This window comes from Sorex araneus, chromosome 2, assembly GCF_027595985.1.
Source record: "Sorex araneus isolate mSorAra2 chromosome 2, mSorAra2.pri, whole genome shotgun sequence".
NCBI lineage: Eukaryota > Metazoa > Chordata > Mammalia > Eulipotyphla > Soricidae > Sorex > Sorex araneus.
In genome coordinates, this window is record NC_073303.1 from 64,956,841 (window position 1) to 65,073,044 (window position 116,204).

Genomic DNA, 116,204 nt, shown 5'->3' on the forward strand with positions numbered 1-116,204 from the left:
TGGTGGGATTGGTGTTGGAATATTCAATCTAATAAATCATTGTGAACAACTTTATAAAAATAAAATTAAATATTTCAAAAACTATGCTTTGTAAAAACTAAAAAGAAGGAATAGTTGGTGTTATTGATTTCCATAGGTTAGATTTTACTCTAGAAGAGCAAAAAGCACTCTACATGAAGTTAACTAAAAGTCAGTTAAAATGTTACTGATATAACTTCAGTTATAGTCATTTTTCTAACACTTGAATACATTTGAGATATATGTATATATATATATATACATATATATATATTTGTTCCATAGGTAGAAAACAATTCCTATTGGTAGAAAACCCTTATAGTATATCTTTACTTTGTTTTAATACTAAAGGGCATGTAAAATAAAAAAGAGAATGACCTCGTTTTATAATATAAAACCTTTATATTCAGAATGAAAAGAAATCACTACTTGATATTATTGTACAATTGGAATTCTTCTTTTCCTACCTAATTGATTATCATTTAAGATTTTACTGTAATGCCTCTGATCTTCTTGCCTACATTATTTCTCATGGCAGATAGGAATAATACATATTAGGACAGTTATAAAGATCAAAAGAAATATTTTGTAAAGTGATTACTGAATGCTAATTTCTAGTAATGAACTGAATCACTAAGTATGATTCAACATTGCCTTGAGACTTTCTATAATGTTTTCAAGTTATCCCAATAAAAGGATGAAGATTCTATTTTCTTTTTCTTCCAATCAAATATTATTCCCTCTGACTAAGCCACAGTAGTGAATGGGAACTGCCTGCCAACAGACGGCCCCCACGAAGAACCACAAAGAGCTGTTCATTGCACCCAGCCTAAGCTGTTCATTACACTCTGTGAGTGCAACTCATAACTTCTTGTCAGAGATTTATAATGATTATTATAATGCATTTCTGTATGAGTTTTCCATTTCTGTAATAGCAAATTACTACTAACTTAGTGGCTAAGACAACACAATGCACTATCTGACAGTTCTTTTTGTCTGAAACTCCATGTGACTGTCATTGGTTTGGTTTCATTGAAGTAATTCACAAGATTGAGTTTCTTGTTTGGAAACCCTAGGGATGAGGCTGTTTCTTTGACTTTTCCAGTCCCTGCAGACTACCTGCACTCCTCGACTTGTTGCCTTTCCCTCCGTTGGCTACTAGTGTGTGGAAAGGTGCTCACTGTTCTTTGTGAGAGAAATGAAAACCCAAACTACAATGAGATATCAGCCCAAATTGCAATGATATAGTAGCCTAAACTAGAATGAGATAGCAGCCCAAACTTTTTAGGATAGCTGTTGGTGAAAAGCAAAGATTTTACCAGTGTTGATGAGGATATTTAATCAAGGGAAGACTTGTGTTGATTGTGAAAGTGTAGATTGGTGTAACCATTCTGGAAGAAATTATCAAAAGGGTCTCCAAATATTTTGTAAAGGAAGAACCACCATACGATCTATCAATACTTTCCTGGGTAATTCTTGCAAAATAAATGAAATCAGAGGACTGGCCCACGGTTGGAAACTTGTCACAAGTGGGGAAAAGAGGGAGAGGGAAGTTGGGATAGAGAAGGGACTATTCTGACAGTGACAATCAGAAATGATCCTTCTGGGTAAGACTTGAATGCTGAAAGTAGGTAAAGCGATGTACATGATAACCTTATAGTAACCATACCACAAACCATAATCCCCCAAAAAAGAGGATGGGAGAGAGAGTGAGAGAGAGAAAGAGAGAGAGAATAAGAGAGAGAGATAGAAAGAGAAGAAAGTGTCTGTCATAGAGGCAGACTGGGGGTAGGATGTAGAAGGAGGGAAGTTGGGGGCATTAATGGTGGGAAATGTACACTGGTAAAGGGACAGGTGTTGGGACATTGTATGACTAGAAACCCAATCATAAACAACTTTATATCTATTTACCTCATGATAATTTAACCAAAAAAATTATTTTTTAAGAATGAAATCAGTATCTCAGACAAATACCTGTATTCCCAAAATCATTGCAGAGTTATTCATAATAGTCGAGAGGGGAAAGCAACCTAGTGTTAGTCAACAGATGAAGTGATGAGGGAAGGGTAATTGGATTAGACCCTGAGTAATCTGAGAGAATTTTCCATATCAAAGATTGTCTCTTTATTCACATCTGTCACGTCCTGTCACCAGGTGAGACAACATATCCACAGCTTCTGGAAATAATAAAGAAAGCTGTTGGATCAGGAAGTTAGCTCTGTAGCCAATCACTTGCCTTGCATGCGGGAGGTCCTGGTATTGATTCTTAGTACCACATGGTCCTCTCCAAGCTCTGCCAGGAACAACCCCCAGCATCTCTACCCAAACAAACAAGCCAAAATATAAAACTTAAGCTTCTTTCAGGGCCCTTATTTTCCTACCACAATACTGAACAGCTGAAAGATCTTTCCAAAAATGATTATGTCTTCTGAGCTTATTTCCCAATACAAACATTCCAGAAAACTGTCTGATCATAGATAGATTGAACACTTATTCTATAAAAGTGCTGTTGTAAATCAAAGTTTTTTATTTTCAACCTCAAACTTACCTTTATTGGCATTTCTAGGACTATTATGTTTGTCTGTTTTGGGGCCAACCTAGGACTCTTCAAGACTTTCTGAAGTTCTAGGGTGGAAAGGTGGTGTCACATGTGGTGCCAGAGATCAGACTGGGACAAATGACATAACTGCTGTACTATCTCTCTGGCCAAGTTTTTAATAGACTCTTATACCCAATATTGACAGACTAAATGTCTGACACCTTTCTTTCCCTTTTCTGAAATATGGCAGCCGAATGCATTAGATTTCTGTCTTCCAAGCATCTGTATTAAATGTTGGGAAAGATAACATGGAGGAGTCGGGGCGATAGCACAAGGATAAGCACTTGCCTTGTATGTGTGCTGCTGACCTGTGTTCGATCCATCAACACATATGATTCCCTGAGCACTGCTAGGAGTGATCCCTGAGCACAGTTGGGTGTGGCCCCAAACAAACAAAATAACAAAAGAAGGGAGAAAGATAATACATTAAGATTGTTCAAAATAGTACCCAAAAGGACTAATCACTTGAAAATAGTATATACATTATGAAGAGCTTATCATTGCCTTGTTTAAAACCTAATTGACAGTCGCTACTAATTCCCTGAACATTCTCTAGTCGTTTTTCATTTCCAACACTGGAGCCAATACTAGCTCTCTTGTTCCATTCAGCACACCCCCTCTCCTAGTGCTATTATTTCTAGTTTATTATTAAGACCATAGATCAGCATTCAATTCCAAAATGTAAGCCATGAAAATAATGCAAGTAATAAAAGAGTAAAGCCCTTTAAGGGTTCCATGCGTTTCTATAACACCAGCTCATGTATCCTGCAGGTATTAGCTCAGTCATTTTCTAAGCAAAGAGTTGGCTTCCTGGCAGGCTCAAGCTTATGGGGTTGATTCCGTTTTCTCAATGATTTCTTTTCTTAATGATTGAGTAGCCTTCTTCCAAGGCAATGGCTGAACTTACCTTACTTCCTGATCGCCTCCTAATCTTAGGAGCCTATGCCTGAGGATTTTCCTCCTTGTATTATGAAAGATCCATTGTTGTCACTGCACATGTTCTTTTATAGTAATCTCTGACCTTTGCAAAGTGCCAGTTGACTATCTCAAGTTGTCCCTTTATGTGCCATGGTTCATTAATAACTGGGCCTCTTCATCTATCTTGGCCAAACTAGAGGAAGGTTTTAGAAAACCCTAGTCTCATCCTGAGATATGCTCATACTTAGGTGAAGGGAATCTCCTCTGGCTCGTTTTAAACTATTCTTTACCGAAAAAAAAAATCAGAGGATGTTTGTGGCGATTCCGTTTTGTTGCTAGTACTATGAATTTCTGGAGCAGTGGGGTCTTGGCAGAGTACTGGCCGTGGAGAAGGCAGCTTCTGTCTAGATTTCCAGCACCTCTGGTTTTTCCCCTGATAGAATAGTTTACTGTGAGGGTAGTCGCCTGGGTCAGAAATAAGAGTCTAGTGCCTGAAGCAATATAGCACAGTAGGTAGGGCGCTTGTCTTGCATGAAGCCAACCTGGGTTCGATTCCCAGAATCCCATATTGTCCCCCGAGCACCACCAGGAGCAATTCCTCAGTGCAGGGCCAGGAGTAACCCCTGTGCACCTCTGAATGTGACCCAAAAAGCAAATAAATAAATAAGAGTCTAAATCACCTGTTCAGGGGCTGGAGCAATAGCACAGTGGGTAGGGTGTTTGCCTTGCATGTGGCCAAGCCAGGTTCAATTCCCAGCATCCCATATGGTCCCCTGAGAACCCCCAAGAGTGATTCCTGAGTGCATGAATCAGGAGTAACCCCTGTGCGTCGCCAGGTGTGACCCAACAAAGCAAAATTAACTAATTAAATTAAAAATAAATAAATGAATCACCTGTTCATCCTATGGAAGTAAGAACTGTGCCTTTGCCGGCAAAGGAAAGAAAAGTTACTCTTAAAGTTCTTTTCAGAAGAGTACAGATAATAAATCAGATGTAATTTATATTTTTATTTAAAAATATTTTATTTTACATATATTTTTATTTTAAATGTATTTTTATCTGATAATAAATCAGATGCAATTTATATTTTTCATTCTTTTTAAATGCCATTATTCACTCTAATTTCAAAGAGAAATGCATCCAAAGTCAAGATTTTTTTCACTAATAAATATAATTCATGCATGTGTGTACATTTCCTTCACAACACTGTGAGTCGTTTCTGGTCAAGAATAATAGCGTACTCATTTTTGAAACTAGCAATTGTCATAATACCTGGCACACACCATCAGGATTCAGTAAAAGATGGCTGAATATATCAATCAGGAACATTTATAACTATTTGATGGAATAGAGATAATAATCCACCTAATCCACCTATAAATTAGTGAACTCTATCTAAAAGATTAAATAGCCCCTACTACTTGACAGTATGTTTGAGGGTTAAATAGACATTAATAGACCTTGAAAACAGCGACCTTCCAGGAGCCGGAGAGGCAAGTACAAAGAACTGAATGGTGCAATGGGCAGAGCTGTCAACACAATACGCCAGAGCCACGTTGGACAAACTCTTCGTTCTGCTCAGCAGAGAGACAAAGTCAAAGAAAGACTCAGAGACAGTCTCAGTCGTGTTCAGCCTTAGAAGAGAGAGAGAGAGAGAGAGAGAGAGAGAGAGAGAGAGAGAGAGAGAGGGAATTCCATGGAAAGGGAGATAGCATGCACAGGAGCACAGGTATTGGAGAACGGAGCATCCTCAGACAGCGAGGTTACCCGCAAAGACCAGGAGTGGGCCACGAGTGACGAGAAATGAGGCTAGGACAGAAATTAGAGGCAGGAATCCAGCTTCTCTGGACCCTCCTAAGTGGGCCATGCAACTCCCCCTCATCAAATGTGTTTCAGGGGGAAAACACCATCAGCGCCGAGTCTGATAATTTAGTTGGGCAGTGAAGCAAGTGGGAGACAAGAGAGGTGGAAAACTAGGGCAGCGGATATGAGGAAAAGTTCTAAAACGACCCTCATTTTGTCCACACCATTGACTCGTTCATTCATAGAACTTGAGCACAAATGTGAGCCATTAGTGTCTCCTCTGGTCTCGCTAGTCCTACCGGAATTACAGACAACCAGGTTGAAAAACAATTTTTCTACGCTGGAGAGAAGAGGCAAGCGTGAATGTCGAGAGTTAATCCCCAGGCATCTCCTAAACTTGCACTTAATCAACACGAACATGTTCTCTCTGACTGCTCCGCCCCTCGCGTGGGCAACTGTGTGACACGGCAACTGCATGTCTGCTTGATGAGAAGAGAGATTAGCACCACGGAGCAGCCTGTGACATTCCTCAGCTCTCTGCCACTACCCGCTCTCAGAGGATGTCAGGTCGAGGGGAAGAAAGGGTCCAATTGTTCCTCCCCATTTCTGCTGAGCTTGCAGGCAGAACTACCAGTTAGCGGGTGTATGCGCTTGCCTGGGGAAGGCAAACTGGCCTTAAAATAGAAATCAGCCTTCCCCTTTCTTATCTTAAAGCACGTTGAAAATGAACTCAAATCTGGGGTTTAAGAGCGTCGGGTAATTCCTGTTGGTTTGATTTCTTTAATTCTCCACTACAGGATACAATTTGCTAAAGTAAATTGATAATAAAGTAAATTGAAATAAATAATAAAGCTTGATAGGAGCCTGATTGTTAATACTGTGGAGACGTCACTGGTGCCCGCTCGAGCAAATCGATGAGCAACTGTCACAGTGACAATGACAGTGACAGGAGCCTGGTAATACTAGAGACTGCTTTTGCTAAGACCCAAAAGGTGGGAGTTGATACTTCCAACACCATTCCTTTCTCCCCTCCTTGTCTTGTCAAGAGAGGATTTTCCTCCCGTTCTTCCCTTCTCCTCCCCTCCCCTCCCCTCCCCTCCCCTCGCCTCCCTCCCCTTCCTTGTGATGACCAGGGATCACACACATTTGATTGCAGTGCTCACACCCAGTGGAGGTGCTTGACTCCGTCTGAGTATTCTCCAGGGTGGCCCATGTGGTGCTGGCCAGGGCCGGCCAAGCCGGTCTCACCTGTGCCCGAGAGGGTCACACTCCTGGCCAAGATGCTCACACAACTTTAGTGGCAGTGCTCATATCTGCCAAGGTGCCAGAACCTCAGGGAGAGAGGCAGGGGTGCTGGCCCACGATCACCAACAGGAAGTTGGCACCAGGGATGGCGCTCACACCCTCCTTATTTTTAATATGTTGCTTTGCTCTCATGGCAAAAAAATTTAAAAAAATTATTTCGAGTTAAGCAATGGACTGGATGATGCCAATTTTGTTGGCAGCACCCAAGGCCTCCTAGTCAAAGGGCAGTGGAACACAGGCCATCTCGCCATCTAGTCTGACGGGGGTGAGCCCAGCCTCATCCAGACCAGAGCTGGGCGCCCTGACACCCACCCAGGAACACAATTGTGTTGTTGTCTGTCTTCTCCGTGGCCAACTGGGTGCTCTGGGAACTCTGACTGCACAGTGCTCGGCTAGGGCCGTCTCTCCTGGGCTCACTCTCTCCTCCGGGATCTGGGCTGTGCTCAACTATCTGGGTCTCTGGGAGGAGGGTGAGGTGAGGATCTTTCTGTGTGTGTGTGTGCGTGTGTGTCTGCTTTCTTGACCTTCAAAGCTTGACCTTGAGCTTGACTTGAGCGTCAGCATTTTGGGGGGAAGCGAGAATAGCAAGAGGGGCTTCCTTCTTAGCTCTCAGAGACATGAAAAGGCGCAGCCGGTTGCCAGAAGGCAGGGCCTCTCTGCACGGCTGAAATGCTTTAGCCTCTCCCCAAAGGCACCAGTGACCACCTGCTCCATCTAACCTTCGGAGGCGCATACCTCCCTGGAAGGTCCAGTTCCCTGCTTTTGGGAAGATCACATCACGCTCCCTGAGACCTTTGCAAAGGACTCCTGACTCTCTGCAACCTTCACGACACTCAGAGTCACATCCATTTGCTCAGCAATATTTCAGCCGTCCACCACAGTTATGAAATTCTATGCCACAGCCTGGCTTAGACACACTTGCCCTCCAATTGGAAGGCAATTCCACACTGGCCCTCCAATTCCACACCTACCTTTGAAGTTGAATTCATTTTAGTTCATTTGAACTTGTCGTTGCTAGATTTTTTTTGTACTGCCTTGGGTTTGCTTGGCTTTGCTGGTGTGTTTTGTGTTTTGTGTGGTTATTTTTCTCCCCAAAGGTTACTTTGGGATTGTGGGCAAGCAGTGAATATGCCCCCATGGCCTTTGGCGTTGTAAACTGCCTTCGACAGGCCTTTTGGAAATGTTGCTTAAAAATGTTTGTAAATGCCCTTTGGCCCTAATTAACTTAGTAAGTTAAAGTTTGAAAAATAATACAAACCAAAAAATAAAGTTAAAAGGAAAAGAAACAGTGTATGTACAAAAATGCTCACAGCAATACTATATAGTGCAACTAACCTAATCAGAAGTGGAGCTAACCTAAATGGTTAGAAAGTTCTGTAGAGTTTGGTGATATTTAAAACTTCCACAGGGGCCCTGTCTTTCATGACAGACTCAAGATAAATACGTGAATGTGATTTGAAGCCATTTCTTTTAAAGAGCCAGTGCTGTAAATGTAGCAAGGGTGTGGGAGAGGGGGATGGGTGCTTTCGTGGTTGGGCTCCGGATTCTTCTCTGTTCTTCCACCAAAGCAAAGGCTGTGCAGTCCACGGGGCAAACCTCTGTTGTCTCATTTCTGTTGTCACTTAAAAAAACAGTGTGGCCAGGCAGATACAACACCATGAAACAATGTTTGCAAAGAAAGTTGATAGAGAATGTTAGAATACAGCACACAAAATATACACATCTACCATGCAACTGTATAAAATGTATCTCCTTAAGAAAAAAATGGAAAGATGTGAGAACACAAGGGGTCTAACTTACAGGGTGGTTTTCGAAACAACTGCCTTTATTTGATGAGACTTTCTCTGGTCAAAGTTGGTGAGGAGCCCTTGAGCCTTAGGCAATTCCCCTGACCTTCCTCAGCATTCCCATCTGCCAAATGGCAGCATTCACAAGTCTGTAGCTTACGGCTTTTCAAAATAAATCTGAACAGTGCTTCAACAGACAATGCACTGTCCTGAATAATACTGACACTTTGTCATGCTCCTTTGTGAAATTATGGAGGTAAATTGTGACAGCTAAGGTAAAAACTTCTGGTGTAGCTATTTCCTGTATCTCCCAACATTTCTGTTAAGAAATTCCTGCCCACACTTATTCAGTGCTTCCCCAGCTAAAATTTTTCCAAAGCTATGGCAGGTCCTGGGAGCTTGGTTTTATAATTTCTGGATGTTGGCCGTTGGTGGGATTACACAGTGCCGTGCGACCTCTTATAGCCTAGTTCTCCCTCTCAGAGAATCTGGCAAGCTACTGAGAGTTTCCTGCCCTGATGGGAGAGCCTCACAAGCTCCCTGTGGTGTATTCATAGGCAAAAACCAGAACAATGATGGGTCTCATTCCCCTGACCCTGAAAGAGCCTCCGATACAGCACCGTTGGGAAGGACGAGTAGAGAGGCTTCTAAAATCTCAGGGCTAGGACCAATGGAGACATTTCTGAGACCGCTCAAGAAACCAATCAACAGGATGATGATGATGATGATGATGATGATGATGATGATGATGATGATGGTGGTGGTGGTGGTGGTGGTGGTGGTGGTGGAAGGTCCCAAGAAAATCACAGCAGCATGGGACCTCCATCCCCACACCCCCTTTTCCTTAATACTTAACTTTGTAATTTTTTTCTCAAGGCACTCCTGCAATTTTTAAAAGCAGTGTAGAAATTTAAAGCCTCTTCCTTGTGCATAAACCAAACCGGGATTGGTTTAGTTTCGATTATTTTTCTCATTTACTACAATTGGAGAAGAAACTCCAGATAAAGCTCCAATATTCAATTGCTATTAAATAACAAATATCCAGCCTAGTCAAGTTAATTGTTTTGATATCTAACACTCGCTGGTACCCGGGACCCAGGGCCAGACCCAGGGATATTGAGTCAACGGTGGACCTGGCAGTGCTGGGCTTGGTCCTTACGTACTCAGAGCACCAGGGCTCCACCTGGTGGTGCCTCCAGGTCTAACACATGTCAAAGCTTATGATTTGAGCCATATCCCAGGCTCCATTAAGTTAAATTTTAATATCGAATTGGATTTTATTAAATAACTTGTTAAAAGGAACATTTAATCTACGTAGGATAAAGGCTCTGAAAGATTTTTCCCCAAATGGAATATTTTATAGGCAGAAAATGGGGCAAGGTTATTTTATTCTTTTAAAAATTATTTCAGAGCCAGAATAAAAGTACTGACCCTAGTTCAATCTGGGGCACCAAATATGGTCCCCAGAGGCTCTCTAGGAGTGACCTCTGAGCACAGAGCCCCAAATACAGCCAAGTGTGGTCCAAACCTACCAACCCCTACCCCAAGAAAGAAAGATTATTTCAGATAAAACCACTTTTTCTTAAGTCAGGGGAGCCCAACTGAATTGACTGACTGTGTCCTTAAAAAAGAAATCACTTAGCCCTCCCCCTCCCACAGAAATCTACTTTCTTTAAGGGAATAAACAGAAAGCAATCCAGAGTTGCATCCGAGGCTGCTCTCTCCCTGCCCCTTATTCTAGCATCGTTCCCCCACCCCAGTCCCCTACATCCCCCCACCCACCCCTCAGGGAATTGTATCATCCACATTAGGAAGGACTGTGATTTAGACTGGTCCATATTTATATAATGTTACCTAGCGTATAAATACAGGGGCAAGGGGGACTGAGGAGGACTGGCCAATGGCTGGAAGTTTGCCACAAGAGTTGGGGAGGGGTTGGAAAGGGCAGTTAAGATAGAGAAGGGACCAACATGACAATAATAGTTGAATGAATATGATCATTTTGGACAGTAACTGAGTGCTGAAAGTAGGTAAAGGGCTATACCTGATAACCTTTCATTATCTGTACTGCAAACCATAAGGCCCAAAAGGTGTGTGTGTTGGGGGGGAGAGAGAGAGAGAAGAAAAGTGTCTGACATAGTGGCAGGAGGGGAGAGGGGAGGCAAGGGATCAGGGACTGGAGGGGGGAGGGAAACTGGGACCACTGGCAGTGGGAAATCTACACGGTGAATGGATGGGTGTTGGAGCATTATATGACTAAATACAAACATGAGTAACTTTGTAAATGTGCTTATCACTGTATCACTGCAACTCAATTTTTCACTGTATCACTGTCATCCTGTTGTTCATCAATTTACTAGAGCAGGCACCAGTAACGTCTCCATTTGTCCCAGCCCTGAGATTTTAGCAGCCTCTCCTTACTCATCTTTCCCAATGATTGGAGGCTCTTTTCATGGTCAGGAGAATGAGACCTGTTATTGTTACTGTATTTGTCATATTGAATACGCCACTGGTAGCTTTCCAGGCTCTGCCGTGAGGGCAGGATACTCTCTGTAGCTTGCCAGGCTCTCTGAGAGTCATATATATATTTCCCTTTATGATGATGTGTCACGTGGCTGTGAATATGTTCACTCATGCATGAGGCTCTGTCCAAGTGTGTGGAAAGCATCCTGGAGCATGCCAATGGTTGGGTAGTGGTGGTGGGGTGGGGGGTAGTGGAGTATCTCTCCACTACGCAACCGATTCAATTTTTAGAAATTTAAATTGTAGCACTGTAGCACTGTAGTCCCGTTGTTCATCGATTTGCTCAAGTGGGCATCAGTAACGTCTCCATTGTGAGACTTGTTGTTACTGTTTTTGGCATACTGAATATGCCACGGGTAGCTTGCCAGGCTCTGCCGTGCAGGCAAGATACTCTCGGTAGCTTGCCGGGCTCTCTGAGAGGGACAGAGGAATCAAACGTGGGTCGGCCACATGCAAGGTAAATGCCCTACCCTCGGTCTATGCGATGCTGTTTCTCTTACTTTCTTTCTTCCCCATCACCCATCTGGGCACTAACATTCCCTCTCCTCATCCCTGTCTCTAATTTCTGAGGCTGAATCTGTTGTTACAGCCGGACCTCTGGAGAGGCCGCATCTTCAATGTAGCATGGCTTTGTGGTTTTGTATCAACTTCAAGTGAATAATTAGCAATTTATAATGACTAACTGTCTAGATATGTTGATGAAAACCTTACAATTTTTGCAAGATGAACTCTCTTTTAATGTAGTTAAAAGAATGCTTCTAGACTTCTGCCCTTAAGAAAGCAATCCCAGGGGCTGGAGTGATAGCACAGCGGGTAGGGCGTTTGCCTTGCACGCGACCGACCCGGGTTCGAATCCCAGCATCCCATATGGTCCCCTGAGCACCGCCAGGGGTGATTCCTGAGTGCATGAGCCAGGAGTGACCCCTGTGCATCGCCGGGTGTGACCCAAAAAGCAAAAAAAAAAAAAAAAAAAAAAAAAAGAAAGCAATCCCATTTATCCCCACACCTGCACACCCAGGGATTTACTCCCCCTCCTCTTTTTCCCCTGTAGAACAATATTTTATTCCTTCCCGTGGAAAGTAGCAAACATCAGCAGTGACATCTAGTGACCAAATTCTAAAGGAGTCTGGGAAATTCTAAGTGGTCCTTACAGGTGTCTGTTGAGAGACTGTGTTCAATCAAGCAGTAACATCATTTCATCCCGCCAGACCCTCTTGTGGGCTCCTTGTCTCATCTATACTGTCCTTTCTGAACCAGAACAAGGGCACCCAATGAAGTGTCGGTCAGCGCTGCTCACGGCGCTGCCCTTTGCTCCGCCCCTGGTTTCAATCTGGAGAACTTCCCGCTTCAACCCGCAGAAAGAAACGCTCACACCCGATGTTGAGCTGGAGAAGGGTGGGGCCGGAAAGCCCTAATGTTTCTCAGAAAGTTTTATGTCTTTCAAAGAGGATATAGCAAAGCACCACTCTTTTCAAAATGAGAAAGCAGTCACCGATCTCTCCAGAATCCTGAAACTGCTCGAGCCGAACCAGATGCCATCTCAAGCATGTGTTTGCCTAAGGATGCCTTTGCACTTTTCAGGGGAGGCGTGCTGGGGCGGGGGAGGGGCCTGGGGTCACACTGTGGCTAATTCTTGACAGTGCTGGGAACTGGGTGGTGCTGGGAATTGAACCGGGGCCTTCTGCATCCAAAACTGAGTAGGGATTAGCCCTTTCAAAGAGACTAAGGGGCCGAAGTGATAGAACATCGGGGAGGGCGTTTGCCTTGCACACAGATGACCCACTTTGTTCCCCAGCATCCCATATGGTCCCCTCGCACGCACTGCCAGGAGTAATTCCCGAGTGCACAGCCAGGAGAACCCCTGAGCAACGCTGGGTGTGACCCAAAAATAAATAAATAAATAAATAAATAAATAAATAAATAAATAAATAAATAAATAAATAAATGAAGAGACTAAGTTGCTCAGGATGGGTCTCCCAAGGTGATGGGAACTGGTGTTTTTGGAGACTCTGGCTCTGGGGCCCTGGAGGCTAATCGGGAAGGGATCAGCACTCCCCAAACTACCTACAATAAAATCCTTTTTTTTTTTTTTTAAGTAAACAGATTTTATTTAGGGGCTTTTGAGGATAGTAGGAAAGGATAAGAAAGAGAGAGAGTACTAAGAGTAACACTTTCAAGAGAGAACACGGGCTTCTCCAAGGGTAGAGGAAGCCCCTACACATAACCGAGCTTTAGACACAAAAGTATGAAAGCATGAAAGTACACATCTCAGGAGGGGAGATGCAGGTGACACATGTGCTCCGGCGACACATGTGCTCAGCCACGTGGGGACAAGCAGCACATGGGCTTTAGACTCATATGCGCCTAAAATCCTATTATTAAGGTTACATTCTAATGGAGATAGCATTAGAAATAACTCGTATGAAATAATAAGAAAACAAAATAATGAGTGAATGTCTTATTTTAGAGATCGTAGTCAAGGAGACTTTTGAAGGGTGATGTTGGACGAATGAGGAACCATCTCCTGGAAGGCCCCTGGGGAGAACACACACACACAAACACACACACACACACACACACACACACACACACAAAGGAGAATCTCAGGTGTGAAGGCTAAAATCCTGCTGGAGGGAAGGGAGAGTGTGGGAGCGGGAGGGCTGTGGGTAGAGTTGTAGTTTAGACCGGGGTCAAAGTAAGACAAGGGACTGGAGAGGGAGTGCAGTGAGTAGAACTTTGGGGTGACCGACCCAGGGCCGATTCCTGACATGGCACCTGGTCCCCTGAGCACCACCATCTGCACAGAGCAAGCATGAGTAAGAGTGAGCCCTGAGCACAAAACCAGGATTCAGCCTTATGCACCACTGGGGGACGCCCAAAAGCCACATAAAGGAGGCGAAAGAGCTGATATACATAACTGTGATGGTCTCTCTTCAAAGGGACTTTTAAATGGTCCGTCTACAAGGAAGCTTCTGGACCATGGGGCGCAGTGGCGTGAAAGAGTCGGATCCAATGTTGTGAATTCCCGTTCCTTCCCCCGTGTGTTCGGAGATGGGGCTCCATGTGGAGCGTGCAGTCCTGCGCCGGCTCGCGCCGCCTGACTCTGGGTGTGCACCATCTTTTCATTGCTTTACCGTTTTACTGAATCACTGTGATAGACCCTTACAAAGCTGCTCTCGATTAGGTTTCAGTCAGTCATACCATGTTCCAACACCCATCCCTCCACCAGTGTACATTTCCCAGCGCCAGTGTCCCCAAGTTCCTTCCCATCATCCCCACCCCCATCCCCTGCCTGACTCTATGGCAGGCACTTCTCTCTCTCCCTCTCTCTCTGTCTCTCTCTCTCTCTCTCTCTCTCTCCTCCCTCTCTCCCCCCTTTGGGCATTGTGGTTTGCAACATTGATACCAAAAAGTTATCAAGAATATCCCTTTACCTACTTTTAACCCTCCAATCTTGTCCAGAGTGATCATATCATTCCCAGCTATTATTGTCGTACTGGTCTCTTCTCTATCTTACCGACCCTCAGCGCCCCTCACAGGTGTAGTAAGTTCCAACCATTGACCCGTCCTCCTAGTGGGGCGTGCATTTCTGGTGGCAGTGTTTACTGGGAATCTGGCAGACAGTGACACAACAGTGTTTTTGTTTTGGTTTCACCCTGCTGGGGAAACACACATTGCCTTGTGGCATCAGGGATAGCAAACAGCAGTGCCGCGACTAGAAATATGCTTTGGAATATGAGGCTGGTGCCAGGAATTGAACTCACGCTTGCATTTGCTCAGGGGAAACTCTATCCTACTTTAGAAAAATATATTCAAGATAGCTGCTGTATGGAAAAGACTATAGATGCTCCGAGTAGAACAGGAAACCCAGCTGGGAATCGGAGCTTGAGCAGAAACCACTGGCCCTGTGGACAGGGCGATGTGGTTAGAGAGAAAGAAACGTAGACGAGGTGATGGAGATTTAAGTGATTGGTGATGCCAGGGATATTCCTGGGTGGGGACCGGGGCAGTGACGCAGGAGAGAACAAGGGAGCGATGGATAGAATGGAAGGGGGGGGGTGCTGTTTGACATCGTCATTGGGAGGTCGTGGGATGGATGAGTTCGATGTTCAGGGGGGAAGTTGAGACTTGAGGTATCATTATGCAGCGACTGAAGTGTCAATTGAAAAGTCACATGACAAGAAAATAATCCCCCAAAGAAGAAGTAGAGAGAATAAAGCAGAAGTAAATAGCTCGAGATGAAACTCGAGATATACATCTGAATGAAGATAAAGAGATTGTAACACACCCAAACACAGTGTGGGCGGGAGCATTTGGGTCTATGTGGACACATATTCATGTTTCGTAAATCATTAAATTGCTAACTAGGAACATACTGTGTCTCACTTAGCAGAAACTAAAGGGGAATAAAGGAGAGTGAGGAGGAACCTAATTTTCAGCTCAGTTTATGACTAATTGCAGAATATTCATTGCAAGCTTGTCTACATGAATTTATTAAGAATAGTCGTCTGTGACCATGTTTTACTAAGTCAAGTCAAAATTTATCAAGTCTGAGACCCCTGTCGGCTGTCTCCCCCACCTCCACCCCCACCCAACCCTTAATTTTGTTAGAAAAAAAAACAAATTTGGTTTCTATCTCCTTGCCTTGTCCCTTGTGTCTGGCCAATTTCCTTGTGGGACTGAGGTGGAGGTTCCGGGTAGACTCAGGGGTTCCACGGCACTGTACCAGGCTCATAACTCACTGCCACAGTGGTGAGGAACACCCAAAGTTTCACCCTAGCCAGTGTCATGAGCCTTTGGTGGGCCTTCGGAAAGGTCTCGTGTCTGGCCCCTGTGGCCTGCAGCTCGAGTCTCTGGGTCTGGAAGCTTTACTTGCAGGAGTCTGAGAGGGGCACTTAGAAGCCCCCACCCCTCACACCCCTCCATCCCCAAACTCCCCACCAAGCCCCTGGCCCCCAGGTGGAAGCCATATTTTAGTAAAGATTAATGAGTTAAGAGCTAATTTATTGTTGAACATTGGCAATGAGTGGATCCTTGTTTCTATTTAAATTTTTTAAATATAAATTTTATACCTTTTATACTGGGGAACCATAGCACAGCGGGTAGGGCATTTGCCTTGCACGCAGCCGATCCGGGTTCAATTCCTCCATCCCTCTCAGAGAGCCCAGCAAGCTACCGAGAGTATCCTGCCTGCACGGCAGAGCCTGGGAAGATACCCATGGCATATTCGATATGCCAAAAACAGGAACAACAAGTCTCACAATGGAGATGGTACTGGTGCCTGTTCGAGCAAATCGATGACAACAGGATGACAGTGCTATAGTGCTATACCTTTTATATATATATGTATATATATATACATATATACACCTATATATAAATTATAAACTATAAACCCTTTTAAATCTTACTCTCTTTAATGGTCATACATTTTCATTATCTATGAAAAGGTGGTTTGGCTTGAACAGTCATGAATTCTATCCTTATAACAAAGGAAACAGTATAACCCTCTGCATCCTCTCTTCCTTCATAAAGCCATATTTGCCTGAGCTTTCTCTTGATGCAAATAAAGGAATCATTGAGTCTCACATTTCAAAGTCCTGTGCTGAGAGGGCAGATTGAGCTTCCCAGGCGCTCAAGCACCTCAGAACCTTTCACTGTGACAGGACGGAGCGCTTCAAACTGTGTTTACCCAGACTCCAATTTCCAAACGGAAAAACACAGAAACTCTATCAACTACACAGCAAATAGAAGGCACAAACAGAAATGGGTTTAGGCATTGCTGGTTCTCTGTTTGCTCTCAGGATATCTGAGTGACAGATGGAGTAATCAAACACAGCGCAGTGGCCGTGACCAGGCGAAAGTGGACTGTCCGATAAACGATAGGCGGACCATCCTTCAGGTGTTTTATGGATCCCGAGATTTTTTTTTTATTATCTAACAGCCATTAAAATCACCTTCCAAATCTTTCTATCTGTAAAACCTTGACTGAGTCAGGAAATGATGATGAGTCTGACACATTTATCACAGCCAGAGCACCCCATCTGTTCCGGATTTTATCCTGTTGCTTCTCATCTCAACTGGCCGAGAAAACACTCCACTGGAAAGTTGTTTCTCTAGAACAAAATGCCTGTGAAAATAAGATAGCATGAAATGGAGCAATTGACTATATTGAATTTTTTTAGGTATACGGTCTCATTTTCTTTGCTTTTTGTTTGTTTGTTTGTTTGCTTGTTTGTTTTGATCTTAATAGCACTAAGTGCTTTGGTTTTGTGATCTACTGAGTATAAATAAAGGAGAATGGGAAAACCTCTGTAAGGGAAGAGTAGACCTTCACATTTAAAATTTGTTAAGTCATTATGATTTGTTCCTAAGATTATTTAGACCTTTATACAAATACTAATTGCTATTGTTTTGTACGTTTTTTTATTGAGTTCATAACATGGCTTGCAATATGTTCGTATCCATGGTTTAGGTATACACTGTGCCAGTATTCTGTCCCTACTGTCCCTAGATCCCTTCTCATCTGTCCTCGCTCTCCCCCCCTCACACCATCCAGGAATGTATTCAGAGAAAGGATGTGTCAATAATAGAAAAGGTTGATGCATTACAGAAGAATAGAAAGTCAAATGCCACAGAAGTACAAATTAGGTTAATAGGGTTTATTCAAACACTATCCAATATGAAGAAAACTTTAACCAACAGACCATTTAATCCTTCTTGGAAAAGTTTTTATATTTTAGAGATACTCCTGGGCGCTTAACCAACAAAAATTGATGACTATGTTCTCGCTGTAAAATTGAGTGTTTGGGACTATGCAGCTATCTAATGCCCTAAAACATTCACTTCTGTTGATCTGTATTTTCTAAGATCCATGCTCAGCAAGAAAATCTAATTCTGACTTGGTTTCGTGGTATGGTGGTTTTCCTTATGGACCTCAGCAAATACTCCCTGAGTGAAGAGTCGTCCTAATTTGAATATTTCAGCTAATGTAAAACTCATATTCTCTTTTTAAATTAGTAAATTGACTTACTTATTTTTCATGTTAGAACTTCCATAACAGAATTATGTGAGTCTTTCACAGCAAGTCTGCACTTGCTGTAAAGTAATTTATAGTAATTTATAAAGAAAGTAATTTATTCTACTGATAAATTGGGAAATTTGAACTTTGCAGAGCTTAGAAAGTAATGCTCGACTTGAAGGATTTTACCAAATTTTATCACTTTCAAAAATGTCCAAAAGAGCTGCAACTTATCTGTGCAAAGCATAACAATTCATTTCCTTCTCTTGCTACCAACTAGCAACAAAGCTGACTTGGAACCAATCTCCAAGATAGATTATTGCTCTTTTCCGTGCAAGGTGGGACCCCCTCAGAGATAATTCCCTAAGGTAGATGAGAATGGGTGAGGACAAGATGAAGATCAACAAATATAAAGTATCAGACTGGTAAAAGTAATGGCACGGAATCTGGGAAACGGTCAGAATTGTTCAGGAATATGCAACGAGGAAAATTAAGAGTGCAATAAATAATTCTTCAAATGGAGTGTTTAAAACATGAGGCATGAAAGCCTTAGGGATAGCGCCATGTACCTGCCTTGCAAGCATGAGGTTGGGAGTTCTAGGCCCACAACTGCCCCACAAGCACTGGGCTCTATCCTGGTAGCATCGTCATTTAAGATCTCTGATGCCCCAAATACATGTGTGAGTTTTGGTGAACACAAGTGTAAGCTCTGCAGCTGAGTGTGTGAGCACCAAAACCTGGTGTGCGTGGTTCTGGGGCATACTAGGAATAAGTGGAAGGGAAGGGCCATAAGTTCTTTTCTCTATTTTATTTCATTTTTATTTTTATAAAGTTGTTCACAACCATTTCACTTGTATCACTTGTTGATCTTCGATTTGCTCGAGCGGGCGCCAGTAATTTCTCCATTTGTCCCTGTCACGTGCTAGTGCAGCCCAATGATATCTGCTTGCTCCAGGAACAGAAAGAGCCTCAAATCGTTCAATCACAATCATTGATTATATTTAATATTTGAACATGGATCTCACCACCATGACACCTTCCCACCACCATATTTTGAATGTTTCCATCCCAAACCCCGAACCCTGCCTCCAAAGCAGAACTAGAGTCTGGAGGTTTTCAGCTGTTGGGGCTTCGTTGAGGTGAGGAGGGGAACTCACCTGCCTGCCCCCCTCTCCCCCACCCCCCCACCCCCGCCTAGTTGCTGCAGATGAGAGAGCCAGGTACAGGGTCTGGAGACATCTCTATGGCATATCTTTCTGTGTTCTCTTCTGAGAGATTTACTGCTGAGTCTCTGGCGCTAATGAGATTTTATGCATCAGAGGTAGTTTGTGGGCATGACTGCTAAGCTCTCAGAAGCACAAGTAGGTGGGGGCAGGAGGTCACCCGTTCCCTACTCTGTTGAGCCTGGGGCTTTCAGTCACAAGTCCCACATACCTGGGCTTGGGTGAGGCTCGTCCAAGCCTATAGAGATCAGCTTTGAGCATGGTGGCAATTGAGCTCTGGAGGTTTTTGGCTGCTGGGACTCCACTGGGGAGGGGAGGGAACTCACCCGCCCCACTCCGAGTTGCCCAGGATGAGACAGCCTGGCTCAGGGGCTAGAGGCATCTTTATGGCTATCATTCTTTATTTCTTTTATTTCTGCCCTCTTGGTCACTGCTCTCATCCAGGTCATAAATTCTTTTTCAAAGGAAAATGATCTTAAAAGTAAAAGGATAAAACAAGTGGCATGGAAATTTTCTAGAGCAAACTGCAGGTGGGAAATTTTTATCAGCAGAACCCAGGCCACTGAGAGACCAGGGCCTTAAGTGACAACAATAAGTATTTTGGAATTAATGAGTGATCTCAGTCCTAAAGGAAAAGCATGCTCTTCCTTCACCTCTAAATCAGATTTAAAGTAAATTGCTTGATGTTGGCTTGGAAATTTGAAAGTAGAGAGTAAATCTCTAAGGATCTAAAATATAATGATGACTTTCATGTCAAATAATGTAAGTCCATGTAACTACAATCTTCACTATTTTATGTGTGGGTGATATATACACATATACACATGTATGTATATAAATGGCTTTATTACAGCATATGCTAATCTGTTCACTAAAGCCAATCTCGACTCTAGTAGGAAATAAGAGAGCAGAGAAGAGTAGTGGATGGAACATTAATCATGGCCAGGCTTGGAGGCAGGTTCTTGATCTTTTTGCTTACAGAAACTTCCACACTCTTAGAAGTGATCAAAGATCCCAAAGAGCTTTTTTTAGTTTGGGTTATATTAAGGTGACATTTCTGCTTTATTGCAAATTCCTTTAGTGTCTATCTAAATAAGACAGCCAGACCCTTTTGTCTGTGTCTGTATTTGCTCTGATGTGCTAGGCTGTTTGAGTTCCACTCCTTGGAGGAAATCCACTCAGAGAAGTATCAGAGGAAGAGCCAAAATCAAAGCCTTTTCACGTCATCGTGGCCATTTTTCAGTATTACAGCTAAACCTTCCAAGTAGCAGTTTCTTCAAAGTCTCATATTCATAAACCACGTGAATAAACTTCTCATACTGTTTCATCAAAATCTATGAGCTCTATACAAATAGATATTTAATTTATGCTTGATTTGGTAACATCCAACACTGGTAAATTGGGAAATATCGATAACATATCTTCAAAATATTGACACAATTTATTATACTGTATTCAAGAATAACGTTACTTAAAATTATTGGGCAAGAATAGGGCTCACAGCAATAGAGTATTTGCCTAGCATTTTGCAAGGGCCTGAGTTTAATTCCCAGCTCTGTCTGGCCCCGTCTCCAGAGCACTGCTGGGTATAGCCTAGTGGCCCCCAAAACCCTAGTGGTCCCAGCATTGTTAGGTTTGGACCTAACAATGCTGGGGTAGTCCAGAATCCCCCCGACACTGCCATATGTGGTCCCAAAACAAATGTAAATAAATAAAATTATCACTCCTCTAATCAGAAATTCCTTCAGGCATAAAGGAGCTGGCAGGCTTATGAGGGCAAATGTTCTGCAAAATCCTAATTTTCTCTCAAAGGTTCTAATTTGTTTATTGCCAATAAATCATTTTGTTTTTCATAAAGTGACAAACTCATTTTCTTTCCAAGAATAGACAAAAGAATATTTACCTGTCTGAATATCTAGAGCCTTTCAGTTCTTTCTGTGGTTTTAAAATGGTGTTCCACCACAGAGACTAGCACACATCCAAAAGAACAAAAGCAACCGCTGTTGAAGAGGATGTGGGGAGAAAGGGACCCTTCTACACTGCTGGTGGGAATGCCGGCTAGTTCAGCCCTTTTGGAAAACAGTATGGACGATTCTCAAAAAACTAGAGGTTGAGCTCCCATTTGACCCAGCAATACCACTGCTGGGAATATATCCCAGAAAAGCCAAAAAGTATAGTCGAAGTGACATATGCACTTATATGTTCACCGCAGCACTGTTTACAATAGCCAGAATCTGGAAAAAACCCGAGTGCCCTAGAACATATGACTGGTTGAAGAAACTCTGGTACATCTATACAATGGAATACTATGCAGCGGTTAGAAAAAATGAGGTCATGACGTTTGCATATAAGTGGATCAACATGGAAAGTATCATGCTAAGTGAAATGAGTCAGAAAGAGAGAGACAGACATAGAAAGATTGCACTCATCTGTGGAATATAGAATAATAGACTATAAGATTAACGCCCAAGATTAGCAGAAATAAGTACCAGGAGATTGTTTCCATGGCTTGGAGGCTGGTCTCTCATTCTGGGTAACTCAGGGAAGGGACCACCAAGTAAAATGTGGTTGGAGGTCATGTGGGGGAAGGGTGAGGCGGGCGGAATACAGACTAGAGACTGAACACAATGGCCACTCAACACCTTTATTGCAAACCACAACACCTAATCAGAGAGAGAGAACAAAAGGGAATTCCCTGCCATAGTGGCAGGGTGGGGTGGGGGGAGACGGGACTGGGGAGGGGGGGAGGGATGTTGGGTTTATGGGTGGTGGAGAATGGGCACTGGTGAAGGGATGGGTTATCGAACTTTGTATGGGGGAAGCATGAGCACAAAGATGTATGGATCTGTAACTGTACCCTCACGTTGACTCTCTAATTAAAAATAAACTAATAAAAAAATAATAAAATAAAATAAAAAATAAAATGGTGTTCCATTTCTTTTAAGTAAATAATTTAATCTGAATTGAAACTATTAACTAAGCATCTTCACTAAAAGAACACCACCAGATTTCAATATGCCACAGTTCTTCAGGTGCACTTTGCATTTGTTACACTGAATATTAAAATATACGTACATGGAGAGTATCGTGCTAAGTGAAATGAGTCAAAAAGAGAGGGACAGACATAGAATGACTACACTCATTTGTGGATTATAAAATATCATTATATGAGATTACCCAAGGACAGTAGAGACAGGGCTAGGAAGATTGCACCACGTTTGGAAGCCTGTCTCAAGAGCTGGGATAGAGAAGGGATCACTTAGTCAATGATGGTTGGAGGGATTACTCAGGATGGGAGATGTGTGCTGAAAGTAGATAAAGGACCAAATATGATGGCCTCTCACTTCTGTATTGCAAACCATAATGCCCCACAGTAGAGCGAAAGAGGAAAACTGTCTGCCATAGACGCAAGGGGGCGGGGTGGGGTGGTGGAGGAATACTGGAGCCATTGGTGGTGAAAAATGTGCACTGGTGGAGGGATGGGTGTTCAATCATTGTATGACTAAAACTCAAACATGAAAGCTTTGTAACTGTAGCTCACAGAGATTCAATAAATAAATAAATAAAATTTTTAAAAATTAAAATATACGTACACAGGAGTTGAGATTGATAACCATCTTAAGGAGTTTCCAAGTACTAAGAAGAAAAGAAACAATATTTTCTCAAGAATAAGTACTGGCATTGAGTATTGAGAAGCGGGCATTTTGAACATGGTGGTAAAGAAAAACTGGTTACTATTTCATTTACTGCCATAGTCTTAACTTGTGCGGGAAAAAAAAACTAGCATTTTATTGATCATCCCCTTTACACCATTGGTGCAAAGGGAAAATAACATCTTGGTATAATTATATGGTTTGACTTCACGGACGTTCTGAAAGTATGTTAGGGAACTCCGCAGACTATGCCCACGTCTCTGGATCAGGAAAGATATGTTTGCGGTTGTCCAGATGATGGCAGTAGAAGATTTACTCAGCAGACATGAGGCGCTTGTCTTTAACAGGTACCAACCACTGATCACTGTACTGAGCTGGCGGTGTGTAACAACTGTACCAATGTAATTTTACGCTTTTTGTGTATCAGTGTAATTTTACACTTCTTGTCTTTCATCTCAGATTACTTTCACAGTTGATAGGTTAATAATTTCCCAAGGAAATAAATTGCTTACTAATAAATAAACATTTTTTTGGTAAATAATTTATGGGTACGTGTAATTTCATGAGGGAAGAATGAGTTTTAAGATGTACTGATTTTACACATAATCAGAACACTGATTGTCTATCCTCCAAGTCCTAATCTGCTCGTGCCTTCAACAAATACTTCTTGAGTCACCTGCAAAGATAACACACTGTAAATAGTGGGTACCTTGACAAGTCCAAAGGTGGCTAAAAGAGATAAGGCAACATAACTGAGAATATTTTGCCTCCTAGAAATTCAGGAGAAGCCAGTCAAAGATGGAGCGCGATGACCAGAACCCAGTGTCTGCCCTTGCGTTCATTACTGTTTATGACCGTGTGTATAGAGAAAGCAACCGTTTTGATCATCTCGAGTTAGAAATAAATGGCTCCTTTGTTAACCCATTGAGAACTTCAGATCATAATCTTTTCATGTCCCTTTCCTCTGTCCCATTGCTTGCAAATAGGAAGGCCATGGATTTTTGGGTATTGATTTTACAGTCTGCGACTTTACTGTACAAGTCTATTGTTTCTAAGAGTTTCTTAGTAAAGGTTTTAGGTTTCTCTAAATATAGTATCGTATCTACTGTGAATAGTGAGAGTTTGATTTCTTCTTTTCCTACCTGGATGCCCTTAATATCTTTTTCTTGCCTAACAGCTATTGCAAGTACTTCCAGTACTATATTGAACAACAGTGGTGAGAGTGGGCATCCTTGTCTTGTCCCCAATCTTAGAGGAAAGGCTCAGATCATAATTTTGCTTTTCCCCTTTCTGTTCTTCCCTCCCTGGAAGGGACATAACAGCCAGCATAGTATATGACAGCCCAAACTGATCGACTTCACATATCCCGGGAGTGAGAGGTTGGAGGTGATATAATACTACTTATACACAAAAGAAGGGGAAAAGGGTCCGAGACAGCCTTCAAAAAGCCAACGCACATGCTTTGCATGCCGGAGGCCCAGGTTTGCTCCCCAGCACTGCCCGTTTCCCTGAGGACTGCCTGCGATGACCCCAAGAACCATACGGGAGTCGCCCCCTAAACATCACTATATATCCCCCCTCCACCCACCGCCCCACCAAAGGAAAGACAATTAAGCATGTCCAGGATAATAGGAACCAAATTTCTCACTGTTGGAGAAGGAAATTAGGAAGTGCAGAACTAGAATTAATGATAGAACATTGGGTTGAAACTATAGATGAGTATAAAGTAACAACCTTAAATATCTGTATATATTCATAAACTCAGACATAAATACATTGAATTCATGTTACACTGTGTGTGTGTGTTCAATTACTATCCTTTGAGAGGTTCTAGGAGTAATTCAGTACCTATCAGTTCTCTACAACCAGATCTTGGTTTTCTTAACTTTAGTCTCCACTAAAAGAAATGTTCTTTGAAGAAATAGTATATTTTAGAATGGGGGAAAGGAACAATGATATGAGCCAGACTTGCTGTCAGAAAATAAGGCATGGGAACATGTCAAAAAATAAAGCTTGCAGATGCTCCTATTTAACCAAGAAAAATTTTGTCTATGAGAATAGAGAGCAATAATGATTCAAAAATACAGAGAGCATAAATCACTGAGTAAAATAAAAAACTTTAAGTCCATAGTGGAAATAAATAGAAAAATTAAGAGATTTAAGTGATGAGAATGAATACATAGTAGTTCTCAAATAACATCTGTTTTTGTTTTTTGCTTTTTGGGTAACAATGCACAGGGGTTACTCCTGACTCTGCATTCAGGAATTATTCCTGGCAGTGCTCAGGGGACCATATGGGATGCTGGGATTCGAACTCGTGTTGGCCACGTGCAAGGCAAATGTCCTACCTGCTGTGCTATTGCTCCAGCCCCATCAAATAACATCTTTTTTAGTGTAATTGTATTGTAAATCTGATGAGTACCTAAAGATTGCTTGTATTTATGCATTGTTTAGCATTAACATGAGCAATAGATTGTACATACAAGTGACCTCCAGTGTTTCGGGTGACTTCTGTAAAGTGGTCAAGAGGGTGAAGAGAGGTAGTGGCCTCAAGAGAGAAGTCTGCGAGGGCAGTAGACACAGGGCCAGGAAGATTGCCCCATAGTTGGAAGCCTGCCTCATGAGCTGGGGGAGAAGGCAGCTGGAGTAGAGAAGGGATCACTAAGTCAATGATGGTTGGATGGACGGTCTGGGATGGGAGATGTGTGCTGAAAGTAGACAAAGGACCAAATGTGATGGCCTCTCAGTATCTGAATTGCAAATCATACTGCCCCAAAGTGGAGAGAGAGTATGGGGAAAGTTGTCTGCCATAGAGGCAGGGGGAGGGATGAGGAAGTCTGGGGGGTAGGAGGGGTGGATACTGGGGGCATTGATGGTGGAGAATATGCACTGGTGGGGGGATGGGTGTTTGATCATTGTATGACTGAAACTCAAACATGAACCTGTATCTTACGGTGATTCAATTTAAAAAGGGGGGAGTCTGCCTCTCCCCCCACCCGCCCTGCCCAGTCTCCTTGGGAGGGTTGGGAGGGTTAGACCTGAACTCATAAAGCCCACTATGAACACCTACACAGCACAAGCTTTGCATCTCACCAGCGCCACGCGGTAGCATCAGGCTACACCTGAAACCCCCCTTGATCTATGAGGTGCAGGAACTGGGTCCCACCCCCTGAGTTCTCCAGAAGGCATGGACTCAGGCTGGAGGGAAGAATTGCTCTTTGCAGGAAAAATAAGTTCTAAACTCTGCCCTGTCCACTGAATACCTTCACATAGAAGAACATCAGGAAGGAGGTGAAGAGGGAGATGAAGTGAGTTAATCTGGGAGACTAACGGGACAGAAAAAGCAATACATATGGGGTTGGAGAGATAGCACAGCGGGTAGGGCGCTTGCCTTGCACGAGGCCAACCTGGGTTCGATTCCCAGCATCCCATATGGTCCCTTGAGCATCGCCAGGAGTAATTCCTGAGCGCATGAGCCAGGAATAACCCCTGTGCATCGCTGGGTGTGACCCAAAAAGCAAAAAAAAAAAGAGCATTACATACGCTCTTCAGTGGGGGAAGAGCCAAGCACGCGCCTCAAGCAGAGCTACAGCCAACGCCCCAAACGGACAATGGGCACCATAAAGTCAAAGGAACAAGCTCAGGTGAAGATGCAGTGGCCTCCAGGAGGCTGATATGCACACACTCTGCCAAGTTTGTTCACACACAGTTCTTCCAAACTTCCCTCCGTGACTCCCAGGGTTTTGTGCTCTAAGGAGAGAGTTTGCAACTGTTGTTGCATTTTTTTGCTATTCTCTGCATGCTCTTTGTTCTTACTGTACAGCTGTTTCTCCCAGGAGGTCTAACTGAAACCCCCCTCCCACCCCTCATCTGAAAGGTTTTCCCGGTTTCTCAGATAGGGTCCGTATTTTAGAGGCCTCAGTGCATTTGGTATGGTTTGGGTTGCCCCCGACAGCAACTTTCCTGTTGCAAATTATTTTGGTGCCCACCAGTACACAATCCCAGACAGCCGAGGTGTTTATGAGGTTGTGCCATCTAGGTTTGTGCCAGTACGCTCAGATTTTCTCAAAGCAAAATCACTGAATACACTGTTTCCTGTTAAGTCTTGCATGCCTGTAGTCCACTTTATTAAGAGCAGCAGTTTTGAGGAGCCTCCTGAGGACATTAAATGAGCACTTACTCTATACCCTGCTAATTAACAAATCAAAATTGGTTGCTTAATGGAATAAAATGGGAAAAGCACAGCAGTCAGCATTATTTGGAGGAATATTCCTGCCTAAAATAAACTTAATCACAAGGAAATTTTTTAAAAATTTAAGAGCATTCTATTTTTTTAAAATAAACAAATATACTGTATAAAACACAACCTGGCTTGTACATAATAGTCAACAGAGTCAAGATCATGAAAACCAAGAAAAAAACTGAGGAGTGAACTTCCTACTGAAGGAAACTAAGTGAACAACTTGTTCTCAAATGAATTTATGATATAATCAAGCAATATGAATTTCATGGCTATTGTAGCTATATTATTTTACAGAGGACAACATCCTGGTTTACAGGAAATACAAAAATTGTGGGATGGTAAAACATGAAATTAGCAACTCATTCATAAACCAGGAAAAAGGGCTGGCTGGAAATAAAAAGGTTTTTGGAAGGGGAGTTAAGGGGGTTAAGGTGCCTACAACTTTTCTGTGCATTTGAAATCATTTTCTAAATTAGAGCTTAAAAGTGTAATCTCATCCTGTGTCTTGCATAAACAAGTACCAGATACAGTGCAAAGCTTCTCTCTCTTTGTTTTATTATTGTGATTGGATCCAATTTAACTTAAAATTCCAAATGCTGAGCAAATAAAAATAGAATACATGTTCTGAAAAACAAAAGGGATTCATTTACAACTCTTTAATCTTTCAAAAGATAACAAGTTTAACACACACTTAGACCTTTGACCTCTAAGAGATAAATAAATTAGCAGACAAACTTCAAGAAAAACAGCACTGTGCAGACTTTTTTTTTTTGGTCTACTAAAATCCAATTTGTGGCATGGAGCCGGTGCAATATTGTAGCAAAAACCATAATTTATGAAATGGTAACTCTTATGCTCAGAAATTAGAATTCCCCCCAACACGCCTCTCCAGTTATTCTAATGTATATTCTCTGAGAATACAAACTTCTTTCTCTGACAAAATTACTTCTCAAAATATCTTTCCAAACTCTCCCATTCAACACTGATTTTTTTTCAAATCATGAAAATTTCTGGCGACACTTGTTAGACTTCAGGGGTATTCCTTTAAGAAGAAACAATTTCCAAGAGATAAGATTTTACTTGTTACATATTAACATACAGTACATTTGATCATAAGCGGTCAGGTAATTACTGAAAATATTACATAGATTATTTAAGTATTCAATTCATTAAGTATTTACTACAAGCCAGTCTCCTGCCAGGTTTCAAGCTAGATCCTGAATGCAGAAAACAAAACCCACGGGGGCATCAGCCTTACTTCTCAAGAGTCCATCTTATATGACCACAGACATCATTACACAGTCACTGTTACACAGCTACCCTATAAGGATTCTATACAAAATAAGTTTAATGATTAAAAATCCAGAAGAAGAAAGGTGTCTAAAACAAATTGCCAAAGGTAAGAAACTGTTAAACTTCTTTCAGAAGAATATTCAGAAGAATACAAGTGTTCAAGTGAAAATGTGGCCCTTAATTTAATGCTAAGTGTCGCTCTATTCTTCAAGAAAGAGCCAAGGTGCCCCCACCTCCTTCTTTCCAAAAAAGAAACAAATAGTTACATGAGATAATAGGTTAAAATTAATATCAAGAGTGATCTTACAAAGTTATGTAGGAGAAATAAATGAGAGAGAGAGAAAGAGAGAGAGAGAGAGAAAGAGAGAGAGAGGATGAGTTTTACCATAGAATTGCATCCAAGGGTGTGGATTATTGATACAAGAGGAAAGGTTGTTGTTGTTTTTTTTTTTTTTTCGCCAGTTAAAAGAACAAGTCTCTCACAGAATTGCTGGCTGCCTGCTCTGCTGAGCGGCCAACATAAGCAACCCATATATCATGCCCTTAGGCCTCAAGTGGGACCTTGTAATCTCTTCATTTCAAACCATATTAGTGCCATAAATTGGTAAGCACTGCCTCTGGTCAATTATTAGCCAGGTGTCATAACCATTACTTAGGATTTTGATACGTGGCCAAATTCATTAAAATTTAAGTAGCTCTCCTGAGGAATTCCTTACCATATTTGTATGGTTTGTTTTTGTTTTATTTTTTTAAGCTATGGAGTACTCGCCAGCTAGCTATCCCCTACCCACTCACTCCTGTAACCTTCATACTGCCATTTTAGTAAAAGTGTCATTTATGGAATGAGAATTTGCAACAGAAAACAATAATTCACTTTTCAAGAAAATATGTTCTGCTTTTTTATAAAATGGGATCATATCAAGACATTAAGCAAAAGCACTGATGTAGAAACAGGTACCAAACTCCTGTGAAAATGAATTTAAATTTCTCAGCAAGTATAACAGAGAAATGTGGCTACTTCGGTCTTCTGGGCAAGGAAGGAGTTTGAAGCCATTCCGAGGCTCCTGATGTTTTCAGATAGATAGCCTCGGATGCATGTCACAGACATTCATGAACTGAAACGTTACCTGCTGCAAGACCCGTGAGAGCAAGCATGATTGAGATGGAGCAGTTAAGTCCGTTTAACGAGAAGTTTCTGATCTTCTTTGTGGTGAGAGCAAAAGGGCTCCTGGAAAGAACTCTTAGCAGGATGTTTTGTGTTTTGCTTTGTTTTATTTCTCTTCGCAGACACGCTTGGGGTTGTCTGCAGGTGACAACATTCAAAGGAAAGAGGCTCTCACTTTCCTGCCCTTCAGAGGCTGTGGTGGGCGGTGATTGCTCAGTAAAAAAGCCGCTGCTTCCCCTTCGGCGGTACATAGAAGGCTCCGGAACGTGGCCAGCTGCGTGGGGAAAGAAGGAGAGTCCGTTACAGCAAAGAGAATCAGAGTAATGTCAGTAAATTCTCTGCAGAGGAAGTTAAGAAGCATGCACCCTTTACCAAGAGCTGGAAACATCTTCTACATCTTCTAAGCTATGTATCATGAAGCAACTTCTCTGCTGAATTTTCTTTTTGTTTTTTATTGCACTTGAATTCTATTTTCTTTTTTTTTTCTCTTTTTAATCTTATTGAATCCCTGTGAGATAGTTACAAGCTTTCATGTTTGGGTTACAATCTCACAATGATCAAACACCCATCCCTCCACCAGTACACATTCCCCACCACCAATACCCCCCCCCTTTCCCCACCCTCCCCCTGCCTCTAAGGCAGACAATATTCCCCATACTCTCTCTCTACGTTTGGGCATTATAGCTTACAACACAGACACTGAGAGGTCATCATGTTTGGTCCATTATCTACTTCCGGCATGCATCTCCCATCCCAACTGGTTCCTCCAGCCATCCCTTCTCTATTCCATCTGCCTTCTCCCCTCCGTTCATGAATCTGCTGAATTTTCACACTGTGTAAATACCAAGAGGTTCTAAACTAATGTGAATTCTTTATTTGAATATATATGTGAATTTTTTATTTGAAGATAGAAATACTACTTCAAATGTGATATAGTAGGATGCATTTAGAAGCAGAGAATGGTATCTGCAGTGGGCCAGTGGGAAGAGCAGTATACTGGGGTTTGGAGCAGGTCCTGGCCCTAATTCAGCCTCGAACCAGCTATGTGACCTTGGGGGAGTAATTTATTGGCTCTAATCTTCAGTCTTCTTATCAGAAACTGAAGCATTGGTTGAGATTATCTCAACTGGTGTCTTCCTCTTCTTAGAATTTCACTGCACACTTGCAAGGACACTGATATAAGATGGCCCCTTTTCATTGAGAACCATGTGATTAGTTCATTCAGAGAACTTTGGTCATTCCTTTAAATAAGAATTTTGTTTTCATCACACACACACACACACACACACACACATATATAATAAACATCTAGGACCCTTCATTTAATGTAACTGGTATAGACATATTTCTCAACAAAAGAGCTTAAGTTTTCTTTGTTCTCAAAAACAAACTGTTTATGTTGCAAACGTCATATATGAAAAGAATAAAGAAGAAATAGAAATTACTAATAATCGCAGAACAGTTAGAATCACTGTTAACACACACGTCCACACTTGATATGCCTCATTACAGAAATGAAGTCAACTATATATGTACCTTTGAAACCGTATTTTTCCACTTAACATATATCCTAAGTATCTTTGCATGCCAACAAGCATTAATCGATGACACTATTTTTTTTTCAGGAGCAAAAGAGATATGAGGTTTGCTTATTTATTTGTTTATTTGAATTTTGGGCCACACTCAGTGGCACTCAGGGATTACTCCTGGCTCTGCACTAAGGAGTGACTCTGAAAAGTGCTCTGGGAGAGCATATGGGACACCAGAGATTGAATCTCGGATTGGCCATATGTAACAGACACCCCACCCACCATACTATCTCTTCAATCCCAAGATATTTTCAGTTTTTATTTTATTTTTTTTTTTAGTGAGTCACAGTGAGGGTCCAGTTACAGACTCACACCTTTTCGTGCTTGTTTTTTTCTCATGCAATGTTCGAGAGCCCATCCCTCCACCAGTGTCCATTCTCCACCACCAATGAACCCAGTATCCCTCCCACCCCCCGGTCCCATCCCCCCACCCCACCCCGCCTCTGTGGCAGGGCATTCCAATTTGTTCTCGATGACACTATTTTTAATAGCTGAGAAGTTTTCCATTACAATCATCAGTTAAAATTACTACTTCATTTTCCTTGGTGATTTATATCATTTTTTAAAAATTTAACATGATTGGAGGCTGAAGAGATAGGATAGTGGACAGGGCACTTCTTTTGCGTGAGGCCAACCCAGATTCAAGCCTCAGTACCTCATATCTTCTGTTAAAACTAGATGTCACTTTAGTAGTTCTCTGGGACACCAAGCAGCAAAGACTAAGAAAGTCTAACCTCTGGAGCTACAGTGGGGATAGTCAGGCTCCTGCAATTTAGGGGGATCGGGGTTTGTCTAGAGTGACCACTCCAGGTGGCTGTGCCCGTCCTGAATCTGAATTAAGAAGATAACTCTTTGGCCTCTCCGAGTACAACCAACCTCACACAGAAAAGACAGATTCCTCTGAAGATCATGACCTTTTTCTTTTTCTTTTTGGGTCACATTCAGCAATGCACAGGGGTTACTCCTGGCTCTGCACTCAGGAATTACTCCTGAAGGTGCTTGGGGGACCATATGGGATACTGGAATCAAACCCGGGTTAGACTCATGCAAGGCCAATGCACTACCCACTGTGCTATGGCTCCAGCCCCTGAAAATCATGACTTTGTGTGTTGGCGCACACCCCCCACCTTTGAGCTCCTCTGGAGGTCAATCCTCCTAACTTCTGCCTCCTTGAGGCATCTTGGCCTCACTCATCCCAAACTGGAACTTTCTCTGATTATGTATCTGACCATGCTCTTCTGGGTAAGACTCCATAAAAAATAATAATAATAAAATAAAAATCTGTCTGGATATCTCATCAAATCCCTCCGCTCTCTGACAGTGAATCTCCCTCCCAAAGACTTCGCCCGGCTAGAGAAGCCCCATATCCGCCAGTATCCACTAAATTTGCTTCTCGTGGCCATGGAGTTCTCCGACTCTCCCCTGGTCTGGCCATGTCCGCCACCGGCTGGCCCCTACTGGCCTCATCTCTCACTCATCCCCGGCTTGATTCAAGAATTCCAGCTGAACCTATGCCCCACCCCTGCCCGTCTAACTAAGTCAGACTCCACATTTCACAACTCCAGGAGCATTTTCCCAGAGCAGCCCGGGTGTGACTGGAACCTGTTTCACTGTTTCTTTTGGCGCTACCTGCAAATCTTTCATTTCCTTGTAGAGTAACATCAGTAGGTAGCTATACTCATTGCTCATGTTTTGTAAACACCTTTTATTCTGCCACTCTAGTGCTCAAATTAATTAATATTCGCTGCTAGCCAAAGTTGGGCAATAGTAAGGTAAGCTCTCTTATGACACATTGAAGGCCTTAAGACATGTGCTAAGTACTTTACGTGGATTATCTCATTTAATCCCCAAATCTAATCAGTAACACACTATTCTCTCCATTTTAAAAAAATGAGAAAAGGTGAGAGACAAAATTCTAATGATAGCAACTAATTGTCATTATATAGAGTTCCAAGAGACATAAGGAAATGTCTCAGTCAAGGACTCTATTATGTAATTTGATTGTAGTGGTTGTTACATGATAATATTTAATATTTAATAGATATGTAATATAGATACTCATATAAAGATACATAGACATATGTACTAATGTGTACATACGTATAGATGTATTTATGCATATATATGTGTGTATGTTTAAACAAATATTAACTTTAGCCTAAAATTTGTAAACTTTTCTCTACACAAATATTGAAACAAACAAAAACCTTTTAAAAGAAACAGAATCAAAGTCAAGTATCTGCATGCTGAATTGTAGCAGATGAGCGAGCCAATTTATATCACTTAGGATAAACCAGAGACTTAGCAAAAGTCAGCTTTCCAAGGAAAACAATAGTCCTATTATAGAAAGCACCAGAAAACATGTTATCTGTTCGCTAGCATGGCTGTTAAATTAGGCATTTCAGTAAGTGACGCAGAGAGAAAAATAAATTTAAGTCAAGAAAAAGAAAATGAAAACCATCTGATTTTCCTTTTTTGGTCAGAGTGACTTGGCAAAAAAAAATAGGAAGAGGAAAACATAGGAAAAAATGGTACCAACATGCTAAAATCAAAACTCAATCTTCACAGCTCATAACATTACATGGTGACATGGAAAAATGAATACAAACAATGTTTCCTAGTGATTTTGAGAATGAAGGGTGCCAAAATTGATATTTAAAATTTTTCTGAAAGTAATCTTTTTGTGTTTCATTTCTTAAATCAGTTGTATACACAATTGATATTTTTACATGTCACATTGTGCAAAGAGCTAAGCAACTAAATAATCTTATCAGCCTTCTCATATTTGGGGTTTTTGGTTTTTTGGTTGTTTGGGGGGATCCCAACCAGTACTCAAGAGATGCAAAAGTCCCTCTTGGCAAGTCTCCCAAGGTGAGTCACATACAAAGAAGCACCTTATCATAATTTTGATCTTCTAAATAAACTAACAGTTTTAGATTCACAGAATTATGAATCATGTTTCTTTAAGAAAATTAAAAATAAACAAAATATGCTACAAAGAGGGGTCACAGAGAGGGGTTCAAGTGCATGTGGCTAACCTCGGTTTGATGGCAAGCACCACAGATGGTCCCCCGTGTACCTCCAGGAGTGACGGAGCCTGGAGTAAGCCCTGAGCACAGCTGCATGTCATCCAAAATCTCACCCCATCCCCACAAAAATACTCTGAAGAGCTGTTATAGACATCACACTCATTTCCCCCTGCTATTAATATGATAAATAAGTATGGAACGTTTTCACTGTTAATGAGTCAATATCGATATATTGTAATGAACTCAAGTCCACTCTTAACTTATTGCCCTTTATCTGTCCCAGGACCTCATCAGAAACAGCATTACATAGGGTAGTCGCGTTCTCTGGGCATTCGTGATGTCAAATGTGCTTTGGATGGCCCTAATGGCGTTGAGGAGTATGGGTCAGGTGTTCTGCAGAATGTCTCATGAGAGACTTTTATCTCTCTCTCAGGGGAGACAGGCGAGTCAGCGGGAAGAGGAGTTAGAGGTGTTGAAACAGGGCAGGGGGCAGCTCCCAAGCACTGCTCAGGCCATGGGAGGAAGGGGGGACCAGAGGGGTCACCCCAGCTGTACTCTCCCCTGACGGCTCAATGCTGGCCCCAGCAGTGCTGCTTAGGCCCTGTAGAGCCAGGGGCCACCAGGCCCATGGCTGTGATGACCGTGCTTGGGAACTGCCTCGGGATGCTGGAGGGCCGTAGAGTCCCAGGCAGCAAACCAGATGGCAGTGCACGACCCCGGGGCTAGTCCTTAGCTCCTCAGATTGAATTTTTAATATATACTTTGTTTTGATCTTTAACTCTTAGACTCTCCACAATGTCATTTCATAATCACTGTCACTATCACTGTCATCCTGCTGCTCATCAATTTGCTCGAGCGGACACCAGTAACGTCTCCATTGTGAAACTTGCTGTTACTGTTTTTGGCATATCGAATACGCCAGGGTAGCTTGCCAGGCTCTGTCCTGTGGGCGGGATACTCTCGGTAGCTTGCCGGGCTCTCCAAGAGAGATGGAGGAATCGAACCCGTGTCGACCGCATTGAAGGCAAATGCCCTACCCACTGCGCTATCGTTCCAGCCCATTTCATAATTATTGGAGTTATTACTCTGATAATCTTTGTAATCTGTTTTAAAGTTAAAATGTCTAAAAATGTTCTTGCTACAATTGATTAAAGTTAATTAAATCACTCAAGGTAAATTACCAATCACACAAAGGCTAAAAAATACAATGACTACTTAGATGTTTTACTGTTTTAGAAAACACCTTAAATTAAACAGTGATAGGGAGCTTGCCTTGCAGGCGTCTGACCCAGGTTTGATCCCTGGCACCCAACATGGTCTCCTGAACCCACCAAAAGTGATCCCTGAGTGCAGAGCCAAAAGTAAGTCCTAAGAACTACTGTGCCCCCCAAAAGAGACATTAATAATTAATATTAATTGAGTCTGGATCGATAGCACAGTGGGTAGGGCATTTGCCTTGCACGCGGCCGACCTGGGTTCGATTCCTCCATCCCTCTCTGAGAGCCCGGCAAGCTACCAAGAGTATCCTGCCTGTATGGCAGAGCCTGGAAAGCTACCCATGGTATATTCAATATCCCAAAAGCAGTAATAACAAATCTCACAATGTATATGTTACTGGTGCCCGCTCGAGTAAATCAATGAGCAACGGGATGACAGTGACAGTGACAGTGACAGAGTCTCATGTAGAATAGATAATGAATCCACAGTTAAGCAGTTATAATTCCTAAATATCCAGAGTTAGTTTTGACATGGCCAGCCCTATTAATAAAACTAAATTATATATTTTGATATATTACAGGTCCTCCTTAAAAAATAACTTACTTTCTAAGTGACTTCAGAGAATAAAGTTATCCTTAAAATACTGGGAAAACATGTCCCTTCTTATTACTATCTTGATGTTAACATTCATTCAAGATCTCTTACAATTTACCTGTTCACATTTAACAAAGGAATGCAAAAGACTAACAGGAAACACCCAGAGAGTAGCAATCTGGATTCCATTAATAAGGCCACTGAATCAGTGATACATCACTTTTCTTTTGACCTTATTTATGAAGAAAAAAATAAATTACAGGAATTTCCATGTCAATCAAGCTCTGGATTTCTAACCTAACCTTCAAAGTGCTTTAATAAGTATTTGAATAAGTAAGCCGCAGATGAGTATTTAGTTTTCATAACTAAAGACAAGTTCAAAAGAAGTTGGATGTGTTCACTACTTAAAGGGAAATGCCACTTGATATGAGCGTGGTAAATGTGAACCAGTTCTAGTCTTTGTTTGGGGTGTGGGAGTAATAAATGGCTTGGGTGGTGATTATTCCTAGAACGGAAGTACTGGTCTAGCTGCAGAAATTGGACTGTGTTAATGTTAAGATTTTACATCACTGTGCCGAATGTAGAAAAAGGACCAAACATGATGGCCTCTCAGTGTCTGCATTGCAAATCATAAGGCCCAAAAATAGAGAGCAAGAAGGAAATTGTCTGCCATAGAGGCAGGAGATGTGGTGGGGTGGGGTGGCAGGAGGGATACTGGGGACATTGGTGGTGGAAAATGTGCATTGGCAGAGGGATGGGTGTTCGATCATTGTATGACTAAAACTCAAATATGAAAGCTTTGTAATGGTATCTCATGGTGATTCAATAATAACTTAAAAAAATGATTTTAAACTACAACACTCAACAGGAGAGAGAACAAAAGGAAATTCCCTGCCGCAGAGGCAGGGTGGGGTGGTGGGGGTTAGGGTGGGGGTGGTGGGAGGGATACTGGGAACATTGGTGGAGGAGAATGGGCACTGGTGGAGGGATGTAAAACAAATGCAAACATGAAAGTTCATAAGTTTGTAACTGTACCTCACGGTGATTCACTAATAAAAATTTAAAAAAAGATAAAAAAGATTTTCCACTTGGAAGCTGGCCTCACATGCTGGAGGAAAGGCAGCCTGGATAGAGAAGAAAACACCAAGTAAAACATGGTTGGGGACCCGCTCGAGAAGAGAGAAGCGAGAAGCGTGCTGAAAGTAGACTAGAGACTGAACACGATGGCCACTCAATACCCCTATCACAAACCACAACACCCAAAAGGAGAGAGAACAAAATGGAATGCCCTGCCACAGAGGCGGGGGGGGGGGGCAGGAGTGGAGGGTGGGAGGGATACTGGGTTCATTGGTGGTGGAGAATGGACACTGGTGGAGGGATGCGTTCTCGAACATTGTGTGAGGGAAACACAATGACGAAGATGGGTAAATTTGTAACTGTGCCCTCACAGTGACTCACTTATTAAAAAATAAATTAAAAAAAAAAGATTTTCCATCACTTCATTCAATAAGAGAATACAAAAACAGAACCCTAAGTGCAGACACCAGAAAACCCAGCATCTCCCTGTCGTCCATAGATAAAGTCACAAGGCTCGTAGCTCTGAGCAGTTTGTGCATCAAAGGCATCCTGAATTTGGGGTCTGCTTGGCGGGCCAAGCCTGAGATTCAGCAAGCATTTATCAGCAAAGCAAATGAATTCATGTCTTTACTAGACCCACACAAGTATCACCCCACAGCCTCTTAGTAAACACCTCAGGCCCCTCAGGCAGCTCTTCCAAAGTTCTGTTAACAAAAGCCAAAATACCAGATTAAGTTCTCACATTTCTTCAGGCACCCCACCTATCTCTGTCTTCCCTGTGTGCAAGCAAAGTCTGTAGGCGGGGCTGACTTAGGTCTAGGTCAGCTAAGGCAATAACGGAGAATGGCACCCTTTCAAAACTGTGCCTTTCCTAGGTTTAAATGTTGTATCCCAGTTGATTGCCACATAAACAGCAGAAATACAAGCAAATGGTCATAACATTCTGGAGGTCACTTCGCTTCACTCTATATTTCTAAATAGTGGGAAATTCACAGAAGTTTCTCTACGCAGAGAAGTAAGGTATAGCATGCCTCTGATCCAACCACCACTTAGATATTCAAAGGAAAATACAATTTCCCCTGGCAGATGCCAGGAGTAGGGCTTCTTCCCTTTTTTCCCTAGCAGCCTGGTTTCCTCTAACGAGTGGGATTCCATCTGGCAGAGAGACTAACCTGCTGAGAGCTGATGTTTATCGGTTGTTTTAAAACAATCCAAGTGACACTCTCAAGAAGAGGAGGGACAGTAAGAGAGCCAGGATATGTCCAGTAGTCCCAGGATGGAGGAAGTAGAGATATTGGGTCAAAATTGGTGAATCGGGTTTGTTTGCCCTAATGGAGAAAAGAGAATTTCCACAAATCAGCATTCTATAGCTTTACACAGACCTCAACAACCAAACTTCCAGTGAAAACATTATTTTATTGTCACCGATGTGTAGAAGTAACTAGTATCTGCCTTAACACAGCGACACTGGTCCTGCAATTTGTGTTAAGCCAAATTCAAGTGTGAAGTCATTGGCTTCAACTTTAAAATTTGTAGCTGAAATAGCCCATGATCTAGACTTATTTAAGAAACACAAGATTTCTTTAAACATCGTGGTCTTTAAGATGTGTTGCAGGTAAAAAGTTATGCTATAAAACACCAATACCTAAAGTTAATCATGCATAGATTTATTGCTGATTATTTTAGATCGTTAAGTCCCTCTCATGGTTTTTAATGACTAGAAGTAGTAGACTCCTTCTGCTCCCATTGGTCAATATGTTCCAACTCTGTTTGAAAGAAGATAGCCCAATGTACTATATCTAAGGTTTAAATTTCTCATAGAGGACAAGGAAATTCTGGAGGAAATAGGAATTTCATTAGTCATTAGCAATAGTAATTCATTTTACCTTTTCTTTAATAGAATCCAAAATGTCAGTAATCTTTTGCAACTGTGAATTATGTTCACCAATCTGGAAATGGAAAGTTTAAAAAAAAGAATGGTTACTCTAGCAGAATTATGCTATTTCAGTCACTAATGTTAAATTCTTTTTTTTCTTTTGAAAAAGAAAGAAAAAAAGAAAAAGACCTAAGCTTGTCTGGAACAAACAGGAATTGTTCTGCAATAAAGCTCTCTTTTACCACAGTCTGTTCTTATCATGCCAAGGGAATCTGAACAAGATAATATTACAAGATTCCTTGGCTGAACTGCAAGATTGATTCCAAAACCAGTAGCAATAGCTTCAGATTTCTTTAAATTTATGTTTGTGGTATACAAGAGAAACCTGGGTTAGAAAACCTGCTCTCCTAAAAGATATGTGAGCCTCAGACCCTACATCTAAACAAATTACCATGACATCAAAACATTCGAGAAAAGCATCTCTCACGTCGTGTCTAAAGTGATTTAAGGTCCCTAATCAAGGCAAAATGTCAGAAATAGAACTCATCAGAAAAACACATGGATGGCTTTTCATTATTAGGGGTGTCCCAGATCCACGTGAAGCTTTTAACTTCTTCGGGATTGAAATATATCTCTTGTACCACACTGATTAAACCATCACCACCAAGCAGGGTGGCCCAAAGAAAGAAGTACTGTCGTCCCAACCACCCTCCACACCTATCCACACACTCCCAGGGCCCAGCCCCAACCAATTACATCAGACAGACTTGGTGGCACAGCAGCTGTGTACACCCAACGAGGATGTGGGCAGTTCTGTGGTCCAGTCGCCCACAGATAGCATCACACTGATATTTGTGTTACCACATGGGAATAGAGGACAATGGAAAATACCTTTTTAATTAAATTGGTCCGCGTGCTCAGGACAACAAACCATTGTAGTCAAACTAGTGCTTCGAGAATCAGGAACTTGAACACTTATATCAGGAAGGAATGTAAGAATCAGGAACTTTACTCTGTGTTTTTAAATATTGTGCAATGGGGAGGAGTTCGGAATAGAGACATTCTTCTCAGGACCTCAGCAGTAAGTCTGATGCTCGTGTTGTCATCACGGTCACATAAAACTAATTCATGAACAATAAGAAGAGTCATAATACAATGCTCCTAGGGTAATCTGGGGCTTTTGGCTGGATCATTAACTAATATATAAAACTCTTTTTTTTTTTTTGGGTCACACCCAGTGTCGCACAGGGTTTACTCCTGGCTCATGCACTCAGGAATTACTCCTGGCGGTGCTCAAGGGACCACATGGGATGCTGGGAATCAAACCCGGGTCAGCCATGTGCAAGGCAAACACCCTATACCCACTGTGCTATCGCTCCAGCCCCTAATATATAAAACTTTAACATTCCTAAAAATAATATTTAAAACATATTAAATAATCTCATCACTCTATCACTGTTATCCCATTGCTCATCAATTTGCTCGAGCGGGCACCAGTAACGTCTCCATTGTGCAACTTGTTGTTACTGTTTTTTGGCATATCAAATTTGCCTTGGTAGCTTGTCGAGCTCTCCAAGAGGGGCAGAGGTATTGAACCCTAGTCAGCTGTGTGCAAGGCAAAGGCCCTACTTGCTATGCTAATTTTATGATTAAGTAATAGTAGACTGTCTACTCCATGACTAAAACTCTTTAGACATCATCACTGATGAATTATTTGAAATAGTGCATTCTTACCTGTAAAAATACTCCCAAGACAGCTAATCCATCCGGCTCATTTGCTGCTTCAACAAAGCTGGGATATTTTTCTGAATTCCAGTGGACAACATGGAGCTGTAAGAGACATAGACAACATAACTTAGACGTTTAAAAATGCAGACACACATAAAGCATTTGTATTATTGCTCTGAGGCTGGTCACTCTTACGTATAACGTTTTCTCCCCCAAGAACCTTAAGCAGAATCCCCCATTTCACTCCTGTCCAAATGCAAAGCGCAAGCGAAGAATTGCCCAAGGTTCCTAGACAGTGATGTACTACATCAAGGTCTGCATCACCATTTCAAATTCTCCGGAATCTCTCAAGTTCCAGCCGTGCCCAGCCACTGCTCCCTAGTGCAATGTGGAACTGGTCCTAATGAAGTGGAACTGGTCCTCATCTTCCAGGGATGAGATTTGATGGGAGCGACTTCAGGTCAGTTCCCAGGGGCAGCAGAGTCAGCCCAGAGAGCACAGCCTCATGCAAAAGCGGAGGAGTCAACTGCCTGTGCAAATAGTTTTCAGGACAATCCTGCTGCTATGCACAGTCTGAGACTCGAGCTTGCCCAGCCTGAGGGTGGACGCTGCTACTCTCCAGCCCGGCTGCATCGTCGTCCACGGGGCTGCTCCTCAATGCACTCTCCCCACCTGTTTCCCTTCCCCAAAGGTCAATAAATAGATTTCATTTTTTTATTTCCTTTATGGGGGGTGTGGGGTGAGGGTGGGGTTTGGGCAACGCCCAGCTGTGCTCAGGGCTTACTCATGACTCTGTGCTCAGGGATTACTCCTGGAAGAACCAGAGGGCTATAATAGGGTGCAGGGGATCAAACCCTGGTTGGCTACATGCAAGGCAAATGCCCTACCCTCTGTACTATCGCTTTGGTTCCAAGGTCGATGGATTAACCCAAGGTCATCAGCTTGCTTCCCTAGAGCAAAGAGGTGCCATCAAGAGTTGGAAAATGGCAGCTAGGGTTAGGGAGAAAAATGTTGATAAATAAAATTTATTATAAATGGAGTTAGACAAACTAGGCCTTGCACTGTAACTCTCTACTAGCTCTGTGTGTGTGTATGTGCTCTGTGTGTGTGTGTGTGTGTGTGTGTGTATAATTGCCTTGAAATTTATTGTTTCATTTTGGTTGCTACTGATCTAGATAAATGCTAAAGAATATTTGTGGGGTTTGTATTCCTCTCTTTATCCTCCCCAAGCCCATTTTTCTCTGCGTTACCCTTAGTTCTCTATCTATGTCCACTGATTTGGCTTTTCCTTTTAACTTTTAAACAATTTTACCCTTATATTCCACACCTACGTGCAATAAAATAATCCAACACCTGACTTTTACTTTTGACTTATTTTGCTTTATAGTTTCTTGATTTTCTTACATTTTAGTGTGAATGGCAATATTTTATCTTTTTAAGTAGCTGAATAGTATTTCATTATATAAATATACCAAGTCTTATTTAATAATTCATTGGCTACCAATGGGCACTTTGCTTGTTGCTACTCTTTAGCTATTACTAGCATTCAGTTATTGCTAGAATAAACATGGGGCGTGTATAACTTCGTGCTGTTTTTACATTCTTCAGATAGCTACCCTGACATAGGATTGGGACTGTTGAATCATACAGTAACTCTATCTTCTGCTCTTTGAGGAAGTTTTGCTGCATTTTCCAAAATATTTGTACTCAGTTACATTCCCACTAAGGTGCATGAGAGTTCCCTTTTCGTCAAACCCTCTCCAACACTTGCTATTAGTTTCTTCTCACGTAACCATTCTCACAGTTGCAAGATGGCTCCTCACTGTGGTCTTCGTTTGCATTTTCCCGATGATCAGTGATGAGGGGCATTTAGTTTTTAATTTGACTATCAATCATTCATGTGTCTTTATTGAAGAGCTATTCAACTTTTATGCCTATTTTTTAAAATTCAAGGTGGCTGTTACTGTTGCTAAGTTGTATGAGTTCTTTATAGGCCTTGAATATTTATCCTTTGTCAGATGTATGATATCTTCTTCCATTCAGCATGACTGCCTCTCATTCTGTTTATATTTTCTTTCACTGCACAAAGCATTTCAATTTAATGGAGTCCAAGTTCTTTATCTTTACTTTCATTTCCTTGCTCATGAACACTTCCTTGCAAGTGTACCCCAGATCTCCATTGCCAATGTCATGAACATTTCATCTGTTATCGTCTATGTTTTAGGTAAAGACATTTTAATGGCTTAAAAACACAAGTAGAGTAACTGTTTTAAGGAGTACTTACAAATATCCTGCCTTCCATGAATATGTTCTGTTCCTTTGCGAAAAGCAAGTTTTAGTGGAGAAATAGAGGCATCAGGTCTAGGAAACAGCTGTCTAAGAAAGAAATTGAGAAGAAGCTGATGCTTCCAAGGAGGAAGAAAATGAGAGGAAGAGAAAGAGAAGGAGATGGAGGGAGCTGGAGCTCCAGAAAACAGACTTTTACCAAACAACTCTATCCTCAGTACATGACCTTTGGCAAAATCCAAAAGTGTTACTTTGACCATTGCAAATAATGTTTTATCTCAAAAATTAGGAGAGTGAAAAGAATAAAGAATAATAATGAGACAGAAAACCATTCTTGGAATCTTTATTCCTGATTAAGGGAAGGATAAACTAAGGTAGGAGTCAAAGAGCAATGTGACACACCCAACTAGTTTGAGCAAAATCATGACTAACCCACATAATTCTAGAACTATATTTGAGGTGCTGATAAGATCTCCTTCATGTGAATCATTGGAGTACATACAGGAGAAAACAGGATTTCACATTCAAATAATTTTTAATAATTCATTGTTAGAGAATTTAGTTTATTCAAATATAATATTTTTTATTCCTTCCCTTAAACATAAATGCACAGGAACTGGAAAAATAGTCCTGTAGGTAAGGGGCTTTCTTGCACACAGCCAACCAGGGTTTGATCCCTGTCACCCATTATGGTCCCCTGAGTCCCACCAGGAGTAATCCCCAAGCACAGAGCCAAGAGGAAATTGTGAACACCACTGGGAGTGGCCCCCCAAAACCAAGAAAAAAAATAAACAAATCATATATATAAATATAAATGAACATTTTAAGGCCACTAAGATGATAGGATTTCTATGTAAATGAGATTTATTGTGAAGGACTGACTATGATTATAAAAAAAATGTACCATCCAGAGCTGGAGAGATAGGACAGTGTGGGGGACACGTGCCTTGCATGTGGCCAACTTAGGTTCAGTCCCTGCCACAACATGTGGTCCTTCCCCTGAGGCCAACCAGGAGTGATCCCTGAATACAGAGTCAGGAGTAAGCACTGCGCACTGGTGGGTGTCCCCTGTCCCCAAAATTATACCATCCACAAACAATGAAGTATGATAGAAAGCCTCCCATTTAGAAAATAAAGTAGAAAATATTTAAATATATGTAACAGAAAAATATATAAGTAGAGTCTTGTGGTGAGCTGGAATGATAGTATAGTGGGTAGGGTGTTTGCCTTTCATGCGGCCGACCCAGGTTCAATTCCTCCGTCGCTCTCGGAGAGCCCAGCAAGCTACCGAGAGTATCCCGCCTGCACGGCAGAGCCTGGCAAGCTACCCGTGGCATATTCGATATGCCAAAAAAGTAACAAGTCTCACAATTGAGACATTACTGGTGTCCACTCGAGCAAATCGATGAACAACAGGACAACAGTGCTACAATGCTACAGAGTCTTGTGGAATTATGTTTTAAGTTGATGTGGGAGAGCTGGGGGAGGAACAGAACCTGAAAACATGGGATGATGAAACAAAATTCATTTGGCACATATGAGACAGATGAAATTCCACTGCCAGGAAGGAGCTGAAAAGAATGTTAGAGTTGTTTTAAATGGCTTCATGCCAATGCATCATTCACTTAGCAAGAGATAACACTTGAGGTAGAGAGAAATGAAAGAAATGGGTCCTTTGGATATACAACCAAAGCTGATCAGAACATAAATGTGTAATGAGAGAGAGAGAGGGAGATGAATCTATATTTTCTGTTGATTGACAAATTACTATTTTGCATAAGAAAAAAACTTTTATTTTAAAGACCTTGCTCTTAAGTTGCTTAGCAGACATCAAAAATAACTTCAGACAAATTCACGTTATTTTATTTGCACTTGTGTTTGAGTTAAAATATTTAAAAGGGCTTGTTTTCTCGTGCCCAGGTTCTCCCCAGAACACATATTTTTCTTGCTTTTTCTGTCTTTTTACTTGCACTTCAAGCCCATGTTCTCTCTTGAACACATGTTCCTCTCTTTCTCTCCCCTCACATCCTTCTAAGTAAGTTTTAGCAAAAAAAGAAAAACAAAACACTAAAAAGAGCAAACTCACTTTTTCTGAATAACCACGATAGCCAAAGTGACTTGAGCTAAGTGACAAAAACTCAAATCGCTATTGCAAAAACGAAAATAAGAATCTTCCCTCCTGTAAAATGACTCCTAAATTTTTAACTTCAGGGTTTTTTTAAGGTGCTGACTATCAATATATAAAAGCTACTTCATGTGGCAAAATTGTCATTTATGGTTAAATCAGGTTTACTACCAGATATATATTTAATATGTATTCTATATTCTGCATTGTAATTAAATAGAGTTCCAAATAAATAGCTGACTATTGGTATACTCTCTGCAGATGCATAGCACTTGAGATAAAGTTTTTCATAATTTCACTAAATGCTCTCTTTAATATCATAAATTATCAGATTAGGTCTGAAATGAAATTTTTGTGCATTGCAGCTTTAAATAACTATTTCCTTTGATTTCAGTATTTTTATTTTTGGAGGACAGAATGTAAAATTAGGTACAAAAGTGGCTGGAAAGCTAATTAGCTACTCGCTATTATTTATATATCTGAGCACAAAAAGAATTTCTTTGAACCTGAAAACAAATGTGATTCCCAGATATTTCCATTTTCAGCCCTTGTAAAAGCTCCAGATTTCTAGCACTGGCCAACTCAAAAATGAGCCAAACTCAAATCAGGTATGTCTGAAACGAAAAGTTAATTCTCCTCTGTAAACTGCATCCCCCTGAACATTCTCAGCTCAGCAAATTATCACAACCATATTCAAGGTGGCTCAATACACAATCTCAGAGATGTTTCTAGATTCCTCTTTTTTTCTAGAGCCTTCAATCTTGACATTCTTTTCATTGGCAAGTCCCCCTGATTTTTACCTCCAAATCGTACCCTGAGCCTAGCTAGCTCTTTCTCTCTACCACCCTCATGGTCCAAATCATTGCTCATCTGAGCCGCTTCAATAACCTCTCATTTGTCAACTTCTTCATTTTTCGCTTGAACTCTTGTCCACAGAGGGAAATAAAGAAAAATTATACTTGCCCCATAGCATTGCTTTTCTTGCCTGGATGATTCATAAGCGACTTAATTTTACTTAAATACCTTTGTTTGCATCACACAATGAATCACTTTCATCTTAGAGGAAAGTTTGGGTGTAACCAATATGTAACCGTATTGAAACATGGGGTTATATTATGCTTTGTCAGCTAATCAAAGGATTAGAAAACATAGACTGTAAGTAATTATTATAACTATAAGGTAAAGAATTTTCCAAAGTAAAAAAAACAAGTCAATGAATGTGTTTTTGTGCATGTTTTACCAAGGGCTGAAAATAGATGTTCTTTTTGTTTTATTTGATTTTCGGGCCACACCAGTGATGCTCAGTGCTTACTCTGGATTCTGTGCTCAGGGATCACTCAACGGGGGTGGGGTAGAGCATACTGGGTGGTGGGACTCCAACTCAGGGGGTTACATGCAAAGCCACTGCCCTATCCATCTATGCAAACTCTCTGGCTTCAAACATACTCTTTTATTAATAGACGTGATAGAAAGATTGTCTCTTTATTTCCTTTCCCCCAGGAGAAACTTCACTACTATCTCCTCTATGCAAAGTGGACTTAGTATACAGTTGTGTCTGAGCCAAAAAATGTGCACAGTTGTGTCTAAAGCAAATATTATTTTCTCTCCATTTCACTGTTATTTTAGGAAATGCCACAGATACTGCAGAAAAGGTGTTAATTTGGCATGAAACAAACCTGAGTTTAAACTCCTCTAAACCGTTTTCTACAGGACAATTTATTTGAATTTCTCTGTGTACAGTTTCCTCATTTCTTAAATGGGCCAAACAATGCTAAACAATCGTTGATTTAAGGTTTACATTGGTTTGAAATGACATGTTTATCTCCCATATTAATCAAAATCTCCTAATTGAGGGAGTGAAATAATTACAACTATGAGATACTTCATTGACACAGATTTATTTGGGAGTCAAGGGAATTGTCCTCTACACCTTTCCGATCCCCGCCCCCTCATCGGAAAATGCTGAGTCAGAATGTGGCTTACCTCTGCTGCGTACCTGACTCCATCAACCACATGTTCTGAGCCGTGATCATCAGCAGATCCCCAGTGAAGATGAAACTGCCGTAACCTGTAGCTTCCGGTGAGGGGACCCCCACGCAGAACTAAAGGTCAATACATTTTCAATTGTTAGCAAGAAAAAAAGATTGGTGAGCTCCCATTCACATATCCCAGAACTATTCAACACGTCCCTGTTCTCCAAAGGATTTTTTTCCCCCAAATATTTTACTTTGCTGACAGAATACACAGAATATTTTGCTTTGGGGGAATATTTTCCCCCAAATATTTTACTTTGCTGACAGAATACAAGTATGTGAGGAAGGAATGGAAACAAACAACATAGATTTATATGGAACACCTAGAAAATCACAATGACTTTAATACTGGTTACAACAGAGAAGAATCCAACACCTAAAGCTGGATTAGCAAAGCTCCCCTGTGACTAATGCAACCAAGAATGCATTACTCTTTACATATTCAGGCTCCACACCTGCATGTTTCAAATACTGGTTTAAAAAGCAGGAAAAAGTCAGGAGGCAGTTTGGGTTGTTGTTGTTCTATTCTGTTTGGTTTAGGGGCTACACCAGGGGGTGTTCAAGGTCTACTCCTGGCTCTGTGCTCCTGGATCACTCCTGGCAGGCTCAGGAGACCCTATGGGGTGCTGGGGACCAAACCTGAGTTGTCCACGAGCAAGACAAGCACCCTATATGCTCTACTATCCTTACAGCCCCCCAAATTAAGAGTTCTTAAAGGTAAGTAATTGCCCTGTTTACCATAGAATTTCAGGTTCTCAGACTCAGGGTGTGATATGCCGAGGTATGTCCTGGACTTGGTAGAGCAGTTTGTGGTTAGAGAACAGGTAAGCCTTGGCGAGCAGAATACCTGAGCTCAGACCCTTCGCTCACTCTAATGTGTCCTAATCTCTTTCACTTCAGAGGATCAGCTTTTCTGTCCATAACCTTAATAATACAGGAATTCTATCCTCTAATGCTGCAGTAAGGACAGGAAAATTTGAACACAAAGCATTGATCACTGCCACCCCCCACCACACACACACACAGCGTGTTAGACAAGTTACCTAGGATTCAAATTTTATTGTTGACATTATTACTCACAAAAATTGGCAAAATATCTCTTTTGTACTAGAAATCTGTCTCTTGGGGAAGCATAAAATGCAGAGCAAAATTGACTCTAACAGTATTTTAAATCGCAAAACATCAATTAAGAAAAGTAAAAGGTACCATAAATTTTCTTTCTTTCCAGGGATTATATAGGCATGTACAGGAAGTAAAAGATATTAAGAGGTAACACATGCACTTTTCTACAAACAGGGGAGAAAAGGCTGAGCTTGGGGGAATATTGTGTATTTCTTCTTGAGCTAAACAATCAAGAGGGGAATGAATGCTCTATAGTGGCCTGTACAACTGAAACTTTTTCTCCCTTACTCAGTTTGATTCAGTTCAAGTTCACCATCACCGATTATGAATTGATGTAGTTGTTAGAATCAGCAGACTTGGGAATCATCCCAGCTCAACTCTAAATTAGGTGATCTTTGAAAACTCACTTAAAGCCTCTCTAGCCTTTGGCTCTCTTGCCTGTGTTTGTACGTGTGAGTCAATCCAGTTTATAATTAGGAGACTTGACTGGATGCCCCTTTACCTCTATAATTCTTAAAACTGTCAGGAGAAGAAATTTATGAGCCTAGATATTGGAATATTTTTGGAAGGTTGAATGGTTGGGCTTCTTTTGGATTCATTTTGAAACATATTGTTTTGGTTTTGTTTTTCAATAAGGATAGCTATGTTCAAAGTCCTCTGAAAATTTAAAGGGAAGAGAGAACCACTTCCATTAGACTCTAGGGTTCAGTCTTCCACTATGCTGTTACAAACAAAATCATTTCACTTGTTCTTCTCTCACTGGACAATGAACATTAGGGCAGAGACTCTGACTGGTTCTCTGAGAGCTCCTGTCCCCTAGCACATGACCCCCAGAACATGCAGAATTAATATTTGATGAATCAATGAATAAATATAATATTTGACTAAATATTGTTATTATTATTATTTTGCTTTTGGGGTCACACCCAGAGATGCTCAGGAGTTACTCTTGGTTCTGAACTCAAGAATTAGTCCTGAGTGTGCTCAGGGGACCATATGGGATGCAGGGGATTGAACCCAGGTTAGCCGTGTGCAAGGCAAACACCCTTCTCTTTGGACCATTGCTCCAGCCCTTTGGCTAAACTTTAAACAGTTTGAAAGGAGATTCACAGATAAATGAATTTAAATGCTCCTTTCCTTAACTGACTCCATATAGTATTGGCATTCCACATAAGAAGAAATCAACAACTGTGTTATTATCCATTTGTTGTTGTTACAGAATCAGACTTGTGCTGAGCCCTGAAGCTATTACTTCAGAGGTAAAAAGCACTGTAGAAAGCTTGGTCTGGGGAGGAGATACAAACAAACTGGTTCAGAATAGAGGGATACCCTAGAATATATATTGTTAGGACAGCAACTGGGAACAGGAGTCATCTCTGGGAATGCACTCTGAATTCAGGCTTGAAAGTCAAACTAACACAGCTCTGGTTAGTCCCCAGTCAAAAAAAGAAATGCATGCTCTTGTATACTTGGACAATCTGGGAGTGTTTCTATTAAAATACCCAGTCTGGGGTATCAATCAGCAATTGCCTACTTGAAAAGATCATCCAGTAGATCAATGATTCTCAGATAAACAGAAATATCAAGATTAGTTTATCATTGACTTTGAGACAGTCCAAATAGCTAAATGTTACATGAAGTGAATAGTGGTGACACAATTCATCTTCAGTGAGAACCGTTTAGTGTTTCCAAGCGTTAAACCTTTTCCAAAAGTGATGAGAGTGAGAAGGACAGAGAGAGAGAGAGAAAGAGAGAGAGAGAGAGGAGGAGGAGGAGAAACAAAGAAGAAATACTGTTAGCACTGTGTGTTTAGAAAATAAAAATCATCTCTCCAAAATCACAATTGGAATATAAATATATTTCCCATTTATTCTTTCATTAAAACCTTTTACTAAAATCAATTATAAATTATTGACCCATGTAAGAGGTCTCCAGAGATTAAGGAATTAAAATAAATGTCATGAAACTTTGGGAAAATATTAATATCTGAGTGGGGTCTTTGCCATTTATTATATATTGAGAAGACCAACAATGTGATGAAATTAGAAATGAACATGGTCAGTACTGAATCTGGCTTCCAAACTTTGTTCATCGGTGCTGGGAACATGATTCAATGGTAAAGAGCATGCCTTCGCCAATGAGGGTTGGATTTGATCAGCAAAAATTAAAATAAATAAAAACTAAAGCCTGAATGAGCAGAAACAAACACAAAATTATGCACTCATTTTCACACCACCTTAGCCTTCATAAGTTGTCTCTCTTTATGAGTCTCTCCCTCCCTCTCTCTCTCTCTCTCTCTCTCTCTCTCTGTCTTTCTCTCTCTCTCTCTCCCTCTCTCACACACTTTTGCTCTCTCTCTCTCTCTCTCTCTCTCTAGCTGGGTGTCTCTCTCTATCCTCTATCTCTCTCTCTCTCCTACCCCTTGCTTATTTCCTAAGTAAGCCAAATTTCCTTCAAAAATAAACAAAACAGATGTTTGTTAATCCTTCTCTCTTTTTTTTTCTGAAACGGTCCAGTTGTGAACTGAAAAGAATAAGTTATAAGCAAAGTAGCAACAAAATCAGGAAAAAAAATTATTTAAAATCCAATACACTTGTCTGTTTGTGCATTACTGCTAGCTCACTAGACTACAAAGTGCATAAGGCAGATTCGACCATGTTTTCCCACATCCTCGGGGGCCTGGACAGTGTTTGAATTGATAAATGCTACAAATACAGAAGAAAAGACTTCAGCAGTAAAGGACTCCTCCACAAACGTCAGTTTCTATGGAGGTTACTGAAGCAACCTGGGAATTGATGGTTTGGCGTTGTTTTGTTTTGGAGACACACCCAGCAGTGCTCAGGGGTACTCTGTCTCTGTGCTCAGGGATTGCTCCTGCAGTACTGGGGATCAAACTCAGGGAGGCAGGTGCACGTAAGCTCCCTACGTGCTACCTCTCCAGCTCTAAGAATTAATATTTTTTCAAGTGAACAAGTTTAATTCTGAAAGTATCAAGAAAAAAGTCATTAAAAACAATTCCATTCATCATTCTTCACCAATATAATCAACAAAAAAAAAAACTAAATATATTCAATGGGTAGAAATATTCAGCTAATCCAATTGTATCTTGAAATAAATTTAGAAAACTGATAACATTTTTACAAAATTTTATTGATTAAGGGACTGTGAATCATAATATTGTTAGTAATGAGAACTGATATTCTTAAGAGAGTTTTCTTGCGGCTGGAGAGGACAGGGTTTTCCTAGCATCTGACCTGCTTCAATTTCTGGCACCATATATCCCCGGCCCAGCCCCTCAGGGTGACACCAAGGGGGCCGACAGGTGTTCCCAGCACTACAGGGTTCAAGCAGCACAGCAGCGTCTTTGGGCTCTTGCTCTGAACCACTGACAGGCTGGCTGAGAATCAGCAGTGGAGCCTGAGAGAGAGAGAAAGGGAAGGAAGGAAGGAAGGAAGGAAGGAAGGAAGGAAGGAAGGAAGGAAGGAAGGAAGGAAGGAAGGAAGGAAGGAAGGAAGGAAGGAAGGAAGGAAGGAAGGAAGGAAGGAAGGAAGGAAGGAAGGAAGGGAGGGAGGGAGGGAGGGAAGAAGGAAGGAAGGGAGGAAGGAAGGAAGGAAGGAAGGAAGGAAGGAAGGAAGGAAGGAAGGAAGGAAGGAAGGAAGGAAGGAAGGAAGGAAGGAAGGAAGGAAGGAAGGGAGGGAGGGAGGGAGGGAGGGAGGGAGGGAGGGAGGGAAGGAAGGAAGGAAGGAAGGAAGGAAGGAAGGGAGGGAGGGAGGGAGGGAGGGAGGGAGGGAGGGAGGGAGGGAGGGAAGGAAGGAAGGGAGGGAGGGAGGGAGGAAGGAAGGAAGGGAGGGAGGGAGGGAGGGAGGAAAGGGAGGAAAGAGAGAAAGAGAGAGAGAGAAAGAGAGAGAAAGAGAGAAAGAAAGGAAGAAAGAAAGAAAGAAAGAAAGAAAGAAAGAAAGAAAGAAAGAAAGAAAGAAAGAAAGAAAGAAAGAAAGAAAGAAAAAGAAAGAGAAAGAGAGAAAGAGAAAGGAAAAGAAAGAAATAGAGAAAGAGAAAGGAAAAGAAAGAAATAGAGAAAGAAAAAGGAAAAGAAAGAAATAGAGAAAGAAAGAGAAAGAAAAAGAAAGAGAAATAGAGAAAGAAAGAGAGAGAAAAAAGAAAGAAAGAAAGAAAGAAAGAAAGAAAGAAAGAAAGAAAGAAAGAAAGAGAGAGAGAAAGAAAGAGAAAGGAAAATAAGGAGAAATAGAGAAAGAGAAAGGAAAAGAAAGAAATACAGAAAGGAAAAGAAAGAAATAGAGAAAGGAAAAGAAAGAAATAGAGAAAGAAAGAGAGAGAAGGAAGAAAGAAAGAAAGAAAGAAAGAAAGAAAGAAAGAGAGAGAGAGAGAGAGAAAGAAAGAAAGAAAGAAAGAAAGAAAGAAAGAAAGAAAGAAAGAAAGAAAGAAAGAAAGAAAGAAAGAAAGAAAGAAAGAAAGAAAGAAAGAAAGAAAGAGAGAGAGAGAGAGAGAAAGAAGGAAGGAAGGAAGGAAGGAAGGAAGGAAAGAAAGAAAGAAAGAAAGAAAGAAAGAAAGAAAGAAAGAAAGAAAGAAAGAAAGAAAGAAAGAAAGAAAGAAAGAAAGAAAGAAAGAAAGAAAGAAAGAAAGATTAGTGAAATGAATCAAATCCAGTTTAATCATTGCACTGTCAGTGGGTTTTTGAAGCAAAGTCATGTTAACAGCACATCTGTGTTTTGCTTAGTATCTAGGAAAAGCAAAACCACGGCGCACCAATCTGCCAGGATTATTTATACCCTGAGGACGGCAGAAGGCAGAGATGATCCAGTCACTGGGCGTGAATTCTTACTGAGTGGGAAGCCTCCGCTCAGGCTGGTTTCTTTGGCTCCCCTACTCTTGCTTCTTTTCTTGTTACTCCTCCATTCAACCATTCTTAAGGGCTCACTATAGGCAAGCAACTGTGTTATTACATGTTGGTATTATAACCTATACGTTATATATGTTATGGTACTTCATCATACGTGATGTTCAGGACTTACTCCTGGTTTGCACTTGTATGTAGCAGTCCTGGTTTGCACTGCTACATACAAGCAAGACCAACCCTAGCCTCAAGGAACTTGCAGTCCAATGCAAGATACATAACCACAATCAAGTTTTATACATGAAATAACCGTAAACTGCCAGTTCCGTGTCCTAGTCTTGTTTGGGGGGGAAATCAAAGAACTGAGTTATTCTCTTACCTCCCCCCTCTCTATTATTGTCATTTTTTTAATATTTAATTTAAAATGTCGTGAATTTGGATTATTTAGGTGGTCATTAAAAACTAGGTAACAGTAGAATTATATAGAATGAGATCCTCTAGAATTAGACAGAATTTGATTAAGTAGAATTAGATAATGAGATAACCAGATAACCTTGTCCTGCACAACCATCCTGGGTTTGATCCCCAGCATGGCCTGTGGTCCCCAGAGCACCACCAGGAGTGATCCCTATGCACAAAGTCTGAACAAAGCTCTGTGTACCACCAGGTACAACCCCAAATAAAAAGAATTATATTAAAATTAAATGAATAATTATAACACTGAATAATCCTTCAATATTTATGTGCCAAATAGTGAGGAATAAGTAATAACTATCTTGCCACAAATGTATTTAATGTATATTCATTGAGTACTACTGAGTCCCTTCACCAGGCTAGGTAGATGAGTAGGACACAGCTGTTCCCACAGGAAGGCCTCCTTGGGGTGGAGAAAACCTAGGAGCAGCTGGCCTGTGCTGTGGGACCTTCCAGGAGAAAACAAGCTTGGGATATTATGAAGGGAGCAGCCAGTGGGGTCAGGTTCCCGGGTGAGACCCAGTAACTGAAGCAAGAACCCCTGTCAGCCATCAACAGGTCACGTGTCCTCTCCTATTGGCCAAGAATTCTTCCAGAAGAATTCAACAGTCATCTGCTTCCTCTCTCAAGGACTATTAAGGAGACTTCGAACAATAAGACAAGAAGTAGGGCTCACAGAGCTAAGTGTAGCCCCCAAAGCCCTAAATCAATCAATCAGTCAATCAATTAATAACTAATCAAATCAGGCAGGGTAGTTTCATATCTGTTAATCATGAAGTTGGCAGCTGCACAGGCAAAATAATCTCAGTTTAACTCCGCGGTTTATGGAAAGGCTGAATTCTGAACTGGTTTGGGTCAACAATGCATCTTTACAAACTCAGAGGAATTCGCCTCAGAAAGTACTCTTGTGCTTTTTATAGCTGACCAAAGAGAAGTCGGCGACAACTTATTTTAAGCCAGAGTAGTTTCTAGTATTTTAATTGATTTAATCCCCCAAATCACCATAAGACATTCTCTTTCTTTATCTTGAGGAAAAAGAATGAGAATCTTGGCCCATATTTATGCAGCTTCTGTCTCTGAGGGGTATAAAGTACTTTATGGGCATTTTTAATTATCCCTGGTAATTTCATTGTGATCTAGATAGGAACAAGACCTTCATTTATGGGGAAGGACACATACTCCTCACGGTGTCAGAACCGGAAATGGATGAAACTGATTCTCCTGAGTACCCCCAAGGTAGAAAGAAAATGAGAACAAGAGAAGAGAGAGTGACATGGACAGGAAGAGAGAAGAAGCAAAAGTGAGAGAGAAAGGAGAAATCTGAATTATTAACCATGAAAATTAGAAAGGAATTGTTTATGACTACTGAAAACAAATTGTAAGCTTTTTACTAAAGTAAAATATGATCTTTTTTTCTAAATATAGGAAAGAGTAACCGTTATTTCATCTCTGAGGTATTAAAAACAGAACCAGAAGCCTATTATGGATGGTATAAGCTATGTACTATGTATCAATACAAAATGTATAAAAGCAAAATAAGCTGAAAATACCAGGTTTCATTGTGTTACACATCCTTTATAATGTTCTGGTGACATGATGCCACTTTTATTTTGGATTTGACAAATATATGAAATAAATTGTTTTTCCAGGGACTCCTCAGCAGTGGCTGGTTAGGCAGTGTGATTCTGTGAGGCTGTGCTGGGTTAAGGGAACCATCTCTGTCCGGCCAGGGAGGGACCCAGACACACGTTAGGCATGTGCATTTCCACGTGAGAAAGAACTGTAAGCTTATCATTTTTGCTAACAAAAGAACATTTCATAAATATGGGATGTTAAAGAAATATTTTATAAATATAGAATTTTACTAAACTGAGTCTGGTGAAATGAATAAATACTTTCAATTAAGTGTTTTAATGGTAACTGTATTTTTCACTCATAGAGCAAATAAGGCATCTTCCTACTAATATGCTAAAAATTAAAAACTTGGTAATGCCTTAAAAATTGTTCCAAAATAGATTCTTTTAATCTGTTCTCTCATCTTACTTTTAAATTTGAGGCTGTCTATTCCTTTGGAAGTAGACAGGCCTGAAGAAGGATTAATATTCAATTTACAGAAATGCTCTGCTTTCTTCAAGTAATCAGCCAACAAAGTTTTATGTTTGATTGAGTGTGTATTTATAGTGTGAAAGATACCAGCCCATGAACTTACCAAACAACACTTTTATTTCAAATTCTAACAAAGTACTCACAAAGAATATTCCGTGCATGTGTGCTTTAAATATCAAAGACAAGAAAGTATTATTCATCATCCAAGCCCCTCCATCCACAGTAAATAAATAAGTAACCTGATTTGTCCTCCGTATCATCGAAGTCAACGTTGAAGGAATGGCCGCTGTTACTGATGATCTTAGCTGAGCTGGCGTCGTATTTTATACTAAGAGGTCGAAGAGAAGAATCATATTTCACTTCTTTGGTCTTAATCTCAATTGGAGATTGTTGATCCCCATCAGCAATAGGGAAAAATTGATTCCAATGAATAGGACCTTAAATATACAGATGAAAATTGACTAGATAAGTTGTTTCATTGAACAAATAGTTGTCGAGCATAGATACAAGGTGACTGAGATCAAAGGAAAAGCAGAGGTGAATAAAACAAAAATATTCATTCTGAAAACCTTGTAGAACTGTTCATTTGTTTTTAATACGGGCATGGGACCCCTTGCCTTGCTCTGATTCACTTTCAGAATGATAGTAACTCTTGTACACTAAAGAGCATATAAGTTTTACTTTCCAAAGTAAAGTGCTTTTCAAAGGTACCCTTGTACCAAACTAAAACACAACAGCACAATTCATCCCTGTAAACAATGAGATTCATTCTCAGATCCAAGAATGAGCTGAGTTAGCTCCGAAGGTCAGCAAGATTGTAATCTGGAAGAGTCGGTACTGCTGGAGAAAGAGAGGAGCAGAAAAAAGGATGTAATTCTTCAAGATGATACCCTCCTTCCTTCTTTTGCCACTCACTGGGATCTTTAGGTGTCATCCAGACCGCAACTCAATCACTTGTGAGGTGAATCAGGCAAACTTAAGAAACACAAAGGGGTGGGGGTTTTTTGCACAGAACAATTCAAATCAAGTGGCTACACTTTGTCATAAACTATAAAAACATAGATTACCACAATAAAGTCAGAAAGCAATTTCTCTCTACATTCCACTAGACTGGTCTCTGGGGATTTTACCAATGTTACATTTGAAGTCCAAAAAGAGAACTACTAATTACCCTGGTAATCTATTCAATAAATCAAAATTCCATCAAGTTCCCAAATCAGAACCATGTTTGGCAACCTGATGTGACCCAAGCGAGACACTGCCCTTGTAAAGTCTTGTTTCTGGGAAGACTTGATTCAAGTCCTGTCTCTCAAAATCAACAACAAGGTTGCAACTGCAAGTAAGCTCCAAGCAGTTCCGCAGAGGTGACTCACTTTATAGGTTAGAGGCACTTATTATCTCTCTGATTATGCCTGCAATTTACAAGGCTACCCCAAGGTAAGTAGAGCATGGGACCACTGACACTTTTTTCTACTTCATGAATCAACTGACTTGATTTCTCTAAATTCATGCATGTACACTTGAAAATGACACAACATAACAGCTAAACATTTGTCACTGGCAACTTTTGAAAGATTTCAAGAAATGCAAAAATACCACAATTATCAGTTGCTCCATCTCTGAATCTAATGCTACTCATCACTTCATTTTTGCAATAGACAAAAATTAATTTCTTTTGTAATTGTTTCAGGCACAAAAAATTACAGCCTCAGCATATAACCACACGCAGCTTAAGAGTTTTTCTCTCATGGTGCCAGAGAGATGGTTGCAAAGGCTAGAGAACATGCTTTGCATGCAGGAGATCATGGTGCAATGCACCATACCTCTCCCCGAGCACTGCCAAGAGTCAACCCTGAGCACCAACCCAGGAGTATCTCCGGAGCACTGTTGGGTCTGATGTCAAAACACAAAGTTTTTTCAAAGTGTTTGCTCATGAATCTGATAATGAAGACAAGCGACTTGATACCAAATCCCTTGGTTTTACCTTCTTATGGAAAAGGTATACACAGCATTCTCTTTTGATGACAATTTTTGCCTTTCAAGTGTTTTTTGCATAGAATTTCTTCCCTTTTCCATATGAAACATGTCTTCTATTTTGCTGTTTCTGAGTCTGAGGTAATCTGATGAGAATTAGATTTGAAATACGTGGCCTCTGTGTCACAACATGTTGTTGACTTGTTTCCAATCTGGAAAGTGTTTCTTTCTACCAATTCCTTTGCTCTCTCATCCCTCCACTTTTTCAGCCAGAGCTATTTATAGAAGGGCACACAAGCCAAAGTAAAATAAAACTTTTCCATGCTACATCAAGTGCTCTATATTATCTCTTGGTCACTCTAATCAGCCCATTGCCCTTGCCTCTGAAACAGGTTTTCTTTTCTTTGATTTTCCAAAACAGCCAACTTTAAGCCCAGAGAGACATAGTTCTTAAGTAGAAGTATATGATTCTTGATACAAGGTGTTTCCCACTTATCCCGAATTTTTTTAATATCAATAATGACATGGAGCTGACCCATGCCCTAAACTATATCAATAATTTATCAAGAATTTGTTGGAGTAGTGAAGTGTTTGTGAAGTTGCTCTCTTTCCAACACCTTACTTCTCTCTTTTTTGAAATTTAATTTAATTTATTTATTTTTTATTTTGAGGCCACACCTGGTGGTGCTCAGGACATATTTCTGGCTCTGAATTCAAGAATCACTCCTGGCAGTGCTGGGGGACCCTATGGGCTGTGGGGGGCAAAGCAAGCATGCTACCTGCTCTTCTCTCCCCAGATCCTCACTTCTTGGTGTTCCATTTTTGCATTGCTACTATTCCCAACTTAAATTTCCTTGTCTCTCTTCATTCATTGTTTTTATCAATGTCTAAACAAAAAAGGCAGCTAAACTGACTAGCACTGCCCTAGCAGGACACAACACATTACCAATAGAGTTTTCCCAAGTTGAACTACTAAAAGGTGTGGTCCTAAGAAAACAATTGCATTTGAAATAAGGAACTGGCCCTGCAACTCTCTTATTGCAGAAATACACAATTATTTCTTGCTAATGGCTTTTCTAAGACGTTTTATTCAGCTATTTTTTGGGGGGAAAGGGGGCGCCATGCCTGTCAGTTCTCAGGGCTTACTCCAGGCTCTGTGCTCAAGGATCACTCCTGTTGGGCTTGGAGCAACATATGGGGTGCTGGGGATCGAAAGAGATTTTCTACGTACAGGGGAAGGCCCAAACCACTATACTACCGCTCCAGCCCCTTTGATGTCTTTTTTATATTTCTGAAGATCAGCTTCATTAGAGCCAATTTCTTACATATAAAAGGCTAATCACTATTTATTGATTGAAAGTACCATTTTCCCTAACCACACAAAGCTACCGTTGGCACACAGTAACTATTAAATAACAACAGCAAAATGTTTTCCAGCAGAGAAAAGAATTAAGAGAAATTTGCTTTGTGGGCTTTTCTCCAAACATAAATTGCAAAATAACAAAATGTAACATGATAATTAGGGTCTTGGGCAAAAGTATATCTACCTTAATTATACCTTTCATTATTAAAGTTAGATGTCATAAATTTATCTGCAATATAAATTTCACCTACTGTCATTTTTAAACAGGGAAGTAAGTCATAACCTCAAAAAGATTACGATTATAATTGAAACCTTTGTGTTTCTTTGTCAATGTAAACTTTTTTTTATAAAATGTGTGCAGTATGGTTTAATAATACGCATGATAGTAAAAGTATTGTTACTGCCTGTTTGACACTGATTCATATCAGACTTTCTTGATGTCACTCTACAGTTATTTCAAATAATGACTATGTTATTGGTCAAAACAAGAAAATTGATTTACCTTTCAACATTTGGAATTTTTTAAAAAAGGAAACTACCTCCCACCCAATAAATTTAGTTTTACCGACGTATTACATGAACAATTCCACTTTGCTAATCTCCAATCTCTGAAAGGATGAGAGCGAGCGGAAGATGAAGGAAGAGACCAAACCCTAAAGATAACTTTATTTACCAGAAGAAACGTAAAGGCAACAGCAGCCATCAAAGAACTGCAAAGCGCGATGAGAATTTGCACAGTGACAGCTATTGGGAAATTGGCAGTACCTGCATTGCCAAGAAGGGAACTTAAATCTGTGTTGCAATTCAAGCGATTAAGATTTCTTAAGCATACTTGCTAGGTTTTTACAGGACCTGCTTCTCCTAAGTGAATAATGCGCTTAAAGAAAGACTGAAAGCAAAACTTAGCCTCAATTTTTTAAAATATGTCCTAACTTCTCGTCGCCGTTTGAACTCGTGGCTAAGTAGCTGGACCGAGGGAAAGGTTTTGCTTTTTCAAATGCAAAACCAACGGGCGGGCGAGAGAGGATCCGGAGGTCTGGGCACCCCCCACCCGGGAGCCAGCGGCAAGGGCTCCGGGGCTCCCCAGCCTTCCCTCCGCTTCCTGCCTTCGACTCCACCGACGGCAACTCAGTTCAAAGAGGAACTGAAAAAGTTTCTGCCGGTGTGTGATTGGCACCCCGGGGTGGTGGGGGGGGGAGCGCTGAACCTCCCTGCTCGCCGCCCGCCGCCCGCCCCGCGCCAGGTGCTCACCGTTGTGCTCGTCGTAGCCCCAGCTGAGCCTCGACATGGTCCTTCGGAGTGGCGGGCGGAGACAGATGTGGCCAGGCTGCGGCGGGAGGGCGGCGGCAGGGCGGGTGCGCGAAGGGGCGGGCGGGCCGGGTGCTGCCAAGGGCGGGGACCGCGGGGTGCAGCTGGGCAGAGGTGCGAGCCCTTGAACTCCCGGCCCGCGGCTGCCTTCCCGGCCGCGGCCGCCAGGGGGCGGTGGCGAGCGAGACCGGGGCCGTTTGCCGGCGGGGAAAGGAAGATGCGGGGTACCAAGTTAGATGGGCTGGAGGCAGGGGATGGGAAAGAACCGGGAGCAGGCTTTCCCGAGGAAAGGGGATTTCCTGGAGTCTGGGAATTTGTCATCGTGGAGCGGGAAGACATGAGTCACCGGGCCGGGCGCCGCCGGTCCCCGGGAGCGGGGCTGCGGCTGCCACGTCCTGGGTGATGGTCCTGATGCTGGGAATTCAGCAACGCACGACAGTCACGGTCACGCGCGCAGCCACCCACGGACCGTGACGTGCGGCTGCTCTTTGTTTTGTTTTGTTCTGCAATAGATCCTCTCAACGTCCCTTTGTGGAAGATCCTGGAAGTGCCCCCGTGGTTAAGAAAAGGGGAAATGAGGCATCAGGAGAAGCTGATGCATAGCAGTGGCATAGCTAATCGGGGCTGAGCGCCCTAGTCTTAAAGGGAAACCGAGATCTCCCCGCCCCGAGTCAGCCACTCAATCTGCCCCCTCTTTTTGTTTGCTTTGTTTTTTTTGTTTTGTTTTATGGACCACGCCCCCTGGTGCTCTGAGCTCTGGGATTGTTTCTGATGGCGTCAGGGATCAAGCAGGGTTTGATTAGGGAAACCCCCTTAACCTTACCTATCTCTCTCTCCCTACCCCTCTGCCTTTCACTCCCTGCACGCCTGTGGCCTGGGGAGCAGGAGCATCAATCCGGGTCATTCACTGAAGCTTGGTCCCAACATTGCATGACCTCGCGCCCCCCGCCCCCACCCCCGCCCCCGGAGAAAGACCCACTTTTCCTTTTTGGATGTTTGGCCTGACACTGAGCAGAAGCAGAAGCTGGGTCTGTGGCGCCTCCACGTCCTGTCTGGTAGGAACGGGGATTCTCCGCTTTCAGCAAAAGCTAAAGAGAACGGAGTGGCCCTCCAGGGTTATAATTTAGTGTTTCATGGCATTTAGCAAAAAAGTCCAGAAGCAGCCAGTGTTCAGGGAGTTGTGGGGGAAAAGGAACCCAGCCTTCGTCCTCTGTTTGTGGGACTTCTATGGAAAGCAATAAGATTTCTCCCCAAAAAGTAGGAATAGAATTCCCAGATGACCCAGTGATACCTCGTCTTGACATGTACCCCCCAGAGCACAAAAAGAGCATTAATTTGCAAGGATCCGAGCACACCTACTGTCCACTGCAGTGTTGAGTGGAAGAGCCAAGATATGGAAATAAGCCACAGGCCCAACTACAGGTGAATGAATCCAGAGGATGTGGCCCTCACACACAGTGGAATACTATGCTGATGTAAGAAAGGACAAAACCATGCAATTTGCAGCAACTAGAGGATGGATGAAACAGAGGATTATCATGCTAAATGAAGTTAGTCTAATGGATGGTGACAGACACAGAGTGATCTCTCCTTTGTGGAACTTAACAATACACAGCAAGGTAGTAACCAAGGAACAAAGGCAATAGGACCAGAGAAGCGTCCGCAGAACAGGGCTTACTAGTGGATTGGGGTGGGGGGGCGTAAAACGAGGGTGTCATTGGGAAGTTGGCGGTGGGTGTGGTGTTGAAATGATGTGTGCATGGAGCTCTCGTTAGCAGGATTATAAATCACAGCGCCTCAATAAAAGTTAAATAGTAACAATAATTTCCTGTTCTAGCCTAAGTCTCTGAACAGGATTAGTTTGAGCTGTCGGGGCTGGCTGGCTGAGTACAGGCTTTGCATGCAGGAGCCCCTAGTTCCAGCCTGCCGCTGCATGGTTTACTGAACCCTCCACGAGTGACCTGAGCACAGAGCTCCCCCCAAGCATTTCTGGGTGTGTAGCCCCACCAACAAACAAAAATAATTTAAATTGAATTGGATAGTGTTATTTATGGACAAACCAGGGCAAGAAGCTTCACCGCGGTGTAGGCATACAGCAGAAACTGTGGCTGGGTAAGCTTTGTCTTGCCTGTTTCCATGTCATCTACAGAAGCAGCTGCACAATGTGGTAACTGCAAGTGCGGGAGGCTCTTTGGGTAACCACCGTGTTGTTGAGGGCCACTAAAGCAGGATCAATTTGAAGATTCTTCTTTCGATCTGACTGAGATACCCCACTGTGCAATTTATTCCTCCATCTACTCCTGGAGTTCTTAAAGAAGTTAAAAAGCACAGGGACTAAGTTTTTTTTTTCCACAGCATGATTACAATAAACTTTTTGTTCCACTTGCATCATGGGGAAAGCCTACAATTTCTCTTCCATAGTCTCTGGTACAATCGGACGATTTTATGCTGAAGCAGCCAAACTCAGTGCCAGTCTATCACGTAAAAAGCCAAACTTTTAAGAATAAAGGCTGATTCTCTGTATCAAGGAAGACAATATACTTGTTTATATTTATATATTCATACTTCTAACAAAGGAATGCTCCATAATATACTCCAAGCTCTCTGGAAAGCCAACAATAAGAGTAGTCAACTTGATGAGAAAGCGGGGCGGAGGTCTTAACAAATTCCTCACCAGAAAAAATATACAGACTGCAAATAAATGCATAAAAGATGCTGCATCTCCTATGTCATCAGGAAAATACAAATTAAAACAATGCTGAAATACCACCTGTTACCTCTGATAACAGGTGAGAATCCATGAATAACACCACCAAATGCTGGCAAGCTGTAAAGAAACAGAAGAACTTATACCAAGTTGATGGGGTGAAAAAGTCCCTTTGAAAGACAGTTATGTAAGAAATGCCTTATGGGGCTGGAGCGATAGCACAGCGGGTAGGGCATTTGCCTTGCACGCAGCTGACCCAGGTTTGATTCCCAGCATCCCATATGAGCACCGCCAGGGCTAGGAGTAGTTCCTGAGTGCAGAGTCAGGAGTAACCCCCGTGCATTGCTGGGTGTGACCTAAAAAGAAAAAAAAAGAAAAAGAAATGTCTTACATACTCTAAGCATACATTCCACCCACCATACTTCTTAGTATTTGCCCAAATGAAAAGAAAATTTATATCCATACATAAGTTATATGTTATACATATCAACCTTCACGTTTCCTAACTTGAAAGAAAAGAGATATCCTTTTGTAGACAATGGATGGCCGTGCCTACCCCAGTTGAATATATAATTGTGTTTAAATTTAGGTGCTGAGATTTGCAAAGCTTTTCTAACATTCAGTGTTCCATCTACATCCTCACTGCCATTTATCAGTGTCCCTCCCCCCACGACCCAGGGTCTTCTCTCACTGCCCACCCGAACTCCTTAGCGAACTTATTTTTTAAAAATTTACTTATTAAGGGAGCCAAAGTGATTGTGCAGTGGTTTGAGTGCCTACCTTGTACACGGCTATTCCAGGTTCAATACCTGGCACCCCAAATTGTCCCCTAAGCCCTCTAAGGTGATCCCTGAGCATTGCCTGATGTGGCCCCAAAATAATTTATTTATTAAGGTTTGTGGCACTTTTTATTGTTTGGTTTTTGTTTTTTTGCTATGGGGCCACACCTGGTGATGCTCAGGGCTTACTCCTGGCTCTGTGCTTAGGGATCACTCCTAGAGGGTTCAGACTATATGGGGTGCCGGGATCACACCCAGGTCAGTAGTGTGCAAGCACCCTACCTACTGTATTATCACCCAGCCCCCAAATAGTAATGACTTCTACAGCTTTTACAGACACAGTTACGTCACCTCTGCACCACTGAAATGTCCAAGACCCTTGACCAATGTCCTTATGTTATCCCCTTCCTCTTCCTTGGCACCCTCATCTCTATAGTCCAGGATTAACTCTTCACTATCACACAATGCCTCCCATTCCCTTCTCTTGATACTCTGTATACCGCTAATGAGTGAGAACATCTGCTAGAATGATTGGATATAATTTAATAACTAAAAATAAATGGAGTGTCAAGTCATGAAAAGCCAGAAAGGAAATCGAAATGCTGATTGCTAAGTGAATGAAGCCAATTTGTGTTGGATCCACTAGATGGTTCCAACTATGTGACATTCTGAAATGTCAAAACAGTGGCGACAGTTTTAAAAAAGATAAAATAACAAAATGGCAGTGGTTTTGGAGGGGGGTTGTGCACGGGGATGGGAGGTGGAAGGTCAAGGGATGAATAAAGCACAGAGGATTTTAAGTTAAATTTAAAAATACTTCCTGTGGCACTATAATTATGGGTTCGTTTGCCAAACCTATAGAATATAAAACTTCAAGAGGGGACAATAAGGTAGTAAGGTAAAACTTTGAACTTCGGACCATTATGATGTTCATATAGGTTCATCACTTGTGATAAATGTGGCCGTTGATGATAATCGGGTAGACTGTGTATAAGTAGGAGTGGAGGAGGAGTTTATTGAATTTTTTTGCAATTTTCTCTCAATTAAACTGTAAACATAAAGTACTCCAAAAACAAAGAAGATCTTTTTAAAAGTAAAACAAAATAAACCCACAAAAACTAATATAGTAAAAAAAATATACATCCAAAACGTACATGCAGTGATAGATTGCAGGGCTTGCTTGTACTGCCAAACTTATGATAGTCTGGCTGTCAAAGAGAAATAACGAGAGTGACAATAACATTATAGCCTTCTCCTCTGCCCCAACATCTCCGAGTGAGAGAAAGAGAACAAACGTCTTTTTATAGGAGAATGCCACTAATAAATTCATAACAATCATTCTTTGTTGATCAAAGTAAAATATGGATTGGGCAAAGATCATGACGGTGCTAAAACTTCTGGGTGAAAGGTACCCGTAGAATAGGATATTCTAGAAGTCCGTATCGTGAATATGATGAAGGGACATGCTACAGAATGCGCAAACAGGGACCCTTCACAATATCTAACATCAAGGCAGGGGAGCTGCTTTCATCTGAATGTTAACACCCAAGCAGGTGCAGTGAAGTGAGCAGTGCTCCCTGGGACCCTGAGAGGCGCACTGTAGAATTGGGAGCTGGACAGAGAATTGGAACCCCTGATCCCCTGCAGAATTGGAACCCCAACCTGTAGAGTCCCAAGTCCAAGGTGATGACTCTCCGGTTTATGCTTGCTTCCTTCCTTCATCAACTATTGTGATTTGCATAGCTGGGACTTATTAACCACAGGAATGTCTTATCATTTGATATCTGGTGTGGAGTGTTGATTGTATGGAGCCGCTACTATATGGGGTTTTGATTTCTTTTATTTCCCATTCCTAAGGTTATCCTAAGGTTAGAATTGCGCAACACCGTCTCATAAAGAGGCTGCACTGAGGTTGGGAGCTAAAGGAATTGCTCAAATGACTTAGGTTGTCTGCCAGAATGAAAATTCCCAGGCCCAAATTTGAAAGGGTAATTTAAATGATTCATCTCTCAAGTCACTTCTCAGATTATGGTTTTCAGAAACAAGAGCTGGACTTTTTGTTCTTACATCAGATAAGAACACATTGCTAGTGCCTGCATTTGACAGTTTTGTATTGTGTTTATTCTCAGGTCATGTTCTAATAGAAATCTATCCATAGCTCATTTTATGCTATTATATATTCTTTTTGACTGTTCTATTAATGTTGATAAAGTATGAAGGAGAAAGCTAAGATCACTTTTCAAAGAAGTCAAACTGTATGGACAGCAAAGGAATGCTGAACAGTCCAGATAAATCAGGACTAGATAATTCCATTGTCCAAAAAAATTACTTAATTGCTCATTGGCTTGGAATGAATCAGTTTCCCTATGACATTCAATTCACTGATTAGTAACTACAGAGAGAAATTAGGGGTGTGAACAGGCATTCTGCCAACAGCATGGACCAGCGCGAACTCCCCTCTTCTGGATTGAGAGAGGGCAGACTGTCTTGCTAAGAGCAGTGCCCAAATCCGTAGACCGTCACCAAACAAGTTGGATACACCATCACTCCAAGGAGTTCCTGCCTGGGTCCTCCTCCATGTCAGCCTTGGAAGCTTGATGCACGAGACTTAAGCACCTGGCAAAAGCTCTCATGCCTACCACTCATTGTCTGTAAAGCTGCATTCGCAGCTCAGCCTACTAACGTGTTTCAGAATGCCCACTCATTTCAGGGGGAAACCCCTCTCAACACATGCAGACTCCTGGCAGTTGCTACCCCACCCACCGTCTCTGCTGCTCCCCATGCTCTTCTTTCTCTAGCCAAGTGCTAGGACACTTCTCCGGAGATGCAGAAGACACACACACACACTATGTGTGTATACTCAGGAAGGCGAGATCTGCTTCACCCACCCACCCAGTCTATTGACTTAAATATGAATATTATTCAAAACCACTCTCCCAGAAACAACCAGTGTAAACCAGGACCAAATATCTGGCATCCTGTAGCTGAATCAAGTTGACACATGAAAAATGAACATGAAAACACAGAGATTTGGGGCGTTCAACAGGGACTATTCCTCCTCTCTGTCCTCGAGTGCTAAATTCTTTCTTCATTTTTTTATAGCTGCAATCTTATACTATACGGTTTAAACATTGTTCCCAGCACTGTTTGTGGATCATGAATGTATGAGAATAAAAGCCATATAATGTGACAAGTTCCTTTGGTGTGGAGAGCCCACACCCAGCTGTGCCCAGGGCTGACCGCTGCATCTGCTCAGAGACCACCCTTGGCTCCTGGTGGTCCTTGAGGAACCCTACATAGTGCCAGGGATCAGAGGTGGGTGGACTACACGTGAGGCCATCACCCCACTACCCACTCTACTGCTTCCCTGGCCCCTCAACGAGTTACATTTCTTGAAAGGAAAATTTGCTTAATTACATAACCTAACATGAATCCAGATTAAAAGCTTCTAGTGAGAGAGCCAGTGATCAAATCATCTTAGCTCCAAATTTTTCATGCATGAGCTGCCCTGTGATGTTGGAGTTTTAAGAGTTTCTTCTCTGCAACAAGCAGAATATTTGCCTTTTATGGAGCGAGGCATTGCAGGAGGGGAGGCATTGTAGGAGGGGAGATTCCTGGTCTAGTGGATGGAAGTGTTGAGTTTTCTCCTTGCCCCTAGCAGGCTGCTAGGAGAGAGTGTGTGGCTGGGTATGCAGTCTTACTCTGATCCAGCGCCACCCCACCAGAGTGCAGTTCCCCAGCCCATTGGCCATGTCACTGCGCCTTGTAAATCCAGCCCCGCACCCTCTCCCACTCTCATGCTACCCTCCCAGTCAGCAAGTGCCCAACTCCTTTTGCACATGTACCCTCCACTTCCGGGTCACCATGGAGTGTCTGGCTGAGAAAGACGTCTGTATTCTAGATCATGCCTGTTCTTCTTTTCTTTTTTTCTTTTTGGGTCACCCCAGCGTTGCACAGTGGTTAATCCTGGCTCATGCACTCAGAAATTACTCCTGGCAGTGCTCGGGGGACCATATGGAATGCTGAGAATCAAACCTGGGGTCGGCTGCGTGCAAGGCAAACCCCCTGCCAGCTGTGCTATCGCTCCAGCCCAGACCATGCCTGTTCTTGCCAGAGAGTCAATTCCTGATACTCTGGGTCCCTTTTCCCATCCCAGGCCAGATTCATCCTGCCTGTGCCCTGGAGGGAGATGTCCTGGTTGGCTGGCACTTGTGGTTCCAGTCTGGCCTGAGCCGGCCCCATCAGATTTTCTCACCCAGCAGGCACAACTACATCGCAGGTGATCTGAATCGCAACCTGGGAGAGGTCAGGATGCAAGTATGTCCTTTCTTAGACTCTCCCTTAGTGTCAGGATTCCTCCCCACCCCCACCCCCATTTTAATTTAGGCAACATAATTAACAGGACTGTCAGTGGGGCTGGAGCAATAGGACAGCAGATAAAGTGTTTGCCTTGCACATTGCTGATCCACGTTGGATCCCTGGCATCCCATAAGGTCCCCCGACACAGTTGTTTTTGTTCAAGGATTACTCCTGATGGGATTTGGGGCTGGAGCGATAGCACCGTGGGTAGGGAGTTCGCCATGCACGTGGCCGACCCGGGTTCGATTCCTCAGCCCCTCTCAGAGAGCCCGGCAAACTACCGAGAGTATCTCACCCTCGCAGCAGAGCCTGGCAAGCTACCCGTGGTGTATTTGATATGCCAAAAACAGTAACAACAAGTCTCATAATGGAGTTATTATTGGTGCTTGCTTGAGCAAATCAAAGAGCAATGGGATGACAGTGATACAGTGACAGGGCTTTGGGGACCATATGGGGTGCCAGGGATCAAACCTGGGTAGCTCATGTGCAAAGCAAATATCCTATCCACTGTACTATATCTTCGGTCCCTAATTAAGATTATTTTTAAAAGTAAAGGGGCTGCACATATTCTTTGAATATTTTTGTTGCCTCTGCTATCTGACTGTGCCTAATCTTCAAATATTTCAAATGCAAACCCTCCTTTGTGACTGTAATTAGTTCTGGTTCTGTATTTCTAGGCACTTAGCCAGAGATAAAATCTGGATAAAATCTGGATAAAATCAGTTTTATTAAGTTAAAACCAAATTTGTCAGTCACCTGACAGACCATTTTTAAAGGACATTGCTACAAAAAGATAAAATGAGATATTCTTCAAAGTATATTCAATGCCATACAAACTATGGTAAAATTTTATTTTGTTTTATTCTGTCTTAGGCCTCACATGCTGTGTTCGTAGGGACATTCCCTGAAATTGGGGAGGAGTGTACCTTTTGCTACCAGTGATCAAATTAGTGTGGGTTGCATGCAGGGTGTGTGTCTTAACTCCTCCACAATTTCTTTGACCCCCCCAAGATGATAACAGGGATTTCATTTTTGTTTGTTCATTAGTTGTATGTGGCTGATCCCATTTTTTTTTTGTTTTTTGGGTCACACCTGGCGATGCACAGGGGTTACTCCTGGCTCTTCACTCAGAAATTACTACTGGCGGTGCTCAGGGGACCATATGGGATGCTGGGATTCGAACCCGGGTTGGCCGAGTGCAAGGCAAACGCCCTACCCGCTGTGCTATCGCTCCAGCCCCTGATCCCATTTTGATCCCCACCACCATCAGTGGTCCCTCAAGCACCATCAGGAGTGATCCCTGAGCATAGAGCCAGGAGGAAGCCCTGTCTGAGCCCCGCTGGGAATGGTCCAAGAAAATAGAATTTTCAAAACCATAACGGGTCTCACTGATAAAGCCTGAATCATAGCTATACATGAGATGATAATGCATCAGTGTTTTCAATAATATGCAAGGATATTAACAGAGAAGGTAGGCTAAAGTATTTGGAAGTAAAGGGACATCTCACAGTATTGTCAGAATAACTTATTTCCAAATTCAGGGCAAACTTGCCCTGTTATTTTGCAAATTTCCTTGAAATCTCAAAGTTTTTCAGATGAAGATAAATTCTTGATGACTGCCACACGCTTTTTTTGCTCACTACACATCCTCACTGCTCTGCAGGGCCAAGCCAGTGCTCAGGGGCTCCTCCTGCCCAATGCCACAAGGTGCTGTGCAGAAAACCCACAGCCCCTGCATGCAAATCCTGCACCCCCACCCACCACACCGTCTCCCAAGCCCCCATTTTTGAGAACATCATTCCAATCCTCTTTCACTCACGCCGAGTTGCCCAAGGTCCTCCAAGGAAGCACTGGATTTCCAGTCATGCCTGTGATGGTCTTCAAAGCCTTTTAGGCCTTATCCCATTTTGCCTATTAAAACGATTGGGTGTCAGAAATGTCCTAAAGGCGTACATGCTTTAGTGTAAGAGTGTAAGCATACCAGAAACACCATAAAACTTAGTTTTTTAAAGATTAAATCTGGTTTCAAACTCTCACTTTAAATTTCACACAAAAATTACTTCTCAGTGGCAAATGTATGAAAGCAGGAGTTTTCTGCAGTATCCAGAAAATGGAAACACTCTCTTGTCTATGGTCCATCATAGTGGCTATATGAGACGTCCAATATGTCCAGCTTCATTTGAGGCAGAAAACTGGGGTATTTGTTAAGGGTCTTTATGTTCTGGGGCACTGGTTAGGGGAGGGTCCTTATGTTCTCACCTCCAACCATGCTAGGGAACATGCTAGGGAATAAAAATTTCAAGCACTTGTGGAAAAGCACTTAGGGAACATGCTAGGGAATAAAAATTTCAAGCACTTGTGGGAAGCCCTTGATCATTGTCTTCCCAACAACACCCTTGGTATCCACATGCTCCTGTGTTTCTTAGGACTGAGCCATTTCCATTTCCCAGTCCCTAAAATGGGAGGAATATCTTCTATGTATCTGAGAACTTCCATTTTCAGCCCTGAAATATGGAAGTGTCAGCAACCAACAGAAGCAGAGAAACTTGAATTCACTGTGTAAAGGATCAACCACTTAGAATGCTGGGCAAGGTTTGGCGTTGGTGGTGGTGGGGGAGGGTCTGAGGGTTTGACGGGATGGGAGGTTGGGGTAGGTGGTGTATTTTAAGCCTGACAGTAAAACTAGTTTTTCAACCAATTTGTTTCGCAGAGTCTAAGAATTGCTAAAGCTTCTTAAGTTTGGAAATTGAAAGGTCAGAGAGTTAAATCATTTAGACTTTGACAGCTGTGCAGTTTCCATCACAACAACTCTACTCCGGGCGAGAGCCCGACCACAGCCAGAGCTAAGAGTTATGAATGGTTGTGTCTAATGGGACCCTGACACTCAAGTATAATCTTGCAGAAAGTTTGTATAACACAGCGTGTTCTTTTTTTTTCTTTTTAAAGAATTTTATTTATTTTTAAAATTGTATCACCGTGAAAAAGTTACAAGCTTTCATGTTTGGGTTACAATCTCACAATGATCAAACACCCATCCCTCCACCAGTGTACATTCCCCACCACCAATATCCTGGGTATACCCCCCCTTTCCCACCCTCCCCATGCGTCTAAGGCAGACAATATTCCCCGTATTCTCTCTCTACTTTTGGGCATTATAGCTTGCAACACAGACACTGAGAGGTCATCATGTTTGGTCCATTATCTACTTTCAGCATGCATCTCCCATCCCAACAGGTTCCTCCAGCCATCATTTTCTTAGTGATCCCTTCTCTATTCCCATCTCTACACAATGGAACACTATGCAGCAGTTAGGAGAGATGAAGTCATGAAGTTTGCTTATAAATGGATAAACATGGAGAGTATCATGCTAAGTGAAATGAGTCAGATAGAGAAGGATAGACATAGAGGGACTGCACTCATTTGTGGCGTGCAGGGTAGCATCACATGAGGCTGACACCCAAGGACGGTAGATACAAGGGCCAGGGGGATTGCCCCATAGCTGAAAGACTGCTTCATGAGTGGAGGGGAAAACACAGTGAGTTCTTTCTATTAGTTTTTGACCCAGGGGCCAGAGCGATAGTAAAGCGGGTAGGGCATCTGCTTTGCATGTGGCTGACCTGAGTTCGATTCCCAGTGTTCCATATGTCCCCTGAGCACCGCCAGGAGTAATACCTCAGTGCAGAGCCAGGAGTAACCCCTGACCTTCGCAGGGTGTGACCCAAAATGAACAAACAAAAAAATTGGTGCTAGAGCGATAGCCCAGTGGGGAAGGAGTTTGCCTTGCATGTGGCTGACTCAGGATCAATCCGCACAATCCCATATGGTCCCCCGAGCACTGCCAGAAGTGATTCTTGAGCACAGAGCCAAAAGTAACCCCTGAGCATCACTGGGTGTGACCCAAAAAGTAGAATTAAGTAAAATTAGATTTTGATCCCATTCTTAAAAAAATAAAACTATCCTTAGCTGCTGAGTCATATGTAGTGGGTCAGATCTGACCTTTGGGCTATGCTTTGGTGATTTATGCTCTAATATGAAAGTTTTGCTCTGAAAGAATCTTTCCTCAATTAAGAACTATTTACTTCCCTCAACAGCACATTTGGGGACATTTATTACAGTCCTTACCACTTGCTTCTGTCAAAACAATTGTTTTATTTTATAATAATTTCAATAATGATTTCTCACGCACATAATTCCAACAAAACACCAATCATCAATGTACCCGTTTCCCTCCACCAAGGACACCAATCTCCTCCCTCTCACCACTACCCCCAACTCAATTGTATGGATTAGTTTTGTTATGTTGCCTTCGGATCTTTGTTTATACCTCACTGTGTATTGCTAAGTCCCATACCTGAAAGAGAGATCATTCTGTATCTGTCCCTTTAATCCTGACTGACTTCACTCAGCATATCCTCTAGTATAATTTGTGTTGCTGTAAATTGCATGATTCTGTTCTATGTCAGAGCTGCAAACTACTGCATTGTGTATATTTCTGGATATATTCATCTGCAGTTGGGCATTTGTGTTGTTTCTATGTAATGGTTATTGTACGAAGTATAGCGATAAACATAGGTGCACATATATGCTTTGGAATTAATTTTTTTTTCTGTTTGAAAATAGATACCAAGAAGTGGTACTGCTGGATCACATGGTAGTTCTATTCTTATTTTTTAGGGAAATCTCCATATTGCTTTCCACAGAGATGGAACTGAATGGCATTCCCACCAACAGTGGACGAGGGTTCCTTTCTCACCACAACACTGCCAACACTGGCTATTTCCAGATTGGGGGGGGGGTGGATTTTTTTTTCTTTTTTGTTTTTTGGACCACATCAGTGATGGTCAGGCCTTACTCCTGGCTCTACACTCGGGGATCACTCCTGGTGGGCTCCGGGGACCACATGGGTATTGAACCCAGGTCAGCTGCTTGCAGGGCATCAATACATACCCTGCAGGGCATCAATACATACCCTACTGATGTACTACTGCTCTGGACCCGGGTTTCCAGGTTTGACGATATGTGCCATTTTCATAAGCATGCGATGGTATCTCATTGTTGTCTTGATTTTCATTTGTCTATTTTTGAAGACTGATGAACAATTTTCATATGCCTGTTGGCCATCCACATGCCATCTTTGGGGAAGTATCCATTCATTTCCTCACGCCATATATGAGTGGATTTTTTTGTTGGTAAGTTTAATGAGTGTTTTATAGATTTTGGATATCAACCCATTATCAAAAGTATTGTGTGCAAGTATTTTCTCCTATTCAGTAGGATGTCTTTTTATTTGAACTTGAGTTTCTAATACGCTGCAGAGCTTTTTAATTTTATTCAATCTCATTTGTTTGATTTTTGTCCTTGCCACTGTGATCATCTTGAAGATTCCTTTGTGGCCAATTTTCTGGAGAGTTCTGCCAATGTTTTCTTTTTTCTTTTTTTTGTTAGCTAATTTTATTTTATTTATTTATTTGTCTTTTTGAACACACCCAGATCTCTGGGATCATTCCTGGCAGGTTCAGGGACCCCTTTGGCGTGTGGGGGATGGAACCCTGGTTGGTGGATTGCGAGCGAGGCAAACCGCCCTACCCACTGTACTGTCTCTTTAGCCCGCTGCCAATGTTTTCAACAGTTTTTATGGATTCTGAAGAACGAACATTGCATGCACGTTGTCGACCCTGGTAGCATCCCCTGCATTGCATATGATCCCCCAAGCGCCACCCACAGTAAGTCCTGAGCACAGCCAGCTGTGACGCAAAAACTAGCCAAAGCCGAAAACAAAAAATAAAACAACACATAACAAAAACACAGTACAACTGCTTAGCGGAGAATCTCTCTTGGAAAAAATGAGTCGATTACCACGTCCAAATTGGGAGCTACACACGCATATACACATACCGAGGCTTTTTAAGGTTTTCTGACTTTCCAGATCACTGGTTTGTTTTTATATTTTTTCGTGTGTCCCAAAGTCTCCTTTGAAGCAAGAAACACCATTTTTAAAAAGCATTGCAAGGGTCTCCTTAGGAATTTTCTCTCCGGAGATTAACAGTTCCAGATCTGATCCCGTCTGGAGGTGCTAGGGACGCCTCGCAGAAGCCGGGGATAAGCACCCAGCGGTGTGCAGCGCCACCTCGTGGGGACTGCAGGGTGTTGCCAGCGGCTGAGGGTCAAGATTCCAAAATTCTTCGCCACCTCGTGGGAGCTGCAGAGTCAGTTGCCAGCGGTTGAGGGTTAAGATTCAGAAACACTTGGGAGTTTTGCAATACCCTGACCGCCTCGGCGGAAATCAAGGCTATAATGCATCTCAGACTTGCCAAAGCCTCCAAACTTGCCAGATCCAACTACACATCGGTCATCCCTTCTTAAGGCAAGAGATGCTCATGGGGCGGGCCTTGCCAAGGTGATTGCAATTAGGCTGGAGCGGGCTTTTCCTGCGTTTGTAAGCGTGGTCCAGTGAGTTAGCCCTGTGGGCGGGACTTAGGCAGGTGGGCACCAGCGATTGGGCGGGGCCACAGCAGATGGGCGTGTCTTAGCCTTGCCTCGGGGGGCGCCCTGGTCCGCCGCTGGAACTCCGCCCGGTTAGGGGGCGGGGCCACCGCTCCGCGGCTCGCCCAATGGATGAGGCGTGTGGGCGGGACTAGAGCCCGGGAGCTGATTCCTGACTGGCTCCGCCGCCCCGGAACTTCCTGCCCGCTGTGCGCGTCTGTGGCGCCTCCTGGAGCCGGAGCTGCTGCGTGCGGGGGCCGGCGCTCTAGTGGTAAGGAACTCGCGAGGACGATTTCGGGCACGCTAGCGTGAAGACTCGGGGGTTGGGGTCAGATTGGCGAGGCCAGGGGCGCCGGGGCTGGAGGCTGGGCTCCTGGCAGCCGGCCTGGGTGGGCCCGGGGCCGGTGGGCGCCAGCCCGCCCGCCCGTCCGCGCGTGTCGAACCCCCTCCCCGTGCCCGGGTGAGATGGTTTTTACCTTTCCCGCTGGTTCCCTCCGGCTCCCGGCAGTGCCGGGGCCCCCGGGCCCGCTGGCAGCACCTGGAACGGGTGTCCGCACGTCTCACGCACGACACGTGTGTGCCACACGCCGCACGAGAGTCATGGAAACGGTTGATTGGGCTTTTCGCTCCTATCGAAGAGATCTGAGGTGGTTTGGTGGGTTTTTTTCACCCCCCAACCATTTGGGAGGCACTTGGATTTATAATCCTGCAATCCTGCGGGTGGGGGTTTTCCACGCATGCGCAGCCACCCCCAGGTGCGCATCACTAACAGGCACAGCCCGGGGAGCCTGCTACCGTCCGTCCGTGTCCCCGGGACCCCCCCCAGTTGCCCCCCCCCTCGGCAGGTGAGCTCAACTCAGTGGAGAGTATCTCCAGTTCAGAGAACTCTGACCAAAGTGTGGGAAACAAAATAATGATAGAAGCACTTGAATTATTATTGTATCAGCACAAATGCTCGCATCTCAGCACCTGTTATTCATCAGCCCCGGAAATTCTTATCTGTGGTTTCTTTTAGCTTTTGCATTTTCAACAAGTTCACCTTCCTGTTTTTCAAAAACAAAAAATGGAGCTTTTTTTTAAAAAAAAGACAAACTTGAGTGTGGCATTCATTCACAGCACTTATGGTTGCCCTCAACTAAATTAAAAAAAATATTTACTCCTATTCTGCTAAGGAATTGCCACATTCAAGTTTGTCTTTTTTTAAAAGCTCCATTTTTGTTTCTGAAGAACAGGCAGGTGAACTTGATGAAGAAGCAGCAGTTAAAAGAAACCCTAGATAAGAATTTCTGAGTCGATGAATACAAGGTGCTGAGATCGGAGCATTTGTGCTGATAATAATAATTGAAGTGCTTCTATAATTATTTTGTTTTCCGCACTTTGCTCTTAAGGAGGAGGATTGATGGGAGTTCAGAAGTGTTATTGGCCCTGTTCGGTGGGTTGTTAGGCTTTGAAGATGAAATGCATTTTTGTTATCAAATGAGCAAAGGAAACAAACGAGCAAGCTGTCTTTGGAGCACTGTAAGCCCTTGAAGACTGGGCTGGGTAAAGGGGGAGCCAGGAATACATACAGCTGACAGATTTAGACTAGATTTGGGTTTGGCAGTGTGCCAGGGTAACACAGCGTGCCCTCCTATTATTGAAGCTTTCTGGTGTGTGGATGTCAGCATCACATAGTGCTATGCAAGGCAGGTTTAAATGCAGGTGGTTTAAGACGGGGGTTGGGGGTGGGGGGGTGCAGCTGGGTGAGGAGGATGTCAGGTGACACTTAGTGGCTTCTCCTAAAGGTGTTTTGATGCCAAAGACTTTGTAATACACCCTAGAGCTACCCCCCCCCGCCCCCGCCCCGGAGTTGACAGTCTCTCCATGGTGAACCTGATAGTAAATATTTCAGGCTCTAAGGCCCATAGTTGTAGCAAGAACGGATCCACAAATAATACACAGCTAAATGGACATGGCAGTGTGCTAATAAAACTGTTTACAGAGATCGCTGCCTGACCCAGTTTGACTTGGCCCATAGGTATAACCAAAAGGACCATGGCATCGTGTGAGGAAACTAGTCCTGAATCAGGCAATTGGTTCATCATTCTTTTTTGTTTAAAATATACAAGTGGCCAAATCACATGTCTGTTTTACCTGACCGAATCATTCCATCATTCTCTGATTAGTGACAGTGGGTATATTAATCTATTTTTGTTATCGGCTTATAGTACTTTACACTAAGCATAAGTGAGTCAAAGTGATTTAGTTAGGATGGCGCTTGCTCAAAATAGTAAAACAGGTATGGGTGAAGAGATTGGTGTTCAAATGTTGTACCCCTGGAACCCAATCATGAGTAATTTTGCAATTTTATAATTCATGGTGATTCAATAAATTATTTTAAAAAAATGAAACTTCACTATTAACATTTTTTTAAAAAAATCACTCACATGCAGTGGTAAGAACAGATTTGAGATCTGTTTTTAAGTTTGAATTTGTAACACACTTATACAGCAGAGGCATTATCCAAAGCTTTCAGGCAAGTAACTTCACATAGGGGTGATGTGGAAGTTGTGAGAGAAATTTAAGGGAGAGAGGACTGTAATAAGTGCAGGGCGAAGGATGGTTTGGAGAAAGTGCACGCAGGAAAGAAAGAAGGCAAAAGGATCCAGAAGAGTCGGACTAAAGGGTGGCAGGAAGCAGACTCTGGAGTCTGAATTAGCAGGATAGAGGCTCTGGGCACTGCCCCGTGCTCAGGGAGCCGGGAAGGGCTGTGCTGAGAATATGAAGCGGTTCAGTGGCACACACTAATTTGATGCTTCCTATGGGTGGGTGTTGTTAGATATGTATCTTGTGCACTGTGTACTCAAGGAGCAGAAACTAGTGGGGTGATAAATTCATAAACATAGGCAGTTTCTTCAAGCTCCTTCTTTCTCTAGACAATGGCCAGAAGCAAACTAAGAGGACAGAAGACCAGGAACGTGTTCCACATAGCCACCCAGAAACACCTGAAAGCTAAGAACAAAGCAAAGCCCGTCACCACTAACCTCAAGAATGTGAGTTGCAATTCCTTCTCTTGAAGTGTCAGACCAAGCGGCGCTCGGGGCTTTCTCCGGGCTCTCGGCTAAGGGGTCACTCCGGTGGTGCTTGCAGACATATCCGGTACCAGGGACTCGAGTGGGCTAGCACACGCATCCTGTACTGTCTGTCCGGCCCATGACGCTCTCTTAACATTGATAACAAAATCTAGCTTATGAGCTAATGACAGTTTTACAGTTTGTCTATAAGCAACAGTACATAGTTTCATAGTTTGTTGTAAGCAAACTATAGCTATATAGCTGTATTAAAGTTACTGAAAATCTGAGGCTTGGTTTTGTTTTGTTTGTGGGTTTTTTGGGGTTTTTTTTTTTTTTGGCTTTTTGGGTCACACCTAGTGATGCTCAGGGGTTACTCTTGGCTCTGCACTCAGGAATTCTTGGTGAGATTGGGGGACTATATGGGATGTTGGGGATAGAACCCAGGTTGGCCACACGCAAGGAGATGCCCTACCCGCTGTACTATTGTTCCTGCCCGAGTTATTTAAGACAGGTTTTTAGTTATTAGCCTTTCCTATGGAGGTAAGATGATCTTAAACTTTCATTTTTTTTCTAAAGTGATGTAAGAAAATAAACTCTCTGTTTAAAAGGCAGCCCCAAAGTTAACTGCCCGTGCATGGGCTCTGTCGCTTACTAGCAGGGCGAGGGATGTGTCTTTCAAGCAGTCGACCTCAGATTCTGCGCATTCACGGCTTGCATCAGTCCGGCATCGCGTGGCAAAGTAGAAGAGCACGTTACGGGGAATGGTCCTTACTTCTCTGAACTCAAGTACATTTAAGGACCCCCTTGAGCCCCCTCTTCCCCCCCTCCCCCCCCGCCCAACACACACACAGCGCCACTGGATCAGCAGCTTGATTGGAAAGGAGAAGGTACCGCCCTCACCCCATGACCCTGGCAGCCTGGGCTCTGGTGCCAGCTCTAGAAGTTCTGCGGCCACGCCACGGCTGGTCAAAGGCAGCACAAGGCAGCACCTGGAATATCTGTAGCCGTTTTAATTTTTTAAGTCCACGGCAATGCACCTTTTCTGAAGATATCTACAACTCAAACAAGAAGTTTAACAAATGGAATATAATTCTTTTTCTTAAAATGCTAAATTTATAAAGAAGCTTCATCTTTTAGCTTTTATTTCAAAATATTTTGGAAATTGGGAATTTCTTGATCAGTATTGTGAATTCTTTAACAGAGTTATCCAAGAAAACAGTTTCAAGTTTATAGAGCCATTTCCGCAAGACTAAATTGTTAAGAAAGTTTAAAAAAAAAAAAAGGGTCCTAAATTTTCGGGAAAATTGAACCTTTCACTGGAGTGGTTCTTATGGTTCTGTAAAACACTGTAAGAGAAGTAAAGCGAGATGATATTAAGGCGTATGGGGGTGAGGAAACTACACTGGTATTTTACACAGAAATAATCTTCAGGGCCAGAGCAGCAGTCCAGCTGGTAGGGTGCTTGTTTGCACATGGTGGACCTGGGTTTTATCCCTGAATGCAGAGCCAGGAATAAGCTCTGAGCACTGCCGGGTGTGTGTCCCATCTCCCAAAATAAGTTATCTTCAAAGTTGACATCAAAATCAAGACCTGTACAGTACGGAACGGTGTGAAAGAATTTGGATATGTTCGGGGTAACAAAGGTGGAGAGGGTAGCAAATGCAAGGCAGGGGAGAGTTGAGTTTTTGGAGAGTATCTGACAAGAAGCACCAGGGGCCGCATATATGCTGATGGGAGAGATCAGAGATATTTCTCAGAAAGAAACAGGAAAGCTAACCGGAGGTTAGGGGGACCTAGGGGGAGGTCCCAAGATTCCAGGGCACTATATATGTGTAGTGAATTGAAGTCTGTGGTCAAGAATTTAAAGGAAAGTGAATCAGCCAGCCATGATTTAATACAGCTTCCATTTTAGGTTTCAGAGATGCTAACAGTTGAATTTAGTTTGCCAACCAAAATTGATGAAGAGAAGGCAAGTTGAATATAGAAGTGATTAATAATCCTAGGATCTGTTGGTTAAAGGAAAAGAATGAGGATATGAAAATACAAAATTGATGGGAAAAGACTGTAGTGGGATTTGAGCTGTTATTAAACTAAGTGAACTAGAAGAACAAGTAGTAGGTGACGACACAATCTAAAGTGCTCTGAGGAAGTTGATGCTAAATAGAAAAGAATCCTGGAGATGAGAGCTGAAAGAGATTAATAGGTTTTAGGAATCCTCCCGCCCCCAGCCTGGTTTGGGTTTTTAGGCCGCATCCAGTGGTCCTCTAGGGCTGGGGACTGACCCGGTCTCCACTGTGCAAAGCACGTTCTGCAGTCCCCTGAGCTGTGGCCCAGTCTGGTGAAGCCAGTAAGCAGTGGCACCAAGTGTGAAATAGAAGATCGGATGATGTTGGTTAAGGACAGTCGTGAAAAAACTGGTATCGACATCCTGATGCCGATGGAGCAGAGGAGCCAAGAAGCTTGAAAGAGAAATGGTTTGGGAGCAGCAGTGGGAAAAATAATTACTTGGGGCCAGAGAGACAGTACGGAGGGTAAGGCACGTGGCTCCCACGGGGCTGACCCATGTTTGATCCCAGCACCTTCTGTACTCGCCCAAGGCTGCCAGGACTGATCCCTGAGTGCAGATTTAGCCCTGAGTACAGCTGGGTGTGGCCCCAAACCAACCACAAACAGAAAGCCACTACTCAGTTTAAAAAGGGGGGTAAATTGTCCTCGGGACATTTCCAGAATATTCATTAAAGCTAGAAGGTTAAGAAACGACTACAAAGATGTGCTATCAGGACACCTAAAACACATGCACATGTTACAGATGAGAAGTGATGCGCCGTCATCTCTAGGAAGGTTGCAGTCACAGTGGGGGCTATTTGGAGCCCTGACGTGAAAGACATATCCATGGACTAATTCTTTTTTTTTTCCTTCAAAGACCCTGCATTCCAACAATTGGGACAAATAAGAAAAACAAACAAACAAAAATCCCACAGAACTTTACAGTGTTTCCCAGTAAGACTACCAAGAATGTGGGTAGGGATGATAAAGAGCTTTTGTTTTTCACTTATTTTTCAGTGAAGCGGTAGTTTTTATTGAATGAAAGTTGCTTAGAATGATAGGAGAGGAGAAAAAGGGGAGACGTGTGCTACAGAGAGAACACAGGCCTGTCAGAGGAATACGCTGGCCACGGGAGGCGAGCAAGTGAGCGAGGCAACCTGGCCCCCAAGGGAGGGCACAGGCTTCAGAGCGAATCATAGAGCTTTCAGATGTTTAGCACAGTGGTTGGGCGTTTGCCTTGCACACAGCTGACCCGGGTTCGATTCCTCCATCCCTCTCGGAAAGCCCGGCAAGTTACCGAGAGTATCCTGCCCGCATGGCAGAGCCTAGCAAGCTCCCTGTGGCATATTCGATATGCCAGAAACAGTAACAACAAGTCTCACAATGGAGACGTTACTGGTGCCCGCTTGGGCAAATCTATGAACAACAGGAGGACAGTACAGTGCTACAGGTATAACGAGGTGAAATTATGATTGGGTATCTTTTATCTTTAACAATTAGGAAATCATGGATTAATGTCTTTTTTCTTTTTTGAAAGATAAGTATTGTGAATGAGGAAAAGATTAACAGAATGAACAGAGCTTTTGTAGACATACAAAAGGAGCTTGCACACTTCTCAAAAGGCCTTTCCCTGGAGCCTCTGCAGAAGCCACTGGTGAGTAACAGTAACTTTCTTTTATTTGGACAAGTAAATTGAAGGCTAATAAATAAACCAAATTTCAGATTTGAAAGCCTATAAGGTAAAATATTTGGGAGGCTTTTTTTTGGTTGATTTGTTATAAGTAAAAACAGCTTTTATTTGGAACTTTTGAGGAAGTGGGGGAGAGGTGCTAATGAGAGAATGTGGGTTTTGGAGGCCAGAGTAACAACATAGCAGGGAGGGCGTTTGCTTTGCACTCAACAGACCCAGGTTCGATCCCCAGCGCCCTATATGGTCCACCGAGCACTGCACCACCAGGATTGATTCCCGAGTGCAGAGCCAGGAGAAATGCCTGAGCATTGCTGGGTGTGACCAAAAATGCCAAATAAATTAATTAACTGAAAAGTAATTAGAGGGAGGGGGGGAGACAGAGAGAGAGAAAAAAGAGAATGAATGAATGAATGCGGGTTTTCTAAGAGTCCAGCCTGCACCCGAGCACTAAAGCATGAACACGCACATCTTGGGGGCCGGGGGGGGGGGGGTGGCATGTGCCCAGACACCAGGCACCGGCAGCAGCACACTCACACCTAGAAAGACTCTTTTTAAGTATGTGGCTCCCTACTATTCCTAATTGTTTATACATAGGGCGTTGAATTTTAATATATTGTGTTCTTTGAAAGGTCAGATTAAAAGCCATTTAGTTAGGCATTAGGATATGTGCAAATCATGATTTGATGTTATTTAAATTTTAAATATTTTCTTCCTCAGACTCCTCAGCAATGTCATGCAAATGAACCAGTCAATGTTGATGAAGCTACCAAGTTGATGGCTCAGTTGTAATGCAACACTGGTGATGCAGCAGATTTCTCCCCAAGACCAATAAATTAAATGTTTCATACAATTTTATTTTTAAAAATCTTGTTAATGTACAGACATTGGCACAGTTTTAAAACATACTACACAAACAGGTCTTTCCTATAATCTAGGAAAGTGGAATGTCAGAAGTCATCAAAGTGTGATCAACTTAAAGTGCTAAAACAGAAGGCACTTCACAAAGTCTGTTCACTGAAACAGCACATCCCAATTTACATCCTTCACGTTATGCTTTTTAAGTGGCAGTGAGTGTCTGTGTGCGTGGAGAACACACAGAAATCTGGACAGTGTCCTGGCAGTAGGAACTGGAGACAAGTGAAAAAGCCCGTGACAACTATTTTGTTTTTGATGACCTTAAGTGTACATAAACTTTTCTCCCATAGGAGAAAAAAAAAACCAGAAGGATTCAGAATTGGGGGAGGGGAGCTGAACCCCTAAAATATAAAGCACTTGAAGGGGGTGGGGCTAGTGGATATTAAGTCACTTTACCCCGGAAGCAAACAGAGCCCTTTGTATTTATTTATGGGTGAAGTTTTGTGAAGTGAAAAAGGAAGTGCTGGGGCCGGGGTGGGGTTCAGCTACAGAGCACGGCCTTGAATGCATGAGGCCCTGGGTCCGTCCGGCAGCACGACGGGGAAGAAAAGTATTAAGAAGTACAGTTCAGAATCAGTGAACTAACAAGGTGTTACATTCATTATCTTAAATACTTAGGTTAAAAGAAGTCTAACATGTTACACAGTTAGAGGTAGATAACAGTCCCAAGTTTCCGTAGACTAATAATTTAGTATCTGGACATCAAACAGATCACAAACTCCTTCGTTATCATCTAAGTTAAAGTTGTAGTCATCGGCAGGGGTAGGAGAAAGTCGTAAGAGCGGGAACACTGCAAACAAAACATAAGCTCAGTGTTAAAGCTAGATGCTACATCAGGGAGGTGATACTCAGCACAAGACACTCGGGCAATTCTGAATTAAAAATTGCTATTGGTGGGTAGGGAGCTTGGTTTGCACACGGCCAACCCCAGTTCAATCCTCAGCACCCCACAGGGTCCCCCAATTGGGCACAGCCAGGAGTGATTCCTGGTGCGGAGTCAGAAGTAAGACCTTAAGGCTGCTGAGTGTAGGCCCAAAAACAAACTGCTGTCAGACAGGAACCATATATATATGAGTATGTATATACATATATATGTATATATATATAATGGGAAAAGCAGTTGAATGTATATTTTGAAAGATTATTAAAGATAATTTATGCGTGGAATATAAACATTAGCATAAGAAACAGATTAAATAGGTATAAGAAAAACCACTAAAACACAACTCAGATTTTGCTCACAGCATTTTCTCCGTTAGAAGTATGCTACCACTTTCAAGGCAGAAATATGGCCTGGGCTAAATCAATTTACTGACACTCTCTGCTTCTACAGAGTTATTTAATAAATCTTCCAGTGGCTTCAAGGTTCTACTTACTAGGCACCAGGACTCTGAATCTAAGAACTTCTACGTGAGGCCAAAAGATGTTACAGCTAATTGGTTTTTAAGAATGATTTCAGACTTGGGTCCGAGAGATGATCAGAGTGCGTGAGCACTTTGCATGTGGAAGCTCTGAGCTATTTCCCCCAGTCCCGGAGACCCCAGGCACTTAGCTGTGAACCTTGAGCACTGCCCAGCGTAACCCAGAAACGAGGCTGGGGTAATGGATAACGGGGCTAATGTTTGATACTTCAGTGAATTCGCAGAGGCAGCTCGGAACTGGTCCTTGTGAGTGGTTTGATATAAAACTGGATTCAGACTTAGCATATCTTAACTCTTCTTGACCAAATTCTTTAGGAGTGCAAAGGGCTAGGTGCCAACAGGTTGGGAGTTGATTCAGTGAAAGTTAAGTATGGATTCTTACCCTTGGAATCCATAGGTTAAGAAAAAATTTTAAGGATGCTTGTGACTTATTATAAGTATTACTTTGTTTTTGCCTATAGGGGCCACACCCAGTGGTGTTCAGGGCTTACCCTACCAGGGTCATTCCTGACAGGGTTTGGGGGCCATAAGTGATGCTGGGGATCAAACCCAGGTCGGCCACGTGCAAGGCAAGCTCCCTCCTATCTACTACTGCTCTGGCCCCTTACAAAAAGGCATTATAAGGGAGAATCTTCATGAGTCACTTAGAACATTCACTGTATCACTGTCACTGTCATCCCGCTGTTGCTAGATTTGCTCAAGCGGGCGCCAGTAACGTCTCCATTCGTCCTAGCCCTGAGATTTTAGCAGCCTCGCTTTACTCGTCCTTCCCAATGGTGCTGCATTGGAGGCTCTTTCAGGGTCAGGGGAATGAGGGCTATCATTGTTAATGTTTTTGGCATATGAATACGCCACGGGGAGCTTGCCAGGCTCTGCCGTGCGGGCAGAAAACTCTCAGTAGCTTTGCGGGTTCTCAGTGAGGGAGAACTAGACAATAAGAGGCACGTGGGCAGGATACTCCGCGTCGCTCTCTTCTGGGAGCTTTAAGAAAACATTAAGCAGATAAAATATAAAGGTTTCTTCATTTTAAATCGTGTCACAGATTCTGGAGAAGCATTAGCGGGGCTGGAGTGCTAACAGGGCGTTCGCCTTGCAAGTGTCCAACCAAGCTCCCATCCCAGATCCTCTGTGGTTCCTGGGGCCCCTTCAGGAGTGACCCCCCAGCCCCGTCCCCACCCCACGGCATACTCACCGTCGGAAGACATTAATTCATCAATGATATCTCCACTGATAGATCCTGCTGAAAACAGAAACGTGACAGTTACATTCGTGGGCTGGCTGTGTGTTATGGGCCACACTGTGGGGCTCAGGGGACCATATGGGGTGCTGGGGGTGGAACCTGTGTGCTTCCAAGCCCCTGCATTTCTGTTCATATGCTTTAGCAATGAAAGGCAGTATTCTATTTAAACTTAGATAGTTAGCGCATATATATTTGAACAGTAGCAAGTGGTTAAGGACTAATCTGCTAAATAAATAGTACAAAGTTCTAGTATTAGCGCTTAATGTAAAATATTTTTACAAGCACCTATTCTAGCTGTTCTAGATGTGTGATTTTTACATCTAAATGCAAGATGTAAACCGAGCGATTTATTATCTGTTTCCCAAAACTGAGCACTTAGATTCACAGTCACCCAGAGTAGTAGATAAATAACTGTAGCATTGCAGTTGTCCCATTGTTTATCTATTTGCTTGAGTGGGCACCAGTAACATCTCCGTTGTGAGACTTGTTACTGTTTTGGCATATTGAATACTCCACGGGTAGCTTCCCAGGTGCTGCCGTGCTGGCGGGATACTCTCGGTAGCCTGCCGCGCTCTCTGAGAGAGATGGAAGAATCGAACCCGGGTCGGCCGTGTGAAGGCAAACGCCCTACCCACTGTGCTATTGCTCCAGTCCAGATAGTCAGTGGTCGCAAGGTCAACCTAAAGTCAACCTGAGATACGTAACAAATTCGGAAAAACTCTGCAAGCGATTTAGTGCAAGATTCCTCCTGCCCTTCTCTACTGACTGGAAACAAAGGCTCTGCACCCACCAGAAGGCAAGTCCGGGGCGGGGGTCTGCTGCAGACTCTGGCTTTTTTCTGAGACGCGTTGCTCAGGCAGGTCCTGAGTGGCCGTGCCAGTTTTCGGTGGCGTCACTGGGGTTGCGGGCTGAGGGGAAGGCTGTGTGAGGTCATCAGGCGGGGGGACGGGAAAGACCACGGGCTTCGACGAACTGGACTCCTTGTTTATAAGCAGCACTCGGATGGGTCCTGAATGACTCTTTAGATTGATCTGGTATTTCTTTTGTCCATTCTGACCCTTTGAAGTTATTGGGTACAGAGAAATAAATATTAACGTTTCTGGCTACCTCGAAACATTAAAAATAAGATGGGTGGAACCGACCAGGGCCAAACTATATCCAAACTACAAAAATCCAAAAATACCAGTAGATCCCCAAAGTAGAAAAGGATGTCGAGGGCTTTAAGTACTTGCCCCTAAATGAGTATTTCTCAAATACTGTCACTGTCATCCTGTTGCTCATCGATTTACTCGAGCGGGCACTAGTAACATCTTCATTGAGACCTGTTGTTACTGTTTTGGCATATTGAATACACCACGGGGAGCTTGCCAGGCTCTGCTGTGCGGGCGAGATACTCTCGGTAGCTTGCCAGGCTCTCCGAGAGGGGCAGAGAAATTGAACCTGGGTCGTCCACGTGAAAGGCGAACACCCTATTCTCAAGTACTGATGGACAGAAACTGTCCATTCTAGGATTCTGGCAACAGTTCATTTCACCGTAGTTGTGCGAGTCACTGCTCAGAAACACTCCGGCACTCTCCAGATGCATGTGTGTGTCATGGACAGTTTCATCTCAGCACACGGGCTTAAAAACCACACAAAGTAGGCAAAGCTCCCTGTTGTCCATTCCACAGGAAGATGTGACTTTCCTAAAGAGCTATAAATGTAAAAATCCTTCCATTGCAAAAAATTATCACTTTTACCCTGAGGCTTTGGAATCCAGAAATAGAATCTGTAACCTCAAATATATGTAAGGCTAGAGGAAGGGATTGCTAAGAGTAGTAGCTCCTCCCTTCTTATAGCTGAAGTCTAAATCTCATAAAATGTGAATGTAAACCGGAGTCTATAAGTGTACTGACTTTTGCCCAGAAAGTGTTTTTTTTTTAAAAGACCTGATGTAAAGCAGCCTCTTATATTTAAACTGAAATTTTTCCTGAATCATGATTTTTATATGTATTGATTCTTTAACTGAATTTTGTCATTATTATGTCTTATTCTCTGATATAGTTTAATTAAAATCAAATTTAAAAAGACAACTTATTAAAATGCCCATGGGTTCATTCAGTCATTCTATAATTTTGCCAAATGTAGATATCAGTACTTCCAAATGGATAAACTGAAAGTATTCAAGCAATTAACTCATGTTCAACTAAAGAAAATACAGCAGTTTCAACACCCAAGGACATCAGAAACAAGAGCCAGGACAAAAGGTCCAGGGTTGGAAGCCTGCCTGAGGGCTGGGGAAGAGGGCGGTGGGTGTCGGGGTCCTGGCCCGTTGACCCCGCACACTGGGGTATGATCCCTCGAGGTCGCCGGACTTACTCCCTATGGGAGAGGGAGTGGGAAGGGGAGAAGCCGCTGCCCAGGCCCTCTGCTCACCGCGGGATTCCTGCTGCTGAGAAACCAAGAAAGAACCTCACAGAGCAGAGAAGGGGAGTCTGGTGGTCAAGCAGTCTTACACAGTCTTACACAGATTTATGCACACAATCGGGGGGTGGGGGCATTCCACGCATGTATCACGCTTATCTCGTGGAGCTCAGTACAGGTGCTAGTTACTGATTTGTATTCCCCAATCTCAGGGCCGGGTGAATAAACTCAGACAAATGTTAACTGTCACGCCCTCATCCCACTGTCTCCTCAACCAGAGTGCCTGTGTGTGGAATGCAGGGCCCCTGGGCCCCTGTACACAGGGCTGGCTCTTGCTTTCAGGGGCAGGGGCTTTGGTCAAAGTCTCAGGCTGGCTGCTGAGACCCCAACAAGTTGAGATAGAGAAGGGACCATAATTACAACGATGGTTCAAAGGGATCGCTCTGGGTGGGGGATGTGTGCAAAAAGTGGACAAAAGGACCAAACATGACGGCCTCTCAGTATCTGTACTGCAAACCATAATGCCCAAATGGAGAGAGAGAGAGAGAGAGAGAGAGAGAGAGAGAGAGAGAGAGAGAGGAAGAGAGAGGGGGAGAGACAGAGACAGAGAGGGAGAGAGAGACAGAAAGACACAGAGACACACACAGAGAGGAACAGAGATAAAGAGAGACACAGAGAAAGGAGATGAGAAAGAGTCAGAGAGTGAAGCAGAGAATCAGACAGAGAGAGAGAGAGAAAGAGAAAGAGACATAGAAAGAAAGACACACAGAAAAATAAAGAGGAAGGGAGGGAGGAAGGGAGAAAGAGAGAGAAGGGGAGAGAGAGAGAGAGAGGAAGATGGGGGATAGGACAGACAGAGACAGAGAGAAGAAAAGTGGGGAGGGTGGGGGGAGTGAGGTGGCAGGAGGGACAGGGTGATACTGGGGATAACAGCGGTGGGAAATACACACTGGTGGAGGGATGGGAGGTTGGGACATTGTATGACTGAAACCTGACTTCAGGTTTATAGCTATCTCATAGTGATTTGATTTAAAAAAAATTTTTTTTTATACACTAGTCTCTCTTCAGGTTAGTAGATTCATTGTAACGAATCTAATCCAACTTACCATTTCTGGAATAGGTACCTCCAGCTGTGTACCAGAAGGTGCTTGAATGGCCAAAAGTGTATCACCTGGTCAAAATACAAGATGGGAAACTTTTAGAGAATACAACTGACCACAGAGGCAAGCGTGAGGCTCTGGCATGAGAATGCCTAGGTGTCGTGGCCAGGGGCTGTGCGCCTGGGCTCTGTTCCTGAAATCTGTAAGGAGACATGCCACTTAAAGCTTTTCAGGACTAAATGAAGTAATACATGCTATAGATTTTAGGGTAAATAGTAAGAGTTGGCTCTGTTATGTTCATTCATAAATTCAGCTCATTTTAATTCTGCTTTCAATTTTACTAAAAGTCTGATATTCTTGAAACCTTTCAGCCTCAATCAAGTAACTGTTTATTTGAAATATTTAAACTACTAAAATGACTACGGTAGAATCTGTTTTTATCTAACTTTAGCAAGAGCCACCACCACTGGTGCTCAGGTGGGGCCCCCTTCATATTAGTGACGCTTGTGGTCCCATTCACTGAGACATGAATCCTTACGTCCACTTGAGCCAAATTCTAAAGCAGTCTCAGATGTACTGAGAAGAATTTCCCAAAATTTTACTGGCACACCCAGGAGATGCCGTGGCAGTGCAAAGCGGTAAGGCCAGACCTCCTGCCAACAGATTTTTAGATGGAAGTCAGATTTCCCTTGGCAGGAGGCTTGGCAGATGTTTATTTTTTACTCCTGAACATATGTCATATGCTATCATATGTACAGCACATATCATATACTTAGAGTCTGGGGTTGGGGAAAGAATAGTGGGTAGGTGCTTGCCTTGCATGCAGCCATGCCGGGTTTGATCACGGAAACCACCATAGGGGATGACTGAGTGAAGAACCAGGAATAAACCCAGAGCACGGTCAGTGTGCCCACAAAACAAACAAAACAGTATGCTGTGTCTTAAGAGGAAAGCACGTGGGGCAATGAATGTAACAGGATTAGGCATGGCGTTCCTAGTTACGAATGAATGCACTAAGTCTTTGTGCTTTCTCTGGGTTCCGTTAGTGACCAGCAAGCTTGCTGCACAGAATTGTACAGTGCCAGTGAAAGAACTGTGTTCAAGTTTGGCGGCTGACTGTCATTCTGCATTTCCAAGACCACTCCTTAATCCTCCTCTGACTCAGCAGCTTCTTCACATAGTACAAACCTTCAGCATCCATGCAGGAAATAACTGAACGCTGTGAAAAAGACATCCCCATGAGAAACACAAAAAGCCCATCTAAGCACAGCACTGCGGGGCGAGAAAAAATGTGTCGACTCCTGAAAGTAACCACTCTGGGTGTGTGCCTAGGGAATTCTGAACTACTCACTACTAAGCAGGGTGATCAAACCATTTAAGAATTAAAAAAGTACTAATAGTACTTACCATGAAAGCAATTACAGATGTCTTCATGAGTGACATAGGAAAATGTATTATCACAGGAGTTAAGGAACATCCAAGTATAGGCATTTAAATGAGGATAATAAGTATGACAGTTGAAATAAATGAGATAATCAGCTGCACAAAAGGAGTGCTAGGTACGATCAGATTTTCAAAAAGCAAGGACAGTCAAGGTCCTTACGAAGAGCACCCACCCTTGGTTTCTTGGTCACCGAAACATCCTCCTCATGCAGGAGGGACTGAAGAGGAAGGAGAGTGATGGGGAAGAACTGGTACCCCAAGGAGAGAACAGCCACACAGGCCTCTATTGCAGAGTCCTCTTGGGCTACCGTTTGGGGAACTGGGAGCAGCCCAGATCTTGGGAAGCTCAAAGTCCAAGATCAATTAGTCCCATGGCTTTCGCATTCTGAGACACTCCGGGATACAGCTGGAAAATCCCCATTGCGGTCAAAATATTCAGGAGCTGGGACCCGGAGGAAGGAAAGAATAAGAGCAAGGACTTGGTCACCGAAGACAAGACAGCAGGAAGAGTCAATTGCCGGCATTAGTCAAAAGGTTGCAGGACGCGGTCGGAGATAAATGTAGTGAAGATATTCTCTAAGAGGACAGGGTATGTTCACAATTCAATAGAATCATTCCTTTAAACGTTCAAAACAAACACGGAACATAACGAGAATCTTTCCCTCTAACATCACATGATACTTAAGTCATGGCAAACTCACCCACCTTCAGCAGGTAGAATCTTTAAGGTAATATTCAGAAAAAGTATCCTGGATTGATTGTAGATTCATGATGATGTGTTTTCAAATATTAATACATCTCTTCCCTTTTTAACTTTGAGACTGGATGACATTTTGTCACTTCTGAACAAATCATGTATAAATATACTTTCTATAAAACTAAATTTAAATATATACTAAACAATGGCTTCTAATTTTGAGAGACACCTTCTGGCTAGCACAGAACAGACTCTCACTGGGTGAAGCAATAGTAGATTTGTTTTCTGTCAAGCAACACAATGTATATTAAGAAATGCACTATGTAATGTATTAGAAAAAAATTAAATTAAAATGTAAGATTCACTTGTAAAACAACTCTCTAACTGATCTTAAAACTGGAAGAATATGCCATAAATACATATTCTACTGAAATACACATAATTTATGTAAAAGGATATCTATTATTAATGGAGTCGTCCATCACATTTTTGATGCTTTGCTGTAGCCACAACTTCTGCTGATCAAGTTCTCTTTCCTTTAGTTCTAGATCTTCAATTTCAGCTTTAAGATACCTTAATCTATCTAGAACTTCTTTAGTGTTACAGCCAGCACCTACACCTCTTAAAAATATTGAAGAATTTAGTGTACATTCAAGACAAAAACTTGCATCCACTTCTAAGCAGCCTTAAAACACCAGATATTTAAACACCACCCGTTTGGATTTGAACGCCAGACCTCTGAGTCCACTTCTTAAAAAATTACGGACCAGGGGCTGGAGTGATAGCACAGTGGGTAGGGTGTTTGCCTTGCACTCGGCCGACCTGGGTTCAATCTCCAGCACCCCATATGGTCCCCTAAGCATCGCCAGGGGTAATTCCTGAGTGCAGAGCCAGGAGTGACCCCTGTGCATCACCGGGTGTGACCCAAAAAACAAAAACACACAAAATAATTACTGACCAAAACAATGAAACTATACAAATGTGCTGTGTGCTCGAGTGGTCAGCACCAAGGCCGAGCTGGTGGCTGAGACCCGGGAAGGTGACAGAGGTAACTATCACACTGGAGGGCTCACGCCACAGAGGGAGGGGGTGGCAAAAGGACTTCTCATACTTTGATAGAATTTTAAATAAAAACAAGAACCAGGCGTAGGGCACAAAATCGTGGAACAGAGCTCCCCCCCCCCCACATTCAAGCATAAAGCCACTGAGGAGCTGGGGGTTGCCACCGGAGCAATAGCACAGCGGGTTGGGCACTTGCCCTACGGGAGGGACCCAGGTTTGATCACCAGCACCCCACCAGGGACTGCCAGCAGTGAGAACTGAGCGCAAGGAAGCACTGCCAGTCTGAACCCCAAAAGGTCAGAACTCAAAACTTTTAAAACCCATGTAACAAGCAACGAAGCAGACATTTTAATGAACTGTTATTGGACTATGTCCCGTGTATAAGACAAAGCTCCTATTCTGAAGCAACTAAAATTAGCTGAATAAATATTGAAGCGGAGAGGGATTAAACAGACAAAGGAGTAGGCAGTGTGCGCCCACTGAGTACCTTCAGAGAGCAAACAAGATCTGAATTTTAAGTGTGGTAAATCAACAGGAGAGAGCGAGCAAGATAGCAGCTCCACAAACAGTGGTCCAGAGCACAGATGGGGGGAGGAGGCGAGCTCCGAGTCTGAGCTGCAGACAGAAACCATAGGGACCATCTATGCCCTACAGTTTTCCTGAGGCAGGCAGGCCTTCGAGAAGGGGGAAGTCGCAAAGCAGGTGCAGGAAGAGAGAAACTACCTCTGCTAAGGGAAGCAGGACGGCCCTCGGTACTGCAGGTAGCCAGTGTGTCTTGGCTGTGACAGTAACTCAAACTCCATCAAGCACAACCACCAGGACAGGAAACTCAGGCTGAGACCCAGAGAGATATTCAGAGAGAAAAGAGGGGCCTGGTAGTCTACTGGGGTCAGGAGCGAGGAAACGTCCTGTCAGATTCTACAGAGCCTCTGGAGAGACAAAGAGAGAGAAGGGTTCAGGGCAGGGACTAGTTGATAACTTACTTCCACTGGATACTATTTTTTGACTTCTTTTCAATCAGGTCGATTCCTTCCAAGACATTGGTGATATCATAAATTCTTCTTTTTTGTCTCACAGCCAAAGTATCTGCAGCCTGTTTTTTTTTGGTTTTGGTTTTTAAAGGGAAAGGGGCATGAAGAACAGAAAGAATGAAATAAGAGACAATTCCTATTTTAATCTGACAGCCTGAGTGGGTGCCCAACCCCAAATATGACCTTGGGAACAGCAGCTGGGCGTGTCCAAAGCCCCTTACTCAAACACGGCAGTCACCAGAGAAATGGTTCCATTTAAAAGCAAGCAGATTGTGGGATACAAATATATATATATATATATATATATATATATATATAATAAAGCCACCAGATGTTGGAATGGACAAAAAACATTAAGAGGTCATGGCATAACGCCCATGAAAATAAAAGGGCAAAGTAAGAATACTCCTTGTTACCGTATGGACTAATTCTCAGAAGGCGCTACTAATTATCCATAACTTACTGCTATGTTCATAGGCAGTCTCATGTGGAGATAGTTCAGTTCATGTAATTTTTTTACTGTAATTCAAATAACTTGAGAAGAATTTATTAATTATAAACACTTGTAACACATCTGATTTTTTAAAACTCCCAATTTTTAAAAACTCACAACTTGCACAACAGAAAAGTGAATCATGCCATTACAACACAAAGTATAAGGTAAACAAGAAGTCAAAATCTACAGCACCAGCTTGTGGTACCTGCAAATATTATTTAAAAAAATTTAGACTTTTCACTCACACTGTATAGGATCAACAACATTTTCATCTGACCATATTAGGAATGAATTACCACATTAGGAAGGAACACAGTACTTTAGCCAAAGTAGTTGCCACTTTTAGTCCTGTCATTCATACCCCAAAAGAACAGATCTGGAATAAGAGGTTCCCCTACAGTTCTTATTCCCAATGGATAAGGCAATAATCTATTCTGAATGTGGAATTGCATTTTGATTCATGGTGGTAATGAAAAAACACCTTTATATTACTACTGACAGTTTTCAGCACTTTGTTTTAATTAATAAATAGAATCTAGCTTCCTACTAATGGTAAATCAATTTTATCAGGGTATCACTAATTGTTTGATTGTGCAGCAAAGTGGGTCCTCTGAAACCCGAGGCCAGCATACTACTTGCAATCTTCCTTTCCTGGGTAGGAGTTTCTATCACCAGCAACTGCTCATTCCACAAGCATTTGAAATCTTAAGAAATCAGTTCTAGGGGCTGAAATGATAGTACAGCAGGGAGGGCTTTTCCCTTGCATGCGGCCAACCTGGGTTCAATCTCCAGCATCCCACATGGTCCCTGGAGCACTGCCAGGAGTAATTCCTGAGCGCAGAGACAGGAGTAACCCCTGTGCATCACTGGGTGTGACCCAAAAAGCAAAAAAAAAAAAAAATAAATTCTATCTGTATATTTGCTACTAAAAGTGCCAGTTTCCTGTTGTTCAGTCATTTACTCTGGCCGTTGGGAAGGTGATGCATGTCAAAGCACAGGCCAGGAGAGTCAGCAGGGAGTGGGAGAGGGAAGGCAGTTCCAGAATGTGGAGGAGTTCCAGAATATTTGAGTCCCGGGTGTGGATGGCCCTGTTTCCTATTAACCCGAAAATCACACACTGGCACTAAGCGTGGTTTCATTTCTCTTTGCTTGATCTACCTTCGGGTAGTTTCTCTTCTTCAGGTTTGCAAGGCTGAAGCTTTTCAGGAGCACAGCAGCCTGCCACAAACTACCCAAGGCGGAAGTTCCCGTCTGCATCTCTCCTTTTCTTCTGAAGAGGCCCTCTCGAGAAGCACGCCTGCGCTGTGCTAACAGTTTCTATGTACTCACACACAAAAGCGCTCTCGACCATAGCAACAGCTCACGGGCTCAACCATTAGAACGTGTGTATCTCCACCAGACCACAGGAACTATTCTAGATTCTTAGGCAGAGTCAGGAGATTTCACTTTTAGTGCGAACATTCTGAAAGCACTTAACTTATAATGCAGTGCCGCTTTGCATCTGCAAAACTGAACCCTGAGATACCAAACTCAACATTTAAGAGTATTTTCTATTAAAGTATATATAAACACAGAACTAGCCAACGTGTAAAGAAAGTAACAACTCAAAATAACATCTGGGAGATTCACATGTTGGCAGTCACATTACTCTTTGCAAGGTAGGCTCTGAGGTAGCTGATGCAGTTCTAGTGCTCTGAATTTCTAGCTTCATCTGGTCTCAAATTCATTAAGCCTCATCTTTTCATTGGGGGGAGGGGGGCAAAATGAGACAATAGCATATGCTTAATTGTGGGGGATTAACTAGATAATCTTGGCACAATATCTGCTGCATAATTACTTCTGGTAACAGCTGCTTCTAGTCAGGGACAAGGATTCTGAGGGGCTTTCATCTCTTTGGGGGCCATACCCAGCTGAAGGCTTCCTCTAACCCAGTGCTGGGTCGAACCCTGGACCTACGTGCACTCAGCCCAATGAGTGCAAGAAGCCCTCAACTCTGGGTACAAATGGGATCACACCACCAATCAGACCTCAAATCATCAGATCCGGCTGAAACTGGATGGCGCCTAAGAGCAGAGCTTGTGTTTGTGGCCCTACCATACTTCGCTTGTTGGATGTACGGGCCACCCTGAGCAGTGCCCAGGGATTACTCCTGACCGGGCTCTTGGTCCCAGCTCTGCTAGCGGGGCCCATGTGGTGCCAGACCCAGCCTGCTGGATGCTCATCCAGCACCTACCACGTTTCATGACTGTGACCATTCAGTCCCAGAAGACTGCAGAGGGGGCACTGCTGGCCGGGGCACTGCTGGCCAGCGCATACCCGGGGGCAGAGACTGCACCAGGGCCACAGGTAGGGCTGCCGGCAGCCGGCAGGGCAAGCAAGCGGATCCTGGGAGACGAATCCAGGGGACGCCTCAGATTGTGACATGAGCAACTGGAAATGAGGAAAACTGCAGAAGGAACAGGTTTGAGGCCACGGAAGCAGGAAGACCGGCAGGAGGCATTTGATGTGCCACAGAAGACATCAAGAAAATCACCAGAAATAAGAGATCAGGTTCAAGCCAGAGAATTCCCTGACTCACGATGGACCTGATGCAACCCACTGGTCCAGGAGGTGACCAGAGATGTCCACGGTCAAGGGGGAGTGTTCCAGAGCTTACGGCCAGAAAAGAAGAGTGATCTGCCCAAGTCAGGTGAGCCGAGTCCTGAGGCCAAGGAAGAGTGGGGGAAAGCGACCATGGTACAGTGGGCAACCAGATGACCAGATCTGGGCATGTCACTTTGGAAAAACTCATGCCCCAATTTAAATGGCAGAGAGGTGACAGCAGAGAGGAAGGGAAAAGAAGCAACGGCTTTTGAAGCATTTGGCCACAGAAGCGTGACAGCTAGCTGCAGGAAGTTAAGGAGTGTCTCTCAGAGTTTTATTCCCCGTCGCTTCTCCCTCCAAGAAAAGAGCTACTTCAGGACCAAGGAAGTTGACAGGAGTCATCTAGTAAAGGCGGGTAACAATGTAGGCCTCTAAAGAGATGGAGTAAGCCAGACCAGCTAAGGCAGAAGAGAACGGGAATGATTAGTAACAGGAGCCAGCCAGAGTGCCCAGCTGAGACAGCAGGTAGAAGAGCAGGTCAGCTATTCCTTCAAGCGGCTTTTCATTTCCTTATCAGCACCCATACGTGTGTGTGAGCACACGAACACAGATGTACACACAGGAAATGGGGAAGGGAGAGGAAGCTTTTTCTTCAGGGTTATGAAGAAAAGAGAAAGTCTGAGGTACTCGTGCACACAGCAACATGGCAGGCAGTGTCACAGGAATACCGGACCCCAACATCCATCCTTCGGAAGTAAGCGTTGGGTTTAAAGTGCGACCCACCGGGATTATTGTGCATCTGTCTCTGTCACAGTGGGGACCTCCACATCTCACAGTAACCCCGCTCTGGCTAGTAAACACATGTGTGCTTTCATGCAATCTGCTCCGAAAGTTTAAACTTGAGGTAGGAATTTGAGGAGCCTCTTGTGAGAGTTTTATTCTCCCCCCTACTGCCTCTCTATCTCTATCTCTCTCTCTACTTCTCTCAAGGTAGAAGCTATTTCATTACCGAGGAAGTTGACAGGAGTCATCCAGCAAAGTGGGGACAGCAATGTAAGCCTGTAAAGAGAAAGGTGTCGGCAGGCAGGGGGGAGGTGAAACTGTAAGCCACAAAGGAAGCACATCTCACTAAGCCCCACCTAGTCTATTGGGAAACAAAACTGAACATAACCACCTGGAGGAAAGAATTCCCCCTCCAAACACTGTTTTAAATGCCCCCCCAATTGTGAATAATGTGATGTCTACATATGCAATAAATCAAAGCATGTGACCTTCTGAAGAGGTGGGCAAGACAAATAAATCAGGAGAGTCCAGGGACATCACATATAAATGCAAAAACAGGACTGTAAGGAACTTTCCAGCCCCACCCCCATCACTTCAACAAACGAGTCCACTAAGACTCTGAGAGGGAGAGCGATTATGTGGTAGCTTTATTTGTGTTAGGATTAGGTGCGGTTCATTTGCTCAGGGATGTTCTGATGGAGCATGATATTGCCCCATCAAAAGGGCTAACAAAAAGCAATAACTACGGGAAACATCCTGTCTTTCAGGTTCTGCACTCAAAGCAGGTATTTTACTCTTCCACAACCACAAGTGTCCACACTGCACACTCCATGTTTCAGGTACTGTGCGCCTCAGAAACTAGCATTTCCAAAGGAAAGGAGAGTTCAAAAGTAGAAAATGGGCAACTGAAACATAAGTCACATACACATGCACATCAGTTCAAGTGACAGGTATTGAGAATAAGGCAAAAGGACCCCACGTGATACACTGAGATCACCCTTGTTCTCATAAGCATTAAAAAGGAAAAAGGAATGAATTCACTTTCAACTGTGCCATGCAGTATTTTTTGTTCATCTACCTCGAGGTTTTTCTCCGTTGACTTCCAACTGTTAAATTAGTATGAACAATGTCTGGTTTCAACTAAGAGTTTGATGAATCACTTATAAACCAGTAATGACATAACTGTGTAACAGGATCTTTCACAGATGTCACCTAATTTAATGCCCACGACACTTTTATAATAAAGTCAGTATCATTCCCCCTGTTTTATAGGAAAAAAGGACTCAGAAAGCAAATGTATAATAGGCTTTCATACTAAAAACATATTTATAAAAATAAACATAGCAAAACATTTTCAAATGCACTCGTATAATTTTAAATAAATTTAGTTCTCACCTCCAAACTCCAAAGCTATATAACGGCTCTAAATACGTAATTCAAGTACAGTAGAATAGATTATTTCATGTAACATGCATGAAATGGTCTAAAAAAAAAAAAGCAGATCTTCATTTCCATGTATTTAAATTAAAAAAAAAAGTTTCAAAAAAAATAATGATTGCATGCAATTCTAAGGCTCTGAAACTCAAGCTAAAACCTTGGGTTCTTTTTTGTTTTAAATAAAGTCCCATAAAGAAGAGATGAAGTATTGTAAGAGAGTGAAAGCAGAGATGCTTAGGGTAGGGGCAGAAAGGAAGTTCCTGGAGGAGACCACTTGGTGCCACTGGGCTTCTCCAGGGCAGCAGATCCACTGCCCCCCCCCCCCCAAGAGAGCGGGGATTCACACTGACAATGGAACAAGAATCTCGGAAACCAGCACCCAAAGCACTGAAAGCTTCCCCAAAGGACCCACCTGCTTCCCATCCCCTTGGCCCTGCTGGCGTCAGGCCTTCCCCTAAGCTCGCACACCAGCTTCCTGCTCAGAGCTCCGAACAGGCTAGTCAGATTGGCAGCACTAGAACACAGAACAGCCTGCTGCTTGTCGGCTTATAGGGAAATACGGCCAAACACATTCATGTTGTGATTGACAAAGGGTATTAAAGCTGCCAAGCTGCCAAGAAGGAAGAAACAGGACCCACTTTAACATTACGCTACAGGGAAAAGTCCCTCAATTCAGCTCTTTCCATTTTCTTCTGCTACTATGACAGATCACATAGTGACTTAAAAACACTATGCAATGTGGGCAGGTCTAACGTCTGAAATAAGTCTGAATAAGCTAGAATCAAGGTATCACTCAGAGGTTGCTCCTATCTGATGTCGCAGAATCAATTTCCTGCCTTTTCCAGCTTCTAGACTACTAGCGCGGTAACTCAGCTAGGTTCTTGGCTCATGGTCCCGTGCTCCAGAAGAGTCCTTTGCATCCTTCCGCCTCCCTAGTCTCCTCTCTGCTTCCCTCTTCCGCCATTACAAGAGGCTCAGCTGCAGAATCCTGAAAGATCTATTTTGTTAGCAGCTGATTAGCAATATTAACCTTAACTCCCCGATGTCATACAACTAAACATACTCATAAGTTCTGGAAAATTTAAATGTGGACTTGTGGGGGAGGGGGGGAAGCGGGCACAACAGACCACCTACCTCGACATCTAGAAGCAAACATTTATTTATTTTTTATTTTTTGCTTTTTGGGTCACACCCGGCGATGCTCGGCGATGCTCAGGGATTACTCCTGGCTTGCACTCAGGAATCATTCCTGGCAGTGCTCGGGAGACTGTATGGGATGCTGGGAATCGAACCCGGATCTGCCGCATGCAAGGCAAATTCCCTACCCACTGTGCTATCACTCCAGCCCCTAGAAGCAAACATTTAAATGAAGACCAGAAGGTTTAGGGAAATGTGTGTGTGTGTGTGTGTGTGCGTGCGCGCGCGCGCGCTCATGCACACACACATGAATATATTCTAGGCAAAGGTGGAAGGAGAGGGGAGTGGGCATGTAAGGGTGCTAGGACAGACACTTTGCATGACCAGAGGGGTGAGCACACCCCATGAGGTAGGAAAGGGCGGGAAGAGGCAGAGAGTTTGGGTGCACCTGAGGCAGCATGGCCGGGTATCTGCAGGGGGTAAGGGAACCACACACAGGACCTCCAGGGCTCAGAGCTTGGGGGCTGCTCGGGGTGACACGGGTTCCTGGGGACTGAACCCAAGGCTAAGCACGTGCTCCGGCTCTCGGAGGCACCCTGCAGTCTGAACCCCAGCTTCCACGTTGAGCTCCTTAGTTCCCAGATTGATCCGCACTTGCTCCCTGAAGACGCAAAAGCTCTCACGTCACCAATACTCACAACTCAGCAGACTAAAATGCGAGTGGTTGCCCATTTCCCTGACTTCTCCCCACAACTATGAACATAAAATGGAACCAGGGCGCACACTGGCTACCTCACATTTGTTGAATTAGATAAAAATCATCCACAGGTTTTACGAACTAGAGTCATTCTGGGGCAGAGATTTAACTCCAAGGTAACGTGGGCAATGCACTTCAATCCCCAGCACCCACACACACAAAGAATGGTTAATGCTTACTTATATGATAGCATCAAAATGTGAGACTATTACAAATAATACGTACAGTTTGGCAAAATACGTTTGATCTCAGCTATAAAAAGTTTATCAAATTTGGGAAATATTAAAAATTGAAAAGAGGCTTTCTTTGGGTAGTGGCATACTGGGTAATTTTTAAATATATCTTTCTTCTAAGCATGTTATTTCAATATTTAATATTGAGATAGTTTTAAAAGGTATATATTTAAAAATTCTCTCTTTCACAAACATTAAGCTTAAGACAGAAGGGGCCGGAAAGATAGTAGAGTGGGTATGGTATTTGTCTTCATGTGGCTGACCCAGGTTCAATCCCAGGCATCCCATATGGTCCCCTGAGCACCGCCAGGAGTAATTCCTGAGTGCAGAGCCAGGAGTAAGCCCTGAACATGGCTCCAGCCCTCCTCTCCACGCCCCACGCCCCTCCTCCCCCCAAAAAAGGTTAAGACATAAATCTTTGAAAAAATCTGAGAATGCTTCCCCAAAGCCTGCATTCCTGCTACAAGCAGCTCACTCAAGGGAAGAACTGTTCCGATGATGGACACCATGGCATTACTCTAAACATCATCTCCTGAATTTCTCAGTCTCCTGGAAAACCAAGGATGGAGATGCAGCTCAGGTTGTGCTGCTCTTGCTTTCAAAAAACTTAAAGCCCAGGGGATGAAGTAATAGCACAGTGGGGTAGGGCATTAGCCTTTCACGCTGCCAACCCAGATTCAATTCCCAGCATCCAATATGGTCCCCCGAGTACCACCAGGATTAATTCCTGAGTGCAAATCCCGGAGTAACCCCTGTGCATCGCCAGGTGTAACCCAAAAAGCAAAAATAAATAAATAAATAAATAAATAAATAAATAATAAAAACTTAAACCCCAAATTTCAAAGTCTTGCCACTTCCCTACTGTCCCCCTACAAAATTTTAAGGAGTAAAAGTTCGAAGAATAAATGTTTCCTTTAAAATAAATAACAGCTTATTCAGTTACAGAAAAAAGTTATCCAGTTGGTTCTCAGAGCTATTTTTCAAATTATACTCAATTACAGAACTCAAATTTGGCTTATTTCCACTTGAAACTAGGTCCCTGACCTAGTAATATTCAGATTTTAAAACTATAATCTGCTATAATCTGAGCAGAGGCTATTCTAGAACATGCAAAACAGGTTAATCTCTTCCAACCCTTAACCACAACATTTTCCCAAGAAAAGTTCTTTCTGATCAACCTCAGTAATAGCTACAGGCCAACACCCACTCAACAGTAACTCCTACTACAGAACAGTTATTACTCATGGATGTAGACTGGAAAAGAAAAGGCCACAGAATTCACGCTAAATTTGTCAAAGGCAGATTCCCAGACACCCGCAGGCCCCCTTCCTAACCTTACAGACTCAATTCCTCAGGTCTGTATTTTTATTTACTCCAGGATATTCTGATGCATTTGTTCTTTGAGCTACTGAGAAACATGGTCATAATCCTTATTGTGGCAATACCTATCTTGAAATATGGGGGATCAGGCTTAGCTCAAAAATAAAACTTGGCTGGCACTTTTAATACCACAAAGTCCCATTACATGGAAGCAGTTCCATGGAACCGTTCCTTCTCCTTCCATGGACAACTATTTATACTCAGTTTGCATTTCCTTTAATGATGAGTGGATACATAGGATTCAGTGTTTGCCCCAAACACCGCCCATACAAGCTGGAAAAAGGTTCAAGAAGACAGAATCAGTATCTGAACTATGGTCCATTTATCCCATCCAGACCTGGAAAAACTTTTTGGTTCTTGAAGCTGTTTTTCAAATTCTATTTAAATTTTGGAAGCAGGCACACCTTTTGCTTAGCATATTCAGGGGAGAAACTGACACACCATCTGTGGGTTTTTATCTCATTTCCTCCCTGTACTGGCTAAATCACTTAAGCTCATTAAACCTTACTTTCTTAATTAGCAGTCATCCCGTTGTTCACCTATTTTGTTCAAGCGGGCCCCAGTAATGTCTCCATTGTGAGACTTGTTGTTACTGTTTTGGGCATATCGAATATGCCACGGGGAGCTTGCCAGGCTCTGCCATGTGGGACTTTCTTACTTAGAAAAAAAAAGACAAAACATCTCCTTTTATAGTTATGGTAGGAGAATTAATTGAGCTAATATATATAAGAAAGCCTCGGACACACTGTCATTCCTTATTAACTAATACCTGTTCTTGTTTTGTTTTGGTGTTGGGGGGTGAGGGTCATACCCTACAGAGCTGGAGGTAGGGGTGGGGAGTCTACTTCGGGCTTGGCATCCTGCAGTGCTGGGGACAGACCCAGTGTCCTTGAATGCAAGACATGGGCTCCCATTTGTTGAGCTATATCCCCACTCCCAGCAATCCTTTCTCATTAGTACTATCAAGAATGCTTTAGTTTTCTGAGAAATGTCTTTTTCCATCTATCCATCATCATGAAGAATAGATGTGTAATCGTTAGGCCCTGAACTAGATGTATCCAGATCAGCTTTATGTAGATGCTGTTGATAGATCTTAGTTTTCAGAGCAGTTTTAGATTTGTGGCAAAACTAAGCCAAAAAGGACTGTTACTGTCTACCTATTTCCCTGTGTGGACAGCCTCCCGCAACAATCCACATCCCACAACACTGGGACACTTGTTCCAATCAATCTACAGGGCACATCAACATCACCCAAAGGCCAGGGTCCACATTAGGGTTCAATCTTGGTGGTATTCATCCAAGGGCCCTTAACAGCTTATGGGCTGTGGCACACAGCTACCCACATAACATCAGACAGGCTACTTGCACTGCCCTACATTCAAAATCCGGTGTTCCTCCTCTTCGCCCTCTCTGCTAACCCCAGGACACCTTTATGTCCTCAAAGCCTTTCCCTTTCCAGCATTCTCTTTGTGTCACTGTGTGTCACGCGGGTTCTCTCCTGTGCATGCATGCACCCCTGGCATCCAGGTTTCCAAATTTCCCTTCTTGTAAGGACACTGGTCAGTCAAAATGTGTGCAACTGTAACGGCCTCGTCTTAATTTAATTACCCTTGGAGTGTCCGAGGACAGTCACATTCCAGCCTACTGGGATGAGGGTTTGACACATGAAGCAAGTAAGGACACGACCGCAAGTTCGGCCATCAGCTCTACGAAGCAGCACTGTCCCACTCCACCCCTCCCACTCAGAGGTGCCCAGACGTACCTGCTCTACTGTCACTCCTTTTGCAGAGAAAAATAAAAAAAATTCCTTCTGGAAATCTAGCTTCCTGAAGCAATCAAACAGGCAGTGCTCCCAAACTGCACCTGAGGGGTACTCACATGCCCCCACCATCTCAGCACCCCAGGAAGGGGGTGGAGGACAGGATGGCCCAGTGGGGGGAGACTTTAGCTTCTCACAAGCTCTCTTCTGCCTTCCAGCTCTAGTTTCTGTTTTCCGACTTCAACTACTCCAGTTACGTCATGGAAATGGAGCCATAGAGTATCTAACTTTTTGTGACTTAGCCTACAGCACTGCAGCTTCACCCATACTGTAGTGCCAGTCAGAATTTCTGCCCGAAATTAAGTTCCATACTCTTGTCCGTGCTTCAGTCATGGTCACTTGCTCCCACCCGTAAAGCCACTATGGACACAGGTAGGTGAATACCTGCTCAAGTCTTTATTTTCAATACTTTAGGGGAAAGAAGTGTCTCAAAATCTTTCAGAACACGCTAGTAACTCTGAAGCACCTATCAATCTCTTAGATTAATTCTTTATCCTGTGACCCCAAATATTTGATGTCACAAACTAAGGCGTTGGATGAAATTATCCCTCCCTTCCAGTGAATACTGATCCAGGTATCATCAACAGGTATGTGTCAGGGAACTGGGCGATAAGATACATTACAAACACTGTATCATTTAAATCCAAATACCAATCAGGTCATTTGTAACATAATAATTACATTCAGAGAGTAGCAATCTTGATAATGATGATTTCAAAAGTGTTAGATGGTAACAAAGTGGCAAATAAAATGCAGGAGCACAATTATAAATGCTATTTAATAGGAATTTTCAAAAGAACTTATAGGCATTCTAGTTATGGCTATCCCAAAGATTCCTTAAATTTTTAGTTCTGGAAAAACAGCTGGTCTAATATTTGAAATATTAAAAAATTTGCCAACCCTATTTTTCACCACAAAAGGTCAGTACCTTTCCTTCTTCTATCATGGGTAGAGAAATAAAAATCACAATATCATTGTATCACTGTCATCCTGTTGTTCATCCATTTGCTCGAGCGGGCAGCAGTAACGTCTCCATTGTGAGACTTGTTGTTACTGTTTTTGGCATATCAAATACACCACAGGTAGGTCGCCAGGCTCTGCTGTGCGGGCAGGATACTCTCAGTAGCTTGCCAGGCTCTCCGAGAGGGTCGGAGGAATTGAACCTGGGTCGGCCATGTGCAAGGCAAATGCCCTACTCTTTGTGCTATAGCTCCAGCCCAAGAGAAATAAAAATAACCACTTTAAAAAACCATTCTACATTTTTGGGGCTGGAGTGATAGCACAGCAGGTAGGGTGTTTGCCTTGCACTCGGCCGACCTGGGTTCGATTCCCAGCATCCCATATGGTCCCCTGAGCATGGCCAGGGGTAATTCCTGAGTGCAGAGCCAGGAGTGACCCCTGAGCATCGCTGGGTGTGACCCAAAAAGCAAAAAAAAAAAAATTGTACATTTTTTGCTTTCTTTGCATGCCCTTACACATATGAAGCATTTAAGCAAGAACCCAACTTTCAGGCTGCGACACCCATCAGTCATAGAGCACGTGCTTTACATGAGCAAAGGCCTGAGTTCGATTCCCAGCACTGAGAGGGAGGGAGGAGAGAAACATTTTAGGAATACCAAAAGGTAACCAAGTTTCAAATTTTAGCTTGGTTGCTTTCTTCTGAATGATAGGCAAGTTGCTTAACCTTTCTCGGGCAACTCTCCTCTCTTCCCTCCCTCCCTCCCTCCCTCCTCCCTCCCTCTCTTTTTCTCTCCCTCTCTTTTCTTTTTCTCCCTCTCCTCTCCCCCCTCCCTTTCTCCCCGACCCCCACTCCCTTGCCCCATAACCTCTACATTGTTTTATGTCACTCTTCAGACTGTCCTGGAAGTCTTTCCTGTGCGGGAACCAGTGCTCCTTTAGGTCAGGACTGACTTTGCTCTCCTGCAAGGAGCAGCTCCCCAAGAAATCAGGTGGTAGCTACAGGCAGAACAAACGGGACCCGGGGCAGTTTGCCAATGCCACACGTGACAGGCAGACTGAGACAGAAGGTCTGCACCATGTGCGGCTCATTCGCAAACTGTCTTCAGTCCTGGGTTTCCCAGGCCCTGCCCCTGGGGACGCAGGTGGGGAGAGGGAAGCGACAGACAGGGCTCTCGAGGCGGTCACTTCTCCCTACCTCACATATGTCACCTGCAGCACTTGGCTCAGCTATTTTCACCTAACTACATTACTAAGAAATAAAAACTATATTTCTAAGAAATATATCACTGATACTCAGCACTACTTGCTTGCTCTTCAGTCGTACATGTCTACAGTGAGAAAAGAAACTACATGCACCTGGACTATTTCTGGTGACCCAAGACTGCTATAATTTCTTTTACGTTCCCAGTATTTTAAAACTTATGCTTGATGAACTGGTTTTTATGTTTGTTCTTGGCGGCGCTGGCAGTTGGACTATTCCCAGCGGTGCTCAGGGTTTACTCCTGGCAGTGCTGGAGTCCACGAGGGGTGCAGGGCTCCAGCTGGGTTGATGGCATGCAAGGCGAGCGCCCTGACCAGGGGGTGGGAGGAGGGAGGCAGGCGGGAGGCTGGGAACTCTGGTGGAGAAGGTCACGTGATGGAGGGATGATGGGTACTCAATCACTGTATGACTAAAATGCAAGCATGAAAGTCTGTAAGTCTGCAACAATTGTATCTCATGGTGAGTCAATAAAAACAAAATAAAAACCCAAATATCAATAATCAGGGCCAGTTTTTCCCAAAGTAGCATAGACCGCCCTGGACAGGAGGGAGGCACTGGCCGACCCAGCTGCCTGGTAGCAGCCTCGGCCAGACGAGCGGGGCTTTCTGTTTGTTCAACTGGAAAAGGCAGCCACCCAAGGGGACGCTGAGAAGTTTGTTTCTGAAAAGGGGGCAATCGATCGGATAAGGATGAGGCTGGGATGACAGCTTGAAGGGCTTGCAAGCATCTGCGCCTCGGAGCTGCAGCTTCAATCTCCAGCCCTGCATGGTGGCCCTGGCACCTCTGGAGTGGCACAATCCCCTCTCCCGCAAAAAAAAAAAAAAAAAAAAAATATATATATATATATATCAATATATCAATAACATAATGATGTACACTCCCCCCAAAGCAAAAATACCCAAAAAATGTGGTTTTACAGATTAAAATTAGAGGAAATTAATAATAATGTTGGTCCATCTTTAACATGTAGCATCAATGATGTTCCCCAAACCTCTCAGTGTAGTGCAGAGTAACAGCATGAGAGATCTCAATGATGCTGGCATTTACGCCAAGAATGCTCAATTTGAAATTTTACTCAAATGTAAGGAAATGAAAATATTTATGCTAATACATATGTGAAAAAGACTGATAATCAAACTATCCTATTCCTCAACGTTAAAAGGTGTTACTGCAAAGAACTTATTTTTTTTTTAATTTACAGAAACTGTAAAAACAATTACACTTTCTATACGATACCTTCGTGACCATTAGGTTTCAATTATATGACCACAAAGGAGGGAAATCCAAAATTTTAAGAGCATGCAAGACAAAGAGTTCCATTATATTCTGAAGCAAACTGAAGGAGAAGCGCAGTCAGCTCTTGAGTTCAGTTTCACCAGGAAAACCCCAAACCTCCCTGATTTCGTCTACTACTGAATTTGCTGATAGTTGAATTTCTATTTTGAGTAGAAGTTTGCAAGTGTTCTGTTAACATCTCTGGTGTTCTCTGGTTACCTCCTAACATCTTGTGAAATTCCTTACACAAAGTCCATTGTTCACCACTAGTAAGACTGGTGATATACGCCACAAGGCACTTTCAGAAAAGGGAGGAAAAAAGGGCTTGCCGGGGAAAGAATGACTTGCCATGGGTGTGGGCAAATTCCAGGAAGAACACTTTAAAAATAGTTACAACAAACTACTTCCCAGAAGGTGACCGTGCATGGAGTCTCATTTGATGAAGCAGAAAAATTCAATTCTACAGTCGCTTAAGGAACATCTACTACACCCCAGCAAAGAAATGGGCAAAGGGTCTGAGAGACAATACTGAGGACAGGATGACTGCCTTGCACCTGGCCTACCTGGGTTCGATCCCTGGCATCCCAGATGGTCCCCAGGGTCCGCCAGGAGTAACTCCTGAGTGCAGATCCAGGAGTAACCCCTGAGCATCACCGGGTGTGACCCCAAAAACCTAAAATAAAGAAGTGGGCAAAGACAAGGCTCACGCAAGGCTGTCCTTGGGGAGAAACTCCAGGGCAGAAGATGGCAAGTTGGCCACTTGCCAAACCCCAACAACTTAGGGAACATGGAAATACGCATCCTGCATATGCACCCTCCTTGTAGACAGACTCCATGAGGACAGCAAGTCCAATGGTGCTTCCCAACTTCCCCGCACACTGGGACCAATCTTCAGCATATAAACCTATTTAAAGTAATCGCCTAAGAGGCTACAAGTTTGCCCTTTTGGGGGCAACTGCCCGCTGCCCGGGGCAGGGGGTGTGTGTCTTGTTAAAGTTTTGGTTCTTAAACCTGGTTACATTTTAATTATTGATGACACTATCTTGTTCCTCCCCGCTTGTAGAACGCTTTAATACCCTGCCCCAGACAGGTTAAGTCATTCTGTTTAACGAACAGGGTGTGATGCTTGTGTCTGGAAAGTCACAACGGGAGTGAAAGGCGAAATACATGTTCTCCTGACACAGGAGAGCCCAGGAGAGCTTTCACCCCCTTAGGGTGACATTACAGAAACTTTCCGCCCTGCAAGTGATGGATAAATCTTCCTTTTAAGTTCAGCCTCTAATGGATGACAAACTTAAAAAAAAAATTAAAAAGTCACAGAGTCAACTATCCCCCTCCCAACCATCAGGATGATGTAAAGTGTGAACAAGGGCCAGTTTGGAAAAGTTGACTATCACTTATTGCAACGGGGAGTAGGAATAATTTACTTTCCTCACCACCACCACTTTTTCTTTTCATCCGGAAGAGGGGGGGGGGTGGTCTTATTTATTTTCCCCTAACATCCAACACACACACACACACACACACACACACACACACACACACACACCGGGGTCTGATCTACTTTCCCCTAACATCCAACAAATACATACACACACACACACACACACACACACACACACACACCCATACACCGGGTTTGATCTATTTCTCCCCCTAACATCCAACACACACACGCGCGCGCGCGCGCGCGCACACACACACACACACACACACACACACACACACTCGGCTCGAATCGCCTAGGGGAAAAAAAAAACTCCCGGACAGCAGCGCCCGAGTCGGGGCTGGGCCTCGGGGCGCCCAGGTGGCGGCGGGGCAGCAGCGGGGCGGCCCCTCGGTGGCCCCGGGCCGGGAGCCCTTTGTCGGGGCCGCCGGGGCCCCGCGTGCACGCGCCTGGGGGGGGGGTCCCGGGGCCCCGAGCGCGCGCCCGCCCCGCTCACCGCCTTGAGGTCCAGGACGCCGTCCTTGGCCTCCTGCAGCAGCGACACGAACTTGGTGGTGAGCAGCCCCAGGCTCTTCTCGTGCCGCCCGCGGCCGCCCGCCAGCGGCGGGGGCGGCGGGGGCGGCGGGGGCGGCGGCGGCCGCGCGTCGGGCCCCGCCGGCGCCTGCTGGCCCGAGCTCGCGGGCTCGGCCGCCGCCATCGCGTCCGGCCCCGCGCGGCGCCGCCACCTGCCGAGTCGGGAGCGCTGGGCACGGCGCCTCCCCGCCCCCTCCCCGCGCCCCCGGGACCGTGATCGCCGCCCGCGGCCCAGGGGACGGGCGCCGAGGCTGGGGGCGCGCGGGGCGGGGCCCGAGTTTAAATAACCGGAAGTGACGCCGTGCAGCGCCGTTGCCTAGAAACGGAGGTTTCGGTGGGTGGGCGGGGCCGGCGGGAAGTTCCGCCCCCGCCGCGTCCGTATCCCCATCCCCATCCTCCCCATCCCCATCTCCATCCCCATCCCCATCCCCATTCCCATCCCCATCCCCATCCCCATCCCATCCCCATCCCCATCCCCATCCCCATCCCCATCCCCATCCCCATCCCCATCTCCATCCCCATCTCCATCCCCATCTCCATCCCAGGTGGCCTGGGGCTGGGGGTGGCAACTTGTTCAGGGCGGATGAGGGGCTCTGCTCCGTGAGTCCCGGATTCCTTTCCCGGGTGTGGGAGCACGCGGAATTGACCCTCTTTCACTGATCCTCTCCCCTTGAGCTGTTTCTGCTCTTTTGCGGACTTTTTGATGCTTATATAAACATTGTAGTGACTTGGGGCCAACGTTTCATTCCCTGGATCATCTCTTTAGATTCGGGCTGCAGAGATCGGGAGCCCGCAGAGTTGGCTGGGATTTTTGTCTTCATCAGTAATCATTCTTACATCTTCCCTCCCTACCCCCACCCCCGCCGCCCCCATCCAAGATCTTCACTCTTTAGGAAAGATCAAAAGAAAGGTTAGGCTGTAAATTGCCCAGACTCGTGGCTAGATTTCTCCCCAGTGTACCTGCATTTAGAACCCGTGATGCCGAGTGGAACCAAAGGATAGTTTCTTGTGCTTAGGTGATAGTCCAATTCTTTGAAAGATTGCACACACAGCTCTGACTATGGTTTTTGTTGTTGTTGTTGTTGTTGTTGTTGTGCGTCCCCCCTCTCCATTACGAAGTCTTGAAAGCAAGACTAAATTTTAATTAAAAAGTTGGTGTCCTACACAGGGTGGCAAAAGGAAGTTAGGATAGAGAAGGCACCAGTATGACAATTATAAGTGAAAAATGATCACTTTGCATAAGAACTGAGTATTAGAAGTAGATACAAGGATATACCTGATAACTTTTCGGTATCTGAATTGCAAGCCATAATGCCCAAAAGAAAATAGAGACAGACAGAGAAGCACAGAGAGACAGATGCAGAGAAAAACAGAGACAGAGAAGAGAGACAGGCAGAGAGAGACAGAGACAGACAGAGATACAGAGAAAGAGAAAGAGAGAGAGGAGAAAACAAGTGCCTGCTACAGAGAGGGCAGGGGTGGAAGGGAAACTGGGAACATTAGTGATGGAAAGTGTTTACTGGTAAGGACTGGGTGTTGGAACATTATATAACTGAAGCCCAATCAGGAACAACTCTGTAACTATGTATCTGTGATTCAATTAAAAAAAAAAAGTTGGAGCCCCACACAGCAAGTTGGATATAATCGTTGGTCAAAACTATTTGGTGGATGTAAATGCCAGATTAGTAAATAAGAACATTTCATGAAAGAAATACTTTTGCTTGGTTTAAAATTAAATAGACTACAGAAAGGTCACTGAAATGAAGTGTTCAGACCATTTATAACAAAGTTTTCATTTTCCCCCTCACAAGCACAGAACCTTATTAATGACCATATGACCTTCGTTTCAGTCAAGTAACATAAACCTTAGATTTAAAAAAAAAATCCCAAGTGTGCGTAGGAGAGAGAATACAGGAGGTAAGGTTTGTGGCCACTTCCTTAGCAACCCTGCTTGGATCCTTGGCACCCCAGATGGTTCCCGCCTCCAGGAGTGATTCCTGGGCACAGAGCCAGTAATAAGCCCCGAGCATCACCAGGTGTAGCCCCCAAACCAAACCAAACCAAACCAAAACAAACCAAACAGATGTAAATAAAAATCTGAAGTTAAAAACAAAAAATTTAGTTAGACCTTGAACAAGTAATCTGTAAATCAGAAAAGTTTTCTTATTTGACACATTTTAATTTAATTTAATTACTCAAGGATTTAATAAAAGCCAATCAAGACAACTGTGTTGGGTTTATGTTAAGGGGTGTGGTTTGGGTTTTTTGCTTCCTTTTGGTTTGGTTTGGTTACTGAGCCACACACACCCCACCTCATCCCTCCGAGGTGCTCCAGGATCCCTCCTGGAGGAGCTGGGGCTTGGGGGGTGGGGAGGGTGTTGTGCGCTGTGCCAGGCTGGGATTGAACTCTGATGGGCTCATTGAAGCAAGCGCTCTGCCTGCTGTACTATATCTCCAGCACATACTGTCTTGTATTTTTTTTTTCTTTTTGGGTCATACCTGGTGATGCACAGGGGTTATTCCTGACTCATGCTCTCAGGAATTACTCCTGGTGGTGCTCGGAGGATCATATGGGATACTGGGAATCGAGCCCGGGTTGGCCGAGTGCAAGGCAAACCCCCTACCCGCTGTGCTCTCGCTCCAGCCCATCCAGCACATACTGTCTTTTTAAAAGAATATTCTGCTAGATATATGCAGGGATGGGAATTAATTAGAAAAAATATAATAAACCCCTTGCACTGTGGCGCCTGAACAACACTGCATCTTACGCGTCCCGGCATCCCCCCTTCCAGCAGGTTGATTGAGAATCTCAGGGATTGGCATCTCAGTCCACACTGAACACTGTTTGGGAGAATTCTGCCCCCAAATAAAACAAAACAAAATAAAATAAAATTTGCAGAAATTTGCATTCAGCTTGTGCTGTTGTAACAAAGGAGGAAACAATGGGGAGGGACCTATAATCATGGTTGCTTCAAAAACTTCATTGTATAGGATTTAACCAATCAGATGGCAGAGACAGGTAAGGGGCGGGGATAAGTTATTTACATACACGTTACAGTCTAAGAGACAATGCAGAGTGACGGGCAGAAGACTGACAGCAGACAGCAGTGAACATACAAGGCGGTGGGGAGTAAGGAGGTGAGGAAAGCAACAGGGAAGGAGAGGAGAACCCGTGACCGGGGTTTTTGTTCCAGACCACAGGTTCTATTTTTGTTTTCTTTTGTGCGGGGGGGAGGGGGGCACACTTGTGATGCTCAAGAATTCCTCCTGGTTGTTTACATTCAGGGGACCATATGGGATGCCTGGATTGAGTGAACCACGGTTAGCTGTGAGCAAGGCGAAGGCCCTACCCGCTGTCGGATCGCTCTGGCCTCAGAGGTTCCTGTTTCTGTGGCTGCTGCAGCCCACAGTGCGAGACCTACAGGAGCTGTTCAATTAAAGCTCTAACAGGAAGGAAGGTATCTGGAGATTGGTGTGTGCGTGTATTTTCTCACTCTTTTGCAACCTGGAGCCTAAGAATAAAGTGTCAGCATTCTGGTGAGAGCACTCTATCTTTAGAGAGTTTTTTGTTTTTTGGGTCACACCCGGCGATGCACAGGGGTTACTCCTGGCTCTGCACTCAGGAATTACCCCTGGCGGTGCTCAGGGGACCATATGGGATGCTGGGAATCGAACCCGGGTCAGCCGCGTGCAAGGCAAACGCCCTACCCGCTGCGCTCCAGCCCCTCTTTAGAGAGTTTTGAAAACATTTTTTTTCAACTTCTCGTTGATTTACAATCTTGTGGAACTTCAGGAGTTTAGCTTTAGTTATCTATATGAGTGTAGATGTTACTACCTCCATCCTAAAAAAAAATGAGAGATCTTTTTCATGTAGGATATAACGAAAACAGTAAGGGGACAACAAATGACTAGAATCATCCGAACCAGAGACTTTTGTCTATACAATTGAGATACATGGAAGGGGGAGGGCTAGGGGGACCCTTAGGGCGCCATTGGGAGGAAGCTAGCATTCTGGCCTTGGGTATGGTGTTGGGATGATATGTGCATGAACATATAACAGCATTGCAAAAATCAGTTTTCCAATAAAAATCGTAAAAATGAAAATAAGCAATATCTGAATATTAAAAAGGCATTTTGTTAAAATGTCTTGAGGATGATTTAATCTTCTCATTGTAATAATCAACTGTATTTTTTATCCTCTTATAATTTGCCTGGCACAAATATATGACTCAAAAGAGCTTAAGAGATAGTCCAAGGCATTCACCCCACATGTGCTTGACCTTGGTTTGATCCCCAGCACCACACAGTCCCCGTGAGCACTATTGAGCCTTCCTCTGAGCACAGAGCCAGGAATAGCCCCTGAGTACTACCCTGTGTGACCCTAATTCCTCCCTTCCAGTGCCAATAAGTCACATAATGCTAGTGTCTTCCTTTCACAAATTTCACTTAGAAGTAGAAATAGGAAATGCAAATTATATTTAAACACAGAAATATGACTTGCCTCACAAATTTTAAAATTTATATAGTGAGTATTATATTAGAATGACTTATAAAAAAGAGTACATATATTTAACAGAAGGCATTGAAAACTGTCCCTAGAGCTACTGGAAGAATATTACAAAATATTTTATTTATAAATACACACATATAATTACATATGTATGTTATTTATATAAATGGTATATAAATGAAAGAATTTGACTCAGTAAAAATTAAATCCAGATTCACCAGTGGATGGTTTCTAATGAAATATTAGTTAAGTTACCAAGTAAAATAATAATACTGCTAGAATCTCTGCAAAACTTGCTTTATAAAATTGAAGAGTGGTATCCAGGATTTTGATTCTTATCTTCATTAAGTTAATGTTTAGGATCTTGTACATGCCCTGATCTTCAACCATATATATGTGTGTGTATGTACATATATTTAGTATAATAATAAGAAATGCAAGTTTATTATAATCAAAGCAATTCAACAAGTATAAGCTGGCGCTTTCTACATATTCACATAAGAGCAGTCCTGTGTCTCTCTTGTAGATCAAAAGGGAAGACTAATGTCATCAATGTGGTCAAACATTTACTGAAGCATATCCTTTAGACCTTCCTGAGGAACAGGGTTGCTCAGCAACTCTCCCACTAGAAATACTGTGGTAACACCATTTCTTTCAAGCATTAGTAATGCAAGAATGCTTTGCCCTCAACCTCCAAAGCACAAGATGATAGATTGTCTAATTATTGAACCATCACATAAAGACCTCTTATTTGTGAAGCATTGAGCAAACTTATATTAAGAGCCCTTGAGCAATTTGACAGCTGAGAAACTGTCAATTGAGTGTCAAGCATGTTTGCATTTATTACCAAGAGGAAGTGATTCTAAGTTCAAAATGCCACGGTGAAAATATAACATCTTACCAACAAATGGGTCCCCACATCATTCAGTTCTTTATTCAGTGCCAGGAAATCTAGTCTCTGGAATGAGAAATAGTACACTCAAAATTAATCAAAATCCCTCAAGATAATGATTAGAAGAACCAGAGTATTAGTTGATCTTAACAAATAACACTAATCTAACTTACGCTAGTGTTACAAAATGTTTTATTTGTAAACACACATGTTATTATATAAATGAAAGAATTTTACTCAGTTAAAATTAAATCCAGCCTCATCAGTGGATGGTTTCCAATGAAATGTTAGTCATTTATGTTACCAAGTAAAATAATAATGTTGCTAGAATCTCTGCAAAACTTGCTTTGTTAATGGGAAACATGTCAACATTGGGATCTTTTCTCAATCAATGAACTACTCAATTTTGCATTTCAGTTGTCTTTTCTTTTGAATTTGTGTGTGTGTGTGTGTGTGTGTGGTGGGGAGGCGGGTACATATACTAACAAAATTACACAAGATAATTCAACTCAGTGATTTTATTAATTATTTGTGAGTAAAACATAGTTTATTATAATTATCACTTGTATCACTTGTCATCCCATTGCTCATCGATTTGCTTGAGCAGGCGTCAGTAACATCTCCATTGGTCCCTGTCACATGCTAGTGTAACCCAGTAGCATCTGCTCATTCTAGGACCATGAACAGCCTCAAACCGTTCATCCAGGGTCTTGACGAAGAAGTCTGACCATCTCATAGGTGGGCAGCCAAGCATTCTTTTGACGTCCCATGGAATCCAGTTGGTAACAGCTCTACTCCAGCAGTCATTTCCAAATTGTATTATAGGTCTGGTCCACCTGATTTTTCAAGCCTTGGCAAATGAGACAGCAGCCCTGATTTTTTTTTTTTTTAGCCCTGATTCTTAATAGTTGATGGAAGTCAGAACTCTGGATTCCTTCTCTCACTTGAGTGAAACGTGATATTCCAAGCATAGTTCTTTTGATTCCTCCTTAGGAGGCCCGAATAGTGTTCTTATCCTATTTCCGTAGGGCCCAGGTCTCTAAGGTGTTATTTAGTGCAGGAAGAACGGTAGAGTCGAAAAGATGTGCCCAGAGCCAGAGGTTCTTCGTCCTCTTAACAACTTCGTCAACGCTCTTGAAGGCATTCCACACTACGCTCTTCCTGGCAGCTCAGATGCCAGGTCATTTGTCATGTTGAGTTCTAACCTAGGTATGTAGCTGCTGCATTTGGAGATGTTCTTTCTGTTGAGAGAAAATGGAACGTGAGGAACTAGTTCGTTTCTCATGAACATTGTCTTCATGAGGTTCAGCTGCAGTCTGACCTTTCCACACTCACGGTCAAAGTCGGTCAGCATTTGTGCCGCTTGGCTGATATTTGGTGTTATAAGAATGATTTCATAAGCAAAGTGGAGGTGGTGTAGTTGCCAACCGTCTATCTTCACTCCCATTTCTTCCCATTCCAGTCGTTGCATGATGTTCTTGAGGGTGGCACTGAAGAGTTTCAGTGAAATGGTGTTGCCCTGCCGAACCCCTCTCTTTACGTCAATGACCATGTCTTTGTAGAATGGTGAGATCCTGGTGGTGAATCTGTAATACAGCTCACAGAGGATCCTGATGTTTGGCTAAGGCTTCAATGACTGCTTCAGTCTCAACAGAATCAAAGGTCTTCTTTAAATCGATGAGTGTTAGACAGAGCGGCATCTTGAACTCTCGCAAAACCTCAATGAGCTTGGTCACCACGTGGATATGGTCGCTCGTGCTGAATCCTGTATGGAACCTGGCTTGCTCACATGGTTGTCCTTTGTCTAGTGTTCTGCCAATCCTATTCAGGATGACTCAGAGAAAACAACTTGTAGATGACAGACAACAGGCAGATCAGGTGATAGTTGTCGATGTTGTGGATGTCTCCCTCCTTGGACAACAGAACG

General features: G+C 43.1%; 3 protein-coding genes across 4 annotated transcripts; 1 reads left to right on the plus strand and 2 right to left on the minus strand.

Moving 5' to 3' along the window:
- Positions 1 to 27,296: 27,296 nt before the first annotated feature.
- Positions 27,297 to 60,654, minus strand: LOC101559375 (carbonic anhydrase 13). The gene is made up of 7 exons (XM_055127593.1): positions 60,249 to 60,654; positions 55,900 to 56,097; positions 47,057 to 47,175; positions 40,669 to 40,764; positions 38,945 to 39,007; positions 38,231 to 38,386; positions 27,297 to 29,825 (listed from the first exon to the last, which is right to left on the minus strand). The coding sequence occupies exons 1-7, from the start codon at positions 60,283 to 60,285 to the stop codon at positions 29,706 to 29,708; spliced, it is 789 nt and encodes a 262-aa protein (XP_054983568.1). The 5' UTR covers positions 60,286 to 60,654; the 3' UTR covers positions 27,297 to 29,705.
- Positions 60,655 to 74,775: 14,121 nt separating this feature from the next.
- RBIS (ribosomal biogenesis factor) lies at positions 74,776 to 82,277 on the plus strand. The gene is made up of 4 exons (XM_055127157.1): positions 74,776 to 74,904; positions 77,549 to 77,665; positions 81,270 to 81,386; positions 82,140 to 82,277. The coding sequence occupies exons 2-4, from the start codon at positions 77,552 to 77,554 to the stop codon at positions 82,209 to 82,211; spliced, it is 303 nt and encodes a 100-aa protein (XP_054983132.1). The 5' UTR covers positions 74,776 to 74,904; positions 77,549 to 77,551; the 3' UTR covers positions 82,212 to 82,277.
- Positions 82,272 to 109,084, minus strand: E2F5 (E2F transcription factor 5). 2 transcript variants are annotated; one of them, XM_055127156.1, is made up of 8 exons: positions 108,799 to 109,084; positions 92,687 to 92,796; positions 91,099 to 91,262; positions 89,909 to 89,950; positions 88,508 to 88,572; positions 85,789 to 86,056; positions 84,951 to 84,995; positions 82,272 to 83,127 (listed from the first exon to the last, which is right to left on the minus strand). In XM_055127156.1, the coding sequence occupies exons 1-8, from the start codon at positions 108,997 to 108,999 to the stop codon at positions 83,018 to 83,020; spliced, it is 1,005 nt and encodes a 334-aa protein (XP_054983131.1). In that variant the 5' UTR covers positions 109,000 to 109,084; the 3' UTR covers positions 82,272 to 83,017. The 2 variants fall into 2 exon arrangements, with proteins under 2 accessions (XP_054983131.1, XP_054983130.1); XM_055127155.1 differs by having other exon boundaries at positions 82,274 to 83,127; positions 84,951 to 84,998; positions 108,799 to 109,080.
- Between the last annotated feature and the right edge of the window lie 7,120 nt (positions 109,085 to 116,204).

Bases quoted from the DNA above. Each gene is read 5' to 3' on its own strand.
- E2F5 (XM_055127155.1), bottom strand. From the start codon at position 108,999: ATGGCGGCGGCCGAGCCCGCGAGCTCGGGCCAGCAGGCGCCGGCGGGG. The intron at 92,797-108,798 runs GTGAGCGGGGCG...AAAAAAAAACAG, and splicing joins GCGTCCTGGACCTCAAGGCG to GCTGCAGATACTTTGGCTGT. The intron at 89,951-91,098 runs ATCCTTTTACAT...GTGATAATACAT, and splicing joins CGACTCCATTAATAATAGAT to TTTCCTATGTCACTCATGAA.
- RBIS (XM_055127157.1), top strand. From the start codon at position 77,552: ATGGCCAGAAGCAAACTAAGAGGACAGAAGACCAGGAACGTGTTCCAC. The intron at 77,666-81,269 runs GTGAGTTGCAAT...CTTTTTTGAAAG, and splicing joins TCACCACTAACCTCAAGAAT to ATAAGTATTGTGAATGAGGA. The intron at 81,387-82,139 runs GTGAGTAACAGT...TTTCTTCCTCAG, and splicing joins AGCCTCTGCAGAAGCCACTG to ACTCCTCAGCAATGTCATGC.
- LOC101559375 (XM_055127593.1), bottom strand. From the start codon at position 60,285: ATGTCGAGGCTCAGCTGGGGCTACGACGAGCACAACG. The intron at 56,098-60,248 runs GTGAGCACCTGG...TGTATATTTAAG, and splicing joins GGGCTACGACGAGCACAACG to GTCCTATTCATTGGAATCAA. The intron at 40,765-47,056 runs GTAAGCCACATT...TGTCTCTTACAG, and splicing joins GAGTCAGGTACGCAGCAGAG to CTCCATGTTGTCCACTGGAA.